The sequence below is a fragment of the Callospermophilus lateralis genome, chromosome 2, assembly GCF_048772815.1.
Source record: "Callospermophilus lateralis isolate mCalLat2 chromosome 2, mCalLat2.hap1, whole genome shotgun sequence".
Taxonomy (NCBI): Eukaryota; Metazoa; Chordata; class Mammalia; order Rodentia; family Sciuridae; genus Callospermophilus; species Callospermophilus lateralis.
The window spans coordinates 3,722,574-3,854,447 of NC_135306.1; the positions used below are offsets into that span (position 1 = coordinate 3,722,574).

Genomic DNA, 131,874 nt, shown 5'->3' on the forward strand with positions numbered 1-131,874 from the left:
CCACCGGCAGGTGCACAAGAGGAGTTCATTCTGCCATCTGTAAATCCCACCTCGATCAAGTTGATTTTTAAAAAATACACTAAAAAGAGCCAGGAAAAAATAATGATTCCATTTCTACAAGGTTCAAGAGCAGGAACTCTAACCCATGATGCAGGGGGAAGGACGTCCTGCAGGGGTGACTAGGATGACCAGGGGCACTTGCCAGCCCACTCTCTGAGCCCACCCTTGAGGTTTGTTCTCTCTTGGTTCTGAAAGATGGGGTAGCACTGAAGAGGGGCCTCAGGAGCTCACCCTCCACCAGGCTGCCTGGGCCACAGCCTGTGTTTCAGGTGAGGAGAAAACGCTTAAACCATTTTTGTGAAGTGCAGCCCCAGGGCCACTGGAGAGACCTGGGAAGCAGAAACTAGCGCGCCCTAGAGTGCCCAACCGCAGGAGGGCTCGGCGGGAGGGATGTGGTTTCCCTGTGGCTACTTTCTCTATTGTTCCACTACAGTTGTGTTTCTATTATAAGAAAAGGGAATTGAAACTTTTTGGGGGGCGGGCAGAGGTACCTGGGTTAGCTTAACCACTGAGACACATCCCCAGCGCCTCACCCCCGACACCTTTTTAAAAAATTATTGAGACAAGGTCTTGCTAAGTCCTTAGGGATTCATTAACATGCTGAGACTGGCCTTGAACTTGTGATCCTTCTGCCTCAGTCTCCCCAGCTACGGGGATTACAGGTGTGTGCGGGTCAGCCAGAATTGAAACTCAAAAAAGAAAAATAGATAAATAAAAAGCTTCACTCTTTTGATAGCTAAAATTTGGAAAGAACCCAACTGTTCAACAACAAAGAATCAGTTTTAAAACCTGCTGGTCACTCGTCCAGCAGGAGGGGAAGTGACTCAGCCCCCCTGCTAAGAAAGTCCAAAGGGAACTAACTGGACATACCATTGCAATTTTCTTTACTTTCAATTTTATCTTTTGAAAACAGGCTCCCCAGGAAGTTTCCGTTTCAGTTTTTATTTTTAACTTTTATATTATTACTAAGATGATTTGGAACAAGCCCAACTTATGCTCGGCTCCCTTTCTTCCTCAAAATAGAGAAACTCGCATTTTCCTTCTGTTTCTTCCATGGCTTTTCCTTGCTCTCGGTCCTTCTCCTTAGGGCTGCGCCCTCCCCGCCCCGGGCTAGGCCCCTCTTCCTGCGCTCCCCTAACTGCCTCCGCCCAGTCCCTCTTCCTCCTGCCTTCACCCCACGCATCCTCTGGCTGCCCTGGAAGCTCAGCCTGATTCACTTGGTCACCCAATGGGGAGGAAGCCAGGGACAGAGGCGACACTGCGACGCGTATGGCAGATGTAGTAGAGAGCAGTCAGAGCGAGACGAGCGTTCGCTGTGTGACCTTGGCGAGCGGCTACGCCTCTCTGTGTTTCCGTCTCTTCTGCAGAACTCCATGCCCCGCTGGGTTGGGCCCGGGACGGCTCCGCCAGGGCACCCCCACCACTCCACCCTCGCCTGCTCGGGCGCGGCTTTCCGCTGCAGAGCGGCGACCTAGGGGCGCGGGCGGCGGCCGCGCCCGGCCGGATCGGCATCCCACCATCCGCGGGCGTGCGACTGCCCCATTGGCCGGCGCGGCTCTGCAGGGCCGCCCCGTAGCCAATCGCAGCTGAGGGGCGGGGCCTGGGCGCGCCGGCCGCGATTTGCGGCCCCAGCGGATGCTCCAGCGCTGGCCTGGCCGCGTCCCGCTGGCTGGAGCGTGCTCGCGCGGGCCATGCAGGAGCCCCTGCTGGGAGCTGAGGGCCTGGACTATGACACCTTCCCCGAGAAGCCGCCCCCGTCGCCCGGAGAGAGGGCGCGGGTCGGGTGAGAGTCGCTGGGCGTGGGGGACGGGCGGGGACTGGGCGAGGTGGCTCTGGTCGCTCCAGCGGGCGCTGGCTTCACCCTGGGTCCCCACCTTTGGTGAGTTGCCACCTGGACCGTTTGGCTCCTTTCTGCCCTCATGTACCTAACCTTGCTTAAGAAGCTGGTTCTCCTTTGGGAAGGGACCATCCCAAAGAGTGACAGCCCAGCTGTCATAGACAGGGAGAGGGTGAGGGACTTGCCTAAGGCCACACAGAAAGCTTTCAGAAGCAGAGCTGGGGGCAAAACCCAAGCTTCCTCTCCTGGAAAAAAGCACCACAGCCACCGGCTGACGCCCTGGGAATTTCCAGGTGGCAGCACTCAGGCCCTGGGGAGGTGTCAATCTGACCAGTCTGGCAGCCGCTGGGCTCAGGAGAGTCAGCAGCTCAGGGAAAAGAGACTCAGACCCTGATTCTTTTGTCCCACCCCCACCATCAGGGCCCTGCAGAACAAAAGGGTGTTCTTGGCCACCTTTGCTGCGGTGCTGGGCAATTTCAGTTTTGGGTATGCCCTGGTCTACACGTCCCCTGTCATCCCAGCCCTTGAGCACTCCTCAGACCCAGATCTGCATCTGACCAAAACTCAGGCATCCTGGTTTGGGGTAAGGATCATGCTTGAAGCTGGAAGGAGTGGGGTAGGGGAGCATGAACCCTCTGAGCTTTGCCCACTGCTAGGGATTCCCCAAGAGCCCTCCCTCACACAATCCTGGCTGCTGGTTGGTGGTGGGAGGCCAGATCATAGCAAAGAACCAGGAAGTGAAAGCCAGTGGAGAAAACCTGGGACAGAACAGGTATGGTGCCCCCAAGGTCTCCCAGAGGGTGAGGGTTCCCCAGGCCCACAGTCAGGCTGCCACAGCAGACACCCCTCTGGATGAATGGAGGGGACAGGGGTATCAGGTGCCAGTGGGACGAGGCACCTGCTGGGAAAGATCAAGATCTCCAACAGCAGCATCCAGGCCATGGGCGGAGAGGAGAGGAGGACACCCTGGATTCTAGAATTAAAATCTAAATAGCCTCAGATTCCAATCACAGCTTGGTGGCTAAGAGGAAAAGACCCAGTGTTTACTGAGCACTTTGTGCCAGGTCTGTGTGGACACTTGGCCGACCTGTGAGGTGGGTTCTGTTGTTCTCCCATAATACAGCTGGAGGGGCTGGGGATAGAGCTCAGTTGGTAGAGTGCTTGCCTCACATGCACAAGGCCCTGGGTTCAATCCCCAGCACCACAAAAACAAAACAAAACAAACAAACAAAAAAACAAAACATAATACATCTGGAGAAACAGGCTGGCACAAGCTAAACCTTGTGCCCACGCCCCACTGCTGATGAGTAGTGGTGTTGAGGCTGGTTCAAGTCACTGTCCCCTATGTTAAAATATTAGAGAACCACTGTAGATATGTGGCCCCACCTCCTCCCTAGGGCAAGACCCCTAAAATTTAAATGGTTGTGCGCATGCTGCCTGCACACTTCCGGAGACTGGAGGCTTACCGTCATAGTGGGCCTGGGTCTGGGGCTCGCTCCTGGGGTTGGCTGGGGAAGAAGCTGCCCCTGGCTCTGATGGGGTGGGGGTGCTCCCGGCCCCACACACATGCCTGCGCCCCTCCTCTGCAGTCTGTGTTCACCCTGGGAGCTGCTGCTGGGGGCCTCAGTGCCATGGTCCTCAATGACCTCCTGGGCCGGAAGCTCAGCATCATGTTCTCTGCGATCCCCTCTGCGGCGGGGTACGCACTCATGGCAGGCGCCCATGGCCTCTGGATGCTGCTGTTGGGGAGGACGCTCACTGGCTTTGCTGGGGGACTCACGGCGGCCTGCATCCCGGTAAGGCCAGGACCTGTCCCGCTGCCTTGGCATGGCCACTACTTGCTTAGGTCTTCTGGCCTCGGGCCTATGGTCAGTGAGAATGTGCTTGCTGTCCCCTCTGGCTGCCCAGGGAGCCTCTGCTCACCACCCCCACCAAGGTCCCTGATTTCAGGAAACTGTCCCCATCCTGGACTCCCCCTACTTCCTACCCTGTTTCTTGACCGCAGTCAGATGCATGTCTCAACTGGAGAAGACCCACATTGAGCAATGGGGAAGTCCCTGCCCCATACCTGCCCTGGCGTCTTGTCATCTCATCTACCCATACCCAGTCAGCACCCTGATGAGGTCAGGGTGGGGACAAAGGTCACTGAGGAAGACACACCTGCTCAGCCCCTAGGTCTGGGTGCCCCCCCCAGACCCATGACTGCCCAGCCTCCATCCCCACTCAGAGCTGAGTCATCCCACTGCCTTGCAGTCAGGAAGCTGAGGCTTGAGAGTATGCAGCTGGTCACCATCCAGAGCGGGTCACCCCAGCAACCTCACCTCCCAAGGCTCACAGGGGCACTTGCCCTGTGAGCGTGCTCTCCAGAGCCTGGCCAGATGGGTGTCTTGCAGGTGTACGTATCTGAGATCGCCCCTGCTGGTGTCCGTGGGGCCCTGGGGGCCACGCCACAGCTCATGGCAGTGTTCGGATCGCTGTCTCTCTACACCCTTGGCAAGTATCCTGCACCTTGCAGGCTCAGGGGAGCACTGCAGACTTTGGAAAGGGAAAGGACATGTCCAGAAGGAACCCAGGGCTTAGAGGAAAGAGACCTGGTCCCCTGCGCCAGTGGGCCACCACCCCACCCTGTCCCCATATTCATGAGGCCCAGTTTCTGGCTGGGCAGTGAGGGCACCTGGACCAGCAGTCTGGGTCACCTTCGAGCAGCAGGAGGCCTCAGTCATGATCAGCTAAGGTGGACCAGTGTAGGGGAGAGCCTTGTGCAGCAGCCTGGGCAGGTGGCGTGGAGGCCTGGGCCTGGCCTGCCCACCCTGTCCCTCCCCTCCTCTGGCCCTTCAGACCCTCCCAGGACCTCCTGCTACATGCCAGGGGCCAGGCACTCCCCACAGCTCCTCCCTGCCTCCATCACAGACCAGGGCATTCAGGGAAGGACTTGGCTCACAGGGCAGATGAGGCTGTCCAGAGGCTGCAGTGCAGGGGCTGTGTGTGTCTGCCACGCTCCCCTCCTCCAGGCCTCCTGCTGCCCTGGCGTTGGCTGGCCGTGGCCGGGGAGGGGCCTGTGCTCGTCATGGTCCTACTGCTCAGCTTCATGCCCAACTCGCCGCGGTTCCTGCTCTCCCGCGGCAGGGACGAGGAGGCCCTGCAGGCACTGACCTGGCTGCGCCCAGCAGATGCAGACGTCCACTGGGAGTTCGAGCAGATCCAGGACAATGTCCGGAGACAGGTGTGTTTGGGGCTGGGTCTGGTGGACCCACCCCAGGCACCTGTGGTTCCTTGTGGCCTGAACTAGTTACTAGGCCTCTCCCAGGTTGCTTTTCTTGGAATAAGGTGGTTACAGCTGACCCAGAGCTGGGGCTGTCTCCATCAGTGGGGTCTCCCCAGCCCCAAGAGTGGCCAGTGCAGCTCCCTCAGCAGCGGCCTTGTGTTCCAGAGCAGCCGAGTGTCGTGGGCGGAGGCCCGGGACCCCCACATGTACCGGCCGGTGCTCATTGCCCTACTCATGCGTTTCCTGCAGCAGCTGACAGGCATCACGCCCATACTGGTCTACCTGCAGCCCATCTTCGACAGCACGGCTGTGCTGCTGGTGAGCGCCTGCCTGAGTCCAGGTGGGCTGGCGGACCCTCTCAGCCCCCAGCCCCAGGCCCTGCTGTGCCAGAGTTCAGGCATGCACACCCTCATGTGTGGAGGCCAAAGGGTTTTTCCTGTCTCTGGGCCCCACACCTGCTCTCAGAATTTGTTTTTAAGTAAAGTTTAAATGGTTTTAAATAAATTATGCAAGATGATGGAGGAAACTGATTTAATAGAAACGCAGCACCACCACCCCCATACCAGGATTCTGCTCAGAGCCCTGCTGGCTCCTCAGGGAGGCTGCCACTTTCCTGGGACGCCAGCTGCCCCTGTGGGAGGGAGACAGCAGCAAGGCTGCCAAGACCCCTGTCCAGACGCAGTGGAGAGGATTTGAGAACAGCAGGTTTCCTGGGGCAGTGGGCTCAGTGGTGAGCATGGCAGATGTGCCCTGCTGGGAACCCCAGGGTGGTGTGCAGAGGAAGCGCCTGGCACACAGCAGGCACTCGGCACTCCAGGGTAGCTGTGACTGGGCCTTGGGTCTGAGCACCCTGCAGGGCCTTAGGCAACCAGGTGGGGTGAGAAGCAGGGACAGGAGCAGCAGGCCAGTTCTCTCAGCCTCAGGGGTCTCCTCCCCACAGCCCCCCAAGGATGATGCAGCCATTGTGGGAGCCGTGAGGCTTCTGTCCGTGCTGATCGCGGCCTTCACCATGGACCTGGCTGGCCGCAAGGTCCTGCTCTTCGTGTCAGGTGAGGCTCTCTGCCCCACTCCTCCCCTCCCACCCACAGCGTCTCTACCCAGAGCTAGGGCACAGCCACCTGGGGCCTCCCCAGCACCTGGCACCAGCCAGCTGCTCCGGAAAGCCTGCTGGAGCTCAGGTGAGCAACGCACCGGGGATGAGGGGAGCCCAGACCAGGGCTGGCAGTGTGTGTGCTACCCTGTGGGAGGCCTGTCCCAAGCCAGCCATGCTGCCCGGCTCAGGGTGCCACAGAGCATGACAGCTCCCCCAGGAGAGCCATGGCTCAGAGGATCCTGGCCCCTGAGGGCCACCTGTGTCCACAGCAACCATCATGTTTGCTGCCAACCTGACGCTGGGGCTGTATGTCCAATTTGGTCCAAGGCCTCTGACCCCCAACAGCACTGTGAGTCTTGAGACCCTGTCCTTGGCAGGCACAGAGCAGCCCCCGGCCACACCCACCAGCTACCTCACTCTGGTGCCCCTCCTGGCCACCATGTTCTTCATCATGGGTAGGACTGGGGTTCCTGGGGGTGGGGTGATGGCCTGGGTAAGGGGCTGTCTCACGGGTGAGGCAGGGGCCATACTGCTGTCCTGTTTGTCTGCTGAGGGGGGAGGCTGGAGAGGTGGGGACAGACCCGGTGTGCCCCCCGCCACTCTCCCCTCTCCTGGCAGGCTATGCCATGGGCTGGGGGCCCATCACCTGGCTGCTCATGTCAGAGATCCTGCCCTTGCGTGCCCGTGGTATAGCCTCAGGGCTGTGTGTGCTGGTCAGCTGGCTCACCGCCTTCGTCCTCACCAAGTCCTTCCTGCTGGTGGTGGTAAGTGTTTGCCATGGGCCCCTGTGTGGTGCCAGGCCTTCTGAGAAGTGACCCAACCCTACAGTGTTCCTGGGAGAAGAGCACGTGCCCCTTACTAGAAGGCTGAGGATGGTCAGGGCGCAGCACACCAAGGCCCCTGCGTTTTAGGATATGAGAATGAGTTGGGGAACTGTTTTGAGAAGTCAGGTCCCCTCCAGGCCAGGACACAGCCTGGAGCTCTGCCAGCAGCTGAGAGCACAACATCCACACTCAGGCTTGCCATCCCAGGCGCTGCCCACTCACCAGCCCACCTCCTGCTGCAGCCAGCAGGCCCTGGTGGCACCAGAACCAGCCCTGCTCCAAAATCCCACGAGCAGCTGACTGGAGCGGCCTGGGCCAGGGCGGAGCACAGAGCTGGGCGCACACTGCTGCTAGAGGGTGCAGAGCGGAGCCTCCAGGAACACCTAGACCAGCCCCAAGGGAACCCCCCAGGGAGGCAGGTCCTGGAAGAGGCCCCACAGGCCTCCTGTGTGACCCGCCTTCTGCTCCCCCCCTCAGAAAGCCTTCAGCCTCCAGGTGCCCTTCTTCTTCTTCGCGGCCATCTGCCTGGTGAGCCTAGTGTTCACGGGCTGCTGTGTGCCTGAGACCAAGGGCCGCTCCCTGGAGCAGATCGAGTCCTTCTTCAGCAGCAGGAGGAGGTCCTTCCTGCACTAGGCCAGGGATCTACCTGCCAGGTGGCCAGGCCTCCATGGTGGCCACAAACCCATGCCCTGCAGCCGGGACGCGGTGCAGCCGTCACGCCTATGAGCCGCAGCACAGGGCCAACCAGGACCTGCTTCTGACTGGACAGGCAGCACGCTCCGGCTCAGGCGGCCTGCAGGAGGTGGCACAGACCTGCTGGCTCTCAGGCTGGCCCTTGGCGTGTGCCAGGCCGTGTGGAGGACAGAGCAGCACTGGAGGTGGCATTGGCTCAGCACAGGAACATCGTCACTTGGCCTCCTCCAGGCGTCTTGGTGTGGACAGGAGGTTCTGTGGACATCATGCAGCAACACATGCCCTACTTCCAGAGGTCAGGGCACAGGACAGCCACTTCCCCCACATCAGCCCCACCTCAGGGATAGGGGCAACCATCTGCAAACTGTGTTCACCCTATTTACAAAAATAAATAAGTTGGGCCTGCAGCCCTATGGAGGAAGGAGTGGGGTCTTTAGCTGGAGGAGGCTCCCCACCCCTGCAGGCAGGCCAGACCAGACACCGGCCACGGCTTCAGAGCCTGCTGCCCCACTAGGGCCCTAAATTCATGGTCACTCTGGACTTGAGCTCAGTGCAGCAGAGAGGCAGGAGGGGCTGTGTGGTAGGTCCACCTTGGGGCCTGGCTCTTCCTGGTGTGTCACCTTGGAGCCCCTTCCCCATCTAAGCAGGCTGACAGGGCCTTCAGTTACTCCTGGGCCAGCAGCTCCTGCTCCACCGTCATGGACACGGGTATCCCTACACTGACAGGCGCCAGAGACAGAAGGTAACAGCAGAGAGCAAGCAGAGGAACTGCAGCCCTGCTTTACTGCTCAAAATGCAGCTGCATGGAGCAGCATACCAGGAACGGGCACAGAGGAGGTGTGGGGCTGGAGTCCCAGTGATGTCCCCTGCCCCCGATGCAGGCCTCCAGAGCTGACTGCAGGCCACCTGGGAATCTCCTGGCAAGCAACACCCCACTCTGGACTGTGACCAAGGCCCTCCTGCCTCCTACCCACCCTGTGGCCTGTGCAGCCCAGCAATGGGTTTCCCCTCAAGGTGGATGCAGCAAGGCCCCTCTGAAAGGGTTGGGGCCTGGCAGGAGTGACTCAAGCCCCACACCCAGACAAGTGAGCAGGGGGGCAGGTAGGACTGCTTCTTCCGGGAGGTAGATGGGTCTTACCACTGCACACACACACATAGCCCTTTGAGCCCAGCATGGGCCTGAGGATGGTAGCCCTTAAGGAACCCTGAAGGCATGTGTCCCACCAACCTAGGACTGAGCCTGGTCAGGATCCTGGAGGGCCAAGGCCCACTCCAGACCCCACTGACGTGTCCTGGGGCAGTGCTGGGCAGAGGCCCTGCTCCCAGCCCCAAACTCTGCAGGCCTGCGTGTTCCCCCTGGGAAACAGACCTGGGGCTGCTTTCCTGGGAGCAAGAGCCAGTCCCTGAGTTCTGGGGGCCCACTGCAGGCCCACCTGGGGGTTTGGGAGGGAGGGAGACAGGGAGCTGGGCCCAGAAGCAGCGTTTTCCACAGCAGCCTATTCTGCCCAGGCCCGTCGAGGCGTGGCCAGACCTTGTCAGACATATGCTTAGTGGCCAAGAGCCAATCTGCTAATCAAACCAGGGTCAAGGCCACAGGGCAGGAGGAAGAGTCAGCAGTGTGGGAGGAGGATAGGGGGCCATGAACGGATACATCCAGGAGGGGTCCCCACTTCCCCATGCGCCTGCATAGGGGCTTGTGCCTGGTGGCCTGGCACTTGGACAGGGGATACAGCTCTGTGGGGGAGATGGGCTCTGGCTTCTGCCCAGCTCTGCAAAGGCAGGAAGCTCCCCAGGGGCAGGCTGGCAAGCATACCTGAGGTGGACCCAGCTCAGTCCCTACTACAGGCTGCTGCAGCTGCTACCACCAACAGGACCACAGCAGAGGAGTGGGTGGGACCCTATGAACACCCCTCCCCACCCCCTTAGCACCAGGGCCTGAGGTGGAGTGAGAGGCAGAAGCCAGCAGCCTGGGTCAGCTGAGAAGGCAGAGCAGCTAGGGTGCCTGGAGGAGCCTGTCCAACATGCCAGGGACTGGGAGTGGGTCCACCTGACCAGCCAGCCACTGCCAGGCCTGCTGTGGGGGCAGGGGTACATCTTGGGAGCACTATGGACTCCCTCCCAGAGGACTGGCCATGTCCCTGGGCAGCAGCAGTCAGCTTGGAGACGTTGTTCTCCCCAACCTCTGCCCTGAGGACAGGGAAATTGGGCAGGATTGGAACTCCACCTGCCAGGAGAGCTGGGAGACTTTCCCTATGCTTCAGTGCTCGGGCCTCAGGGACCTGGTTGGGGAGTCCAGAGCCCAGGTGACATGCCCCTCAACTCCCAGCCAGGGCCAGTGTGTCTGGGGGAAGCTGCTCCTAGGCCTGGGGTGGACCCCTATCATGTGGGGCCTGCAGACCCACCAGAAGCCCAGTCCACTAAGCCAGGCTGGCAGGATCAGGCCAGGTGGCCACCCCCACTGCAGTGAGATGGGCCATACAGCCCAGGCCCTGAGCACCAGCCAAGTCAGGGCTCCAGGCTTGGAGAACAGGCTGGCAGAAGAGGGTCAGGCAGTAGGGGGTCCTCTCCCAGGCTGTCCCATAGGGCTGGTGCTCTGCCTCCTCCAGAGAAGCTCATGGACCCCACTGTGGACTTGTCACAGCTCCCCCTCCAGGGTCTCTGCCAGCTTCTCTTCGTCTGCCTGCTGCCTCTGCTGCTGGATCCGGGCATAGGAGATGGCATCACCCCTGGGGAGAGAGGGGGTGTCCTGCAGGGCCCAGCCTCAGGCCCAACCCTCCTGGCTACCACCCAATCCAGGCATGACTGCAGGCAGAGCCTCCCGGGCCTCTGGTTCCCCAGACAGAGGCTACTGCTAGGGGACAAAGGGCTGGTCACTTCTGAAACTGGCACAGGCTGTCCGGATGTTGAGTCGAGAAAATCTATTCAGTCTGGGCTCTGCAGGGGGAGGGTGGCAATGGGCTATGAGGGGTCTACACACTCTGGATGGACAGAGGCCAAGCAGAGTGACACGGGCCACCCAAAGGCCACCCAGTGGTCTCGCCTGCATTCCCTAGAGAACTGATGAGCCACTGGCAACCCCTGTGCCTCAACTCCCACAGCTGAACAACAGAGTCCACCCTCAGCCCTCCCCTCTGGACAGCAGGAGGCAGGAGGCCCACCCAGACGCACTTTTTGCCCAAGGCAGAGAGTCCATACAGCACCCCTGTGGCAAAGGCGATGGCATTGCCCAGCAGTGTGGTCAGGCTCAGGCTCATGATGATGGGGACGACGGCCATCCTAGGGGAGAGACAGAGGTCAAGGGGCACTGCCACTCTGTGCCACCACCATCCCTCCAGACTTCTGGTGGGGGGATGGGGAGAAGGATCCTCAGAACCCAACAGGGACACACGTTCAGGTGGGGCTTCTGAAGCCATGGGGTAGCCCCAACAGGCTGCCAACACCTGTGCCTTACTGGGGTGAGGAGCCAAAGCTCTCATCAGATTCTCAGCAAGGTCTGTGACCTACAAAGAGTCCAAAGCCCTCCCTGTTCATAGAGAGAGGCTGTGCCCAGAGAATCTGTTCATAAAAATCCCTGTGACCAAGTTGCTTAGCTCTAAGGCTCAGTCCTTTGCTGTGACATAAGGTCAGGCCTCAGCTGACCTGGGGCCTGGAAACCATAGGCACTGAGCAAGTGCTGTTGTTAGGACAGTAAAACCAGCCGAAGCTTGACAGGTAGAGTCCCCACCTCAGACCCCTGGCCTCAGGCTCCTCAGTGCAGACCTGTGCAAGGCACCCAGGCCAGTTCCCACCCAGCTGGGTGCCACCTGGCCTGTGGTCTGCTCTGGCTTTAAAATCCCAGCAGCTGATTCTTGATCCTGGCCACCAGAGCAGCAGTGACTCCTGGGTCAGCCAGGAAAATGGCTGTCCCACCTTCCTGAGAGGAGGTCAGACTCCACCAGCTGCATGCCACCTGAGTTTCCATTCTAGATGTTACTGCAGCTGCACATTTCAAGTTACAGACTGTCTGACCTTGGCTTACGATGGTTCAACTTAGGGTGTTTGTTTGTTTGTTTTTAATTTTACGATGGTGCAAAAGGGTTGCGGCTCAGTGGAAACTGTGCTTAGAATCTGGGTTTTGATCCTTCCTAGGCTCTGGACACATGTCAGGGCATCATCTCATAATGTTCACATGGATGGCCACAAGGCTCTGCACACACATGACGTCACTGAGCTGAGTGGTGGCACCTGGGTGCAGAATAGTGCATGCACACCTGACGTGCAGTGGATGTGTGGGCCAAGACCCCATCATAAGTCCAGGCACCTCTGCAATAAAGTAGCAATGGAAACCACAGGAAGGGACAGCCCAGGGGAGACCTTCAAAATAAAACTCAAGGCAAGCAACAGGCCAGAAAATATGTGCAGGAAATGTTAGGAGGTATGGGATCTTTAATAAAGAAACACACATAACCTGCTAAGTGATTCACTAACAGGCTGTGAAGTAACCAAAAAGTCCTCAAATAAGAAAATGCAGCTGGGCACAGTGGTGCACGCATGTAACCCCAATGGCTCAGGAGGCTAAGCAGGAGGATTGCAGGTTCGAGGCCAGCCTCAGCAACCTAGCAAAGCTGTTAACAACCTAGTGAGACCCTGTCTCAAAAAAAAAAAAAAAAAGGCCAGGGACATGGCTCAGTGGTTAACCGCCTCTGGGTTCAATCCCTAATACCAAAAAAAGAAAGAAAAAAAAAAGGGGGTGGCGTCTCTGATCCTGTCATCCTTCACCATTCAGACACAGAAGGGCCTGCAGAAACCAGCGTTTGTGCTCTCAGGTGGCAGGCTGCCAGGCAGCACTAGTCTGCACTTATCTTAAAGATAATCAGGAACAATAACCAGCCTCCCATGCAAAGGGCCTGCTCTCAGAGCTCCCGCCTAATGAGTTACTTGCAGGCAGTTCTGTCTGGTGACTCTGATGTGAAGAGCCACATACTGAACTTGTGGGAAACAGGAAAGTAGAAGCAAAGCACATTTAGAGGCCATGATGATTTCTAAGCCCCATCCTGCGTTTCCAGTTCTCATTAGGACACCTAGGCCAACCAAGCTGCTGTGAAAGGCCACACAGCAAGGCCCCTTCAGATCCACATCTGCTAACTCCCCACCAAGGGACCGAACCCCCAGAACCTGCCACTGTCTCACTGCACACAAAGCTGCAGGCACTTCAATCCCATCCATCTTTGACCCTCACAGACTGGATGCCCAGATGTGGGACCGCTAGGCCACGCTCTTCAGCAGCCATCATGTAGTCATTCCACCCAAGGCCACCAAGTCCCACTCCAGAGAGGAAGCCCATGCACCAGCACCTGCCCCATCCACCCTCACCAGCGGCCCTTCTAGTCCTGTTGCCAGCAGGGTTTTGGGGAGCCGTGTCAGGGGCTCTGCCCAGCAGTCCCTCACCCACAGTAGAAGACAGCCTTCTGCCAGGAGCGCAGCCGGTCCACCCTCTCAGCCACTGTGTTTGCAAACTCCACGAACTGGCAGCAGAAGGGCGCCTCACACAGCAACAGCACGAAGGCGGTCATGCTAGGGCAAGGGCGGGAGAGAGGGACAGCTGGGTGACAACCCGCAGCCAGGGGCAAACCAGCACCATGAGGAAGACCACCCTTCCCACCCAACCCAGGAAGTGCCCAGCTACTCCAGGGCAGGGAGCAGCTATCCCCAGGGAGCCTCTTCCAAGCACTTCACCCCCAGCTGTGCCCGCACACCCAGGCATCTGCCTGAACTGAGCACTCATGACGGAAGAGGCTGGCCGTCTGGCTCCGTCGTCCTTCTTGGCTGTGACAGAGGAACAAGACCCTCTCAAGTGGCACTGAGCCCACAGCAAGCTCAGCCATGCAGAGCACCCACAGCTCCACCAGCTGGCAGCACTATCGCCACCATCACCTACATTACCACCCCAGGGAGGACAGACAGCAGAGTCACCAGGCCACCCACAGTCAGGCAGGCGTGATGATGGGTGCCCGACCCCATGGAGTCCTGAGCCCAGGGACAGGTAGGCTAGGCAGACGCAGGGCCATGGGAGCCCACACTGGGAGGAAGGTGCTCAAAGGCCTTCTACCCCAGCACGCTCACTGGGAGCAGCTGACCCCCGGGGCTTCTGCCCTATCCCGTGGGTAATGGCTGGCTACCAGGCACTGAGCCCTGTGTGCAAGGCTGTCTGCCCAAGCCTGAAAGGAAAGTGCCATCAATACCTCTTTTACAGAGATGCAGCCTCAGGACCAGAGCCCCGGGCAGGAATTTTCTTTTAACTCTTAGTCACTGCCCTGGCCTCCAAGACAGCCCCGCATCCGCCCAGGCCTCTGTGCCCAGTGGACCCTCCCATGCCCCACTCACCAGCCTCCACCCCTGCTGCTTCAGGCTAGCACAGGCCTCTGTCCCCCAGCCACCTGTCTGAGTCTCCCCCAGGCCTGAGGTCTGAGGGCAGGGCCTGCCTCTCGTCCCGAGTGCCCCTTGCAGCCCCTCGTGGATACCAGCAAGTACACAGCACAGTGCCACACCATGTGCCAGAGCTGCACTGCACCAGTCCCCGCCCTGCCTGTGCCTGTCTGTGGGCAGGGGCTCGCCCGTGGCGTGGCAGCCAGCTCCTGCACAGCACAGGGCTGCTTCTCCCGCCGGGTCACCTCTGGCACTGCTCACCACCTCCCAGCAGCACCACCCTCTCCCAGCTCAGGCCAGCTCCCTCCTGGCCACCCTGACCACAGCCCTTCCATACTATAGCCCAGGAGCTCCCAGGGGGCAGGAATATCACGCTGGAAGAGGGTTTGAAGAGCCTGACTCAACAGACGCTCAAGGACTGTTTACCATCTCAATTCTGCACCCAGGAAAGGCACAGGCAGGCATCCCCCGACTCCTCATTAAGAAACCTGAACGAGGGTGAGTGGGAAGGAGGACAAGGCCTGCGTAGTACCTGAAGTCCGCAGGCCCCAATCCCCGCCAGGCAGGACAGCCACGTGCTACTCACATCATCCACACGCCAGCGGCAATTTTCAGAGGGTAGATAGTGATACAGCTGAAGAGTCCGGAGATGGCACAAGCTTGAAAGAAGCAGCACAGCAGGAGTCAGCAGGGAGGTGGCAGAGCTGATGGAAGGGCTGCCTGGGAGGCGCGGGTGGCCCTGAGAACTCGGCTAGACCTCAGCCCGCCACTCAGCTCGAGGCTCCCTCTAAGCCAGGAGGCTGGAGACGTGAAGCAGCTCATCCAGGACCTCGGAGCTGACCTCGGGAGGACGTCCCCCACCTTCATTCTGAGGCCAGGAGGGACCTGTCCTCTGAATCCAGCCACCTCACGGGTGGTTAGGATTAAAGAATAAAGTCACTCAAAGGCTCAGGACAGAGCCTGAGTGAGGGCCACTTGTCTCACTCATGGGCTGGCCATATAAGGAGTCCTCAGACTTGGAGTCCTTGGCTGGGACTTTGGGACAAGGGGCTCCTTCTCCTGTGTAACAGCCATTAGGACCAGAGAGACAGAAGTTGGCTCAACTCTCTCTAGCAGCTGAGTGGCCTTCCCTGTATGTAGCCGACCTACCCGATGTGAGACCACGGAGCCAGAGGGGATGGCGTGTCCTCCCCTGCCCCGAATGTGGATCCCTGATGCCCCTCTCTTCCCATCTGCACCTCAGAGTAGGGGCTATTGCACCCACTCACTCCTCTACCATGGCCCAGCTGCAGCAGGAGCTTCAGGAGCTGCCAGGCCATTCCAGGGAGCTGGGAGCTGGGCGGGAAGCAAGCCCAAGTGGTGGCCAGGAAAGGGCAGGAAGGGACACTAGCCCTCTGACACAGCAATCAGCAACCAGCTCATTAAACTTGCAGCAGCTCCTCTGCACCTGATCCCTCCACCTGGCCCTGGAATTCTGCCGTTTTCCATTTTCCCGTGTAACCCTATGCAGACGGTAGGCGATGCAGGAAGAAACCGGATAAGTGACCGGAACTGAGTGGGACTGCCTTCTGTGCCACGCACTCAAGAGTGGCCCTTGGCATTCTTATCAACGTGCCTCAAGCAGCAAGGTTCCCCTAGGTCACAGATGCAGGGGACTGACTGCCCCTTCAGAGAGCCAAAGGATGGCATGGCTTCTGCCCAGGAGTAGCTGGGCTTGGTCTCACCTGAGCAGCCTGTGCTGCCTGCTGCAGTCGGCATCCCCGCCTGCAGCCCTGATGCTGCCCCCACTGCCCTTACAACACAGGCTTTGGGGAGGACCAGGTCCAAGACAGACAGACGGCTCCAGTCCTTGACAATGTGCAGTTAATGGGTGTCCATCCAGGATTGCCAATGCCCGCGTCTTCCGTGTTAAGGGGATGTGGCCACGCAACCCTCTCTCCTCCTGGCTAATCCCTCCAGATGGCCTTAGGACCGGGGTTAAGGCCCCTCCAACTCCCCAAGGCCTCTCAACTCAGGGAGGGCAACCCTACCCCAAAGCCAGGTACACAGCCCTTGTAGAAACCTGTTACATCTCTAAAACAATCCCTGTTGTATCTCTCCTTCCCCACTCCCTCTCCCTCTCCCTCTCGGGTGTGTGTGTGAGATGGGGGTAACTGGGGGATTGAACCCAGGAGTGCTCTACCACTAAGCCACATCCCCATTCCTTTCTTAATTCTAAGACAGGGTCTCCAACGTTGCAGAGGTTGGTCCCAAACTTGTGATCCTCCTGCCTCAGTGCACTGAGTAGCTGGGAGCACAGGTGTGCAACACTGCCCCTCTAGAACACCTACATGTGTGTGTTCTGCCCTGTGGTATACTATTTGGTACTCATAAGACAATGTCCCCCCTCAAAATGCACAGGTGCAGCAGACCCTTCAGGGTGTGCCAAGGTCTCCTGAAGTTTACTTGTGGCCCCAATACAGCACCAGTACTCTTGGGGCAACCCCACTTTGAGAAGAACAGGATTGGATGGGACTCCAGGGTCAACCTGGGAGTCAGGTAGGCCATGCTGACCAAGATGGAGGGAGGATGGCAACCTGCAAGCCATGATCAGGACCTTTCCTTTCTCCACTACTGACCACTGCCACCCTCAGTAACGCCCACCTGATCTGCCAGGAAACAGCTAACTATCCTTGAGAGAATCTGACCTCCACCCCACCAACCTCTCCCAAATGGACAGGAGCTATGCCTTTGGATAGGAACTACTTTGCCTGCAGCAGGCTCCTAACCCTGCCTCATCCTGCCAGAACTTCCACCTCGCTCACCACAAGGCTGGGGCTTGCAGATGCCCAGGTTCTCCTTCTGGAAGGAGAGCAAAAGAGTTTGCCCCTGTAAGCCTCCAGCCCCCTGTGCCAAGCAGACACTGGAATCCCGGCAACTCCGAAGACCAGCCCAGCCCTGAAGCTCCAGGAAGTGACAGTGTTGATAGCAGACATGCCAATGGACTCCTATTTGCTTTGGAAGGCTGGCAACATGATCTTCACCTGTGTGGCGGATCTTCGCTCCTTTTGTCTTCTCTGAGCCTGTGCTAAGACAGCCCATTCTCCTGGTAACCTGAGGTTGAGGTGTGTGCCTGGCAGGTCTGGAGGGTAGAAGGAGGGCCACTGAGAGGCAGGGAGGACAGCACGAACAGAGTGGACCGCAGAGAGAATGGAGAGTGAGGATCCAAAGGAGAGGTTGCCTCCTTTTGCCCACTGTCCAGCCGCCCTCAGGGAACACCTGTCCCCTGCACAACCTGACCCTCAGCAAACTTCCCAGTCAGTGCCTTCCTGCCACAGTCTGACCAGATCTGCACCCGCCCCACTTAGGAACAAGCTTTCCTCAAAGGTTGGGAACAGCTGTCCCACCTCGCCCAGGTGAGAAAGGGCAGGGCGACCTCAGGGAGACTCTGCTCCCCTTTTGGTGGCCCCAGAACCGCCAACTCAGTCTCGGGGCCAAGCCCAGGCCCGAGGCCGGGAACCACCGCAACCCCGAGGGCGCCGGCTCCCAGCGGCTTCGCCACGTCTGGCGAAAACCTGACCCGCGCGGGTTCCTCCCCCGGCCGGGTACTCACAGATGGCCCCCAGCACGCCTGACAGGCGACACAGCCAACGGTACCACCACGTCATGCCCTCCTCCTGCGCGGGCGGCGCGGGGCTGGCCGACGCCCCCGCAGCGCCTGAGCCGCTCATGCTGCCGCGGCGCCTCGGTGGAGCCCCGGACCGGCACAAAGACCGTGTCCGCCCGCGCGCTGCCTTGTGGGAGAGGGTTCATTAGCATAGGAGGCGGGCCCGCCGGCGAGGTAGAGGGTTGGTGGATATTAGCATAGGGGCGGAGCCTGCCAGACAGGTGAACACTGGCATAGAGGGCGGGGAGAGGGATGGTTGCTCTTTACAAGGTGGGCGGGGCCTTCCAGCAATACAGGGTAGTAGAGATTGATGGATATTAGCATAAGGGGCGGTCCGCAGAAGAGGTTGGCAGTTGACGGACATTAGCATAGAGGGCGGGGCTCGCAGGTACGCACGAAGAGCTGGGTATTCATTACGTGGGGGCGAGCCTGGCGGCAGCTGCACCTATACATACCAAATCCTCCCACCTGGACTGACCTAGGAGGGAGGAGTGGGTCTTTGCGGAGAGTAGGGAGTGCGCCAGCCTCAGGACCCAGTCCAGACTCCACTCTCCCTGGCTTTTCCTGTTCCCTGAGTAGGAGGAAGACAACTGAAGGTGGCGAATGAATCCCCACCTTAGGGATTTTCAAACCAGGTTTAGACAGATTACATGAAGAAAACGTCAGGTCAGGCCTCCCATTTCCTTTATTCACATCTGAAGGACTGGGGACTGTTTTCCCAAAGAGTCTCCACCTCCTACACCTAAGGCCAAGACCCCAAAGGAGAATCCCTAAGATTGATGGAAGTCCTAGTTGGAAGGCACTCTGAGACCAGAGTTAAACCCTACAGGTTGCCCAGACATCTACTAGTGTTCAGTAGGTGTTGGGTTCCTTCTCTTTCCTTCCAAAGCTTGGAGAGAAATCTAGGGCAGGGCCTGGCTGTGCTCCAGGCTCTTCTGGCATTCTGGGATTGAGGGTCCAGTACTGACCCTGCAGGCTGGCATGTGCCTCCAGGAAGCCCTGGCTAAACTCCACCTCAGCCTCACTGCCTTCTGACTCCCAGTAGAGCGCCTGCTGCCCATGGAATGTTGTGGTCCTCAGGCTGTGGGCATCCCGGATCTGCAGGAAAGGGGACAAGCAAAAGGAACAGCCCTGAGGGATGACTAGCCAGTGTTTCTACAGGCCTGTCTATGCAAATTACCACACATATAGGATCACATCTAATCCTCACAAGAGCCCTGTCAGGTGGCCACTCCTGTTCTACTCAAGAGAATGAGACTCAGGGATGTTACACCATTCCCCAGAACACACAGCCAGAGTGCCAGAGCTGGGATGGGACCAGGCCTGATTCAGAAGCCAGCCTGCCTCCTCTGTGGGAGCTGAGGCCTTGCACAGCACTGTTCTCCCAAAGACAAAAAGCCTCCACCCCACCTGTGCTCTTCTGGCAAATTACATCAGGCTGGGAAACGGGAAACCATGCTTCCACCCCAGGTTAACTGGCTGTCTACACAGAAGGGATCCTTCCTACTTCCCTCTTGCAGGTAGTGCAATAAACACTTCTTGGTGAATAAATGGAAGAAATTCCTCCCATTCTTTCACTAATGATTCTGAGGTTTTGATCTGAAGTAAATGAAAGGGATCCCCTAAGCTCAGCAACCCCATCCTCAACCCAAAGGACAGCTGTCCAGAATCAGCAAATTCCCACATGGACTCACTGAGACATAGCTGGCGTTGGTTCCCTTAGTTCTAGGGCCCATGTGGGTGACCAGAGCATGGATGGCAATCCGGGCCTGTGGAGCCACACTGATGAAGACCCGGCAGCCCCCTACACCCATCATCTCTGAACTCAGAAGGGGGCTCACGATTTCACCCTGGGGTCCAAAGAGCTGTATGTCACATTCTGCAGGGGAGAGCAGGTGGGTAGACCAAGTGTGGGTCTCAGGGACTCAGGAGCCAGACAGGCTGCTGATGTCGGGCAGGTCACAGTTGGGAGCAGTGAAGGGATCTGCAGCACTGGCTTAAGGTCAGGCTCCCAGGAAAAGCCCCCATGGAACCCCCCTCCACCAATCCTAGCTGAGCAACTTTAGCAAATGCTTTCAATGCTCCCAGCTTCCATCCCTCCTTTACAGTGGAGGGCATTTGTCAGGAGGGCTTGATGCACTTATGCTACACAAGTACTCACCAGTGAAACTGGCACAAAAGAGGGCCCAATATGGCAGCCACTTGTGCCCCAACTGCTGCCCCTCTGGAGCCTCCCTAAGGCTCAGATGCTTACGTAGGGGGGAGGGCAGGAAGTGAGCAGTGAGACCTTGACCCAAGCAAGTTCACTGCTGAGGGGCAGGGAGGGACTTGAACTCCCCACAACACTTTCACATTCGATGGGGGGACCAGCAATCTCTGGAGCCACCTTGGGCTGCTGGAAGACAGCAAGTCCTTGAGGCAACCAAGGTCATTAGCAGACCATTGCAGTAGGACCACGGGCAAGGCAGGAGTCCCTGCGATGCCATCCTCTGTCTGAGAGGTGTGTGGTAGCGTGCATTTTTGCACAAGCAGGTGCATGAGAAGAGGACTGAGGGAAAGCAGCTCACAAAAGGACCTTGAAGAAGCTGAATGTCCAGTGAAAGGCAAGGGCAACAGCCTGAGGAACTGGGCAAGGATGTGGACCAAGTCCCATGTCTCCCCGCCCAGCTGCATGGCCCAGAGAAAAAGGGCTGCAGCCCCATCCGGAACCCACACTGTGCACATGCAGAGCGACACTAAATACCCGGGTTCCTTCGTGGCTGGCTCCCCATCTTGCTCACTGCCCCACTGGAACTAGCCCCATTCCTGGCCAGCAGCACAGGCCCAGTTGCCCTCTGAGGAGGTAGCACCTTGCTATACCTCTGTAGAAAGTTCCAGAGGCAGGCTGGCTCCTGTACCCCAGCAGCACTCCACTTCCGGGCCACACAAGGTGCAGCTTAGCCACCAGAATGTTGGTCCTGGAGCTGAAAGTCAGGCCAGACAGCTTCCCACACAACTTCTTCCACATGAACCGGCCCCAAAGCAGCAACTTCTCTCCTGGAAAGTAGCAGGCAGTGAGGGCCCAGCACCCCTACTCCAGGTCGGCCGCTGTGCTCCTGGTGGGCTGAGTTGAGTTCAAGCCACCACTTTCTTACTGACTGTGTGACAAGTGGGGCATGTTACTCAATCTCTCCTAGCCTCGGGCTCCTCTTCTGCAAAATGAGTACTCACTCCGTGGTCATTAGATGACCCCGAGCATGAAAAGCAGGCATGCAGGTGGAGCACCCCACCAACAGCAAGAGCGCTAGAGTCATGCCGGCCCCTGGCAGACCTGTAACTGACAGCAATTGCCCACACAACCCAGATGTACCTGCACTGCAGTTGAGGGTGCTCTCAAGGACTTGGAGTATTACCACCTCACCCAGGGGCCGCCCGATGGCCACCACACAGTCCGCCTGCCCTGGGCTTCGCATGTCAATGGTTCCTGTGGGCTCCAGGTGCTGCCTGCCACAGGCACCTACAGAGGGAGCAGGAGCATGGTGAGCATAGCCACTGGGGGTCCCAGCAGCACAGGGCCCAGCTCTCCCTGCTGTGCAAGGAGCCAGGACGGTGGCCCAGCAAGAAGTCACCTCAAGTCAGGAATGGGACTGCATGGATCAGAGTATTGTGATCTAAGGCAGAGCCGCTTCCAGCTGCTCCAGGGAGAAGGAGGCAGTGCAGGGCACTGGCGTTGTATCACAGGGACCTGGGCTCTAGGCTGCACCCAGCAAGTCACTAGATGGTGACAGTTATGAATAAAAGTGTGGTTTCCCTTGGCCAAGCAGGAAGGGAGTCTACCCTGAGCCCAGTAGCATGTGGTCCAGAAGACAGAGGGCTTGTCTTGGCTTTCCCAGGTAGGGGTGGCTTTGCCCACCCTGCAGTCAGCCTCCCACAGAGAAAGGAGGAAGGAACCTAACTGGACTCCACCAGGCTTTCCTGGGGCCACTCCAGAGAAGCACCAGCAACAGCAGCTGTGGTCTGGCTGGGGTCAGTGGCTTCTTTGTGGGGCACTGAGCGGAGGGTCCCCCGCCCCTCACAGGGCCCAGCTTGGCAGCTGCGCACTGTTGCTGGCTTGGGCGAGTGCTGGCAGAAGCTGGCTGGCACAGGTGCCTGGGCTCCATGGCAGGTGGCATGCCGGCGCTGGATGCCATCCCCACAGGAGACAGAGCACTGCAAAGAGGAGGCAGGAGTCACACTGGCCATGAAGACAGCAGTGCCACAGCCAGATGTATCTGATATTGTCCTCGCACAACCTGGGAGTGACAAGTATCTCCATGCTATGTGTTGGGAGACTGAGATCCAGTGAGGGCCCTGGAGTGAGTCATGTATGTAGCAAGAATTAGGATTCAAACCCATCTCACCCCATCACCCTCACAGCCTTTACCCCCCAAAGTCTACAGCAGGAACCAGGCACCCCTTGGGGTGTCCTCCTCCACATTCCATCAGACCCTGCCCAACTCTGGCCCTCACCTCTGCCCATCCCAGATGCCCAGGATCCTGCTGACCAAGGTGGGAAGTGGCCCTGGAGGAGGCCTCTGGGGCTGCGGATCGTCTCATCTGTTCTACCCCTGTACCCCACTGAACCAGGCCCTCCTGGGCATTCTGAGTCCTCTTTGCCTTTGTCTTTCTGGTGCTTGGCACAGGGTGGCCATGGCTCTCCGTAGGACTGAACTGTCTGCCCTTTGCTCCAGTGTCTCCACTCTTGGCCTCCAAAGGCCCAGCTGCCTCACAATTGGGCCTGTGGTGCCTTCTGTCTCTAGAAGCCCCTTCCCCAGGAGATCCCCCTCCTCCTTTAGGAGGCCACAGTGAATCAGTGCCTGCAGGGCTCCTTGAGTGTGAGAACTCACAGCTGATGCCACCCCAGTCCCACTGGGAAGTCTGACGGGCTGCAGCCCTGACCTCTGTCCAGGTGCCAACGTGCCACAGGTAGGTACAGTCAGTGAGGAGGCAGGGGACACTGGCTTGTGGCCGCACCAGAGCTGCACAGGACACCTCATCCACCTCAGTGTCCTGGCCTCCTTCAAGTTGCATGCAGGCCACTGTGCGGACAGCAGTGCCAAGGCCACAACTGGCTGAGCATGGACCAAGGGATGTGACCTTCCACCTACAGGAAGAGAAAACCCAGAGAGAGCTGGCTCCTGAAAAGATGGCACTGCCCACAGGGGCTCTACTCCACCTCTGTGTCCTAGGACATTCTCCTGCACAGATTCCAGGGCCAAGTGAGGGCAGTGCAGTCTTCTGCATAGTCACAGGACTCCCTGGAGCAGGAAAGGTTCTGAAGGGCTCTGAGAAAAGAGCTCTCTTGTCCCCTTTATCACATAATACCCCAAACCCACAGAGCTGCTGGCTGGCCAAGTGCCAGCACAGGAAGTGATGCCCAGGATAATGGAAAACAGATCTCAATGTGCCACCTCCTGTGAGGAGAGATGGGGTGTCAGAGATCCACACCACCCTACTGTGTTAACTTAGAACCACCCAACAAGTAAGAACGGCCGCATTTTTCAGAACTGGAACGTGAACCCAGGATGCCTGTACTAGGGCCTGGGGTCCTAAATGCTACACACCACTGCCCTCATGACCTGTCACTCTGCCTAATGTGGGATCAGACACAGGGTGATGGCACAAGCCACACTGAGACACACCTCTTGGGTGTACAATCTCTACCTTAGCACCACTGGCACTGGGGCTATGTGACCTTGTCTGGAGGACAGTCCTGTGCATGGCAGAACAGGTAACTTTGCTCCTCCCTCTGCCCACAGAGATAGTAGCAAATCCCCCTCCCTAAATGTGACCACTAAAATATCCCCAAAATTGTGAGGATAACCTGGGGGGCAGAACTGTGCAGCTGAGATGCCCCTGCCCTGGAAGGGAGACCATGAGCAGAACTGTGAGCAGAGCACAAGCGCTAGATGGTGGGTTGCTGAGGAGCAACAGGGCACAGTGTGGGTGTCTGGGCGAGCCATCTGGATATGTCTGGGAGAATACCCCTGCTGTCAGCAGAGCCCGGGCAGCCAGGACCCCACAGATCCAGAGAAGAACTAGGAGTCAGAGAAGAGCTAGGAGTCAGGAGGAGCCCTGGAACACTCTGGAACAGTGAGGAGGCCAGACTGGCTACAGCAACATTCCACGGGAGCCAGAGCTTGTGTGTGCACATAATTCCCATCAAAACCCCATACCATTTCTAAATGTGATGTAAAACAATAAAACGGGACTTCAGTATGAGCAAAGAAAGCAAGACACTTGCACCGTGGGTGCTACATAGATTCTGGTTTTGTCTTTTTTCCCTGGCAGGTAGGGGATTGAAGCCAGGACTGGTGCATGCTAGGCAAGCATTCCACCACTGAGTTATACCCCACATCTTTTTTATTTTGTGATGGGGTCTCACTATGTTGCTGACGCTGGCCTTGGACTTGCAATTCTCTTGCCTCAGCCTCCTGAGTCACTGAGATTATAGGCATGTGCCACTGTACCCTCCTTCTAAATGGATTTTAAAGCTACAAAACATAAAACAATGTAATATGGTTTAGGGAAAAGCTAGGAAAAATCAAACCAAACCTGGTAGAAAGCCCAGACATAGGCTCTACCACATAAGAATTCAAGCTAAGGGATGTGCCGTGTGGGGAAAACATCTACAGTGGTGGCTCTGTGGTCCCATCTGGGTCTCCCCATCCATGGATGGTGTCGCACCCTCAGGGTCCTGCAAACACCACCCCCAGGACCTTCCCACAGCTGAACACAGGACGACCACCTGCCTCTCTGCACTTGAACAGCACCTCCACCTCCAGCACAGCTGGCCAGGCAGCCCTGTTTCCTCAGAACTGTCCATGTGCCACTGTGCTGCCCTGGAATCCCCAGGGTGCCTGCCTGGTGTCTGCACACACCAGAAGCCCAACAGACATGCCCTAGTCTGTCCTGTCCCCTCACCTGGGTAGACAGGGCTCAAGACTCTAGGCCAGGCAGCCCCTGGCACTGGCTGTCGGGCAGTATCTCCTTGTCATTATCTCCCATGGACCCTCTGCATAACCCCCCACCCCCACCCCCATCCTGCACGTGAAAAAAAAAGCTCACACTGCAAGCCACTAGCTGGTGGTGCCACCTGCGACACACTGAATAAGGGAGCCAAAGCTCCCTATGGCCAGGAACTCAAGGTGTCCCCCTCATCCCTCCAGACTGGCTAGAGACAGGAGGCTGGGAGGACCTGGAGAGGTTTTCTCCCTACTGGGGATAAGGTTCTCTGCACCGAGGTCCCCACCAAAAAGCTCAGCACCGAGGACAGAGCATTCAAATCAACCCTCTTCAGAGAAGGGGAAGCTGAGGATGAACAACAGCTGTGTCCATGAGGACGTGGGGTCCCCACAGGGCAAAGGTGTCCACTCTAACACATGTCCCAGCACCAGTCCACCCTGAGCCTGCCCAACCAGTCCTGCCACCTTCCTTCCCTCCATGTTGCCATGTCACACCCAATGCTGCCAATCAGACTGTAGGTCTCACTGTCCATCACTCCTTGTCCTATGTCAGATCCAGGAGGGCAGGGAAACTCATCTGCTTGTTCACTGCTGTGTCCCTGGCTCCAGAATAGCACATGGGCACAGTAAGAGCTCAGTAAAGAGCAGGTGCTAGCCGGGGCTAGGGTGTGGCTCAGTAGTAGAGCGCTTGCCTAGCACATGTGAGACACTGGGTTCAATCCCCAGCACCACAAATAAAAATATTTAAAAAAAAAAAAAAGAGAGAAGAGAAGAGAGAGCAGGTTCTAACTAGAAAAGCAGAGTGCTCCCATAGCATCTGGGTCCTTAGCAACGCACTGTCCATACAGGATGGCCTCAGATCCCCCCACAGCCTTGGGAGGGCACCAAGAGCTTCCAGTCTTCTGGGAAGAGGCAGGCTCACCTGGCTGGACAGGGTTCTGGGCTGCAGTCCTCAAAGGGGCCAGGTCGGGGCACTGGCCAGCACTTGGAGTGGGGCAAAGGGACAGGGCGGCCGTGGTCCAACCTTATGCAGCGCACAGCCAGGGGCACCTGACCCCCTCCACAGGTCACTGGGCACGGTGCCAAGGCTCGGGCCTCCCACCTGCAGGAGGAAAGCCGACGCTCCATAGGAGACCACCCCCAAGTCAGATGCCTTCCCTGCAGCTCCCCTCCCCAACTCACCGAGCGGGGCACGGGCCAGCCCGACAGACTTCCTGCCGGCTCCCAGGCTTGCCAGCCACACCACACAGCTCTTCCTGGACAGGTGTCCCCAGGGCAGAGTCCATGCACAGGAAACGCAGCTCCATCAGGCCTGCAGCAGGAAGCAGGGTCCCCCTCACTCTGAGAGGCAGGTTCAGCAAGGACCTGGATCACAGGGCAGCTCTAGTAGATGAGGCCCACTTACCATCTGTGTGACTTGGACAAGTGACTTTATCTCTCTGAGCCTCATGCTCATATAATATAATGGCATCTACCTTGCAGAGACATTTATAAAGATGTGGAAGGACAGCCGTGAAAGTGCCTGGTGCACAGTAAGTGGGAGTGGCTGCTGTTCACCAAGAGGCAGGGTTAGTGCCAGGTCAGGGCACCTCCCGTGGTGCTCACTGTCAGTGAACTATCAAGGCCATCACTTCTTTGGGATCCCCAAAAGCAGTTGCTTGCTGGCCTCAGTTCTAAGCACACTGATATTGGACTTGTGGTTAGGACTTGTGTATAGAAACACTGCATATCACATCTATCTATCTATCTATCATCTATCCATCCATCCATCTATTTGTTGGCACCAGGCATTGAACCCAAGGGCGCTTAACTACTGAGTCTCATCCCTAGCCCTTTTTATTTTTATTTTAAGACAGGGTCTCAGTAAGTTGCTGAGGCTGGCTTCCATCCTCCTGCCTCAGCCTCCTGAGTCACCAGGATTACGGATGTGCACCACTGTGACTGGCTTCTTCCCACAGCCATTAGGGTAGAAATTAAATTCTTTTAAAACCAGAAGATCATATTGATGAGTATATGGAGAAACTGAACCCATGTGCTCAGTCAGTGGGAATGCAGGATTCCGCTGTGGAAAACAGTACAGTGCTTCCTCCAAAAATTAAACCTAGAATGCCCCTGTGACCTAGCAGTCCCACTCTGGGTGTCACTGAAATACCGAAGGCCGAGCCTCAGCACCCCACACTCGGCACAGCAGCACTCGCTGAAGCTAACTTGGAGACAAGCCAGGGGCCGTCCTCAAGTCTACACAGAAAACTTTTTAGACTTAAGAAAGAAGAGAGTGTGACACCTGCTACCACATGGAGGAAACTTGGGGACATTATGCTAAGTCAATGAGGTCAGTAACAAAGGACGAACCCTGTGGGACCACACAGTTCTGGGGTCCCCAGAGGAGCGAAACCACAGAGACAGTTGGGAGACTGCAGGCAGCAGGGGGGAGCTGGTGTTGGGCGGGGAGGACAGTACTGATGGAGAGGCCTAGAGGAGGACAGTGACACTGGCGCAGGGCAGTGTGCACTCATTAATGCCCTGAACCAGACACTACAAAATGGTTAAGATGCTGAGTTTTATGACAGGGAGCAGTTTACAATAAAAAATTGGAAAAACAAAACAACATTGTGTTTCTTAAGAGTAGCTTTGCTTCTCTGCTTTGGTCACTTTGGGCCCACCTCTCGCAGCTCTGCGGAACTGAGAGACAGGCTCTCGGTGCCAACCTTGCTAGGTGCTATCAACCTCCCTGTTTTTCAGCCACTCAGGGAACACAGGTAGAGCAGGCAGCAGGCACTTGGCTCAGGTCTCCTGTGAACCTGCTCCTTGGCACTACAGCGCAGGAAGGGAAGAGAGCTTGTGACCAGTGCTGGTCCTCAGGCATGCTCTGGGGCCTCACCTCGCCCACAGGAGACAGAGCATGGCCCTGTCAGAGGAGTCCATGTGTGTGCGGCCTGAGCCTCCAGCCTGGCACTGCCCAGTGGCAAGGGGGCCTCTTCCCCAAGAGACGTGGTGTCCGGCTGCAGGACGAGAGCATCTGGTGAGTGGATCTGGCATTCCCACCTCCACCCTGGGTGCCCAGCTCCTTGGCCCCCTTCCTGACCTCCTGAGGAGAGAGCAGGGAGAGCAGGAAGTAGCTGCACACATGGGGCTCTCCCTGCTGCTCCTCCTGCTGCCTCTCAGCCCCTATGGTGCTCTGTGTACCCCACTTCAGCCTTTGTGTCCCATCGTGGAGGTGTTCACTGGGTGGGGCTATGAGCTAGGGATTAGCAGTGGGGTCTGTAGGCATGCCTGGCCTGCAACCCCCAGCTGGGAGGGGCTGGTCTGGTCAGTTTCTGAGAGCAAGGCCACTAAGCCCAGACCCCCTGGATGCCAGGTGGGGCAGCAGCCAATTCCAACCCTCCTTGGATGCTCCCAACAGGTCTCTATCCTCTGAGCCTGGCTTGCCCCTTCCGGGGCACTCCAAGTCTGTCCTCTGGCCAGGGTAGCCCTCACAGCACCCAGCAGAGGGATGGTGTTCTTGCCGTGCCTACAAAGCACTGCTGACCAGCACTCATTGCTCTTCTCCTAGCCAGGTAAGAACCAGAAGCCTCAGCCACCTCCTGCCCTGGTCACTTACCTGACTCCAGCCTGGAGGACATGCCATCCTGGTACAGGGCTTGAGAGCAGGTGACCTCTCATCCGTGCAGCAGGGCCCTGTAGTTGCTGGTGCCTTCAGGCCATCTGACCCCTGCACAGGTGTTATATTCCAGAAGGCCACACTTGTTCCACAGGCCACTGTGCAGGGGCCAGTGTCTGATACCTTCCACCTGAGACAGCATGAGACCCTCATCAGGCCCTGCTCTGCACCTCACTATAGGCATGGTCCAGCTTGGGGGCAGGCAAGCAGTAAAGCTACCCCCCACAACATCAAGAACCTAGAATCTGCCCCACAAAGAAGCAAAGTTCAGAAGCCATTCCCTGCAGCTCCAGACCAAGTGACCTTCAAGGCACTTTCGAGTTTCCCCAAAGAAGACCTCCTACATGGTGACCAGGCACCCCACCTGGTACCAGGTGTGGGGAGACAGAGCCACCCCTCCTGCCCTCCAGGAGCTACCCAACAGTGAGATGCTCCATGCCCCACTGCAGGGGCTGAGAAATGGGTACCAAATGGGGTCACAGCACCAGGTTTGGGGGACAAGTGGGTTTCAGCTGCATGCCTGGGCAGAGCTGCCCAGGTGCTATGGTCAGAAGGATGCTGAGGCTAGATCAGGGCTGGCTGAGCAAGAGCAGTGGCTGACTACAGTCTGCCAAGCACAAGGGGAAAGAGCCAAAGCCGTGGGCGGGCCAGCACTGGACAGATGAGACAGGGGTCCAAAGAGGGAGGGGACTCATCCTGGCTGCCCAGTGGGAAAAGAGGCAGTGCAGGCTGTGTGGGCGAGACAATGGTGAGGAAAAGGTGATGTCCTCGGCTTCTCACTTAGGGTCCACCCGCCTCACTGCCCCTCCACAAGCAGGGCTTCGGCCACTCCACAGCAGGGGCTGAAAGTTCAGCCAGTGAAGTTAGTGGCCAGGGGAACTCTGAAGGGGCATGCTTAGGCACCAGGTGTCACCACCTGTCACCAGGCATTACCAGGATGGGGCCTTACCAAAGGCCTTGGGAAGACGGAACTTGGGAGGGTGGGCTCCACACATGGATGAACCCTGTGGGGGCCCTCCCACTGCATGCTTGCCTGGCTGGGCAGGGCTGGGAGTTGCAGGTTTCCACCACTGCTGGCTGCTGGGCCACCACTCTGCACTGAGCTGGGGACAACGTCCTCAGGAGGCCCCCCTGTGCCTCCACACAGCGCACCAGCCGCTCACGGAGGCCTCCCCCACAGGAGGCACTGCATGGGCCGAAGTCTCCAGCCAGCCAGCTGAGGAGCAGGAGGAAGTGTCCAGGCTGGATCAGGGGGCAATGGGGAAGAGCAGCAGGCCCTGGCCAACATGCTTCTCCCTCTAACTCCAGATGTCCTGTGCTGTCCTCCAGAAGCCAGGTCTGCAGGGTTGCCCTGCACACCAAGCTAGAGGACAGATGCACAGTGGTGCGGGCAGGCAGCTGCCCCAGTGCTCCACCTAGCAATGATGGCCTCATTCCTAACAGTACATTGCAGCCAAATGCTCCTGCCGGGCCAGGAGGAGCACTGCTCCACCAGCACCCCTGAGCCACCCACCATTCTCCCAGGTCCCCACCACCTTACAATGAGCACCTCAGCTCACAGCAGACTCAGACAAGGCTGACACTACCTCCCTATCTGTCCCGAGTCTCAGTGTCCCCATCTGCAAATCGGAGTCACCAACAGAATCTGCCCCACAGGGCTGACATCAGTACTACACAAGAACAGGCATAGAAGCTGCCCAGCCCAGGCCACCTGGGCCCCAGCAGCCAGGGGGATGGCCCAGCACAGCACTTACTATGGGGGGCACGGTGCAGGGTTGCAGGACTCTGGCCATGAGGGAGGCTGGGGGCTTTCTTGGCACTGGGCAGTCTCCACCCACTGCCCCTGGGCCTGGTCCAGGCAGCCATAGGACACCCAGCGCAGTCCTGCAAAAGCAGAGCAAGGGCTCGACCACCTCCGCGTAGGGACAGCAAGGCAGAGGCGAGCCCCAGCCTGGGCCTCACCTGCCCCACAGCTCACCGAGCAGGGCCCGCGCACGGGGGCCCACGCCCAGGCTGCCTGCTGCCTAGGCTGGAAGTAGGTGAAAGTGATGTTGGGGCGGGTGAGCTGGCCGTGCTCCTCGCTGTGCCGCCGATACACCTGTGTCAGAGAGGGGAGCCCAGGGACTGTCCAGTGGGCTCCAGGGGTCACCATCATGGTCACCTGACTGGGAAAGCCTCTCCACACTCCAGTTCCCCGGCAGGATAGCACAGCAGACAGGAGCTTCAGGTAGCTTTGGGGGTGGGGGTTATTTATCAAGGGAACTGGGAGGACTGGGGCAGGGAGTTATGGGAACATGGAGCGGGGAGTCCCAAGTTGACGGGGCAGACTGCAGTATTACTCAGGAGCCATAGCAAGGCAAGGGGCACTTCAGCAGAGGGCCCAGGCAAGGGTCACACAGACCAGACCAGCATGTGCCTCCAGAGTAGGAGCTGAGGTCCGTGGCCAGCAGGAAGGGCCAGGGTCCCAGGGGCCTTGTGGCTGCCCAGTGGCCTAGCTTGACCCTCAGAGCTGGGAAAAGCTTCAGCAGGGTTCCTGGGCTGTTTGCACTTCAGGAAGGGGCTGTGCCCAAGAAAGGGGCCAGGCAGGAATCCAGGGCCCAGAGGAGGTCACACAGTGGGAGGTGACATGCAGTATCTACCCTGTTTGGCTGCCTATCACAGCCCACCTGAGTAAGTCCTGACCTGTTGCACCTGGAGGGGGGCCCAGGCTGCTGGCAGAACTGCCTGTAGCCAGTGCTAGGGTCAGCGCTCCTAGGCAAGGGAAGGTAGGCAAGCTGAGCCATGTGGGGAGGCAGGAAAGGTCACGGGGACCTGCTCTGGCCTGGGCCCTGAGGGAACCCTGCTGACTCCCCAGCAGGAGCTGCTGAGACTCTGCCCCTCTCTGAAACCCTCCAGGGTGGGTTCCACTACACTAACTCCAGTCGACACCAAAGAACTAGTAGGATGCAATGCCCCTGTGCTCCCTCCACACCAGGGACCACTCCGCTGCCCACACCCCAGGAGGAGTGGAAAGCCAGCCCTTCACTTCATATGCTCCCTGCAGAGCCCTCTCACCATTCCCAGAGCTCCAGGCCCTCCCTGGGCACCAGGCACAGGCAACTCAGTTGTCTGAGACGCTAAGCCTGGGGCTGTTGTGCTTGCATTTGGCCCACCACAGGGCCCACCCCCTGGTAGGCCCCCCAAGGGGCCACTGAGTGAGAGGGAACAGATGGAGAAATGAACCCAGCTGGAGCCACTGAGAGAAGCCCCACTGGCTTCCCTCAGCCCTCCTGGGGACCTGAATCTCCATGTCTTCCTGGGCTGGTCCCCAGATGCGGATTTCCTCCAGGTAGGGCAGCTGGTCCTCTGTGACGGTTACTCTGTACTCCACACGGCTGTCCTCCAGTAGGGAGGGGTAGGTGGTGCTGGGGGAGATGCTGCCATTCCCAGCCATGATGTAGCGCCCTCGGATCCTCATGGCTGTGAACAGAAGGTGGTTGGCACTGCGGAGCAGGTGCTGCCCCTCACAGGTGGAGCTGCTCGCCAAGAGGATGCCTCCCTGCACAGTAGGGGATCTGGGCTAGGGAAGGGTGGAGGTGACAGCAGGGCAAGTGGGCAGGAGGGGCGTTCTGCCAACAGGATGCAATCTCCATGGCCCTGTCTACCACCCTCGCCTAAGGAGCTGGTCCTCTTGGTGTCTAATCAGGTGGAAACTCTCAGTGTGCACCCCTCTGCCATGGACACATGCATCCTGCTTAAGGCTGCCCCACAGCACTGGCTCTGCACCTCGTCCCAGAAGCTGATTAGGGCCTCAACCTCTGCCCTACCAGGTGCCCCCATGAACAGAACACACATGGTTCAGAGCTCAAGGACCCCAGAACAAGTACCCCCTTTCAAGGGCTCAAAGGTCAGGAGGAGGCACACTCAGGAAACAAAGGCCCACCACAGCCCTGAAGAGTACACAGGTGGCCTTGCACAGAGCTGGCCTTTGCCCTGACCTGGAGAGAAGATGTCTGTTTCTGGCATGGGCTGGCCTTGCCAGAGCTCAGGGTGGGGCTGACACACCTGGCAGGCACAAGCCAGGGCTGGCTGCCCAGAAAAAACAGCCAAATGATTAGGGAGGGGCTTTGGGTCCCCTGGAGGTTCATCATCCAGGACAGCTGTCACTCATTCACTGAACAATCACACCTGTGAAATGAAGCCCCTTTCCCAGAGTGAGAGCAGCTGTGGCTGGGAACTCAGGGAGTTCTGGGAGCCCTTCCAGTGAACTAGCAAATCCCAGTGGCTTAGGGAACCCCTGCACCTGAGACTGGAGTCAGAAGTGAGGGCCTTGGGACTGAGATGACTGTTCAAATGCAGTGGGCCTCCTCTCTGGACTCACCCAGGTGCGTGAAGAGTGGCCTGTGGTTGACTATGTGCACGTTGGTCATGTTGGGTGTGACCGTCAGGAAGGTGGCATACTCTACAGAGAAGCAGAGCAAGGTCTGTGTGGGCCTCGTGTCACCTACCTTACTACAGGAGCCTCCACAGCCAGACTGAGAAATTCTAACAATGCCCCAGGCTGCTTCCAGAGGCAGTAAGGCCTCCTCACGTCCTCAGGGCCATCAACACCAGGCTGGAGGGCTGGTGCTGCCCCAGCCGGGTGCAGGATCCTAGGTCCTCCAGCCCTGGGGGACACACCAGGGGAGGCAGGGCTCAAGTCCTCCAGGGACCACTCAACACCGACACCCCTCCTATTCCCTCGCCTTGATGGTGTTTCCTGAGTGGGAGGAAGAGGCTGGCCCACTACAGACTGCACAATGACCTATTTCTCCACATCACAGCTCATGAGCCACAGTTACTAAGGCGCAGCAATCCCGGTGGCCATGTCATCACCATGGGAGAATGGCAAAGTGGGGGAGGCAAGCTGGGACCTGGGGAGGCTGGGGGCTGAGCAACCCTCCCTGAGGCGGCCCTACCTTGGGCTCTACCAGCCGTGAAGGAGCCCTTTTGTGGGCTGCACGTGCTATTGTCCCCTCCACACACATGGCATGCATCCCACACCAGCCGGGAGTCCATCCTGCCATCGCAGCCAAATGTCTGTAAAGGGACCAGCGGAAGGGGGTGTCATGGGAGGTGCTGTTCTCCCAGACAGCCCTGTGGCTCCAGGACCGGGGACTCATACAACCCTTAAGTCAACACAGGAACAAGGCTTTATAGGGTCAAGCAACTGGCTCAAAGCCCCGGCATGGCCCTGTCCAGGCTGACCCCAAGCCCCCTATCTCCAGCACCCCTCCCCTGCAGACCACAAGGCAGCTCCACTGCAGCCAGCACCCACAGGCCGCCCCTGGAGTCCTCCCACAGGCAGAGGTAGGCCTTAGGCCACAGGGAACACAGGACACTTGAGCTGTCCACACACACCCACCCTGCAGCTGCCAGACACACACAGGCTCAGGGCCCCGTTCTCCCGAGGGCCGCTCGGCACACAACGAGTCCCATCCAGGAAACGGTCTCCACGCCTCACAATGAAGCTCTTGCCAATGGCCCGGCACATGTGTCTGCACAGAGCATCCCCTGGGAGGACAGAGTGACAAGAAACCCTGATGAAAGAGGTGGGAGGGAGGGCAGTGAGCTAGGCCAGGAAGCCCCATGGGGACCATGCTGCAGGCTCCCACCTGCCAGCCCTGTCTAGCTACATCCTCACATCTGGGCTCCAGGTTTCTATCCCGTCTCTGTCCCGTCTTCTGAAGCAACGATGATCATCATCTGATAACTGCTGTTTCTGAATTATAAACCCAGAGGCACACTTGGCATTCCCCTGCATGACCTCCCTGAATCTGTCCACAGAGGGAGATGCTGCTATGGTCTCCATTTTACAGATAGGATAACGGAGACTTGGAGATGAGACCTCACTGCTCATCTGCTGGCGAGGCCAGGCTAGGCGACAATGGAATCCCTGGTCTGCAGCATGCCAGAGGTTCACCCTGGATCCTGCTCCAACCTGCAGAGTGATTATGGTCAACTCTGCTACCTGGTGGGGGGGGTCTCCAGGCCTAGCACCCCTGTGCTTCACAGCCCACCTTGACTGTACTGTGCTGCGGCACCCCAGTGATAGAAGGAGGGGATGCCTGGGGAGAGGTGCAGTGGCTGGCCATCAGTCTGGGCACACTGCTCCGACATGAACTCCAGCTGAGTCTTCTCGCAGGCCTGGTCAGAGGAGGCAGAGGATAGGCTCTGGTCACAGGAGCCAGCAGCCACCTGCATGGGGGGAAGACGTGGGGCAACCCAGCCCCACTGTGCCTTGACTCTCTTCTCTGAAGAGTGGGGGCAACCAGAGCACCTGCCTCTCTGCTGATGAGAAAATTCTAGAGAATCTGTAAGAGATATAGAGTAGCAACAAGAAGAGGGCAGGGGATAGCAGTGCTCCTGGGACCACTCCCAAGGCCTGAGCCTGAGAAAACAGGGCTTGTGGTGTTCTTTGCCTACCAGGTACATCAGGAGCAGGTCCCAGAAAAACTGAATGCTCAGGAACAGAGGCCCCAGCACCGAGCCCCAGTGCCCAGGCAGGCAACCTGGCCACTTCTACACTGGAGAGAAAAGGACTGGAGTGGACCCCCTGGGCAGAGACACTGAGGTGCTGCCCTCCCGGTAGCTGCCCTGCAGAGACCCTCCTCTCAAGGCCTGGAGAGGCCTGGGGTGTCTGCCTGAGAAGGCGGGGAGGGAGCTGTCGCCACAAAGCCAGGGCCAAACCCAAACCCAGGCCACCCAAAGCAGCAGGTAGGTTTTAAGCAATGTGAAAAGAATCATGCTACCATTCCCACCAACTAGGATGGCGAGAATAAAAGAGCAAACACACACAGAGCAGAGCACGTGCTGCTGGAGGGGGTGTGAGGCAACTGGAGCCCTCACTGAGACACTGCTGTCTCTGAGTGATGGGATGCAAAAGGGACTGGACACTGTGGCACTTTTAGAAAGTCACACAGTCACACAACGATTCCCTTTTAGGTATTTGCTAGTCTGAATGTTGAGTTTCCCCCAAAGGCCAGGGGCTGGAGGCTTGCCCAGGTGGTGCTAGGAGAGGTAGTGAAGCCTTTAAGAGCTGGGGCTGTGGAGGGCGCCTAGATCAGTGGGGCACGGCATAGAAGGAGATATTGAGACCTAGCCCCCTTCCTCTGGCTATCTTTACTTCCTGGTACCATGAAGCCACAGCTCTGCTCTGCTGCATGCTCCCCACCATGATGGTCTGTCTTGACCCTGGCCCAAAGACAAGGTCAAGTGACTGTGGACTGAAACCTCTGAGCCAGAATAAATCTTTCCTCCTTATAAGTCGATTTATCTCAGGTGTTTTGGTACAGCAATAGAAAATTAAATGACAGCCAGGGCTGGGGTTGTGGCTCAGTGGTAGAGCACTTGCCTTGCATGTGTGAGGCACTGGGATCGATCCTCAGCACCATATAAAGATAAATAAATAAAATAAAGGTATTGTGTGCAAATACAACTGAAAATATTAAATAAATAAATAAATAAATAAATGCTAATGGGTATCCCCTGACGTCATGAAATACATGTAAGTAGTAAAATGGTTAATAAAAAAAAAAAAAAAAACTAAATGACAGTATTGCTATGGTTTGGTGATCATGTCCCCTCCAAAATTCATCTTGAAACTGAATCCCCAAAGCACCAGTATTAAAGAGGTGATAGGATCATAGGGCTTGGCCTTGTGAATGGGGTGGCACCCCTGTGAATGGACCAGGTGAACCATGTAGGCCCTTTTCCCCTTCCTTCCCTTCTGCCATGTGAGGGCCCAGTGACTCCCTCTGGAGGATGCAGCAACAAGGCACCATCTGTAAGATGCAGAGGGCAGCTCTCACCAGACACCAAACAGCTGGGCCTTGATCTTAAGACTCCCAGCCTCCAAGACCATGAGAAATAAATTTCTGTATAAACTACCCAGTCTGGGTATTTGCTATAGAAGCACACATTGACTAAGACAGGTAAATATAGTCAATAGAACAGACCACAGAGACTCCAACAAGCACGTGTGCAAGTTCACTCATAGCGGGAAGACCTCCAGCAGTCAGAAGATGGAACCAACCCCAGTGTCCTTCAGTAGGCATCAGTGAACAAAAGGTGTTCCATCTTAGGGGATGCCACCCAGCCTCAGAAGGGAAAGAAGCACTGACACGCGCTGTGACGCAGGTGAGCCCTGAAAAGCGCTCAGCAAAGAAGGCCAGGCACCAAAGACCACACAGCTTTGGTGGCCCCTGCCCGGACCCAGAACAGATGGAGCTGCAGAGGTAGAGAGTAGACCAGGGGTTGCCAGGCAGGGAGGAGGCCAGAGGCCGCTCACTGAGCAGAGTGAGCTCTGAGTGATGGAAATGCTTGGAACTTGACAGAGGGAGTGGCCCCTGGCATGTGTGTGCTGGACGCCGTGTTATGCACCGTAGCACCACTGACTGTGTGATGCAATTCACCACCACACAGACATGGAAGGGCCTCATGCTGGTGGTGGCATATTCTCAGGGGCAGCCCTCCTGCAGGGGTGTGCTCTGCAGAGGGAGGGCGACCGTTCAAGTCCCTGCTGGTCACTAGCAGGACTGTCCTGTGTCTCGCACTGTGCTCCCAGTGTCCCTCTCCAGAGTGAGGTGTGAGCCTAGGTCAGCCAGGGCAGCCCTTTGGCTCCCCAAGGCCCGCCGTCTTCCACCCTGCCCTCCTGGCCCCAGCCAGCTGGCCTACCTGGGTGTTGCACATCTCGGCCTGGAGGTCAGCCCCGACACACGCACGCCCTCCAAAGGCAGGTCTGAAAGTGCCCATGAGACTGGGTGAGAAGTGACCACTGCCCCAAGCAGGGAATGGAATGCAGGGAAGAGCACCCCTCCTCACAGTACCTGGGGTTACTGCAGCGCCGCCTCCTGGTGACCACACCTCCTCCACAGGAGCGGGAGCAAGGGCTGCGGGGACCCCAGCTGGACCACTGTCCATGCACTGCTGCCACGGGGGTCAGCTCTGCCAAAGAGCGGCAGTGACCCTTGGAACACCACTGCAAGACAGGGCAGCTGCCTCTCCACCCTTACATGGGGGCCTCAGACCCCAGGAACCCCCCACACACACCTCACGCTACTTGGGAATAAATGCTAAAGTGACAGGTCAGGCCAGCAGCCCAGGGACAGAGGATGGGTCTAGACACCCAGTGAGGTGGCTCGGGGAGCCCTGGGGGAGATGGCATGGAAATAAAAGGGCGTCAGGGCAGAAAGTGCAGGCTGCACCCTCAGCCGGCAAACCTTCTCTGTCCAGTGGAGTAAAATGCGATGCCCACGCCCAGAGCTGGAGGAGAAGGTGGGCTGTGGCATGATGCCTGGGAGCCGGGACCCAGTAAACCCCACATCCCAGACAGATGTGGCCAGGGCAAGGCTCCAGACTCAATAGATCCCACCACCTCAGCAGACACAGAGCAACCTCCCACTAGGGTGTTGACCCCACAAACCTAGAAACCCACCCACCTTCCAGGCCCACAGAAGGCTGGGGTGAGTCACAGACAGGCGACACCTACGGTGCCCATGAGGCACACCTCCTGATGTGACAAGGTGGCCACCAGGGATAGCTCCAGGCTCTCTGCCTGCCCCCTCCCTTAATGAGCTCCTACCCCTATTCCAGGAGATGCCCTGCGAGCGCGCGCGCGCGCACACACACACACACACACACACACACACACACAGCTGGAACTTTCATTCCTTGCTCTGACCTTCTCGGTACCACATTCTGTCCCATCGAGCAGGGGAATGAGGCGGCGGCTGCAGCTACCTTGGTCCCGAGGGTCTGTGTGGCAGGAGAGAGCCTGGCACATATCCTAACAGGGAGTCAGGTGGCCAGCTCAGGGACTGCCCCATCATCGTCCCTCCCAGACCATAGGGCACACTGACACAACCGGTACTGCTCAATGGCTACTGGTGGGTGGCCTAGGAGGACAAGGGAACCTGGCCGGGCCAACCATGTCTCTTGAGGCCCACAAAAATGTTTTAATTTATTTTAAAATCAGATTAAAAATAAATGGTTTAATAATTTTAATATATTTGTACTTAAAATAACAAAAGTTCATGCATTTCATAAAAATACTAGAACATAGTTTTTAATATTATTTTATGGGGCTGAGGTTGTGGCTCAGCAATAGAGCACTTGCCTAGTATGTGCGAGGCCCTGGGTTCAATCCTCAACACCACATAAAAATAAACAAACAAAAAACGGTATTCGTCCATCTGCACTAAAAATATACATATTAAAAAAAAATAAGGGCTGGGGCTGAAGCTCAGTGGAAGAGCGCTTGCCTCACATGTGTGAGGCACAGGGTTCAATCCTCAGTGCCACATAAAAATAAACTAAAGGCATGCTGTCCATCTACAACTACAAAAAAATGTTTTTAATTATTTTATGAAGAAAAGGGCTCACCAGGGCAAAAGGGCCTGGGGTCCCTGAGTGTCCCTAGGCAGCCTGGGGAGGATGTTCATCTTTGGGGGTGTCTATCCCCTTCATCTCCCCACCCCCTGTCTGGGACATATGCAGAGGCTTCTGATAGAAGGCCACTCCCTCCAAGAAGACCTCTGTGCTTAGCAGCAGGTTGAAAGCCCTTGGTGGCCATCTGGGGCAGTGCCAGGACCAGCTCCATAATTTGGGGGCCCATCCAAACACATGGGTAGGGGCTTTTGTTCAAAAAATTTTAAGGATTTCAAGAGGCATCTGACAGCATTAAACCAAGGGGACTGTGGAACGGTCCCTGTGTGATGCCACCAGGCAGAGGTAAGCTAGGAGGGGCCCGGCCCTGGCCAGTAAGACTCACCAGGCCCTCCCTGGTAAAGGTGCAGGCAAAAGCCCCTGGGCCAAAGGCCACCCGGCACTGCTCATCTGCGCCATAGTAGAGGCCTGGCTGTACATCCGGCAGGTGGTCCTTGGATCCAGATGGTGACTGTGGTGGGTCCCACGCGCAGGGCACCCGTCCCAAGCTGCTGCAACAGGCCCTGGCTTAGCCCCAGGGTGGAACCAGGTGGGGCTGGATGGAGAAGGTGGGAACAGGGGCTTTGGCTGGGGTGTGGCCAGTTGGCTTGGGCCGGCAGGCACCAGGTGGAGGTGGGTGTGGAGCAGATGGAGGTGCTTTGGAGGATGGAAGAGGGGGCAATGTGACAGATGGACCAGCACAGTGGATGGAGGGGGAGATGCAGGCTGTTGGGGAGACTGGAGGGAGGGGAGGATGGGAGGAGATGGAGGCAGATGAAGAAGGCACACTGAGGAGTGGGTGCAGGAATGGGGTGGGATGGATGAGTGGGTACAGAGAAGCAGAAGAGAATGAGAGAGTGGGGCCTGCTTAGGAATAGAAGGGGTAGGTGCAGGAGGGGATGAATGCAGGGGCCAGAAAGGCTGGAGTAGTCCCAGGACAGGAAGTAGGGGTGCTCACTGTGCAGATAAGGCCTGTCTGATGGGCAGGGCAGTTCAAACCTGACAGGTGGAGGGTGGAGCCTCGAGGTGGGGAGTTTGTGTGGGGGTGAGGAGGCTGTACCTAAGCAGGTGCTGCAGCTGCCGGCGGCTGCACGTGGACCACTCCAGGCCCCCATGCACTGGCACCACACCATCAGATGCCATCACATGGCCACTGGGCTCACATTCACTGCCTGGTGCACCATCATGGTCAAGGCCAAAGCTGGGGGACAAGCAGGCGGTGGGAGTAGAGAGCGTTGACATGGCATTGGGGACAGGAGGGGAGTTTCTGGCCTTGGGGATTGAGGTAAGCCCCAGGCCCTCTCTCTCTCCTCCCAGCCTAGGGAGCTTTTGAACCTGGGTTGACCCTTGGTCCTGCCACCTGATAGCTGGGCATGGCTGAATGAGTCTTGCCCTGCCTCAGTTGCCTGCCTGGGCAGTGGGGAGATGCTGGCCCAGAAGGTGTCTTGCACCTCTTTTGGCTAATAAGATATCAAAAGGCTATAACCACATGCAGGCAAGCTGATCCACGGTGTTACAGATCTGCAGGGAGCAGATGGGAATGGGGGGGTGGGGCTAGGGGGCCTTGGGAGCTGCCAATGAGGTTTCCTTCCTTGGGGCTGGCTGCATGAGTGTTCAGTGTGTGGAAATGCATAGTGTGCATATACAGTAGAACTAAAAGTTCAAGAAGACATGACTGTCCCTTCCCTTTCTAGGCAGTTGGCTTCTAACCACAGCACTTTAGATATCTCTGTGCTATTGGACTTTTTACAACAATCGGGTATTAGTTCCATATTTTTTTTAAAAAAATCAAAAAGAAAAGAAACTTACTACCCAGGTAAACACTAATAGACAGGAACAAAGACCTATCCACAAGAATGTATAATGTGGGCTGGGGTTGTAGCTTAGTGGTAGAGGGCTCGCCTCACATGTGGAAGGCGCTGGGTTCAATCCTCAGCACCACATAAAAATAAAATAAAGGTATTATGTCCATCTACAACTAAAAAAAATTTTTTTACAAGAATGTATAATGTGCCTAACTGGAAAAATTTGGAAACATCCTAAATATCCAACAAGAGAGGATTACTTAAATAATTGTGGTGCATACAAAAATGTTAGAAACCTAGGAGAAACGTTTGAGATGTATTTTAAGTTGAAAGGCAGGGTAACAAAGCAATGTATGGCATGATCCCAATGCAGCAAATACAAATTATTTTGCCTACCCTGTGTGAGGCCCTGGGCTTAAGTCCCTCTCTAAGTGAGGGACTTGTAATAATTTTTATGGCCTGTTTTTTTAAAATATTTTAAAATTGTCAATGGACCTTTATTTTATTTATTTATATGTGGTGATAAGAATCAAACCCAGTGCCTCACACATGCTAGGCAAGTGCTCTACCACTGAGCCCCAGCCCCAGCCCTACAGCCTGTTTTTTTTAAAACCTGAATTTTCTACAAAACTTAGTTTAATTGCTCAGTTGTTTTGCTTTTGGTGGGTTCTTTTAATCATTCAGTAATCAAGAAGTGTCAGATGTCCCTGTCTCGCTCCTACCCTTCCTATTCCAGTGGGTCAGAGGAGCAGGCTCCTATTGGCAGGCTCTGCCACGCCCACTGCCCTCAAGACCACACCCTCCATCCTAGGGACCCAAATCAGCTCCCTGGCCAGCTGGTGGGGCACATACCTGTGCCCAATCTCATGGGCAATGGTGACCCCCAGATCGAAGCCAGTGTCCTCTGTGATGAGGCAGCTCCAGGAGGGGGAACAGATACCCCCCAGCTGGGTGACACCCCGAACTTGTCGGTTGCCATCAGGCAACTCCAAGTCGAACCTTGGCAAGAGAAGAAACCAGGTGGGCACTGGTGCTTACTGCAGCCAGGCCACTTGTGAAGAGGGCAGGAAGGTCAATGGTAGGCAAAAGGTCTGGCCCTGAGGAGCCCAGCTACCTGGTGATGTAGAGGACCAGGTCGGCATGCCCAGGGTCTGTGGCATCCACAGGGTTGATGGTCTGGCTCCACTCACAAACGTTCAACAGGGACAAGGTGATGTTGGCTGTGATGTTGGGAGCATCCTGGGATCAATAACACAACCCGCTTTTTAAGGATGGTGCAGGCTGTGGGTATGTCTCCCACTTGGTCTTCCTAACGACCTGGCATTGCCCCACATTACAGGTGAGAAGCTGAGGTTCCAAGAAGCACAGCCGCTCACCACACCTGAGAGCAAGGACATCCAGAAAGGGAGCAGGTCTGCCTGGCTGACAGCCTGCACCTGGTCTAGGGCATCCACAGGAAGGTCAAGAGGACAGGGAGTGCTGACTGCACGTCAGGCTCAGCTCAGTAGAAATCCACCTTGGTGCCTACCTTGGTCTCTGTGAGAATGATCAGCTTCACCAGGTGCACATGGAACTGAGCCCCCAGGGACGGGTCCCTCAGCAGTTCTGACCCCTGTTGGAGGACAAACAGGAGAGGGAACACAGGGGTGGGAAGAGTAGGCTTTGCTGTAGGGGCCCTGTAGAGAGAGGGCAGGCAAGGGTGCTCCATCAGCATGGGGAGCCAGTCCAGCAACAGTTGGGCAGATACCCTTCTAGGAAAGCCAGTTAACATAAAGAAACCCACATGCTGGGGGAAGCAAACTGCCCTTAGCCTGGACTGTTCCGCACACACAGCTTCTCTCAGACTCTTCATCCTGCCCTTTCTACATCCACCTGCCAGCAATACCTGTCCTTCCTGCTTGAGGCCCCTCCTCCCCCAGAGCCCTCCCCAGCCACACTCCCTTTCCTGCTCCTGCTGGGGGTCCCTGAGTCAGGTGCAGCTCGAGGTTCACACACTGCTGTTGTTCATGCCAGCTTGTCTTTTAAAGGACACAGTCCCCAAAACAGCGATGGGCTTATCACTGTCCTGAGCTTGAATCCAACCTCTGCTGCTTCCTAGGCATGTGTTCAGGATCCTGTTCACTAACCACTGAGTTTCCGCATCTGTAAAATGGACATAAAGCCTTCCTTGGTTGTTGGCAGACTCAGAGACAGGTAGCTACAAAGTACTTGGCAAAAGTGGGTGCCCAGTGCTGACAACAGCCACTACCACCCTGGGCAGCATCTGGGCATGGGCAAGTCCCACCTCACCACCTAGCTGTCCTCAAGAAACATAAAGGACCAGAGGGAGCCTGTGCTGAGTGACTGGATTTCAGTATATGAGAACTGGAGAAAGGGATCAAAATCTGAAAACAACTGTTTCAAACAATTTAGAGGAAAGACTTTTCACTGAGAAAACATCACTGTCAGGGCTTAGGCCTATACAGCTTGTTTTAGATTTGACCATGCCTATAAAGGGAGTGACCAACAGGTGTGGGTGGCTGCACCCAAGCCCCCTGCAGGATGAGGGGTGCACAGATACCACCTGGGTCAGTGCGGGCTTGGGGATGGGCTTTGGGTAGAATGACTAGATGCAGAGGGGGACTTCACCTTTTGTCCAAAATAGATGATAGACCTGAGGCTGGGACCAGATGAACCTCCTCTAGCCCACCTCTGGAGCAGACCAGGGGCAGGAGGAGACCAGTTTCCACTCATCATCTGAAGCTAATTTCCTAGATGCTCCTAAAGTCCAGTTAGTCAAATTCCTAAGACCAGTTCTTAGTAGCTGAATCTACCAGGTGGCATGCTGTCACTGTACCCTGGTGGGTAGTAAACATCATCTGCCAGATTGAACCCCGAGGTTTGCAGGGACTGGCCCCTAGCCTGGAGTGGGTGTTCTCAATATCTGTTACATGTGGCTCTCTAGTGGCTGGCACTTCCTTCCACAGGTCTGTTGGGTTAGACTTGATAACTAAGTGGGTGAGATCATCTTTGCCTGATTGGCTGTTCTGAGATGATGGTTTGTGCAGTGGTGTCCCCTGCCCGCCCTCATCCCTGTAAGAAATGGAAAGGGGCCTCTCCATGACAGACTGTCTGTTTAGACTTCAGACCATTGATCTACCCTGCTTGTTCCTGAGCAGGAGTCGGGAACTGAGTGTGGGAGCAGAGGCTTGTGAGCAGCCTGCACCTTCAGGGTAGTGTTAGGAGGATGGACCCTGGAAGGAGCAGACTCGGCAGCCAGAGGCAAACGGTCCTAATGGCAAGAGGCTGTTGTCGGAGCTGAGGGGTTCTCAGACCTCCTCCACCTCTGCTGCTGGAGAAGGGGAGGGAGGAGGAAGAAGACAGCAGCCAGGCCTCTCCCTGCTCCAGGCCCCCAGCTGGCCCCGGCCTGAACTCCGAATCTGTATTCAATCCACCGAGCTCAGCTCTAGGGCACTGTGCCCAGAGGCTCCCAAGGACAGCACAGAGCCCCACCAGAGGCCTAAGCCATATCCCACAAGGGCCAGCGCCTCCACCCAGGACTCACAATGTTGAGGTTGGTGAGTACGTAGCGTTCTGTATCCTCCTGGTGAGCCTGGTGGACGTCGGGGCCCACAGCCACCAGCAGCTCCAGGTGCAGGGTGCCCCCTGCAGCCCGTCTCCTTCTCTGGAGGCGAGGGGAAGGACGGCCTGGAGTGGACGGAAGGCCGAGGGTAAAGCTTCTGGAAAGCAGGTGCTGGGGAGCTAAAAGAAGAGAGGCTGGCAGCTTGAAAAGCATAGCTCTCAGGAGCCAGAAACCCAATTCACACCCCCACTGGGACACACAGGAGGGTGTGGCCCAGGAGGAAATGCCAATGGCTGTCTTGTCCACTGGGTCACCAATCCAGGCACCCTCCCACTCCCTCGGGGTCTATCCAAAGCCAACACCCTCCTCTGCCTCGTGCACCCCACTCAGGGCACAGGTTAGAAAAAAGGTTCACCCCCAAGATGGAAAAAGCTCAAGACACCACCCTACTTGCACCCAGATACAGACTACACCATCCTGGACTGGTGGGTAACAGACCCTGGGTGTCCTGGGGCCACTGTGTGGGCCTAGGTAGCCACATTCCACCTCTGAACCACCAGGTCCCCATTTGCAACAAGGGAACCTCAGTCCTGCAGTCCTGGGTGGGGACTACAAAGGTGCATGCCTGGGAATGTGCCTTGTAAACAGAAAGGGGCTGCTCAAGGTGGGCAGTCTACTAAATAGACAGCTGTTGGACACATGAGCCCCGGCACCATCTCCTACACTGGGCACTCCCCTGCATCCTAAAGATGCCTCCGTGATATCGTTGGAAGAGCCTCCTTGGTGTTGGAAGAGTCAGTCCCTCTGCTGAGCTCTTTATAGTGTCCTACCCTCCCTTTCCCAGTTGTACCTTGTACAGACTCTGGGACTGCGGGCCTGTGGATCAGGTGCGGCTGGGCACTGCTCCAGTGAGACACCAGCTCCCAGTGATGCCTCTTCACTGGTTGAACATACAGTCTGCCCGCACCCACCAAGATGTCACCTTCCTACAGAAGAAAAAGCAGCCTCCAGCACACAGCACCCACTCTCCTTGGAGAATCACCATATCCCCTGTAGGAGAGGCCCTCTGGGCTATCAGCACTGGGCAGGCCTTGCCTGAGCCCTCTCTGAGTCCACGTCCAAAACCCATCTTCATGGAAGGCAGGAAGCCAGGTCCTCCTGGAATGGGCTTGCTGCCCACCACATGCTGCCAATACCCCCTGCCCACACTTCAACCTCTGCTCATGCACACGGCCCTGTAATAAACCCACATGGGACCCCAGGCATGAGGACAGAAGCATCTCAAGGGACTAGCAGAGCCCATGTCAACAGGTTGAGCCTGAATAGCATCTTTCCTGGCTCTGGCTGGGGCTCCCAACTCAGGGACCAGGGTGCAAAACAGTACAAACAGCTCTGTTTGTGGAAAGATTGTTGTGCTGTAACATGGGACACAGTGTTGTCCTTGTAACAACCCAGGTGGAGATGCAGAGGCCCAGCTGCAGGGAGTAAGGACTGGCAGGGCTTCCAGCTGCACTCAGAGCCCAGGTTCTCATCTTTCCTAGTAACCTGGGGTCCACAAAGCTGGGTTTGTATCTGGCTCTGCCACCAGCTAAATGGGTGGCCTGTTTTCCTGAGCCTCCATCTCTCTCCCTGGGGTTTGATATTAGGCAAAGATGGGATGCAGTGTCAGGTCAGAACATTCAGCCTTGAGGCAAGGAATTTAGGGACCCCTTTGCACCCTGGGGCCCACCAGCCACACCCTCAGCACCCTATCCCTATTGCTGTCCTAAGCTCCCATTCACCAAGTGGGAAGAACAGTATGTGACCCTGGCCACTGTGCCCTGCTGCCCCAGGGCACAGCCTCTCATGAAGCAGTGGCTGGGGGGCCCCCTCAGTAGCCTCAAGGAGATATTTACCACACCCTCACTGGTAAAGGAGGGGGCCAGGAGGCCCAGCTCATGGTGGAAGGAGAAGGACCCTCAGAGAGCAGAACATGGCCCTGCAGTGCAGCCCCCCAGCCCATCCTCACAGCTGCAGGTAAGTGGGGCCACCATGAACTGGGGCACTGTGGAGACAGGAGCCACTTCACCAATTCCTGCCCGCCCACCCAGGTCCTCCTACTTTGACAAAGGAGAGTGGGTAGGTGCACAGGCCTGGAAGCAGGGCCTGGGTGAGAGTCCTGCCCTCCCCATCTAGAGGACTGGTGGACAAGTTGCCTCTCCTCCCCAGGGCTCGCCTGGGGCTGAACCCATGCTCAGCAAACTGGACTTGGCCTTGAAACAGATGTTTCAAGAGCAATGTCATGGGCTGGGGATGTGGCTCAAGTGGTAGCGCGCTCGCCTGGCATGCATGCGGCCCGGGTTCGATCCTCAACACCACATACAAACAAAGATGTTGTGTCCGCCGAAAACTAAAAAATAAATATTGGAAATTCTCTCTCTCTCTCTCTCTCTCCCTCTCTTAAAAAAAAAAAAAAAAAAAAAAAAAAAAAAAAAGCAATGTCATGAGCCTCACCGAGAGGGAAGAGACTCTTCATGGAGCCTCCAGCCTCCCTGGAAAGCAGGAGCCCTGGAAAGCAGGAGCCCAGGACAGCCTCACTGTCTCCCACCAAGGTAGCCCAGAAGACTCAGACCCCAGGTAACAGTATCCTGGCCCAGGTAGGGGCAGATGTGGAGTAGCCCCCTTGCCCCAGCAGTCCTCCAGCCAGGGCCCAGGCAAACCACAAGGAAGCCAGGGCACAAGCAGGCTGGCCCTAATAGCTCCCCCTGACCACTAGCCCACTACGTCTGGCCCCCACCAGCCTTTCAATTGAAGTCATCAGGGTCCTACTGGGAACAATTGAAGTCATCAGGGTCCTACTGGGAAAGGGGACTGGCACCCCGAGATATGAGCCTGCTAGACAGGGGAGAGAGCTCAGCCTGAGAAGATGGCAGCCAGGCTCTGGAGGAAGCCGGTTCAGCGCCTGTCTTGTTTCCCACAAATGAAATAAATATTTACATCCACGGCCAGAAACCACAAGTTCCTGAAAATGCGCCAGCCCAGCAGGGGCCACTGGGTGGAAGGGACTGGCCCATTAATGACCATTCCTGTGGGATGTTTAACAGAAGCCTAGGGTCAGAACCCCAGCCCAGCCAGAATACCCAGAGCAGTTTTATCAAGTTGGCAGGAAGTAACAGAGCTAATTAACAGGGTTGAAACAACTTCTCCGACCTCCTCCCTCCAGAGCCATCAAAAACCCTGGAACTGATTCAGTGGGGAGGTACCCCACCCAAGTCCTGAAAAACTCCCCTGGCTAAGAGAACACCAGGGCAAGTACCTTCAAAGGTAGCATTGAGGCCAAAGTAAGAAGCCAGGTCCTCGGGCTCCAGGGCCTCAAGAAAGTTCTGTAAGACAGAAAGAGGAGGAGGAAGAAGGGGCAGGAGGCAAGATCAAGGAGAGGAAGTCAGAGGCAGGGAGAGGGAGAATAGGGGCTGGTTAGGTGGGGAGAGGCAGAGAAGGGCGACTTTCACAGTCTGGGAAAAACATGTCTGTCACCTTCACCGGGAGAAACCAATTCCCTCTTTAGTGAGCCCCTTTCTCCCCCCAAACACCAAACTCGGGTTCCGCCACCCAGTATGCCAGAAGCTGATACAGTCAGCTGAAAGACCAAGTCTACACATCCTCAGAGCTGTTTGGCAGGCCCCCCTCCACCAGAAGACTGAACAGCTAGCTCCTGCTATGAGCCCACCTGCTGGAAATCGGAGAGTGTCAAGCAGCCCAGGACAAAGAAGGCACCAGCAAGGACTCCCCTGACGCCAGCCATGGACAGAAGCTGACATCTCACCCAGGGGTGAAGCTGGCTCATCCTCAGGAAAGCCCCTGTGGCAGGACAGGGGCCCTGGTAACACAGAATCTGGTCAGGATGGAATGTCAAGCTCTTGTGGTGGGCTGGGCGGGCTGGGCGGGACTCTAGGGAGCTTCCTCCCAGGCAAGGCAGTAGGATGGGCAGTCGGCAACTCCTCCCGCTGCAACCTGGCCTTGTTCTGGGACAGACCCCAACCTGGACCTGCACCAGGAGAGCCCCCCCAGCCATGCACACCTGGCCTCCTGGGAGGGGGCTGGCTCCACAGTCCAGTCTGAAGAAGAGGGAGCTCTGAACCAGGGCACTGGAGACGGAGGCTTGCGTGGAATGCCAGGCCTTAGACAGTTCCCTGGAGGTCTCCACCCTGGCTGACCAGAGGCTGCACAAAAGGCATCAGAGCTCTGCCCTGGCAGCTGGCCTCCCCACCCCACACCCGTTTCCCACATTCCCTCCTTTGCACCTGTCCTCTTCACCCAGAAGACTGTGGCCCTCCCTGTGCTGCTCTTTTTTGGACATCTACACCCTTATGCCCCCACAACTACCTGCCCAGTCTGCACCCATACCCCATGGGGAGAGTCACAGAGCAGGTACATAGCCCCACATCTCTGCACTCACCCTTGCAAACCCACCTAGCAACCCCAATGCATCTCCTGGGAAGGTCTTTAACATGCTCCAAAACACTCTTTGTGCTCCCCACCCCTCCCGCTCCCCATTATGGTCGATATACACGAAACGTATGGTTCCCAGTCTGTGGCAATATTAGGAGGTGGAGGAACCCTTAGGAGGTGGAGTCTAGTGGGGAGAAATTAGGTCACTGGAGGTGTGCCCCTGAAGGGAGTATGGGGGTCCTGGGGTCCCTTCCCCTCTCTTTTTCCTGCTCAGTCACCACCAGGTAAGCTGCCCCTCCCTGTACCATGCACTCCTATCTTCTGCCCATGTTTTAAAAGGTCAGATTTAAGTATTCCTTCCACATACTTTGATCACAAATAATACTATTAAATTGATTGTCAGGGGCTGGGGTTGTGGCTACAGAGCTTGCCTCGTACGTGTGAGGCACTGGGTTCAATTCTCAGCACCACATATAAACAAATAACTAAAGGTCCATCAATAACTAATAAAATATTAAAAAATAAATACAAAAATAAATTGATTGGCAACCCTCATCCTTATCCACAGGTCCTTTAGTAACCTCTCTCCTGACCTGGACCTAAAGAAAAACAGATCCTATGTTACATACAAATATGAGTATGTCACAATGACTCTATTATTATGTATGATTATAATGTGCCAATTAGTAAAGGAAGGAGAAAGAAAAACAGGTCCCAGAGTACTGCTCAGCAAATAGATATTTCTGATTTATACCACGAGAATCCGATGTCTTCATTCATATGTCATACTCTCAAGTAGTTCTCAATGTTACACCAACGCAGTACTGTTTAAATTCACAACGGAGAACAATGAACACCCCCCAAGGGAAATCAGTACAGATTTTTCATCAAAAACATCAGAAAACAATCCCTAGTAGAGAATGAAACTGAATTCAGGGCCCCCATCTGAAATGGAGAATGGCTTCCGCATGCTGAGTGGAGAGTGCATCCCCACCCCAGTCCTGACAGGTGCCAAAGATGGGAGCAGTAAGGGTCACCTAATCTGCATACACGTGCTGCCTTTTGGCATTTCCCTGTCTCTTCTCCCTTAAAAGTTATAAAATCTTCGGAGATAGAAGAAACTTAGTTTCAAATGTTCTATCTTTCTTCAAAGATGGCTCTGAATAAAACCTATTTTCCTGTCAATTTGACTCCAAATATTTCTAGAGCAGAAAGCAATATGGCCTCTCCTCTTTCCTTCTGGGTGATATTAGAGCCACCTGATAACACTAATACTTAATATACCCACACAAAGGGGGACTGCAAATAACCTCCTAGATCGTGTCTGTATGGCCTTTACCTATATAAACACGACTGGCCCAGGTGAAGTCAGCTCGCTCCTCTTCAATGCCGGCACTCTACCATCTCTGTGTACTTCTTGCCTTCTCCAGATAAAAATCAATGATATGCCTCACTTTGACCTGTTCTTAAATCCCTTTCTGGAAAAATGTCAAGGACCCGTATAGCCTAAGTTGGGGTCCACCTCCCTGTGGGGACACCACTCCTGGGCTGGGGCCTGCCTCCCTCTGGGGGTCCTCCCGAAACAGCAGCGTCCTCTTTATGCTTTGAATACAGCCCCTGCTCTCTGCCACCGCGACTTATTTTTTAAATGAACGTGTTTCTCCCCGCTCCCCAAACTCAGGTCGTGGGGGGAGCGGGGTCACCCTCTTCCCCATTCCAGGCAGACTTCCAGTTCTCGAGTACAAACCCACCACAGGAACGAAGCCCTTCAGACCTGGGGATGGCCCAGGAGTTCTCAGAAACTACTGGCTCCCAAGTGAACACGTGACTTCCAACTCCAACAGAGAACCGGGCCACGCAGCCTGGGAATCACCTCTAACCCCGTTCCCGTGACGGGCAGAACCACAGCCTCTGGGCCAGGAGTCCCGTTCTCTTTTGCTGGCAAAACAATATAACTTCTTTCTTCTTTTCCTCAAAACCGTGTCCTGGTGATTGGCTCGGGTTGGGGAGAGGGTAGGCTTCCGGCACCGCCGGGGCAGGGCCCGGACCCTCGCAGCGCCCACCCGACTCCTTGGGGGGGCGGCTGCAGCTCGGCGGGGCACCCCCGAGCCCCGGAACCGAGCTGGCGTGCTGGTGACATCGCTCTCTGCTAAGAACATCAGAACCTGCGGGCCGCCTCGCAGCCCCAGGGCAGCGGACCCGTGAGCGAGGACCGGCTCGGCTTCCCCGCGTCCTGTGCAGCGCTCGCCCGCCCCCTTCCGGCCGCTCCGGCGCTGTGCTGCGCGAGGGCGAGCCCCCCCATCCCTTCCGGTGTTCGCGTTTCTCAACTCCACCCGGGATCTCAGTGGGACTCCAGGCTCACCCTAACCCGACCCTGGGTGGCTGACCCCCGGCGCCTCTCGCCAGGGCGCCGGCCCTATTTCCGGGCAAGACAATGGTCCCTCCCCGCTCCCGGCCGTGCGGAACCAAAGGCGTACACCCGGTTTCCAGCGAGTCGCTAAGGGAAGAGCACTTCCAGGCGCTGGAACGCGCTGCGGAGGCCCGCCAGCCGCGTGCTGCCGCTTCCGGGGTCGTTCGCGGGTCCTCTTCCGGGGCGGGGCCCGCACCCCGTGGCCTGGAGCTCGCTGCTGCAGCTGCGGCGCGCGGGACGCACTGGGATGAAGGCAAAGGCGCCGGCCTCTGAGCGCGCCGCTCAGCCGCGGGCTGTCGGGAAGCTCACACGGAAGAGAAGCAAGAAGAGGTTCTGGAAATACAAAGCGCGAGAAGGAAGCAGCACTCCGGGAAGCGTCCCCAGAATGGCCGTGGGGCGGCCTCCCAAGGCCCCCGAAGACTTTTCTCAAAACTGGAAGGCGCTGAGGGAGGTGAGACGGGGCGGGGGCAAACGCAGGCACCCCAAGGCTTTTGGTTGGGGCATCGCAGAGCGCAGAACGGAGTGGCCGCAAAAAGCATCCTTACAGAGAGAGCCGTTGGCAGGAGAGGCCATCGGGGGGACCGAGCGACCCTGTGGCTAGCCGGTGCCGGTGGCAGACACGAGGTATAGAGGATTCCGCAACTCGGGCTTTGAAGGAGCTGGTCGTCAATGACAGCTGCCGCGGCTGTTAAGCTCCTGAGACGTACTGACACCTGCCACAGGATCTGGGCTGTGTTCCTACCTACCCCGCTAACACCCGAGAGGCTTGTCTCCTTACAACTGCAGTAAACGACCCAGGATTGCTGCTGGGCACAGGGCCTCACCCAGCAGGCCGACCCGGAAGGATTGTAGAGGTTGCCCTGTGCTCCGCTTTCAAGTCCTTAGTCACTTAGAGCTAGCTGCTGTTATTGTCCCTGTTTCGCTCATTAGGGAAATTGAGGCACACAGAGCTTAAGGGACCTGGCCTGAGGTCACACAGCTAGTAAATGGCAGAGCTGAGAGCCAGATTTACAACATTCTTACTTGAGTTTGTGCTCTTCACTGTGACCAACGTTCAGACAGTTTTCTGGCTTGTATTTCATGGAACCTTGGTGAACAAGAGGGAGAGGATAAAGAACCCCGACACTTGAACCCCGACACTCTGCTTTGTATCTTAATGTGGATGTTCCAAATCATTTTTCTCTTTTGACACTAAGAACCTGTTACAGGCCCATGGGCAACTCCAGGGTTCTGTATGATTTCCTAAGTACAGGTTTGTTCTCTTTCTTACAGGAAAGTAATCAAATGCATAGAAGGGTTGTTCACTACAGGGAAAACTGGTTTTCTGAGATTTCTGCAAGGAAGTAAATCGTTTGGTCTGTTATAGAAATAATAAAGTAGAAACCTACCTCATCCGCTCTCAACTGGCTGCCACATGTCTTAACTGAGGACAACAGCCCAGAAGGGATTTGAGCACAAAGAGGAAATTGGGCTCCAAGACCTTGGAGCACCTCCTGCCACCCATTTGATAGCAGCTTTTCTTTCCATTGAACATGGCCCTCTGTCTTCCTGAGGCCCTGAACAGTAGCAAGCCCAGAGATGGTGTGAGGGAAATGTTGATTTGAGTCACAAGGGAATTAACCTTAAAATCAATTCCAAATTTATTCAAGTGAAAAAAGCTGCCTGTCTCCTCTTCCCAGGCACTCAGTGAAGTGCTCTATGAAGTTTAGTTGCTCAACAGGTTTTTAAAGTATAGAATGTTAGCTTGAAGTTTTGTAGGACTAGAAAAGTGGGTGTAAAATTATGCATTATATGAGAGAAGCAAAAAACGGCATCTCTCCACTAGTGACTTAGGTAAGAATGGAAAAAGGATTTTCCAAACTATTCAGAGCCAGATCAGTGGTGCTGACCACAATATGTGTAGATGTGACGGACGTGCATTTGTACATATGTGCATACATGTTTTTCAAAATGGTGTATGTCATTCCAAATTAAAATGTGGCTTGTATTTTATTTTGGGTCCTATTAGCTGCTGAAGCAAACATCACAAACCTCAGAAAAACCTATTGTCTCTCAGACGAATACAAAAAAGCAGCCTCACCTTAACCAACAGAACAGAAAAGAGACCTCAGCTAAAGTCAAGGGAGAGGAGATGCCAACAAAAAAAGACCAGGAGGCCACAGGGGGCTCTGTTCCCTCTGGATCTAGGAGGGAAAGGATCGTGCCAGTACCTCCCACAGAGGCCAAGGGAGCAGAGCATAAGAAAGGAGCCAAGAAAAGGACAAATGGTGACGTTTCTTTGAAACAAGGGAACATCAAGCATAAGAAGCGGAAAGCTAAGGAAGCAGCCGTGGCCTCAGCTCCAGCCCTGCCCACTGAGTAAGTACTGGCGGCTGTGCTGTGGTGGTGCAGGCCTTCTGCCCCCTTTCTGCAACCACGCCTGGCCCCGTCCTCACCACTGAGGACAGAGGTGCTGAGGCCTGTCTCCCTAGGGACAGAGGCCACTGGCCAGGTGCCTCCAACACCATAGCCTGATGCTTGTTTCAGGGTCACCACCATGTCTCCAGAGTCTAGCACAGAGCTCTGTGCTTAGTGAGCACCAACAAAGCCCTGTAGCGTTAGCAAGCATGGAGCCAGGCAGACCTGTATGCTAGGCCTATTTCCGCTTCTCACCAGTAGGACAGTGTGGATGGACTCCTGGCATCCCCTTGCCTCTGTGTGGCCATCTGTGGAGTCCAAGGAGACCTAGGTACAGCATGTTTGGCTCATTGCTGGTGACCACTCAGTAAGCACTGCGGTGATCACCTGGAGGGGACGTGCTTGTGAGCCAGAGGCTGATTTGGTGTTGCCTGGGTGCTGAAGGTCAGAGGGAAGCGGCGTGTGGGCACCTCCTGTGCTGTGCCAGGCAGGCTGCCTGCAGTGGAGCTGTCATCAAGGTCCTTCCCTCTGGAGTTTGATAGTAAGCAAGGGACACAAGCCGTTTAGTAACTGGAGTATGCTCAGGGTGGACCAAGTGAGGGAGAAGGGGACAGGCACACAACAAGAGGGAAGGGCATCCAGTGGAGTCAGGAGGAGCCTTTCTAAGGGATGGCATCAAAGCAGAGCCTGAGGACTGGAGTGCAGCAGGCAGGCACACGAGCAGACCATGGTGGGGTTCTGTGTGTACTCTGCCCTGGTGCCCATCTATGTATCCTGGTCACTGGATGGTGAGCCTGTTACTTGTGTAATTAGAAAACGGCAGCCATCGTCCTGCTGACAAGGAACTATCTGTTTCTGTTTGATGTTCTTTGGGTTTTTCTGCTTCATGAATCTTGAGTAGTGAGCATATTTGCTAATTAAAAGAAAGATGGGGCTGGAGTTGTGGCTCAGTGGTAGAGCGCTTGCCTAGCATGTATGAGGCCCTGAGTTCAATCCTCAGCACCACATATAAGTAAATAAAATAAAGATAAAAGAAAGGAGTTGGAAGGAAAGGTCACGATGATTCAAATAGTAGGCACAGCCAGGCCAGTGTTTGTAGGAGGAACAGTCTCCACCATACTTGAGCCCACCTGCACCCCAAGTCTCTCCCCAACAGCCAGACCTTTCTGGTGGTCAGCTGCTTTTGTCTTTGTCTTTTAGGGAAGACATCTGGTTTGATGATGTTGATCCAGCAGATATCGAAGCTGCTATAGGCCCAGAGGCAGCCAGGATAGCAAGGAGGCAGCTGGGCCAGAGGGAGAGCAGCACCACCCTGGTGAAGGAGCAGGCCTTCCACGGGTATGCGTGGCTGAGGGCTGGGGCAGCTGGGGATTTCCAGACTTCTGGGGTGTAAGCTCTTCAGGGCAGAGGGTCCCTTCCTCCGGTTGAATGGAGCAAGCACCACCCAGGACCCTGCTGAGAACTGGTGTGGCACAGCATGTCACGGGGTGCGCAGCATTGATGCAAGGCCTCACCCAGGCTCCCTCAGGGTCTGGCCTGCATCCTGGGCTGCAGGGCCTGTTACACTTGAGCCTCTGGTTCCCTCAGCCTGACAAGAGCCTTGGCCCTGGATTGTGAGATGGTGGGCGTGGGCCCCAAGGGGGAGGAGAGCATCGTGGCCCGCGTGTCCCTCGTGAACCAGTATGGGAAGTGCGTTTATGACAAGTACGTGAAGCCCACCGAGCCCGTGACAGACTACAGGACAGCGGTCAGTGGGATTCGGCCCGAGAAGCTCAAGCAGGGTATGGCACTCACAGTGCAGGAGCTCTGGGGAGCAGCACCTATGTTCTCTTCCCTGCCCCTGCTGCCCTAGTTTGTTCGGGGCACTCGGCATCCTGTGTGCTATGCCCCGGGGGTGGTTGCCTTCCAGGAGGAACAGTGTGTTCCCGTGGCTTCCCTGCCCTTTCTTCCTTTGCTTTGGTGTCCCCCCCACCTATTAAAAAACAGGGTGGTTCTAGAATTGCTTTGTGCTGTGTGCAGTGGGGACTGAGATAGTGTGTTGGGGATCAGGAAAAGAGGCCATTGGGAGCTTTGGGGATAGGATCTCGGGGACAGATCACAGGGTCCCTTTGGGAAGCCCTGAGAAGGCAATCAGAAGCCTGATCTAGCCTCTATTCTAATAGGCTTCCTATGGGTGACATTCAGAATGGGGTAGAAATAGGAAGGATTGTCAGCTGGTGGTGAGCAGAGGGGAGATGACTGTAAGGTGACCAGAAGCACTCCAACCCTGGATATAGCAGAGGCCAAGTCTGCATGTGATGTGATAGCGGGCATCACCTGGGAGGCTCTGATACTTGCTACCTGAAGAAACCTGGTGGTCATCATCAGGGTCCTGGGCCATGTGGCCTTTCTGCACACTGCCTGTCTGCTTCTCCTAGGCATATGGCCATCAAGATGGCCCTGCCACTACTCAGAACCCTAGACTGACCAGCATCTCCTGATTTCAGTTCCTGGAGGGAAGCTGGTCTGATCAGCTCTGGCCGGGTCTGGGCAGGCAGATGGTGCAAGCATGGTTCTGTGAGACTTCTGGTGGGATTGGGGATAAGGGTGGGAGAGGGCTCTCCTGGGTGGAGTGGGGGTGAGGTGGTCCTTGAAGGGTGCCTGTGACGAGGGAGCAGATGGAGCTGCCTCCTGAGCCCAGGATCTAGGGCAGCAAAGCTTCTGCTGTCCATGGTACAGTCTTCCTTTTATTTCTACCTGGAAAACCTCAGCACTTGAGCCTGACAATTGGTTACTGCAGGAAGCTGACTGCACTGTCAGATGCCTCTGAGAGTCTTGGTGCTTATGAACTCTCCTGTGGGCCGAGATGGGAGCAGGTAGTGGGAGGGAGCCCAAGACAACTATGCCCGTGGATCCTTCATGGGCCACCAGAACCTCTTCAGGCCCACCAGAACCTCTGAGGCTTCCAGTTGCATGGCACTGGGGACTTGGCCTGTTAGCTTTGGTCTGGTCGGGGGTAGCATGGAGCACCCCTGGCAGTGGTTTATGTTGCCAAAACTCACTTATCTGTTTTGATTTTCAGGAGAAGAGCTTGAGGTTGTGCAGAGGGAAGTGGCAGAAATGCTCAAGGGCAGAATCCTGGTGGGGCACGCACTTCACAATGATTTAAAGGTGCTGGGTTCTGACTTCCTGGGGACATAGGGCCCACTCTCTCTCGTGTGTGCAGCACTTACCTTCTCATGTCTGTCTCTAGAAGTATTGTTATGGGACTTGTTATTTTTGAATTTGTCCCATGACCCCATATTGGGAATACTTGGATGCTGCTTATTTGCTTCTCAGGATGTCAGGAGGTGTGTGGCACTTGTTTTGAGTACCACAAGCTACAGTGGGACTCCAATGCCTGAGGGGCTGATATCCTGCCCTAAGGAAAAGAAGGGGCTCTGGCCACAGGACACACAGGGTACCTTTCGTGGGATACCTGACTGAGCAGGGGGAAGGCCTGATGACTGGTTGTCCACCTGTGACCAGGGTCCCTTGCACAGAAACTTGTTTATGCAGCAGACACCCTTGGCCCTCATCTGACTTTGTGGTGGGTACTGAGCATCTCTGATACTAGGAGCCTGGCCTTGTGTTTTCCCCAGCATCCTGGGAAAAACCCAGCTGGGCATAGGGCATGGGTCACTTTCAGTTGGTGAGCAAATGCTTGAATGATTCAAAGGAAGCAGAGGGAGCTGGGTACAGTGGCACATGCCTATGTTCCCAGGGGCTTGAGAAGCAGGCAGGAGGATCACAAGTTCAAAACCAGCCTCAACAACTTAGCGAGACCCTATCTCAAAAGATAAAAAGGGTTGGGGATACAGCTTTGTGGTTAAGCGCCCCTGGATTCAATCCCCAGTACCAAAAAGAAAACGGAAGCCAAGGGAAAGCAAGGGCCTGGGCTGCCAGGAGGAGAGATGCCTGTGGACTCTTGCCATGGCCACCAGCACAGGCTTCCAGTGTAGTGTTCTGAGGTCCAGGCAGCAGCCTCCTGTGCCATCCCTACACTCTGTGAGGGGAGCGGGGGGGGGGGGGGGTCTCGATTAACCCTTTACAGAACAGTGGAGGCTTGTGCTGCTGAGCTTCAGTGAGCTTGAGAACATTTCCAGGTGTGGCACCTGTTGCAGACCCAGGTGCCCTGCCCCTTTCTGCTGCCTCTTCAGCTGCCCTGTAGGCGGGAAAGGGACTAGGGCTTCCTCTGGCGGTCATTCCAGCTGGATTCACCTCCTTCCCAGGCGGCCAGTGTGGGGCCAACTTGGTGGGAGTAGGTGGTTCCTTAGGGCATGTGGCCTCGGCCTCTGTTCCTTAGGGTCCTGCAGATTAGAACCCTGTGGGCAGACAGAATGGACATTATCCTTCCTGGGTGTGTTGCTGTAGCTGATCAATGTTCCATGGATATCTAGCAGCCTCAGGCTTTTCAGGAACCTTGGTGGTGGTTTAAAGATTCCTCTTAAATGTTTGGGGCTCAGAGAGAGATTAGTGGTAGACCACATGCTTAGCAATACAAGGACTGGGTTCAATCCCCAGCACCAAAATGGTAAAAAAATAAATAAAATAAATGTTCAATTGTTGGGAGCTAACCAAAGACCTGGGTGCAGTGGTGCACCCTGTAATCCCAGTGACTTGGGAGGCTGAAGCAGGAGGATTGCAAGTTGGAGGCCAGCCCCAGCAACTTAATGAAGCCTTTTCCCATGAAAAAATAAATAGGGCTGGAGTTATAGCTCAGTGGTAGAGCACTTGCTTCGCACATGTGAGGCCCTTGGTTCCATCCTCAGCACCATGTAAAAACAAAGATATTGTGTCCATATACAACTAAAAATAATAAATTTTAAAAAGATGAAGAAGCAAATAAATAGATAAATAAAAGGGCTGGTGATGTAGCTCAGTGGTTGAGTACTTGAACATCCCCAGCATCAAAAAAAAAAGTCATTTTCCCACTTGTGTGTGGAATCACCTTCAGAGACTGCCACAGGTGATGGGAGGGCCACTGATTCGGGGAATTGGGCTGAAGTCACAGGATGAGCTATTGAAATCTTTTTAGTTTCCTAGTATGTAGAACCAGCTCAAATGCTGTTTCCTAATGACTCTCTTTCCTCTGCTTCCTTGATTTCAGGATTTTTGTTAAGGTGGTGGGAAAAAGAGGTTCCATTACTACACCTTGAAACTGCTTGTCACTGTTTTCTTCTAGGTGCTGTTTCTTGATCATCCAAAAAAGAAAATCCGGGACACCCAGAAATACAAACCTTTCAAGAGTCAAGTAAAGGTACTTAAAATGAGTGTGGCTTCTGTCAGATGTTTTCACTCTGCTCCCTGGTAGCTGACTTACTGGTTAAAATGTTTTTTGTTTTGTTTTTACTTTTTTTTTCCTTTCTGTTTATGTACAATATCTTTATTGTATATTCCCCAAAGTGAGATGTACATACCTCTAATGATTTTAGGTGATTCACAGGTAAACATTTACAAATTGAATTAAGGAAAATAAAACTAGCCTTTAAGACTTATGATTTCACAGATTTAAGGTTTGTTTTTACTTTTAACCTTTGAAAAGATTCTTAAAAAGAACAAGTAGGGGGCTGGGGCTGTAGCTCAGCAGCAGAGTGCTTGCCTAGCATGCGTGAAGCACTGGTTCAATCCTCAGCACCACATAAAAATAAACAAAATAAAGGCATTCTGTCCATCTACAACTACAAAAAAAAAAAAAAAAAAAAAGTAGGGCCGGGCATGGAGGTACATGTCTGTAATCCCAGCAGCTCAGGAGGCTGAGGCAGGAAAATAGTAAGTTCAAGGTCAGCCTCAGCAACTTAGTGAGGCCCTAACTAACTTAGTGAGACCCTGTCTCTAAATAAAAAATTAAAAGGGCTGTGGGTATACTTCAGTGACTAAGCACACCTGGGTTCAATCCACTATACCACCCTCCAAAAAAAAGAACAAGCTGGGGCTGGGGACGTGGTCAGGGTGGAGCATGCCTAAGGTACAAGGCCCTGTGTTCCTTCCCCAGCACTCAAAGAAAAGGTAGAATCTGTTCATTGCAACCTTGAAAACAAAAGTGTGAGGGGGCGAGTCCTCCACATACTCGTCCCAAGGCAGGCCCCCGGGTAGGTGCTCACTGTCCTATAGGGTGCCAAGGGAGAGATGGTGCTCCTGGGAAGCAGCAGGGTCCGAGGATGGAAACAGAGATGTTGGCCCCTTTCTTCCCCCAGTGCTGGGGATGGAGCCATGGAACCTTCACATGCTAGGAAAGTGCTCTGCCACTGAGCCACACCCCAGCCTGGCACTGCCTTTAAGATTGCCTTGTGTGTGGTGGGGGGTGGGGGTCACCAGCCTGTCCTGGCTGGTGGCTGCTGCCCTCAATGCCTCTGGCACTCCCAGTGGACTCGAGACTATTTGGGTGAACTCGGAAGCCATCTCCTCCCTACTGGGGAGGCCTCCTCCTGAACAGAGGCAGCCACCCTGCACACTGTGCTCTCTCCTTTCCCTTTGCAGAGTGGAAGGCCATCTCTGAAACTACTTTCTGAGAAAATCCTGGGCATCAGGGTCCAGCAGGCAGAGCACTGTTCGGTAAGTGTCCCTAGGTGACAGTCCTTGGGTTTGGGAGCTGTCCCTGATCTTGAAACTCAAGCACGTGTCACCTGACAGCAGACACAGGAGAGATGGAGCCTGGACAGCTTCGTTAGAAGGCTGTTAATTTAAAACAAATGAAACAGCAAAGCATGCTTATGATGTGTTAACACTCAAAAAATGCTGAATGTAAACACTTGAAAAAAGTTCAGCAATCTAATCAAAGGTGGTGTTAATCCATTTTCTGTTATTGAGATGGAATTCCCAAAGCTGGGTATTTTATAAAGAAAAGGAGTTAATAACTCATGGTTCTAGAGCTCAAGGTCATGGCACTGTCATCAGCTCTGGCAAAGGCCTCATCTCATGGCAGATGTAGTGCAATGGCAGGAGCCTATGGGAGAGTCACATCCAGTACAGGAAAGGGGGATGGGGGTGTCTTTTATTTATTTATTTATTTTTAGCTGTAGATGAACATAGAGTATCTTTATTTTTATGTGGTGCTGAGGATTGAACCCAGTGTCTCATACATGCAAGGCAAGTGCTTTCCCATTGAGCTACAGTCCCAGCCCTGGAGGGGATCTTTTTATGACAACAGTTAACTGAGGCCCAAGAACTGCTTCAGGCCTCCCAAGGGCTCTCCCCAGTGGCCCCACTGGCCCACTCTCACGGGTCTGCTACCTGCATGCTGCCTCATGGAGGACCTTGGGGGCAAGGTACATATGAACCATAGTCAGTGGCCCAGGCCCCCTGCCCTCCTGACCAGGATGGTCTCTTGCCTGTAGTGTGGCGTGCAGCTCTCTGGGCCCTTGTGCCGCAGGGCAGAGACCCCAGCCCACTGTTTGTTACTCTGTATCCCTGATGTCTGCTGAACCTTAAAGGGCAGTGCTCACCCCTTCATCCCTCTGAGTTTCCTTTCTTTCTGTAGATAGGTCACAGAACTGCAGGGTGGGGGGTGGGTGGGTGACCACTCCACGTCTTCTTCCCCATCTTACAGAGGTCTCCTGAAAAGTGTGTGCTTCACTCGGCTGCACATTCCCAGCACAGTGGCTGGCCTGAAGGGCTCAGGATGAGCAGGGGTGTGCAAGGGCAGGAAGTCAGGGGTGTGTCCTAGGCACAGCCAGGAGGGGGTGGTAGGTTGGGGGTGCCTGGTGGTTCCACTGTCTGACCTCCAGAGGAAGGATGGGACATCTGGGCTGCCCCTGAAGACCTGACTGGCCTGGGTGCTCAGCTCCTTCCTCTGAGGAGGCCACTGCCTCTCCATTGTTGTGAGGGGTTCACTGATGGTGGGTGGCTCTGTGTGTCACTCAGTCACCACTGGCATGAGTGCTCCTTCCAGATCCAGGATGCCCAGGCAGCAATGAGGCTGTACATCATGGTGAAGAGGGAGTGGGAGAACACTGCAGGAGACAGGCACCCCCCAGCCTCTGCCCCAGACAGCTGCAATGAGAACTCCTAGCCTGCTGCCTGTTGCCGCCGCTCCACCCTCCATCCTGTCAAGCACCTCTGTCCAGTGGCAGTGGGGACCAGATCATGGGACCAGTGGAGTCGCTCCAAAGTGGGACAGGGGTGAATTGTGTTCAAAGCCAGAACCATGGGGCTTCCTTCTCCCTCTGGCCTCTGCTCTTCTACTGCATCTGGGTGTTTAGGGCAGGATGAGCAGGGGTGTGCGAGGGCAAGAAGTCAGGGGTGTGTCCTAGGCACAGCCAGGAAGTGGTAGCGGGTTGGGGTTGCCTAGTGGCTCCACTGTCTGCTGACCTCCAGAGGAGGAATGGGATGTCTGGACTGCCCCTGAAGACCTGACTGCCCTGGGTGCTCAGCTGCTTCCTCTGAGGAGGCCACTGCCTCTCCATCGTTGTGGGTGATGGATATAGGCTTTGTTAGCCCCAGTTCAAACCCTGTCTGCAGGTGGCTGCTGATTGCAGCTGAGTAGCACAGCAGCTGCCCCACCAGGACTTGCCTGAGGCCGTTGGACATGGAGAAGGGCTTCCTGGAGGTGGGGTCCTATTTCTCACCTGTTTACCTCAGGTGACCAGCATCCAGCAGACCAGCAGAGGCTTCTCCCCACAGCCAGTCATGTGAGACTCGGGACACACTTTTCTATTCCTGAAGCTCCCTGCCAACCTTGGGCAGCCAAGCTGGCCAGTCTGTGAGCACCTATGGGCAGCCTGCGGTCTTCAGGCCAGGCTCGGGTCTGAGGATCTCTCTGGGAACTGATCAGGAGTGGAGTGCACCAAGCCCAGGGCTTCATCGGGCCATCTGATAGCTGTGTGGACAGTGTGCACCCACAGAGGACATTGCTGGCACAGAGGCAGATGCTCACCTCACATGGAGCTTGTGGGGCTGGGTTGGCTCAGTGGTGGGCAGTCACCTCCCCTGTGTGGGCCAGGCCTGCCCCAGCACCATGTAACAATAAACAAATGAAGCTTGTGGAGGGTAGTTCCTTCCCCTCAGCTAGAAACCTCAAGTCCTGCAGACTGTGCCACCAAGCACCACCATGACCTGCCACTTCTACACCAGCAGTGACTCGGACATACCTGGAACCAGCCTTGGGCCTCTTTATTAGTTACTGGGCATAACGGGATGTGCATACTGGTCCCTAACGTCCTCCTCCCCACTTACACCTAGGACAGGATGGCAGGTGCTTCAGGGCAGGTGGGGGCGGCCTTCCGGGAGAAAGGGGACCTTAGGAGCAGCTGCTTGCTCCCTGACAGCGGCTTCAAGCAGCTTCCTTTCCTGGGAGCTGTGCAGTGCAGCCTCCAGACTCAGGGACACTTTCTCTGCATAAGAGACCAGCTCCTGGAAGGGATAGGCAGGTTCCTCTTGGAGGGTCTGGGGTCGAAGCCATTAACTGATGAAATCCACCAATTTGTGAAACCCTCTGGTCACCCCTCCCCCCAGGGTTGACTGGCCCAGTCCCAGAGATGGAGTAATAGGCAGGGAAGTGTCACTGAAGTCTGCCCACAGCACTCAGAGCCTGCTCCAAGTAAACTTGCCCAGCCCATGTCCCCAGGTGTAGGGGCTTGACCTAGTTTGCTGAAGCCTTTCCTGTCACTCACCAGGCTGGAGGTGAAGCGCCCCTGGATCTCTCTGGCCAGAGCCCTGATGCCACTGGACTCCAGCTCTGGCAGGATTTCCTCTGGTGGAACAGAAAGGGTACTGAGACCCAGAGCCCAGCCAGAGGGCAAGGCAGGGTCCCAGGGCCACTTAAGGCATGGGCAGAGTGCCATCCTGGGTTCCATAGTTCATACATTGTCCTGGGCTGTAGCTATACCCTGTGCAGGGGTGCCAGGTGAGTGGAAAGTTTGGGGCCATCTCTGTGGGGCTCCTTCCCTCCCCCCTGACCCTGCTCCCAGGTAGGGCAAGGGGGTCCTCACTGTAGGAGGAAAGGTGGGCCAGCAGCATGCAGAGGTTCTCCACCACCTCAGGGTCATCCTTGTACAGCTGATAGGTCTCCTGCAGGAGGGTGAGGCCACTGCCACCATCCTGTGGCATCACCACCCGGAAGGCTGCCAGCTCTGGGGAAGAGGAAGTGACAGGGTTCCCAGTCTAGTGCTGGCACTGTGCATTTGGTCTTGGGCCAGTTCCTCTGCCCAAGGTTCCCCTGAGATGGGTAGTGATGATATTGGTTTCATGGGTTGCTGGGAGAACTCAGCATTGGGCCCCATCCCCGTCCCAAGCTCTGGGCTCTGCTGGCTCCATTTTCCCACAGTGCGGCTTTGCACCCACAGCAAAAGCCCTGCTCCTGCTGGCCCGTGTACTCCCTTCCCTAGGGAGGCAGGCCCAGAGGCATATGCTGGTGCAAGTTTCACCAGGCCAGGTGGTGGGGCTGCAACTCACCCGGCCTGGCTCAGGTCCTGCTCCCTTGGTTGAGATCATGTCCCTTTTTCCCCCAGGGCCTTGACCTCCCCAGCTGTCCCTAGAAGGAGTTGACAGCTAACCTGTGGTAGGCTGCTGGTGGGACCTGAGGCCCAGGCATTTCTCTGACCAGGAAGAAAGGCCACTCCACCTCCAGGCCCCAGCTGAGAGGCATACAGGAGTCTGACCAGCTCTGCTCCCCATCCAGGTGGCCCACCCACCCTGCTAGAGTTGGCATGGGACCTCAGAGGGACTGAGCCTTTCCCACACAGGTTGCTGAGCATGGGGTTTCCAGGACAGGACAGGAGGAGACAGCCCCCGCTCCCCCTAGGAGGCCCCATCATCTTGGGCAGCCCAGAAGACTGGCATGGTCAGAAGAGCCAGGTGAGGAGCTGGAAGTCCTCCCCAAGGGTGTAGTTACTGCTCTAAGGAAGGCCACACAGCACAGAGGTCAAGATCATGAGCAGAGGCCTCAGCCCCACCATGCACCTCTGGTGACTGGCCAGTCCCCAGACCCCAAGTGCCCTCTGCGAGGGATAACTGCCAGTCTCAGCATGGGGCCTGGCGCAAGGCACTAAATAAGAGCCAGGGTTTGTGCTTAGGAATTGGAGACAGACCTGTATGCTGAGAGCCTGCATGGACCCACAGGGGGTGGACAGGGAAGGGACATAACAGGCAGCATTAAGCAAAAGGCAGTGGCTGCCTGTTGTGTGCAACCTCGGTGGCACCTCCTCAATGATATGACTGAGTCATTTTGTTCCTCCTGTTTTGGTTGTGGGCAGCTGTAGACATTACTGACCAGGGCTGATTTCTGCCCTAACATTGGGCTCACCTGACACCTTGGCGAGGCTGGCCAGCCCTCGGTAGGCATTATTCACCAGCAGGACTCTTTCCTGGCTCAGCCGGATGCTTTGCAAAAGCAGCTCCACCACCTTCTCAAACTGCCACTCACTCATGCAGCCTGCAGAGGACAGGGACCTGGTTGCCCTGTGTCCAGGGCTGCCTTCCCCACTCACTCTCAAGGGCCTGAGCTCCTCACCCAACAAGGACAGCAGCCAGAACACCGCACAGCCTGCCTCAGCTATTTCTGCATCTGTGGGGTGGGTGTCCAGCACCTGGATGACCAGGGCTGGGATCTTCACCACAGGGTCTTTATTCACAATGACAGCTGGATCCAAGACAGGGGTGGGGGACACCCAGGCATTGGGTGTGTACATGAGGGCCTACTGTATACATGCCCCACCTGCTGCTCCCACCCACCAAGCAGGGCAGATGGAGGGTGGGGGCCTCCTTGCCGATGAGTCTGGAGGGGACTCTGGCACCTTGGGGACAGTGGGGTCTCAGGTTTCCCCAGCTTGCCATGGCTTGGAGCACTGTTCTCTAGAGTACCAAGGTGAGGCCTTGGAGAGGGGGCAATGCAGGCCTAGGGGCCCCTATTCTGCATTGAAAATCAGGATAAGGCATCCAACTCTCTGGCTGACCTCTGGTGCCAGGGACTGCCCGCTGGACAGGACACACTGGGCTCCTTCCCCTCCCACTCTTCTTGCCAGTCTCCCTTTAGTGGCCAAGGTCACTCTCACATGTTCAAGAGACAGAAGGCAGAGTCTCCTGTGAGTCAGGCAGTGGGAGCCTGGGAAGAAGGGCCTCACCATCCACCAGGAGGGACCAGAGCAGGCCCAAGGCACTGAAGCAGATGTCCCTGTCCTTGGAGAATCTGTGCAGGTGCTCCAGGATGAGCTCAAACAGCCCCGCCTTCTGTAGTTCCTCAGAGACCTGCACTGTGGGAGAGAGGGAGGCCCTTCCAGCAGGCCTTCCCAGAGCACCGCTGCCCTGGGTTCCCAGGTGCTGTGCATTTCCTGGACCGCCACTCACCACCTCCCACCTATGACTAGGCTGAGTCCCACGGCTGTAACTCTTCAGCCCAGAGCCCAGCCTGCCTTCCTAGGTTAGCTATGGCCTTTCCCAGCACACAGCCTGCCTGGTCATTGTGTGATGCCTATTCCTGGGCCTCTCACTTCCCAGAGTGGATCAGTGAAGGATGACAGGTCATCAGGTCTGGAGTGGTGGGCACATACTGGGTCTCAGCTCTGCCCCACCATAGGACCTGACGGGTGTCCTTGGGCTCTCAGGAGCCCTGACTTCCCCTGGGAGGACAATGCCCACCTGTGAGTGGGCTAGGAGGAAGGAAAGGGTGTACCTGGTCCCAGGGGAGCCTGGTGAGGACCTCTCGTCCACTGGGGCACAGCCTGGTGGCCTGCTGCCCCCTTGACCATGGGCACAGAGCATGTGAATGTGAAATGCATACATGCAAGGCCTGTGGCCAAACCTGGCATGTAGTCTGCCTGTGAAAGTGGAGCCTGGCCTCCAGAGCACAGAAAAACCACCAGCATGGGACCAGAGCCTCTGCCAACCATGTGGCGTGCTATCTCAGCAGCAGGCCCTCTGCCTGTGTCCAGGCTGGCCCTCCACAGCTTGTGCTCTGCAGCCCGGCTTCCTAGAGTGTGCAGGAAGCAAGGCAGGAAGGGCCGCACACCCACCCTGGCTAGAGATTATGGTGAGCAGGCTATAGCCCTGGGTGATGAGTTGCTCCGAGTCTGAGTGGCTCCGCATGATGCTCAGCAGGGAGCAGATGATGGAGATATCCCATGGCACCTGGGCTTCTGCATCCTGCACCAGCACTGCACAGGCCACAGAAGGAACCTGGGTTAACCCCACAGCTGAGGATGTGGGGGACAGCAAGGCACACATAATCTCCCTGCCTGGCTTGGGGACAGCACTTCTGCTTTTTTATTATTATTATTATTATTAAGGAAACTGAGGTCTGCCTTGTTCTTCAGCATGGAGCAGGTGTCCATAAACCTAAGGCCCTCACACTGCCAGTCTGTGGCACCTCAGGCTGGTGCTGGCTTCCAAGAGCTTGCTGAGTCTGTGGCGAAGGGGCAGAGTAAACAACTCAATTCAGGACTGGGGCTCAGCTCAGGGATAGAACGCTTGCCACCATGAGCAAGGGCTTGGCTTCCAGCACCACAAAGGCAAACAAAAGGACACAGTCTGAATGAATGGCACATGGGAGTGAAACCCTCAATATTTAAGCCAGAGAGTTTAGGTAGATAGGCAGTTGTAAGAACTGAGGTCAGTTGAACCTGTTCTTCATGATCCAGAGAGCTGGGGGGAGGCTGAGCAGTCAGCTCCCCCTGCTCCTACTTGGGCAGCAGGTCAGTGCCGTCCCCTGCTACCCATGCCGCCACCTCTGCTGCCCTCTTACAGACCTCTCCTGGGGGCACAACCCACCCTCCTGGGGCAGCTCAGAAGACCCCATCCTGTCCAGCACCTTCTTGCATAGCTGGGAAGGCAGCAAGAGGGACAGGTGCTTGCCCAGGGGCACAACAGTCCAAGTGTAGCCCACATCTTCAGACTCCTGGCCTGTGGCCTGTTGTCCCAGGAAGGGATCAGATGAGCAAGGGGTCAGATGAAAGGATGGGGTCCTCTGAGCTGCCCCAGGAGGGTGGGTTGTGCCCCCAGGAGAGGCCTGTAAAAGGGCAGCAGAGGTGGCGGCATGGGTAGCAGGGGACGGCACTGACCTGCTGCCCAAGGGTTAGAGCTGTTGAGAAGGCCACACACCCAGGGGTAACTGGTGTGGGCTGGAAGCACCAGGAGTCTCCCCAGCCTGCCCTGCACCCACCATGGCTCAGGATGCGCAGTAGCAGGGAGCAGGCACAAAGCTGCAGGTCGAGGATCCTCTCATGCAGCTTCATAGCGGTGACCACCACCTCCACCAGCCCCATGGGCCACGGCAGCCCTGGTGAGGTAGGAGGCACAGGTGAGGCATGTGGGAGTAGACCTGAGACCCAGAGACCACTGGGATTCTACAAGACATCAGAGGGGCCCCAGGTAGGTGAAGAGGAGAGCAAAGATGATCTGTCCACATGTGCATGGAGTGCTCAAGGCCTGCCAGGGGATCCTGCTGGGAACCAAGCCCAGGGCATGCATGCTGCATCCCGTCTCCACCTCGGAGCTTCACCCTCTCAGTGTTTTTTTGTTTTGTTTTGTTTGAGTGGGGTCTCAGTATGATACCCAGGCTGGTATCAAACTCCTGGGTTCAATAGATTCTCCTGCCTCAGCCTCCAAGGCCAGCACCGCAGGGGCACACTATCTTGTACTTCTGGCACCACGAGGCCCTCCCAGCCCTTTCCTTGTCAGAAGAGCATAGGTGACTTTGGTGAGGGTGCAAGGACAGATGGGGCACCCAGGACACGAAGTCATGGTGGACCCTTCCAGAAGCTCGCTGAGGCAGGCATGGCTCTAGGTGGTGGGAAGAGCCCAATCTTGGGTAAAGGGCCCAACTGTCTCCATTTTACAGGAAGGCAAAATCTCCCTCTGAGCTTTATCCTGGTTATAGTTTAGCAACATGTGGGATCTGGCTTTGGGGGCAATGGCCAACGTGAGTTGCCTACTGCCTTGCTAGGAGGCCACAGTTTGCCTCCATAATCCCCAAAGCCTCAGCCACTGGGACAGCCCTCAGAGGAGTCTTAGTATATGTCTTGTGGGATATAAGGTGGATGGATGGAGAGGTGGGTGTGTTAGTGGACAGAGGGAGAGGGGGATAGAAGGAGAATGGACAGATGGACAATGGACAGGTGGGTGAAGGGAAGATGGATGAATGGCTGGATGAAAGGGGGATGCATGGGCATGTCATATTCAAGCAGGAGAGAGGTTAGGCGGAGAGATTCTATAAAAGCATGTTTTAGCAAAAACTACAAAATCATGGATACAGGGGTGTTGTGTTCTCTGGTACACAACAGGCTGAATGTCAGTGTGTCCGTGGTTGGCCGTGGTTGGCCATCACTAGGACTCACCCTGACACCAGAGCTCACCCTATAGGAGCTCTTGGGGGCACATGTGCACAGTCAGTGGTCTGTTGGGTGCCGTTCATGGAGTGGGATCTAAGAAAACTCCAATGCCCATCATAGGGTGGCTTGAGAGATGGGTACCTTATTATGGACCCCTTAAAAATCAGGTGAGGCCACCCATCCCCACCCTTTTCTGCCTGGAGGAGAGGCATGGGAAGAATTCCAGACTGCTTCCTGTCCAGGCAGATAATGAGGCACAGGACCCCTCTGGGAATGTGAACAGGCCTCTAAGGTGTAAGCAGAACTGCTGGCAACCGGGGAGGGGAGAGGCAGGGCTGTACCTAGCTGGTCCTCAGGTATCTGCAAAAGCCTCTTCATGGCCTTGAGCTGAACTTCAGGACGGCTGGGGAAGTTCTCCATGGCCTCTGTAGGGAATAGGGAGGACATGGGGACCCTGCTGGGGACCAGGTCTTCTGGCCATGAGGTAGCATTCTTATCCCTACTTCACAGATGAGGCCACTAGGACCAAGTGGTTGATCCAGAATTGAGCCAAGTCTCTGGGAACCATCCCAAGTCTCAGTGTATGCTGCCCTCACCCTGGCTCGCAGGATGCACACTGGCTAAGTGGGGACACCCAGGGACCACTGTGTGCCAGGGTGTGGACCCACAAAGGCAGGGGCTCTAGGGGGGTGGGCAGCAAGGAGCCCGTGTAGCCTTGCAGAGGATTTGTGTAGCGAATGATGGTAGGTACGTGGGGCCAGACTGAGGAAACGGACTTTGTGCTGTAGGTGACGGGGGCTATGCAGTGTATTTAAGCAGGGCAGTCTTGGGATGGAGTGGAGGTGAAGAGCTGGAATGTTCCTGCCCCTGGCCATGAATGAGGAGGGGGCCTACTGGACTGGGTAGTGGGGAGGCACCAGCCAAACAATGGGCTGCCAAGGCCAAGGACGGCTCCCAACACACCCCATGTCCCACCATCACCTAAGATGCTGGTGACGTTGCCTTCTAACAGTACGTTGGTGATGATCTCGGGCACCACCTGCTGGTGCAGGGTCATGGCCACACATGAGGACTTGAATGAGCCACTCACAAAGGTCATACGAACCACAGCCCTGGCAGGGGAGCAGGGAGAGCCAGCTGCACCAGCTGCTTCCCCCATGGTGTCCCATGCACTGCCCCTCTGCCTTGGGCTGAAGGCTGCTTGTCATTGGACGAGCCCTGAACCCTGGCCTTCCCTTTCAGATCTGCTTGGCCAAATCTCTCCTGATGTGCTATGTGTCCAGCCAGTGCCCTGGCAATCCCACTTCCAAGGACCTTCCCTGCGAAGACTCAGGGCCCCAGAGGAGTCCTGATCCTTGTGCTTTTGCCTTCTGGGCCCCTTCACAGAGACATAGCATCAGATTTGATGACTATGCTGGTTTAGAGGTCAATACAACCCATGCAGGGTTCACCTTTTCCTTCTGATTTTGAATTAGAATGGACATTTTTTTTCCTGGAGCCTGAGAAATACCCTGGGGCTGAACCACCTGTGCCTGCTGGAGCCAGGCCCACTGTGCCAGTGTGCAGAGATGTGCAGTCCAGGTGGCTGGCTGCCAAGCAGTTTGGGACAGCCACAATGCTGGGAAAAACCCAGTTATGCAGGGGGAAATAGGGTGGAGCCAGCAGCCACGTTTGTGTCGGGTGGAGAGATGCTAAACGAGCCTGCTAGGTTGAAATAAAACCCAACCCTGAGCTCACTTGATTGTTATTCGATCCAAGGGATTGATCTGCAACATTAAGGGCAGGAGGGAAGAGAAGGTTTCTACATCTGGGATGTGTTTCTCCTCCATGGTCTTCAGGATGGCTTTCAGGCTGCCAGAGTTCTGGTGGAGGGACTTCCGCAGGTGCATGGCTTCTGTAGCCTACCAGAAGAGAGGTCACAGAGTTTCTGCAACTAAGTGAAAGCCAGAGTCAGGCCACAGGCAGAGGCCACAGGAGCCTTGGAGCTCCTCTATGAAGAAGAAACAGATTCAGAGAAGCAAGAGGCCCATCTCATTGAGTGGAGAGGCAGGCAGGGGACCATGTGCCTTGTCCATTTCTGCCCAGAGGCCCTTATCTGGACCCAGATGACAAAACGCTCTTCGTGCCCATTAACAGAAGCAAGTGCCCAAGATCACCCAGTGCCAGGGAAGCACTGGAGCCCAGACCCTTCAACACAGCACACAGCCTGGAGCAGGAGGGCCCTCACTCCCCTGGAGTCCCTGTAGGAAGGGAGCAGCAATGTGCTCTCAAGCTGAACTGGGCCACCTGGGAGATAGTGGGGATGCTGAGGCCCAGCCAGCCACCTGTGCTCTCTGGATTCCCTGTGACTGGTGATGGACCTAGGTGGCCAGTGGTGTGTCCTTGCTCTCAGGGTGCGGCAGACACTGGACGTCTCTTCAGTGTGTACATACGATGTGGCAAGGCTCAGCTGCCCAGCCTCCCTAAGTCAGGGTGGCCAAGGGGCCATACAAGGTGCCCTGGCCCTTGCCTTGCCCCTACTTCCTGTCCGCAGGCAGGCCTAGCACAGATGAGAGCAGGAGCCACATGCTAGGACATGCAGAACAGAGAAGCGCCATGCACGTGCAGGCTTGTGTGACACACAGCCCCAAGTGTTCCTGCCCAGTCTCCTGAGCTGCAGCCACAGGCACCCCCAACTCTAGGGTGCCTGGACCAGGGTTTCCTTGCTGCCGGGGGCAGGGCTGAGGACCCACAGCCACCAAGTGAGCACGAACCCTTCTGCCTGTCTCCTCTCAAGGGCTCCCTGTGCCTGCGTGGAGCAGAGTGTGGGTGCTGACGGGAAGCAGGGCGAGGGCCCGCCTCCCCCTGGAAGGCAGCTTACATTCAGGAAGGAGCAGCTGGCCATGTCGAGCATGATGCAGCCCAGGGACCAGACGTCAGACATCTGGCTGAAGGTGAAGTCCAGGGCTTCGGGGGCCATCCAGGACTTTTGAAAGGGATCTGTTGGCAGGAACAAGGCAGGGATCCATTGAGTCCTATGTCCCCTGAAGGGGCAGAAGAGCAGAGCCACCCTGCCCAACACTGTCTCCTTTTTGGTTTCCACTTGCAAGCACTAGAAATATGAGCCCTTCAGTGGCCCTTCTTGGGTGAAGCAAGAAGTATAGGTGTGGGCAGTGAGGGGTCCCTCCTTGCTCAGTTAGACCTTCACCTTGACCTTGAGCCAGGGAAGCCATCCATACTGACAGGTGTCTGGCAGGCTGGCCCATCTGTGGGCATGTCTGTGCCCACAACCGCTGTAGAAGGAGCTGCCAGGCATATGCCAAGCGGCTAGGATGTATACCTCTTTCAACATCCTTCCCTCCACACGTCAGGACCCTGGGGCAGAGTCCCAGTGGCCCTGCCCTAGGTTCTCAACCTGAACCCCAGAGGAGACAAAAGAGCAGGGTCCTCAGGCTGGTTTGTCAGCCTCGAGCAGCCCTTCCTTCTCTACACCCCATTTCTCAGCCACACAACAAAGGTCTGGACTCTAAAACCCACACCAGGGTCACCTCCCACCAGTCCGCCCCTCCACAGGCTCACCTCCATCATCCGTCCATCATCCGTCCACCCAATCCAAGGGCAGAGTGCCACCAACCACTGCTACCCAGGACTCGGGTTCTGCACGTGCTGTTACAGGCTTGAGGCCTGCCTCCCTTCACACTGTTCCCCTTTTGAAGGAAGAGAACTTGCTCCCTGCAGCCCTCCACTATCTCCTGGGCCATCTGAGGACAGCACTTGAGTCAGCAGGCCCTCCCCACTCCCCATTCTAATCTCCTTCCTTTGGGGGCTTTCTCCCCAACGAGGTTTACATTTTCAGGGGTACCCAGGTGACTGCTCTTTCCTTGGGGCTCTTTTCTCCAATGGCCCTGTCTTTTGACCCTGTGTCTGTTCTCCATGAGGGACTCTTGCTCAGGCACAACCAGCCAAAGGGAGCTCTGTGGGGACCTTCTAAGCAATGAGCTCAGCACCGAGGGGGCCACTGCCTTTTTCGCTGCCCATCCCTGCCTGTCTCCAGCCACCCTCTCCTGCCTCCTGGGAGGACCCCAACCACCTTCCTCCGCACGGACATTCCACTTGGCTCTGTGGGTCATCAGTGCGTTGGAGCTCAGGTCCTGGAGTTTGCAGTGGTTTTTACTGACCAGGCTGATGTTAGAAGGCTTGAGATTCCTGTGATCAAGAGATGGGGGTCTGGCGCTTATGGGCTGCCAGGGGACCTTCCCCTGGGACAGCACCTGCCTTGAGCCTGAGTGTCCCACCCCCCCACACTAGAAAATTCCTTCTCCTCCTGCTTGGCAAATGATTATTTCCCATTCACATAAGATCTTATCAGTTGTTTTAAATTGGGGGAAAGCCCAAGTACAATGGGCACACCCAGCTATGGAGGCCCCAGTTAACCTGGTGTCCCTTCCCACAGGTCCTGGCTCCCACTGGTCTGAGAACTGATTGTCCACCATTCTGTAAGACCCACCGTGAGGCCTCACTCACATTCCCTTCGTACACACAGCCCATGTGCTTCTCTCCCCAGCCCCTCCCACAGGGGCCTTGGAGCCTGAAGCCATACCACTGGCAGCTTGAAGGCTGGACCTATGGTGCAGCAGCCCATGCTGGCCTTCCAGAGGCTACGCCATGACAGGCAGCCTCACCCGTCCTCCAGGTGTCTTATCTGCTTCTTCTGTTGCACTTTAGAGCCACCCTGCCCAGGCCATGGCATATCATGCAGCTGTGCACTGTGGGGTGAGTCACTCAAGGCGGCAGGGAAGGGCCCTGCTCCCCTCCCTCAGCCAGGGGAAGGTGCCATCCTACTGGGCCCAGATCTTGCCCAAGGGTGCTGGTACCCGTGCAGCTGGACACCCCTAGGAAGAGGACTATCACCTGTGGATGATGCTTAGCTGGTGCAGGTACTCCAGAGCGTCCAACATCTGACCCAGGATCTCCTGCATCCACTGGGGAAAAAGCAAGAGATGCCAGCAAGGGGAGGGGCCTGGAACTTCCTGAGTGGGATTCCATGCACTACTATTAGGCAGGCGCCAGCTCAACAGTCAGCAGGACAGGGGCACACTGCAGACCCCAGTGCCCAGGGGCTTTGACCCTACGCCCTGACTCCAGCAGCCACCTGTGGTCCATTGTCCCACACCTGCTCGAGCTCTTGGCATGTGGCCCTTGTGGGTATCTGACATGTTAAAGCCTGCAATGCCTGCTTGGGCCTTGCCCCTTCATGTTCCATTAGAGTGAAAAGAGCCCTGAAAGAGAACATTCTGGAAGCATTCTGTGTAAGAAACAAGCTGCATCTAGTGTCCAGGGCAGTGATTTTTCAAACTGTGTTCCTAGGACCCCTGGCTTCCACACTGGTGCCTTAGGCCACCCCAGGGTGTCAGGGGCTGGGCTGCAGGGCCCTAGCTTCCTCCCAGCCCTGGTAGAGCGGCAACATCTATGTTCCAAAGGGCCCCACTGCACACATGTACAAAGCCACCGTGGAGTCTGCCTCGGAGGCCAGGTCACCAGAGAAGCTGGGTACCCATGAGCCCCGTGGAGAGATGGCACCAACCAGAGGAATACTTTGAGGAAAGCAGAATGCATATAGGCTGGCCCAGACCCAAAGGTGAAAGTGAAAAGTGACCAAGCTTTGAGAAGGAAACAGGAAGTGGGAGGAAGGCTGCCTAAGCCAGGGCTCAAGAGATACTGGCCAGAAGGGATGACACTGATGCACCCGACTTCATTATGATGAGGACCTTTGCTGGCCGCAAGACACTGCTAAGAAGGGGAACTGGCAAGCCATGGACTGGGAAGAGATCTCTGGATACCCTGTCCAGATTAAAAAATAATCAAACTACAAATCATTAGGAAAAAGACCCTGTAAGTGTTGAAATGAGCAAAAGTACTTGAAGAGATTCCATGCCCAGACTGTCCTCACCACAATCACTCTTGCAGGCCAATGCCAGGCCAGCCATAATGGAAACTCACTCCCAGCCTCCACAGCAACCGGAGCCGACTGGAACCTCGCTGTGCGGTAGAGCAGCCTCGCCCTGAGAACCACCTGCACCACCCTCCCAGGGGCCACACCAGCTTTTCAGATAATTCCACTCCTCCACAGCAGCCTGACTTAAAATGGCCCAAGCCAGAAGCCACCAAAGGCCCATCACTGCCTCAAAGGTGACCAGAGGAGCACCGGAGGGCGCAGAGGGATCTGGTAGGCCCGAGGAGGAGGGATGCGCAAGGTTGGCTCCCCAGCCAAGCCCTTTGGAGTGAACTTCAGGAGTTGCATGATGACAGTCTCCAGAGGCAGGTGGTGCTGTGGACCTCTGGTTTTGGGATCAGCTCTGGCCTCCTCTGGAGGCTAGAGGCAGGTATGTGTAAAGTGTCAAGATGTGGACTTGAGGGGCTGGGGATGTGACTCAAGTGGTAGCGGGCTCGCCTGGCATGCATGTGGCCCGGGTTCGATCCTCAGCACCACATACAAAGATGTTGTGTCTGCTGAAAACTAAAAAATAGATATTAAAAATTCTCTTTCTCTCTTAAAAAAAAAAAAAAAAAAAAAGATGTGGACTTGAGGTGGACTTAACGCACCCTCACACGCTGGGCAACTACCCTCCCCTCTGCCTAGGCTGCCCCATGGGGCCGCAGGCCCCAGGCTGGGTCTGTGTTACCTTTGGATCCATGACTGCCTTCTCTTCCCTCTTACTCTGAATGACCATCTGGAGGTTACCCTGGCTGTACTCCATCACCAGACAGAGGGACAGAGAGGAGACCTGCGGGGACACAAGGCCCAGATACTCTGTGACGTCACTGCTTTGGTCACACTGCTGGCTGGAGGCCCTGCCTCTTGTCTCCCCATTCCCAGGCACCGCCACCCCAGGTTCTATCTGCTGCCAGTTGCTTGGCCTTTCCAGACAGCTGCAGCCACTGGAAGTGGGGACCCCTCTGCTGGGATTACCCTCACCCTTCACAGGTGGTGGCTTCCCTGGGTGTCAGATGAGATGCACTTCCTCTGAGGAGCCTGTCTTGCTCCCTCCATAGTGACCTGTCTTCTTGGCTTTTTTGCCCCTTCCCTGACAGCATCAGGGGGTACTTCACAATATGTGTGGGAGCATGCAGTGGGGCCTTTCCCCTGGCTTCCCCGGGCCTGGCTGCTGGGTAGGACCCCCTGGTCCAGTGGGACACTGACATGGATATGTGGAGAGGTGGCCAAGGCCTGCCAGCCTGGAGTTTCTGGAAAGCTCCAGCTCTTTGAAGCGATAGAAGTCATACCTGAAGGGACCCAGGGCATGGGCAAGAAACCTGGATTTGAACCCCACTCAACTACTAGCTGTGTGGCTTTGGGGAGCTCCATGACCTCTCTGAGCCCCATTAGGAAAATGAGGACAGTACTTCCAGCCCTGTGGATCTCCTAGGATGTGAGCAGACATGGAGCCAGTTAGTAAACTGTGCAGGAGCTGTGGGAGTGAGGGGCCTGGGGGCTGAGATAACTGGGTGGCAAATGGCAGTGGGAGGCAGAGCAGCAGCTCCCTAGGACCAGCCTCTTCCCCCTGGAATGCAGGCTCCTGTCAGTCATGCAGACTTTCTCGGCTGGGGCTGCAGGTGGGGAGCTGGAGTGGGGCCACCAGGCTGGGTCCCCTGCTTGCCACATGTGAGCCAGGAAACCTAAAGGAATGTGGCACTCGTTGGCAGCCCTCCTAGGAGGAGGCCCTTGAGGGCTCACCTGGAATTGCGCACAGTAAGCCCCCAGATGGTTCCCACCCCCACAGCTGTTGAGTGGGGGCTGCCACACTCAGTCTGGCAGCGCCTTGTGGGCGGGGCACTCTCAGTGGGCTTGGTGCTGCAGCCCAGCCGCAGGTGCCACCTGACCCACCTCACTGTTCCACGTGATGAACAGCTCCTGGTACAGGGAGATGTGGGCGTGCTGAAGCTTTAGCAGAGGCCTGAGCTGTGGGGACGAGAGGGAGGAAACTGTGGTCAGGGAAGCACAGTGTGCAGCTGGTGCTCCTCTGTCACATATCCCAACAGAAATGCAAGCTGCTGGCTCTGGCAAGGCAGGGGAGCCAGGGCAGGGAGGCAGTGCAGCCTTATGGCTAACTGCCAGAAGGTCTGGTATGAGGCCAGTCCCAGCATGCACTGCTGTGCTGTGTGTCTGAGACAGACCGTCAGCATCTCTGAGCCTCATGTGCTCATCTGAAAACAGCAGTGGGCTGGGGTGTGGCTCAGTGGCAGAGTTCTTGTTTAGCATGCACACGGCCCTGAATTCCCTTCCCAGCTCTGCAAAAAATAAAACTGAAAATTAAAATGGTGGTTCCCGTGGAACCTGCCTCACGGGGAGGTGAGGCAGGTCAAGTGATGGTGTGCAGGATATGTCACCTTTGGGGCTGGCTGGGGCAGGTGAGTCCACCTGAAGTTCCCTTGACCCAGCAGAGTGCTTTGAAAACAAACCAAGGTGGGCATCAGGAACAATTAACCTGGACAATATGGGCTGATGGGTAACTGCTCAGATGCTGGCCAGGCGTGAGCAGCTTGCTTGACGGCAGTTTAAATGTTCCCCACATCAGAACATGCCCAGCCCACCCTGTGCTTCAGTCACACTGTGGACCCAAGAGGTGCCTAGCCAGCAAGGCACAGGGTGGGCAATTCCAGAAAGAGGACCAAACAGTGACCATAAGGGAGAAGATACATTTCACCCCACATAAAATTCTAGAAAGGCAAAGAAAAGCTATTCACTGCCTCTATTTATCAATTTGATAAATTGCCATTATTGTAAATCAGGCTGCTGCCACTGGTCCATTCCAGATGGTAGAATTAAGATGGTAGAATTACATTTTCATTATTAAATAATTCTGAATTTCCAAAAATTTGCACTGTAACTAATACTTTCATAGTTGAAAGAAAAAAAAAAGTTTCTCTTTTGCAGTGCTGGGGATGAACCCAGGGCCTTGCCAGTCAAGCACTCTGGACTGAACTGCACCTCAGCCCTAAACAAAATCATCTTTTTGAGAGATGGTTATTGGTGGATTAGCCTAGGGACTGAGCCAACAGTTAAGCTTCATCTCCTTTGGGAAGGTGTGTTCTAAATGGGCAGTTCCTGCATTTAGAAGTGGGTGTTTGGGTTATGGACTCCCTTTAGGACCTGGCCAAGAACTAATTATGACTTCCCTTCACCCTGTCACTCAACAAGGGGGTGCAGAACAGACTCTATAAGTATGCTGCATCCTGTTCCTCTAGAGAGAACACTGTCCAGAGAGTCACCTCCTCCAGGGCCTCATTGGTATGATGCTCATCAAGGCATTCCACCTGGAGGGACACAGGGGCACCAGGTCAGTGAGCCTCTTCAACTACCATCACCCTCACTATGGCCTCACTCTCATCACTACTGCCATCCTCATCAACCCCTCCTCTACCACCTCTACTGCCATCCCCATCCCCAACCCTGTGACCTGCCCATCATCACCACCCCCATTACCCCACCCCCACCTCTGCCATCACCCCTGACACCATGACCCCCCATCACCCCACTCCCACCCCCACTATCAGTATCACTAAAACCTCCACCATCATTATCACCACTGCCATCACCGTCACTACCACCCCACTATCCCAGCCTACCCCCACACATCACTATCATCACTGCCATGACCACCCCATCACCCCACCATATGCACGGTGATCATCACAGCCATCATTGCCATCATGAGTAGGATAGTCAGCCAAAATACTCTGAAAGCCTTGAAAAGGCCCAGAAATCCCTCTCCTAGAGCTCTTCCCTGAGGAAACCACGATGCTCAAGAAAAACATATTTGTGAGGATGTCCATCAGACCTATTTATACCAGTGAGGAACTGATAATGGGCAGACCACTCGACCCACATGAGGTGACAGTCGGGTCAACCACAGTACATCAAGCAAGAGAGGTGGCCACACGGCCACCAGATCAGGAGAGGAGGAAGCTGTGGTGCTGAAATGGGGCAGTTTCCGCAATCTATTAGGTGGACAAAGGATGCCATCAGCTTCAGCAATATACCACTCTTATAAAAACAAAGTTTATAAATGCTTAGGAAAAAGACTAGAGGAAAACACATACTCCCTCCCATATGCCTTATTTGCTAATTATTTATAGATTGATTTGCAAGTACTGGGGGCAGAACTCAGGTGTGATGCACTCTAGGCAAGTGCTCTACCCCTGAGCCACATCCCTAGCCCACTGGCTGGGCTTTTAAAAAGGTCTCCTGGCTCATTGATCTGTGAGATGAGAGGGCTGACCCCTGGGCCAGCCAGCAACAGAACAGGAGGTGGACAAGGACTCCAGGACCAGCTACCTAGGGATGAGGCTGCTTGCTGGGCTGCATAGACAGGCCTGGCGGATCTGCGGCTGCTAATGAAGTTCCTTTATCTACAAGGTTAGTTCCTGTTCCCCCATGTACCTGTTCCCACTTGAGAGAGAAGGGTGTGCCAGCCACTCTTATAGCAGCTCTCTTCCCCTGGACCCTCTGTTGAGCACAGGAAGGGATGCACCTCCACCCTGCTGCCTTAGCCCTGGTGAAGAGATTCCAGGTCCTGTCCTTAACCTTGTGTGACCCTGGGTTAGTTCCTGCCCTCTGGGTCTGGTTCCCTTTTGGTAAGACTGGCAAACTGTAAAGAGTAGCACTGTGCCCACAGAAGTCAAATCCTCATGGATCCTGTGTGATCTGATTAGGATGGGATGGCCCCAAGCCAGTCTCTGTAAAATGGGGTCACGGTTCCTGTTTGACAGGATCAGTGATATTCAGTGGATTGATGCCTGGCACCCAGTATGGATGAGTGAATGGTAGATGTAGGTGGTGGAGTAAAAATCAGCATTTCTTTCCTGTCAAGGTAGGGGGCAGAGGCTCCAAGTCTGGGGAGCCCCATGCCACCCCCCACATCTACCCCAGCTAGGTTTGCTGCCTGCTGTCAACCGGGGTCCTGGAAGCCTCCTCTGAGGGATGATGTGCTCTTCCTGGTTCACTGGGCTCTGCTTCTTACCTGCTTTATCACGAGCTTGGCTTCAGTGGCCAGTTCCTCCACCACCAGGTTCACCCCTAAGGCCCCAGGACTCAGTTGGTACAAAATCTAGCAGCAAGGGAGAGAAACTATGAAGAGGAAACCACCTTGCACTTCCCAGTACAAACCCAACTCCCATACCTTGGCTGGTGCTTCCCACAGCCCCTGGGGGCTGGCACCGTCTCCTCCTATTTTGAAGTAGAGGATATGGCCCAGGGAGTCTATTTCTCTCTCTCCAAGGCCAATTCTGAAGTTTCTATGACTCCATGTTCCTTCTCCAACTTAGAGAGAGGGCCTTTGGGAGTCTAAGAGCAAGAAATGACCTGGGGCAGGGGGCTTATTCACTCTTTTTTTTTTTGAGTTTGTGAGAGAGAGGGGGGGAGAGGGAGAGAATTTTTAATATTTATTTATTTATTTTTTAGTTTTCCGCGGACACAACATCTTTGTATGTGGTGCTGAGGATCCAACCCAGGTCGCACACACGCTTATTCACTCTTTTAGGCCCCCATGACCCCAACTTCCAGCATCTACCTCCAAACTGAGCATCTAAAGAAGGCAACTTGTCCCCGTGACTGGTACTATCAGTCATGGCCATCCCAGGGTTATGTGGACACTTCTTAACCACCCTAGTGGGAATGGAAAGCAGGACTCAGAAGAGGTGATATAGGATGAGACACTGAATCAGATTTTGGGGTGTAAAGTCAGGATTCTGTAATCCAGCCTCTGTGTGGCCTGGACTCTGCTCAGGGAATAATGTTCCAAGCAGCATAAATCAACAGGGCCAGAGGTCAGCTGCAAGAATTCTCAGTAAAATACAGTGCATTAGACAGTAAAATACACCCACATCTCAATCAAGACTTCTTCTCCCCCATGAAAAGTAACCTTAAAAATTCTCTGACCACTAAAAATGCTTACGCTTTACCCCAGGTAGTTCCCCCTCATAAACAGAATCTCCCAACAGTAGGAAAATCTAATTGTAAGTGGTTTTCCAATTAGTGAAATTTTGGGGCTGGGGATGTGGCTCAAGCGGTGGCACGCTCGCCTGGAATGCAGGCGGCCCGGGTTCGATCCTCAGCAACACATACAAAGATGTTGTGTCCGCCGAAAACTAAAGAATAAAAAATATTAAAAAAAAACAAAAAACAAAAAACAAAAAAAAACCATGGGGCTGGGGATGTGGCTCAAGCGGTAGCGCGCTCGCCTGGCATGCGTGCGGCCGGGTTGGATCCTCAGCACCACATACAAAGATGTTGTGTCTGCCGAGAACTAAAAAATATTAAAAAATTAAAAAAAAAATAAAAAACAAAAAAAAACGAATTAGTGAAATTTTTACAAATACTGAATCTAATATTTAATGAAAATGATATGGTAAGTATAGAAGTATTTAATTAAATGTCCATTAACGGCTTTCCTCTGTTTTGAAACTGCTCAGGTATGGGCATTTTAGCAGACCTAGGCTGAGGGGTGTTTTTTTAGCAGACGGGGCTTCTGCCGTGTGCTCTGGGCTTGCTTTTGCCTCTAGAGGCCCCCATGGCTTAGGAGGTCGGAGGAGTTACCCACAACCTCAAAAGGTCAGTGCTGGAAGCCCTTACTGTTCATCATTTTAAAGGGGGACAGAGGCCCAGAGAGGTGGCCTTCCAGCTGGAGGCTGACCCTACTGGGACATGGGCTCCGCCTCCCTAGGCGGACCCGGTGCTGGGTGGGCAGTGACCGTTGCCCCGCGGCGCGCAGACCTTGGGCCCGGGCAGCCTGTCCCCGCAAGGGGACATCATGGCACCTGGTACTTTTCCATGGTAGCTCGAGCAGAAGAACTTCGGCTCACTCTCCCTCCGGAGGCCACTGTATGTCCTCGCCTGGAGCCGGAGCGGGCGGCCGGACCCTGGACTGAGCGTGCTCCGCAGTGTTGGCTCCGGTGCCCATCCCCCCCCCCCCCGCACCTCGTGCACTCGCCCAGGGGCGACCCTCAACCGGGGTGTGTCTGCCTGACTCTGGACAAACGAGCGTCCCCCACCCGCGCGCCCTCGGCCACCGGTGCCTTAAAAGAGCTGAGCCGCAGAGAGCGGGGGCGGGGCCTCGAGCATGAGGGCGGATCCAGAGAGAGGTGGGCGGAGGCTGTGGACGGTGAGCTTGATCGGGGCAAGGGGCGGGGCCGCGAGTTGAGGGCGAGGAGGCAGTGGTGGGCGGGAGAGGCGAGAGAGAGGGGGCGGGGCCTGGAGCCTGAAGGGCAGTGGGAGGTGCACTAAATGGGGGAAGCCTTAAGCGCGGTAGGGGGAGATGCGGACGGAGGGCGGGGCCTGGAGAGTGACGAGATAGTGACAGCGAGTGATGGACGGGGTCTTCAGGGTGTAGGAGGGCTAGCGGAGGGCGCAACCTCGAAAAGCGGGGCGGGGCAGTAGTTCATGGTGAGCGGGACCTCGAGTGAGAAGGACGGGGCGGTGGCGCGCGGCGGGTGGTGCCTGTGGAGCGCCAGAAGGGACCTGGAGCGCGAGAGGCGGAGCCAGAGCGTGAGGGCGCGCTGTGGGTGGGGCGGACGGCGAGGGCGCGCGGCGGGCGGGGCGCGGAGGCGGGGCGGCGGCGCGCACGCGGCCCCTTTAAGGCTTGGCCTACGTGGCAGCCGCTGGAGCCGCGCCGCGCAGCGAGGCCGGCCGCCGGGCACTTCCTGTGGAGGCCGCAGCGGGCCGAGCGCGAGCGCCGAGCAGCAGCCAGCCGAGCCTGCCGCCGCCATGGGCCAGAACGACCTGATGGGCACGGCCGAGGACTTCGCCGACCAGGTGCGGCCCCCCGGCCCCGGCCCCGCCGCCGCCGCCGCCTCCCTCCCCGCCCGGCGCGGCGCGGCCCGGCCTCCCCGCCGCCCAGCGCCCGGGGCCCGACCCGAGGGGGCGCGGGCGGCGGCCCCGGGCGGCGAGGCGGCCCACACGGCGCATCGGCGGGCGTCCCGGCGGGGGGCCGGGCGAACCCCGGGAGAGCCGAGCCCCGCCCGGCGTGGTGCCCTCGGGCTGCTGCCCGCGCACTCGCCGCCGCGGACTCTGCCCCGGCCCGAGGGCGGGCGGGCGGCGAGTACGGGGCGTCCGAGGCCCAAGGCCTGCGCGGCGGGCGCGTCTCGGGAGGAGCGTCCCGTTAGGTCCGGCCGGCGGCGTGGGCAGCCCGGCGAGCCCGCGCGGCGCTGTCGGCTGCGGGCCGGGGGCGCGGGCCGGCGTCCGAGTGCCGGGGTGTGCCGGCGGCGGGCGCGTGAGCTGGCGCGTCCCCAACGGCGGCGCTTCCCCGGCGCCCCCGGCCCGGCCCGTGGAGCCGCTTCCCCGGGAGCTGGTCTGGAACCGCGGTGGGGGTGGGTGTAGCCACTCCAAGTACCTTCTCCCAGGTCGTGGTTTTGTGTTTAGAGACCCAGGTTAAAAATTGTGACCGTTACAAAACCAATTCAAACAAACTTCTCAAGAATGAAGTAGGCATTTTCACTTGTCAGTCTGCATTGACATGCTTTTTAGTGACCCAGTTTTGCTTCCCCAAGTAACAACTCTCTAAGAAGATGGCTCCTTTAGCCCAGGAAATACGACAGTTCCATACTCGCTCTTAGGCTGGAAAACCCTGGGTTTTGCAAGTGAATTTCATAACCAAACCCAGATAAAATGCCTCTAGTCGAGCTGCTGCCAACTACCAAATGACAAATTTCCTACTAAAGAAAAGCTCAAATTTCTTTGTAGTCCTCTCTCTTTTTTCTCTATGCATTTTATTTTGCTTTAAGTGAACGAAGCTGAATCTTGGGACTGGAAAGGCTCTCGCTGGGTGCACAGGGTCCATCTCCTCTAAGTTGCCAAGGGGAAGGCCAGGCCTGCTCAGGCTCCAGGACTTGCCAGTAATCACAGCCCAAGAACAAAACCCAGGTTTCCAGCCCCTAGGCAGTATGCTTACAGGCCCGGGAGTTACCTTCTGGCACACATCAGGGGAAGACATAGCCCAATAAAAAACCCTGCTGCTTAAGAAGAATCCCAAGTGCAGAAAGCCTCCCCCATTCAGCCATTGGCATTAGAGTCTTCTGGGTCGTGATGGGAGATGTTGAAGCTCAGTGCTCCTGTGTGGCTACCAGCCGGTGTACTCCTGCCCACCTGAACCAGGGTTAGGATACTCTGTGCTACAGGCAGGGAAGGGGGTACAAAGCCACGAAGATGGCTTCCTATCGCCAAAATTTGACAGAGGGCAGGTGTGTGCAGGAAGTGGGCTGTGTTTTGAATATTCATCTGTAATAGTTAAAATGAAGCTGGCAATAGGGAAGGTGCTGAGACCCCAGGCTTCTAAATGAGAAGTATCTAATTTGTAGACGATAAGGAAGTCTCACTGAGGTCATTGTTAGGTATTGTAGGTACTTCTCTAGTCTAACCTTGTCTTCAGAAAACAAAAGCAAAACTGAAGAGATGGGATTTGCCCAGGAAGTCTGGGCTGCTGAGATTGAGACCTTGTTGATGATGATAATGCTGAGCCTTTAACTGGCCTCCATCCTCCCAGAAGGAGGTTTGCTGGAGTCTGCCCTGTTGTCATCCTATTACTCCAGGGCCAGCATCCTTCTGGCTTGGTGGAATTGCCTCCTTCCTTGTGGTCTGTGGAGTCCTGTCTGGGAGAAATGCGCTGCTGATCTGGGCTGGCAACTTGTGAAAGCTGCATCATCAGGCTCCTTGCCCTTGGCAGCCAGGGACAGTGTCCTCTTGCTCCCAGGAAGCCAGGCTCTGGAGAAAGTGCTGAGACGGGCTCTGTGAGTGAGCTGGGCATTCGAAAGCCCAGGTCAGAAGGGACCAGAAATTCATGAACTCAGCAATCCAAAATAATGTCCGTGCATTGCAGCCACTCCTCACTGCCTTCTGGACAGGTGACAGTGTTGCTTCTGAGCACTTGTACACCAGCCACCAGAACATTAGCACTTAATGGGTTCTGCCTGATGGCCGTTACCTGGGTGACAGGAAAGTTACAGGGGGGCCTACCCTCCATTGTAGCCTTTGGTGTTCCTTAAGGGTGTCAGAGCTAATCCTGGAAGCTAGGAGGTGGCCCGGGCCTTTGTTGAAGTGAGGGGTGCCTGGACCCTACACGTAGCATTAGTTGGCCTGTGATAACATTGTGTCTGTGGCAATCTGGCGTGGGTAGGTCCTGGTGGTAGTGGTGGCTCTCTCAGCATTGCCCTTCTGTTCTTGTGCTCCATCATGCCCTGTATATTGAAGCTGGGAAACTGGCTCACTTTCCTGCTTGCTGTTTGTAGTGGGGGTGAGGGAGGGGTGGGGGTGAGGGAGGGGTGGGGGTGGTGGGGGCTACTTCTTACCACACAGGTAAGCACAGGTTTTCAGTGAAGGCAAACAGGTGGGCCCTTGGCACTACATTGAGATACAGTGGGAAGCTTCAGAACGACTCACTGGGACATTTATTGGGCAGACCCGCTTGCAGGCTGGAGCTGGCTCAGCCTGATGCAGGGACAGTCATTGAGCCATGAGCTCTCGTTTCTGGGGATGCATGGGCTTGTGGGCCCTGGGAAGGGGCCCCATGCATGGTGATCAAGAAAATCTGATCTGCCTTTCCCTCATTTCTCATGAATAAGGACTGGGGGCTGCTATCCTCAGTCCCTTTCTGTTCTGAACATGAAGTAGGGTTGATGTCTGTGTGATCATGATCCCTGTGTTCCCCAGGTCCTGTTGCAGATGGAGCACGATTATATTCCTAAGCCCCCTGCGAGTCCTCTCAAACAGTAACCCTGCAGACAGACCTCAGCTTCCTTCTTTTGTTTTTGTAGTACTGGGGATTGAACCAGTACTACCACTGAGTGCTTACCACTGAGCTATATCCCCAGCCATTTAAAAAAACTTATTTTGAAACAGGGTTTTGCTGAGTTGCTATCAAACTTGCCATCCTCCGTCCTCAGTCTTCTGCATGGGGAGGCCTGTGCCACTGTGCCCAGCTAAGCTAATTTTTAAGTCTCCGCATGCTGCTGCCACCTGGGAGCCCCAACCTGCTTGACTGAGGGACTTTCATGGAAGCCTGCCCGTCATGGTAGGCTGACCATCCTCTGCTCTTCCTGCAGGTTGCCTGCTCAGTGTTCCTTGTTGGCTCTCCTGTCCCGGTTCTGTGCTGAGGCTCCAGCCGTGGGCTTTGTGGGGTTGCAGTTCTCTCATCAGCTTGGGCCTTGACAGGTGTGTGGGATGCTGGTGGTGACAGCAGCTCTCGTCCCGCTGTGCCATCCTGCCTGAGTCAGGGTTCTTCTCTGCTGTACTGAGGGGTGGTGGACTCCATGCTTTCTAGAGCAGCACAACAGGGGCTCAGGGACCAGTCTGAATGGCTGTGGTCCCCAGGCATGTAAGGTAGGGTCTGCCTCAGCCTTTCTTCCATACTCAGATGTGCTCACCCTCCTGGGCACAAAAGTCAGACCAGCTTGCCCTGAGCCCATCAGCAGCCAGGCACAGCTCAGTGCACCACCTGGGCGTTGCACTTTCTCCCCAAAGCAAAGCACTGTGGTGAGGCACGACCTGCCCCCCAAATTTTCGCTCTTCTGCTCTTTAATCCTCTTGATCCAGACACTTCAATTAAGAGCAGCAGACACATCAGGAGGTTTTAAGCACAGCCTCAGTCTCAGGCTCAGTGCTGGTGGCAAATAAGCAGCTCTGTGAAGATCCTTGAGCCTGGGGAGGGTCTAACCACAGCCATGGGTAGGCAGGTCTGTTCATCTCTGGAGGGTGCAGGCCCAGGTAATCATGCCAAGGGCAGCTGGCCACTCATTTGGAAGCAAGTTCAGACACCTCTATGGTCTTTCTCCCAGGTCTTGGGGCTGCACATCCCCCTCAGTCCTGTTAACATCTACCCTGCCTCTTCAAGTGCTTCCTTCCTGGCAGTTGCTTTTCCCCAGGTGTAGATGAGGTGCAGACCCCTGTCATTTCCAGGGCCATTCAGTGGTGCCACAATGTAAAGGTCACTCCTCAGCAATGCTAAGTTGGGAACCACAGTGATGGTCTCCATCGTTTCCACAGAGTGTGGGTGATCACACTGTGGCTGTGTGTTTTGTGAGCATTAGGGCCACAGGGCAGAAGCTAGGAGGATGTGTATGGCTTATGCTGTCTTGAACATCTGGTGGGAGATAGTGTGTTGCCATTCTGTGAGGGCCCTAAAACTTGGCTAGGTATATTTGGGATCTCTTTTTTCCATTTATTTATTTATTTATTTATTTATTTATTTTTGGGATGGGGTCTTGCTATGTTGTTCAGGCTGGTGTCAAGTGATCCTCCTGCCTCAGACTCCCCAGTAGCTGGGATTGCAGGCCCAAGCCTGGCTATATTTTTGGTTTTGTTTTTAAACACGGCCTTCTCCTTTTTTCTGTATAGATTTTTAGACTAAGTTGGAAGAATCTTTGTAGCCACACTTTGTGCAAGGGTAGTTGAGATCTCCCCCCACCAAAGTAATTTGGCCAGCGTGCCTGGAGCAGTGGCCGAGTCCCCCAATCTGCCCTGGTCATTTGTCAGGACAGGATTAGAGAATGAGGTCTACCTGTACTGCATCTCCCAAACCTGCTTGGCTGCTGTCTCTGGGTATCTGTCACTGAGATTTCTGCTATCTCTTCATGGGCTGAGCAGGCTAGCTCAGATCCACATCCCAGGCTCAGGCTCAGTCCATCTGGGGAGAACTGCCACCTGTGCCAACAATCCCCCATATCCCCTGCCCCAAGCCAGGGTGTCCCCTCTTGGGCTGAAGGTTGCTCCAAGAACCCAGGTACTCCACAGTCCAGATGGCAGCTTTAGCGGCATTTTAGGCTTTGAAGCAACTTTAAAAATGCCAAAAAATGGGCTGTGGTTGTGGTTCAGTGATAGAGCACTTGCCTAGCATGTGTGAAGCACTAGGTTAAATCCTCAGCTCCACATAAAAATAAATAAATAAAATAAAGGTATTGTGTCCATCTATACTAGAAAACTATTTTAAAAACTGCTGAGAATTCATGAGCACTCTTATGTGCATCCTCATTATTCCAGCAATAGGCGTAGTCAGCCCTAAGAGGGCCTGTGCAGCCAGCACTCCCTCAGCTGCCCCTGGAGGGGTCAGACTCTGCCCTTTAGACTCTTTGTACACATCACTCCTATGGGTGAGTCCCCTGATCTTTCTCCTGACACCTGCCATGTTATCATTGGATTTCTTTTCACCTTGTGCCTCAGCTTTGAAGGGCAGTAAGAGAAAAGTGCGTGGCATATACCTGCATGACATTTGCACCTGGCTTGCAAAGGGCATACTGGCCTCTGGCTCCAGCCGTCATGAGTGACTTTGCTCACAAGGGACAGAAGGAAGCTTTGTGTTTCCTTTGATATTTGCCAGTGATCTCACACACTTGTATTTCAATTTTGTCCAGTCAGTTACCAATCTCATTTAGACTTGTGTTGAGTTTGCTTTGGGTTACACAGGCTTAAAAAAAACTTCCAGCTCAGATAGTTGAGTGAGTGGCTCCCCACCAGCCGCAGCAGCTCTGGTCCTGCTCACAGTTGTTGTCCATGTGCTCCTGGTCCTGAACTCTGTGGAGGGAGCTTTTTGGGTGGGGAAGGCCAGCCTTCCCCTGTAACCACGCACAGTGCTGTCCCTGTGTGGCCGCCTTCTTGCTGGTTTCGCTATAGATATTGGAGCTATGGTCTGGCTGATTGTGTGGCCTCCAGGCCTGGGACCCTGGCTGTCTCCTCAGTGGACCCTTGTCCTTTCTGAAGGGACCCTGAGCATCAATAGGGAGGCTGGCAAGCCCAGGCCTCAGCACTTGGCTGAGTGTCAGAAGTCCCAGCATTGCAGTGTGAGTCCACACGGCTCTAAGAAACCCTTTTCCCCTCTGGGTTTCAGTTTGCTTATCTGTAACATGAGGGGCTGGACATGAGGCAGGCAGTAAAGAGGGCATTTTAGTGTACCAGTCAGGGGTGCTGCTAATGGCATCTAGCAGGGGGAAGTCAGGGATTCTGTGCTGCTCAAGTTCACGAAGTGCCCTGGACAGCTCTGAGGGTCCAGGAAGCCCTCAGGGTCTTTTTAGATGTTCTTTGACTCCCTTTTTAATGCCCTTGACTGGGCATAGAAGCAATGCTTCTTATGGATATCCCTCTGTTAATAAGAGTTGCCACCTGAATGTGGCTGTGGAAGAGATAAGGAGAGTCATAGTGGAAGAGTTCTGGGGACCTTGACCCATGGGTTCTTGCCCACATACCTGGTGTGGAGCCTTTCCTCTCTGGGATTAAGGCTTGTGGTCACATGGATCTAGACTTATGAGGTGTGCCTGGAGCAGTGGCCGAGTCCCCCAATCTGCCCTGAGAGGTACAGGGGCTGAGAGCTCTGCCTTGTACCATGTTGGCTGCTGTCCCTGACCTTCTGTTCACACACCCTGCCTCAGGAAGTGCGTGGCGGTAGCCTGGTGCTCCAGGCTACAGCCACTTCACCTGAAGGCCTCTGTGCCCACAGTTCCTGCGAGTCACCAAGCAGTACCTCCCTCACGTGGCCCGCCTCTGCCTGATCAGCACCTTCCTGGAGGATGGCATCCGCATGTGGTTCCAGTGGAGCGAGCAGCGTGACTACATCGACACTACCTGGAGCTGTGGCTACCTGCTGGCCTCATCCTTCGTGTTCCTCAACTTGCTGGGACAGTTGAGTGAGTGGCTCTGGAGGCTGTTACCTCACTGATAGCACACCTGAAGCTTGTCGTGGCACTTGGGAGGTTGTGTAAACCCAGGGGCTCCAGCATAGGCCTGCCAGGTTTGGTTCTGTGAATGCTGGGGTGGATGCTCTCTACTCAGTCCTAGACTCACCGCTTTGGGGCTTGCTAAAGGCATTGGACTCAGTCCCTGTTTGTTTTTAAGTGCCTCAAGCAGGAGGCACAGGAGACTAGGTGGCTGAGGCAGTCAAGGAAGCATCTAGGATGGATAGGAGGATCTAGGTCAGTACAGGAGGGCGCTGGGGTGGGGCCCCAGGTCTTCTTTCCACTCTTGATGGACTGTCTTCTGGTGTCAGCCCTCACTCCTTGGCACATTACGGGCTCATTAAAGGACTTGTGCTTTCTAGCCCGTTTGAAGCTCTTCCACAGTAAAGATGTCAAGATCTGTCTCTGCAGGGTGGTGGCCACATTTGTGCTCCCAGCTACTCAGGAGGTTGAGGCAAGAGGATTACAAGTTTCAGGGCAGCCTGGGCAACATACCAAGGCCCTGTCTCAAAATAAAGGAAATAGGGCTGGGATGTAGGTCAGTGGTAGAGTGCTTACCTAGCATGTCTAACATCCCAGATTCAATCCCAGTACTGAGGAGGAGAAAGAAAGATGTGTCTTTAATGGGACATTCACTCTGGAAAACATTCTCTGGTACAGCAAGGGATCCATATTCTAGGGGAGTGATGTCCGTGAGTTTGGGCCTGGCTTGTCATCATTAACTCTCCCAGAAGTTGCTTTTGGCTTGGGGAGGTAGTTGAGCTGCAGCTGATCCAAAGCTTGGTGGGTACAGTGTACCATGACAGTGTCTCACCCAGGACCCAGCTGAGGTCCCCCTAAACCAACCTTACTGTTGTCTTTCCAGCTGGCTGTGTCTTGGTGTTGAGCAGGAACTTCGTACAGTATGCCTGCTTTGGGCTCTTCGGAATCATAGCACTGCAGGTACATGGGGCATGTGATAGCGTCTCGCTTGGAAATCAGCTTTGGGCTCTTTAGAATCAGCACTACAGGTACATGGGGCATGTAGCAAGTTCTTACTTGGGAATAAGTTGTAGGTACATGGGGTACATGGCGGGATCTCACTTTTCTTTGCTCTGGTGGAATTGGTGTTGGATCCAGCATCCCTCCTTGTAACCCTCATGTGTGGCTGCCCAGAGCTGCTTTTCTCTGTGGGGAAGTGGTGGCATTGCCTTTTAAGGACCAGCTTAGGAGCACCTGGCTGCTAAGTGCCACAACAAGCTTCAGAGGCTGGTTCTTGGATTAGGTGTCAGCTCTGGGCACTGGGCCATCTTTTGTCACTTTTCTGAGTGTGCTGTGACAGGGATAGAACATATGATTGGCAGCAGCTAGATGCTAACTGGTACTGATGTGACTCCTCAGCAGGAAAACCTGGTGTCCAGGGTGCAGTGCATCAAGAGGGGTGGTTTCAGTCTAGACCAGGGGTTTCAGGACATCATGGGCACAGCCCTAAAACTGAATAGGCCCAAGGACCATAGTTTTTGAGAAACACTGAACCCCCCCCCCCCAACAAAAAAAAAAAAAAAACTGTTATACTTGACTGTGCCCTTGGTGTCCTGAAGTAGTTTTGTGCCTTTTGTATTCTCGCTCTGATGGATAAGTTGCTGGGTGCTATTATTGAATCTATAGATATTTACAATGCTGATTGAAGTTTCTGTCTGCCTGTTCCCCACAGACGATCGCCTACAGCATTTTGTGGGACTTGAAGTTTTTGATGAGGTAGGTGCATGCTGGGTGCTAAGCTGGGTGTTCTCTGCTCATTTCTCCCACCTGTGTGCTGTGGGTGGGGGGTGAGCTTGTCTAGGTCTGCCCTGTGCTCCTAGAAGCAGATATTGTGGTAGCTGTTCAGAGCCTCCCCCAGCATGGCAAACAGAACCAGGTCCTCTCACTCACTGCCATATTCACAGGCATGTGGACTGAAGGTCTGAAGGACACCTTGCAGGATGAGACCAGGGTTCCCAGGCCTGAGTTCCCAGCATGTCCAGGCAGCCTTGCTGTTAGTTCCATTCCAGAGGCTGATCCCATGCACTCAGGCCTGCCTGGCCTTGCTGTACAATCTCTGCCTGAAGGACGGGAAGGAAGAGCTTTGCTGTGCTCACACCAAGATCTCCCTTCCTCTGGTCTGGGAACAGATCAGATGCCAATGAGTGTCAGCTTCCAGCCAGCATTTCTGTTCCTCAGGAACCTGGCCCTGGGAGGAGGCTTGTTGCTGCTCTTAGCAGAGTCCCGTTCGGAAGGGAAGAGCATGTTTGCAGGTGTCCCCACCATGCGTGAGAGCTCTCCCAAGCAGTACATGCAGCTCGGAGGCAGGGTCTTGCTGGTCCTGATGTTCATGACCCTCCTTCACTTTGATGCCAGCTTCTTTTCTGTGAGTATCCGGCTGCTTGGAGGGCCTGCCTGGGTTGTGTGAGTGTATTATGGGAAGACAAGAAGCAGATCTTGTGGTCCCATTCTGACAAATGAACCCATCCATCTCCTGTGTGTCGGGGAGCTGCCTGGAAGATCCAGTTCAGGTCTCCTGACCTTGCTGGAGTGGACCAGTGCTTTCTCTGCAGGCTCTTCTGACTTCTCTTTCTCAAAGTTCACATTTTGCTGAGTATGGTTTGCATGTAGGGTGTCGGGGGCACAGCTGACTAGAAGGTACAGGTACAAGGAAGGGTGCTGGCACTGTGGGAAGGGGACGGAGTTCCCAGCCTGGATATCTGGGTGAGTTGGGGGTACCCTGGGGATAGAGATACAGCTGGCCAGCACTGGAGCTCATGGTAAATCACAGCCTGCTGTTACCCAGAAGCTTTCTTTAAATCCCTGAGCCTCACACTATGACGTTCCTTTATCCACTTTCCCTGGTAGTGACTTCCAATTTCCTGCTGTCTCAGTAGCTGTGCCAGCCTGGCACAGGTACTTGAATGACACAGGCAGCTTGGTTTGTTTGTAGAACACAGAACAGCTGCTCCTGGTGTTGACTTTGAATGTTGTCCCTCTCACCCTGTGCAGATCATCCAGAACATCGTGGGCACAGCTCTGATGATCTTGGTGGCTGTTGGCTTTAAAACCAAGCTGGCGGCTTTGACTCTTGTTGTTTGGCTGTTTGCTATCAATGTGTATTTCAACGCCTTCTGGACCATTCCAGTCTATAAGCCCATGCATGACTTCCTGAAGTACGACTTCTTCCAGACCATGTCGGTGATTGGAGGCTTGCTCCTGGTGGTGGCTCTGGGCCCTGGGGGTGTCTCCATGGATGAAAAGAAGAAAGAGTGGTAACAGGCAGATCCCTACCCTACCTGGCCAAGACCTGTGCCCTTGTGGACTGGTTCAGGGTGGAGTCAACAAACTGCCAGCAGTTCCATGTCCTCTTCCCTCCCTTCCCTTGGTAAAGGCACCGATGTTTGAGAACTTTACTTGCAGACACCTGAAAATTGGGGGCAAAATCTGCTCTGGAACCACAGGCTGGTACCTGACTGCTGAATGCTGCCCAGCTGCATGGCCAGTCACCTGGCCAGCCCCTGACATGGGCAGCTCAGTGGGTTGTGGCCTCAGTCCTGTTTTCGAGTCTTTTTTGGGGTGAGGGACTTCAAGCTGTACTGTGAGCAGACATCTGTATCATTCAGAGCAGCCTCCCTCTTGTTTTTTAAGTTTACATTCTTAGCTCAAACTGCTAAATGGTTTTGGATGCTGCAGCCAGACTTCAACCCCGAAGCTCCCTGGTTGAAATGCGAATCAGTGGCTTCAACATTGTTTCTGCCCCTGCATTGTAATACCTTATAATCAGTGAGGCTGTTCAGAAGAGCCCCAGCCCCACAGTGCTGCACTACTGGAGGGCGACTAGGGCTGCAGCTGGAGGGAGAATTCATCAACACCACCAGCTCCGATCAATCACTTGGAGATAGAGACCCTCTCAGAGCTTTAGTGGCTCAAGGCAGGGACCCAGGGGAAGCTGCACACAGGATAGCCACCCCCTCCCCCTTGAATGGTTTGGGGAGGAGCAGCAGCAAGGGGCCCAGCAATGTCAGGAGCTCCCAGTATTGGAGACCCACAGGCTCAACCCAGTTACCTCAACTCGACCTTCACAGAGCAAGGCCTGGATACCCTAGGCTGTGCTCCATCCCAGCGTGGCAGCACCTGTTCCAGACTGCACCTGCCCTGTGGGTGGCCCCCAGGTTATTGCTTGCTCAGATTTTGTCCATTTGCTATGCCAATGCAGCCAAGATTACTTTCTACAATTTGTGATGCCTTACCAATTTGATCTTGATCCTGTATTTAAAGTTTTCTAACATTGCCTTATACCGTGTTCCTCTTTTTGGTGAGGTGGGGGTCTGAAACTGGGGTGCCCTGTTCATCTGTATGGCAGTGAGTGCCAGAAGGGTAGTCAGAAAAACACCTACTCCTGCCAGATCCCAGGTACCAAGGTGCCTGACGAGGAGGGAAGATGGCCACTCATTCTGTGCTGGGTGTAGCTCCCGGAGCCCATCCTGGGTGTGCAGGACTGAAGTGTCCTGGGGCTGCTGCAGGCCAGCTCAGCCTCCTGCCCCTACCTACTACAAGGGCATCATGGCACACCTTCCCCACACCCTGGCCTATGTACCACCTGCTACTGAGGCTCTGCCTGGGGCCTGCTCCCTGGTGTGTTGAAGATCCAGTGATGGCTTCAGCTGCAGGGCTACCTCAGCATGCATCCATCCTGATTAATACAGTATAATAGCCCCATTAGGTGACACTTGGCCACACCAGTTCCTGTGATGCCACTGGTTTGTGGAATAGGGCAGACCTAGGAAGCCAAGTGCATGGTCAGCAGGGGTGGCCTCCACCCTCCACCCTGCTGCCTGAGTGAGCTGGGCCAGGATGGGGGATGAGAGGAAACACAGCTTACCCATGGATTTCAGCAAGACAGTCTCTGAAAATGCTTCTGCTTTATATGGGAATAGGTATAAATCTCATTTTTATGCTGTATTTTATATCTTAGTTGTGTTTGAAAACGTTTTGATTTTGGAAACACATCAAATAAACAATGGCATTTGTGGTATGCACTGTGATCCTGTGGCAGTGTCTGCAGGCTGGCCAGGGCCCTTAGGATGCTGTAGTGAGCTGGGAACCCCAGGCTTTGCCAAGGACACTGGCAGACCACACTCAGGGAGCAGTTGCCCTCAGAGTCCCTGCTGCCTCCTGGCTATGGGACCCCACCCAGTGCCGAGCAGGTTCCTCAGCCCTGCTTCAGGGGTAGCAAAGCCAGGAGACCAGGATGAATAGAGGGAAGATGCTGGAGACTAGGCAGAGTTCCAAGGACACCAAAAGCTGTCCCCACAACCTTTATTAACCCGACTGCTTGAAGGAGCCAAAGCTCTTGGGCTTGTGGTGATGGTTCTTGAGCTTCTTGGTCAGTGAGTGCAGGTGCTTCTGTGGTACAGCAGAGCATTTGGTTATGGATGCTTCTGATCCCCCAGGGAGGCTCCGTACCACCCTGGCCCCCACCTGCCTGAGCAGCCAGCCTTTCTGCCTTGGTTGCCCTATACTAATGGTCAGGCAGCACTGCATGGAGCCGGGGAAAGGGAAGCACATGCAGTTCCACCCTTGTGGCTCTTGCCTCATAGCAGAAGAAGGGGCACGTGAAAGCTGAGCCCCTTCTGCCAGGTTTCTGTGCTGCAGCACATGGGCAGAATCTCCAGAGATCCAGGCTGAGGGCCAGCTGCCCTCCCTCCTGCCCCCCCAGAGTGGCTCCCACTTCACTTACACATTATTAGCTTGAGATTTCAAACAAACCAAAACCACAACTAGAGAAAGCTGCTTCTGGCACAAACTGGCAGTGCAACCAGAGGTAACAGCTTACCTTTCTGTGCTTATGGACCCTCTTCAAGTCCACTTTAGCTTCTCTTATGTCCCCTGTGCCCTTCATTCTTGGGGATTTTAGCTCCTCATTCTCTTGGTCAGTCAGAAAGGCATCAGCACCATCCAGGTCCTCAGGTCCTCCTGGGTCCTTTCTGGTGAAGAGCTCCGCTGGGATGGACAGGCACTTGGCTGAGCCCACTGCAAGTAGAGCTCCACCTTCTAGGGGGTGAGGGTGGGAGCAGTGGCCAGGATCATGGAGGATGCCTACTTGGGGTGGGGGGAATGAGCCAGGAAATCATGGAGCTGCAAGGCCAGAGTGAAGGACGGCTGTGCCACTTACGTGGATACAGGTCTGTCATGCTGTCATCACTCAGGGCTCCACCCTCATCGCTGGAAAGAGGCTTCCAGAAGGCTTCTCTCAGGCCCGGTGGCTGGTTCCGGTCCACCTGGCTTTCCACCTTCCTCTTCTTGTGCAGCAGGCAGGCAGGGACATATTCCACACCTTGCTTCTGACAGTCCTCATCTGGGACACAAGCCAGCTTACTCGGGTACCCTCCCCAGCCCCAGTCCTTTGGGCACAAGGCTAACCCATGTGTGCCCCAGCTCAGGCCTGACCAGGTGTGGAGGAGGAGTGGCCCAAAGACTAGAAAGTTGTACAGGTCTACCAGGCCTTGGCATTTATCCTGCAGGCCCACGGTGAGCCCCAGTGAGGCTGCCACAGCAGCAACCTAGTCTATTACCAGCACTAAAGTCCTCCCTCTTGGTATCACATGGGCCCCACCCTGGTGGGGCCTGAAGGACCTGGCCCTTGCTGCCCTGGGCCAGCTTAGGTGATAGGATGAGGTCCTGTGGGTGAACCCTGTTCAGGGATTGCCCCAACTGATCCTTGTGTATGGAGAGGACCAAGCACCCACTGTCCCCTGCCTGCAACGTCACTGCTTGTTTCTGCCATCTCCAGAACCCTTTCTCTACGTCCTCTCTGCTACCATTTCCTGTGGCCACAGTGGCCTTATCACCATGAGCACCTGCCTGTGGCATCTCCTCCCAAGTCCCTCAGATCAGGTCCTGGTTCCAAAATGACTGCCCGGAAGTGGCTGCATTGTATGCTAGTCCCATTTCAGCTCCATCATCCATCCCTTCAACCACTCGCTCTCACAGGAACCCCCACATCCCAATAGCTAGCACAGCTGACTAGACAAAAGTCCAGGACCTGGCTGGCGGCCCTCTCTGGGCCTGGCTTCTACAAAGTGCCTGCTCCAAGAAACCTGTGGGCTCTGCTTCCTTACCTCCCATTCCACCCCCAGCATGAAAGAGGTGGCGTGGTCCCCTGAAACCTCGTCCCCCTTGCTGCTCTACAGCCGTGCTTCAGAGGCCCACCTACACCTATCTCCTGCCCTACAGCACCCCAGCCTGGCTCTACCCCCATCAAGCCTCAGCTGCCCTAATTAAGATTGCCAGAATCCTCTAGACTATCAAACACTGTGGCTACTTTTGTTCCCTTACCTTGACCTCCTCTCTCTGGGGCTCCCTGGTGCTCAAGCCAGCAATCCCTGGCCAGGTGAGTTCCTCCAGCTCCAGGGCTGGCACCCTCCTTCCTTAAGCCACCCTGAATTCAAAACAGGCAAAGGAGCTCTCCAGCCCCTGGGGAAACCTAGTGCTTAGACATTTCCTGCCTTAAGGATGCTGTGATTTCCTCCTGTGCCCTCACTTCCCTAACCTGGCTCTGTCCCCCAAACAGACGAGGCTGGTCCAAACCTTTTCTTTCTCCAAGCCACCATCCTCTTCACCAGCTTGCTACAGTCACCTCATGCCCCTCTATTTTTGCAGGTCACACAACTGCCAGTACTAGTGCCAGCTTCCCATACTGACCAGGGTACCAAGACTCTGTGGCCTAACCTACTCACACACTGGTCTGAGGCCATCAGAGCCTCCCAGTGCCTCTGCCAGCCCTGGAGCTGTGCCTGGAACACTGCTCCAGCCTCAGCTGGGAAAGTAACCCAGGGGGCCGTCAGGCCTCAGTATTTTCCTTCACATACTCTGAATTTTTTCCCCAGCCTCCCCAGGCTTTGCATGGGTCTACCTTGGGAGTCCATGAGATCAGGGGCCACTGTCCCTCTCCTCACTGTGCCAGGACCAGGCAGGAGCCCCACTTAAGGATCATTGAAAGGTGACTGATGCACTGCTTCTGCCCAGAAGGAGCGCTCTGTCCCAGGGGAGGCAGATACGCATCCAAAGACTGAGCTTGTGCTGCAAACACCTGGTGACTTACATCTCCTTAGGGCTCTCTGGTACCTCTGGCCTTGGGTATGCCTCAGCACGTGCGCAGGGGACTTGTTGATGTGGCGCAGGGTGAGTTTGCAGAACAACTGGTGTCTATGGGCAAGAAGAAAAATTTGCGGGGGCAGTTCACAGTAAAGACTGAGACCCACGCTGCTCCACTGTGGCCACATACAGGAACTGCCGCTAACCCACTGACTGTGACCTCTTCTTTCACCAGAGGGAGGCCCAGCAGCCTGCTCCAGCGCGGGGTGTAGCTGGAGACTGCCTGGCAAGGTGCTCCCGGAGCGGGAGCGAAAGCGGGACCCTCCCGTGACGACTGTCTCAATCACACAGAGCAGCAGCATCTAGGTTTCCCGCACGGAAAGGGTAGGGCTGCCGGGTCAGCCCCGTCGGGGGCCGCGCGCGCGAGCTCTGGGCGGCCACCTACGGGTGCTTGCTGCTAGGAACGACGTGCGGCTCGAACTCGGCGTAGTCGAAGTCCGCGGGGGCGCGCGCCAGACGCTGGTACTTCTTGCCGCGGGTGTAGACCTGCAGTTCGGGCAGGCGGCAGGGCAGCTCGTGGCCGGTCAGGGCGCAGCGCACCTGCGGGTGGGCTGCGGGATCAGCGAGATGGGCTCCCTTCGCGCCGGCCCTCCCTCCTTCCCCCAGTACCTCCTTCCCCGCGGACCCTGTCTGCGCCGGGCAGCAGCCGTAGGCTTGGGTGCTGATGCAGGAAAGCCCGCACGTCTGCAGACGGCTCGCCCATGGCCGGACCTGCAGCAGGTACCACTTGGGCGAGAACGTGGAGACGCTCCGGAAGCGATCGCTGCCGCCACGGAAGCAGACGCTCCCGACCCGGAAGCGCCCGCAGCGGCTTGAGCGATGGCGGCGGCGGCGGCGGCGCGGTGGCTGGGGCTGCGAGCGGTGTGCGTGGGGCCGGGACGCACGGGCGCGGAGGGCCGCGCGGGGTGGGCGCGAAGCCTCGCCGTCCCGAGCGTGCTGTTCCCGCAGGCCCCGGCCCGCGCTGCCTGGACGCGCGTCGCAGTCGCCTCGCGCGCGGGTGAGCAGGGGCGCGGTGGGCTGCAACGGGGCTGCGGGCGGCGCGGATAGCGCCTCGGGCTTCTACGATCTCCCAGCTTGAAGGCTTAGTTCCGTCCTTAGATTTATGATGGGCAGTGCAGGCGAAACGCAGCTAGGACCGCACTGTGAACAACTGTCCTAAAATTATGTCGCGTTTCTCTATGTAGCACAAAGCCAACAGCGCCTGGCCAAGCTGCTCATTAACTGCCTTTTAAATACATTTTGAACTAATGTGACTAGTGCATGTCAGTGCCACAGAATATGTCCTAACACAATACTGAATATAAAGGCACTAGGTAAGCTGGGTGCAGCGGCGCACACGTGTGATCCCAGCGAAGATTGTAAGTTCGAGGCCAGCCTCAGCAATTTAAGGAAACTGCTTCAAAATAAAAGTATAAATGAGCCAAGCGCAGTGGCTCACGCCTGTAATCCCAGCTGCTCCGGAGGCGGAGGTAGGAGGATCCCGAGTTCAAAGCCAGCCTCAGCAAAAGTGAGGCACTAAGCAACTCAGTGAGACCCTGTCTCTAAAATACAAAATAGGGCTGGGGATGTGGCTCAGTGGTCGAGTGCCCCCTGAGTTCAATCCTCAGTACCAGTAAATAATTAACTAAAAAATAGATAAATGAATAAAAAGGACAAGAGATGTAGCTTAGTGGTAGAGCACTCCTTGGTTCCCTCCTTTAAAACGTGGGATGGTTACATGGTAACAATTGGTGGCAGAACCAGTATCGATCCCTAGACCAGGTTTATTTGGTCAACAGACATCTCAAGTGTGTGCTGTGGGTTAGGAGCTGGACTGGACAAGGTGCTGCTTGTTGGCTTCTTACAGCAGGTTGCTTACTCCTGTGCCACGCCTCCTGGTGGTACTGGGAGTCTTGAAGAATTGGCTGCCTCAGATCTATTTGTTTTAAGGCTTTGACCCCATGCCAGTGTTGTAAAACTCCCTCCAGGGGTGGCCTGGGGGCCGAGCAGGTGTGGCAGTTCTATGGCAGAAGCACCTGCCACAAAAACGGAAGATGACTCCTTTCTCCAGTGGTTTCTGCTTCTCATCCCTGTGACTGCCTTTGGCCTGGGGACTTGGCAGGTAAAGACTGGCATCTAGTTAAAATGGCCCTGAGCCTTTGACGGTACTGCCATCTGCTTGGCTTATGCTCTCTTTCTGTAGGTCCAGCGTCGGAAATGGAAGCTGAAATTGATTGCAGAATTAGAGTCTAGAGTTATGGCTGATCCCGTCCCTCTGCCAGCAGAGTGAGTGTGGCAGCCCATGGGGTGATCACTGATCAGCTGTGGGGCTCTGACTTCTCCTTCCTGTGCTATCAATCACTTCCCTGACCTAGACAGGAGTTCTCAATATCAGCTGTCCTGCTTGGCTTGCTGTTAACAATAGACCATCCCTGTGAAGCCATCTGAGGCCACCAGACATAGAAAAGTCTTATTTTTGATGCTGGGTTTTACTATTTTTTTTAGGCCTTGAGGGATTCCCCACAGTGCTGACAGCCCCCTTTAGCAATGATTCTTAGTTGGTGGGTGAAGGCAGATAATGTAGGCCTCACTATGAGGATAGTATTTTGAAAAGTGCCTGAAGGATTCTACTGCCCTTTCCCCCCATCATTTGAAAACACTCTCCTGGAGAGATGGATATATGCAGCAAAGTTGAATTTGAAGTGGATACAATGTGCTGTATTTGATTTGCAGATGGCATGGGTCCCACATCATATTTTATTAATTTTACATAAAATATTCACACAGGAATTAACACTTTCATTTTCTCGTAAAAACTTTTACTCTGGTGGCACAGATTCACATTCTCACTTGGCACCAAAGGGCTAGAACTGAGGACCTGGCCCTGTAGAGGGCAAAACCCGGCAGTCTTCACTGTGTCTGGCCCTGGTGGGGTGGTAGTTTGCAACCCACTCTAAGAGGATTTATTTTTATGCCAAACTTTGCTTGTCTACAGCTCTTTTCCCCTCTTTCTGTAGCCCAATAGAACTGCAAAATCTGGAGTATAGGCCAGTTAAGGTCAGGGGGCGCTTTGATCACTCCAAAGAGCTGTACATGATGCCTCGGACCATGGTGGATCCTGCCCGGGAGGCCCGGGAAGCTGGTCGGATCTCCTCCTCAACTGAGAGTGGGGCCTATGTAGTCACCCCCTTCCACTGCACTGACCTGGGGTGAGTAGGCCATGTGGGGTGCTGACTGGCCTGGTGGGTGCAGTCAAAGCAGATCAGTTTTCATCACCATGTCCTTCCAGCCCCCACCCTTGGTAAGACCTTGAAATCCTAGATGCTCAAAAAGTATCAGTGCCCTGCTAAGTTTGAAATCCCTTATTCTGATGTGAAATAAGCCATGTCAGAATACGAACATCCTTAGTCAATTCATTTTATTACTGAATAGGTTCTGTATGTTAAGCTCTGAAGGGGAAGTTGTCGTCGAGATGAGCTCTGCAGAATTAAACAGCAGCCAACACACTGGTGTAGGACAGCGCAACAGGAAGGGCAGTTAAAATCCCCCAAATGCTTAGTGGGAGCTGAGGTGGGGAAGGTTAACATTCGAGGTAGCAAATGGGACGAACTTCCAGAAAAAGGAGTGCACGTTAAGATATCTGGGGCTCCTGTTTAGTCCATGTTTCAGTTCTGGGGTGGTGCCCCAAAGCTGCATGACCAGCAGGTTGTGTGCTAGGGCTGCTTCAGCAGCTACCCTGGTTAGGAGGGGGCTGCAGCGGGAGAGATGGTCCCTGAGCTCTGGCCATGGTAATGTGGATCACCAGTTGCATACTGCTGGGGTGGAGCACAAGGAAGGAAAGCAACAGAGCAGGCTGTGCACCACAAACTGGAAATAGGGCTAGTGAGAGTGGTGGTTGGTGGAGGGGAGATTTTCCCATCAAGAAAGGCACTAGGGCCAGACTTGTAATCCCAGGACCAAAGCCAGTCTCAGCAAGGTGAGGCACTAAGCACCTCACTGAGACTCATAGGGCTGGGGATGTGGCTCAGTGGTCAAATGCCTGGTTATCACCCACCCCACAAGGAAGGGGCACAAGGGGTTGCTGGAGTGTACTCTATGGATAGTCCTCAACCAGATCCCCAGTACTACAAAACCCCCCAAAAGACATGCAGGATTCTTCCTTGGTCCTAAAGCTATGCTGTAGGTGCCCAAAAGATAATCCTATGCAAAAACTTTTCTGTGTTTGAAAGTGCTTTTTATTACCCTAGAGTCACTATTCTGGTAAACCGAGGGTTTGTCCCAAGGAAGAAAGTGAATCCTGAAACTCGGCAGAAAGGCCAGGTAAGGGAAGGATATGGGTCTTTGGTCATTTCCCTGTTGCAAGCCACTCTAAAGGGGAACCTCATCTTCCTTTTTAGGTTGAGGGAGAAGTGGACCTAGTCGGGATGGTGAGGCTTACAGAAACCAGGAAGCCCTTTGTTCCTGAGAATAATCCAGAAAGGAACCATTGGCATTACCGGGACCTGGAGGCCATGGCTAGGGTCACAGGCTCAGACCCTGTTTTTATTGATGCTGACTTCCGTATGTTGAGACCATCCCTCCCCCAGAATAAGTATCCCTGCCTTTTCTTGGCCCAGTTGTGCTGTATTCTAGGGTGTGTTATGTGTTCAGGGATGGGGCAAGACACCAAGAAACACACTTGAAGGGCGATGGGTTATGTCAAGTAACAACCTGAGGATGGCTGTTGGGAAGCAGCAGCAGAGGTGAGGACAGGGGCCCACTGTCTTTTGCAGAGAGCACAGTCCCTGGAGGACCCATCGGAGGGCAAACCAGAGTCACTCTGCGGAATGAACACATGCAGTACATCATTACCTGGTCAGTTGCACTGCCCCTGGTCCCCTTTTTAGTGCACTTCACAGCCTAATAGATTAATTTTCTTTCAACCTAAGGTATGGACTGTGTGCAGCTACATCATACCTGTGGTTTAAAAAATTCCTGCGCCGAACACCTGGCATGTGAAGAAGTCAGTACAGAATGGTCCCTAAATAATCAGAAGGTCCCTGCATAGATGGCATTTCAAGAGACTTGATTTTACTGGATCATGTATTATCATTATAAATAAATGCTTTACAGCCTCACATTCATTGCTACCTTAAATAAGACAGTGACTGGTCAATCACAAAACCCTGGCTTGGTTTCTGAGCATTTTACTGCTATATACAGCCTTTTCATGCAAATTACACAATGAATTTCTAAAGCTCTCACGCTATAGGGCATGCCCTTGCTACTGCCTGAAACAAGTTTATTGCCTTCAGCCCAAGACACTGGATGAAGGACAATTTATTATTTTTATGTACAGAAATGCAAAAAGCATACATTTATCCCAGTTTAGTGGCGAGTTCTTTAGCCTTTGCCTTTTCCAGCTTGGCAATGCGAGCCACAGATTTTGGACCCAGGACGTTGCCTCCCCAGTGGCGACGGATCTGAAATGAAAAAAAAAAAAAGCAGTCAACTTGGTTTGCCATCTCCCAAGGATTAAGTTTTGGTTTGCTTTGGTTGTTTCAAGCACACAGAGTTGAGTCAGCCAGTCCCTTGAAAGCTCGATTCACCCAAGAAGAGTATTTGGGTAGTTTCTTACCTCATCATATCTGTCATTGTAGTTGGTTCTGATAGCTTCCACCAACTTAGCCAGAGCTCCTTTGTCTTCCCTGGGTGGGGGAGAAAAGTGGGCTTTCAGTTTTAGTTACCCTTTAGGAAATTCCATTTTTAGTTCCAAATAAGCCTTTTTGCCTCAGATATAACATGACCACATGATTCATTCAGGTGAAGAAATTCTTAACCATCATAGGCAAAAGGTGAAATATGTATGTTCATTAAGCTAGAACATTGGTCTTTTTAATGGAAGAGGGTTACTGGGGATTGAAATTAGGGACACTATCACTGAGCCACACCCTAAGCCCTATTTTGTATTTTATTTAGACAGGGTCTCACTTGAGTCACTTAGCACCTCGCCATTGCTGAGGCAGACTTTGAACTCGTGATCCTCCAAAATCTACAGGCGTGCACCACCTCGCACATTTTAAGACATTGATCTTAAAATGTCTTAAGGGAGCAAATGGACTGGGGGTTGGGGCTACACACTTACGAGTTAACCTGTGTGAAGGCAACAGTGGTGCATGTCTTCCTGTGAACCAGACGACCCAGCCTAGCCTTCCCCTTGATGATGCAGTAAGGAACTCCCATCTTGCGACACAGGGCAGGCAGGAAGACAACCAGCTGGAAGAAAGCACTGGCTGGAAAGTGTGTTTTGACCAAAGCAGTCCCTTAAGAGATCTAGGTTGGCCATTGCTCAGAGTTAAAAAGCTCAAGTATATGCACTTCAAGGTCTAATTTAGCAAAAGGCTTGCATCATGGCAAGAGCCAGGCATGAACTGGATCACTTGTCAGTGCTGTCCTCAATTAAGGGGACTATCCTTGTCACCCACTTTGGTCTTATTATGCCAGACTCATCATTAAGCCTGTTCCACCCTGGTTTCAGTAATCAGTGTTTAAAAATATGCCCAACCAACCTCTATGGGATCCACATCATGTGCGATCACTACCAGCTGAGCCTTCTTGTTCTCCACCAAGGTGGTGACAGTATTGACCCCTGCAAAACAAACACTCTGTGAGCATTCAGACATGGCTCTGGTGACAGAAAACAATTGTAATGAGCTGTGACTCAGTGTTAAAAAGCTCGGATTTCAACCCTCATAGTGATTTCGGGTGAAATTGATGCATCATAGCACAGCCTACCCCACTTTTTGCCCCCTCTACAGAAAGGCCCATTCACCTGCTCGAAGGACAGGTGGTCTCTTTGTGGGAACATCCCCTTTGCCAGCAGCCTTCTTCTCAGCCCGGGCCAACAGCCTCTGCTTCTTTTCCTGCTTGGTCTCAGGTCTGTACTTGTGGGCAAGCTTAAGCAGCTGGGTAGCTGGGAAAGCATTCTTCAGTTAGGTTCAGGTAACACAACATAAATGACTTAATGATGGTACTACATAAGAACTGAGTAGAAAAAGCTCTAGAGCCACACGTCACATCTTTTCAGTTAGGCCAGCTCCTTGTTCGGAGTGACGCTGGTACATCCCAGAGTCCCACCTGTTTGGCGGTCCAAGGCCTGGGTGAACTGGTTAATCGCAGGAGGCACTTTCAGCCGCTTATAGAGAATAGCCCTTTGCCGCTGCAGCCGGATGTAGCGGGGCCATTTTACAAAGCGGGTAAGGTCCCTTTTGGGCTGGATGTCCTGTCCTGGGAAGTAAAGGGCAACACTATCAGTAAGGCTGACTGGTGTCAGGTTTCCGCCTCGGGTCTGGGTGCTGTGCATCAGCGATCTTGGTGGTCTAAATGTCATCACCATCTCTCAGATAGCAAATATTCTTTCACATCATCTGCACGCACACGCCTCGGACCAGAGACAGCGCCCCTTCCCTCTACAGCGGGAGCTCCCCCAGCACCACACGGCGGACCAGCTCGCTCCCTGGGGGCGGCGGGGGCCCCACCCCCGGGGCAGCCTGCGCTCACCGATGCCGAAGTTCTTCGGCCTCTTCTCGAAGAGAGGGTTCACTACCTTCTTAGCCTCCTGCTTCTTGACCACGGCGGGGGCCGGGGCCACCTTCTTCCCCTTGGCCTTCTTTCCCTTCGGCTGCGCAGAGAAAGAACTAGTTAGTCGGCGCAGCTCTCGCGCCCCCGTTCCCCCACGTGCGCTTCGGCCCGGGACACCCGCACGGTCGGGCTGCTCCGCGGCGTGGCTCGGAGGCGGACTCCGAGGCAGCAACCGTAGCCGCCTAAGCCTCGGCCCGCCCAAGTCCCGCACTGCGGCGCTATGCTCCCCGCTGGCCCAACTCCTCTGTGCCAAGCCCAGTAGGGCTCCAGCAGGGATCCGCAAGCGCCGAGCGGAGAAGCGGACCCGCGCAGCCGTGTCCCGAAGCGGATGACGGCGGATGAAACCCGGACCCAGATCCGGGGCCAGACGATGCACCACGACTCACCATCTTGGTCGGCAGGAGGAGAGAGAAAGAAGAAAGAATTGTGGGTAATAAGTAAGCGGCCTCGGATATCGCGATAGCCGGCGCCTTCGCGGGATTTCGAACTTAAAGCGACAGGACTCCTTAAAGCCTACCGTCGGGGGATTGGGGGGGGAGGGCCTAGCGCGGCGCGTGCGCGGCTGACGCTCTTCGCCGGAGGCCGGGCGACCGTTGAGAGCTCGCTGGGAGTTGCTCTTGCGGGCGTTGGCGCCTGTGTTGCCGGGCCGACTTTCCTTCCCGACCGAGTCTGCGGTGTGTGCCCGAGCTGGGCGGCGTGACCAGAGCTGCGGGCCAGGCCACGCAGGCCTTCGCCGGCGGACGCCCGTGGTGAGCGCGGCGAGCGGAAGAGGGGCGCAGGGTCAGAGGGACCCGGGTGGGCGCCCAAGAAGGAGCCCGGCCGCCGCCGGGCGGGGCGCATGTGCCAGCCCCGAACGGCGTGGTCCGCGCGGTCCGGGGCAGGCAGTGGGTGCCTCAGGTGCTGGGGCGAAGAGAGGTGCACCCGAGGAGCGCCGGCGGCGCCCGCCTGCGGAGATGGATCCGTGTCTGCTGGGCGAGGGTGGCTAAGTTCAGTCCTGTACTCTCTGGTGCCAGGCCCCGCTACGCGTCCGAGGCCGACCATGGCCCAGCAGAGAGCCCTGCCCCAGAGCAAGGAGACGCTGCTGCAGTCTTACAACAAGCGGCTCAAGGATGATGTCAAGTCCATCATGGACAACTTCACCGAGATCATCAAGACCGCCAAGGTGGGGATGCTGCCCTGGCCTCCAGAGAACGAGGGAGAGCAGAGACTGAGCCGCTCTGCTTAATGGTTTTTGATCAGCACCCGTGTCTGTGGGGGCTGCACTCTGTGACGGGTGGGGATGCTGCGGGGAACAGGTTTTTGTCCCCGTGGAAAAAACGTTTTGGGCTGGAGTGGCGTGCTGTAGTAACAAACATGTCAACATATAAATAAATGAGCCAAATACTTACAAGCCTTGGTAGAGTAATAGGGAATTTTGGCCTAGTTGCTGAGCTTCCAAGGCCAGTGCTTACTAGCCATGTGGGTTTGATGGAGATCCCATGCCTCTGTGCCTTAGTTTCCTCTATGGTGTGGGTCCTTGAGATTAGATTAATTTATCTGTGTAAAGTAGTTATCACAGGGCCTGGCTCAGAGCAAGTGACCCAGACCCTGTAGCTGTTGCTAGTGAGTGTGAACAGGTGTCGGGCAGGCAAGAAGGGGGATGGGGCACCTCTCCAGGCAGGCAAAGCAGTCAGTGTCTTGCCAGGGTCAGGTAAGTCCACTGACTGCTGCAGTAACACCACATGGAGCAGGATCTTTCCAGACCTCTGCAGACGTGGCTGGCTTGGTCAGTAATAGTAATGATGGGAGTTCCTGTTGATTTAGTACCATGTCAGGTTGTGCTGAGGACTCTATGCTGTCCTATGCAATCTTTGTAAGGACTTTGAGGCAAGGGCCCTTGTCCTTTCCACATTCAGAGGAGGAAACTGACATCCAGAGTTCTTAGCAATTTGCCCAATCACTTGGCCATAATAGCAGAGCCAGGATTGTCTCAGGAGGTCTGGCTCTTATTGTTGAGGGTGTCCTAACACCCTTGCCCTGCCCTGTCCCTCACAAGGCTTGTCAGAAGCCATGCCCAGGTTGACAGCCAGGACTTTAGAGCCAGCAATGCTGAGCTGGCCTCCTGGCTCCTCAGTTTATTTCTGAGACAGCTTGGGCTCAGTGAGGTCTATCCCAGCATCAAGGTAACCTGTCTGTAAGCAGGAACAGCAGCACAGCTCCTGTGAAGTCTCATGAGAGAAAATGGTCAACCAGTGGTGCTTAATGTGAGGCCTGACATTCAAGAAATGGACACTTAAAACATTCTTCATCCTTTATTCTGTAGTTCCAACAGTTTGCTTAGTGCCATCAAGTGACACTAATCTCTGGTAAACAGGGTTTTACACCCCAAAAAAGTTCTGGCCAAGGCTGCGCATAATAGTGCATGCCTGTAATCCCAGATACTTGGGAAGCTGAGGTAGGAGGATTGCAAGTTTGAGGCCAGCCTGAGCAACTTAGCAGGACTGTGTCTCAAAACATAAAATAAAAAGGGCTGGGATTGTGGCTCAATGGTGGAGCACTTGCCTAGCATGTGTGAGGCACTGGGTTAATTTCTCAGCACCGTATGTAAATAAATAAAATAAAAGTCCTAAAATAGTTAAAGGGCGCAGGGTGCTGGGGATATAGCTCAGTGGTAGTTTCCAGTACAGGGAGTTGGGGGGGAGTCTTGGCCAAGTTAGTTAAGACACCTCTCTACATCTGGCAGTGTCCGTTTGTCTTGGAGAAAGTGCCAGTTGTCTTCCATAGGAAAGAACAGAGCGTTCATTGAATCTCGTGATTAGAGCACCAGCGCCAGGTGGTAGAAGGCAGGATACACTCTAGCAATGTGGGTATGGGAAGCCAGGTCAGGCCAGCAGTGGGGACTCCATGACTGCCAACTGGGCTGATTCTTTTTTGTTTGCCCCCAGATTGAGGATGAGACGCAGGTGTCTCGGGCTACTCAGGGTGAACAGGACAATTACGAGATGCACGTGCGGGCTGCCAACATCGTGAGTTATGTGGAGAGCACGACTGGGACTCCAGAGGGTCATGGGTTTGTGGTTGGAGTATAGGTCTTCTGCCCTCTTTCTACCTGCAACAGAAGGACAGTGCAGGGGTGCTGGGTCTCATCTGTTGGCAGCTTTTGAGAATGGGGTCAGGACAAATCACTTCTCCGGAGATTGTCCCCAAGAGAGCTGCTGGGAAGGGGCAAGATGGGTAGTCTGCTAAGTCCATTCTGTGACTTTGGGAGCCAGGAAGATAGAGATGCTGCTGATGTGAAAGTTGCCTGAGTCCAGTTTGAAAAGACACATTGTCGAGTGAACCAGCTGTCTGTGCAATGTGATCCTCCTGGAGTCATGGGGAAACCCAGCTAGCCAGAGTTTCTGCAGGTGTGCCCATGGATGAGTGTGGGAAAAGGCCCCCTAGGAATCCTGCCCAACTGGCAGCTGTGCTTCCCAGGGAAGAGTAGGGCAGGAGGCAAAACAGAATATAGGCTTCTCTATGGGGTTGAGTTGGATAAGCAGGATGTGCTTGTGCCTGACTGGTCAGATTGGAGATGGGTCCTGTGGGGGTAGAAACCAGAGGTTGATGGGAGGTTTGGGGAGAAAGCTTAACTCATGTGCTGTTCAAGGTGGGTCAGCTTCACAGATGACCCTGTGCGGTTGGGTCTGTCATCCCCACCTTGCAAACAAAGAAGCTGAGTCTCCCAGGGAGGCACTACTGGTCCAGGGTCAACCACAAGACCCCCATTCCCTCAACCTGTGACTACCCTGATTCTATGCTGCAGGTACGGGCTGGAGAGTCCCTGATGAAGCTGGTGTCTGATCTCAAGCAATTCCTGATCCTCAACGACTTCCCATCGGTGAATGAGGCCATTGACCAGCGAAACCAGCAGCTGCGCGCTCTGCAGGAAGAGTGTGACCGCAAGCTCATCACCCTGAGGGACGAGGTCTCCATTGACCTGTACGAGCTGGAGGAGGAGTATTATTCGTCCAGGTACAAATAGGGCTGGACTCCGTGCAGGAAGGAGCCTGCCTACCTGGGCCTGGCCCAGCCTGGAAAGTCTCTCTGTTTTTTCACAAATGTGCCTGGTCTTGGCTCTGCTGCCCATGTTCCAAAGCAGAGTCCCTGGCCAGCTTGATCAATCAACAGACAGTTCACAGCCACCTGCCGGGGCCCTGGTCTCTCCTTCAGCGCAGTGGGATGAGAATCACAGGACATCTGGTGTTGGGGAGGTTGAGTCTGGAGAACAGTGTCCTAGGGGCTGGGCCTAACGGCTCTTGGTTCTTGAATCCATATGTAGATGTGGTAGCCAAGCCTGGGCTGGCCCCTCAGCGTCCCACAGGCCCACACCCATGTCCAGGATGCTATTATTTGCCTTAGGATGCAGCTACAGGTGAATGCTGTTGAATCCCGTGTGTGGAGATGGGGCAGCCATGGCAGGGAGGAGGAAGGAGCCAGCAGACTTCCTTAGCAGCCAGGGCCTCATGCTTGGGTGCCTGGCATCTGGTCTGCTCAGTCTTATTCATGGAGCTGGAGACTCCTGCATGCCAGCCTCAGCAGTAGCAGGACCCGTCAACCTAGCCAGCATGGGGCCACTCAGAATCCTAACCCTGAGTCTGTGAGCCTGAGGGGTCCCACAGAAATCAGAGTCCAGTGTGATGGATATGGGGGGAAGCTCAGGCTAGACACAGGGGCCTTGCAGCTCTGTCCCACTAGCTTGGGAAGTCAAAATTCGGTCCAGCAGTTTTAAAATCCAGCCATTAAATCTCCTCCCTCCCTGCTCATGAATTTAAAATGTAATGGCATAGTGAGTGGTACACTTCTGTAATCCCCACAACTTGGGAGGCTGAGTCAGGAGAATGCGAAGTTCAAGGCCTGTGTTGGCAATTCAGTGAGACTCAAAAAGAACTGGGGGGATGGGGTTGTGGCTCAGTGGTAAAGCAGTTGCTTAGCATGTGTGAGGCACTGTGTTTGATTCTCGGCACAACATATAAATAAATAAATGTCCATCAACAACTAATAAAATATTAAGGAAAAGAAATCCAAAGATTTAAAAGAAAGGACTGGGGTTATAGTTAAGTGGTAGCGCATCCCTGGGTTCCACCCCCCAGTACAATGAAAAAAAAAATTAAAAAATAAAATGTTCCTTTCTGACCCACGGAGGCCTTGCTACGGAGTCAAATGGCCCGTGGGGCCAGTCTATGTCTCTCCCACAGGCAACCTGTCTTCTCCAGCCAGCCTGCCCTTCCCATGTCCCTGTGGTGAAGCTCTGGCCTCTGCTTAGGTGTTCACTTCAGCAATCTGGGCTTCGCCATGCCGGGGCCAGGGGGTTTCATCCTCCCCTCTTCTTCCTCTGTGCCTAGTGACCTGCTGGCCACTCTGGCCTCCCTCTGCGTGGGCTGCTCTTGCCTACACTCTGTCTGCTCACTGCTTGCTCTTTCTGGCTCTGCTTCCTTTTCCACTCCTGGGGATGCCACTCAGTGCCTGGGTGGTTCTGAGCCTGAATGCTGAGGGCAGACGCAGAGGCCAGAGCCGCTGCATTTTAGACAGCTGTGGGCACGACCTTGCTCTGAGTGGGTTCCTTCCAGGACTGATGAGCCACTCCTTGCCTCAAGTATTCCCTGCGAGGTGGGAAACTACAGAGAGCCCAGCAAGTCCTAAGGCCAGAGCAGCAGTGTGGGGAGGTGCAGGGCCTGTTTTCCCGATAATCATCCTGTTTAGGTCAAGTCGTAGGCAGGGTCTCTGCTGTCAAGGCTCCTTACAGTCTGATGACCTCCCTAGCCAGGGAGGGGATGGGCAGCCAGGCTGGGAGGGGACCTTCAGAGAGGCCCATGTAGAATTGCTCAGCAAGTTGAAAGTTGGAGGGCCTGCTGAGCCTCTCTGGGTACAAGGGTGGTCCCTGTGGCCCCTCTCTTAGCCAGGCCTGCTGCAGATAGAAGGGAAGGCAAGTTGGGGTGGTGTTCATGTTTTCTTAACTCTGCTTCTATCTTGCTTTCCCCTCCCCTGGCTTTCCTCTTGCCTGCTCCTGTCCCTCCCTGGGGTTTCTGGTGGTGGAAAAGCTCAAGTCTTTGCGAAGCTAATGACCTGCCTCTGTGCGAAGCTTACTGGAGGCTGGACCTCGACACAGACTCCGCTGATGGTCTCTCAGCCCCTCTGCTGGCGTCCCCGGAGCCCGGTGTTGGCCCTCTGCAGGCTGCAGCCCCTGCCCACTCACACACTGGTGGCTCTGGCCCCACAGAGCATGCCTGAGCTTCTCAGGGCCACTCTCCCAGGACCCCTAGTTCATCAGGTACAAATCCAGGGTTCTGCCTTGGATGTTCACCACAGCCTTGTTTCTTTCAGTCTCCACTTTCAGTTTAGTACTCTAGGACCCCTCTGTGGCCTCCTTTAACAGGCCAGGCCAGGGTCAGCCCCAGGACAGTTGGGGAAAGTTGTTCAGGGTGGCCCATCATGTCTACCTTCCTGACTGACCAGGTCAGAGAAAGTTGGTCTTGTTGAGGACCTGGACTGTGGGGCAGCGATAATGCAGGATACCAGGAAGACAACCTGTGAATGTATTTAAAATTGGGAGGGGAGCTAGGTATGGTATGCACATCTGTAACCCCAGCAACTCAGGAGCCTTGAAACAGCAGGATTGTGAGTTCAAGGCCAGCCTGGCAGAAAAATGGGGATGTAGCTCAGCTTAGTGGTAAAGCACCCCTGGGTTCAATCCTCAGTAATCCCCCAACACACACACACACACACAGAAAAAAAAGGGGTGGGGGGCTTAGTGGACAGCAGTAGCCAAGCCCTTAAGCCTTGGCTCCTGTGCAGAGACCTGCTTACTGCATCTTTCCCCAAGCACAGATGTGCCTGCTGTATGTAGACTGCCTTGCCTCCGGAAGGTGTGTGAGCAGATGGCCCACTCACAAGGCAGCCTGCCAGGGCTTCTTCCTGAATTCTGTTATGTCTGTTTTGCTACTTTTGTAATGAAACTTAAAATAAAAATACCACCTTGTGTGTTGGTTCCTCTCTTTCTCACTTCTGGTCACTCTAAAACTGCCCTTGGATTACTAGCAGCTTCTGCATAACTCCTTGCTCTGCCTGGATGGCTTTGGGCTCCAGCCTCCTGGGTGCTCTCAATAGGTCTTGGGTGTTTGGTGAATGAATGGAAAACTTGCTGTTGCACATCACATGGTTCGGGAATCAGTACTTGGGTGTCATCTACTTCTTAATGCCACGGAGTCTGTGCTGCTACACCTGCATTTCAAAGAGAAAGAGGACACAGGCTTGCAAGAGGTGAGCTGTGCCTATAGCCACAAAGTTGGGAAGTGAAGTGACAAACAGGATTTGAACTCTTAGCAGACCCGTTAGGTGCAGGGCAGGCTGAATGAATGTCAGTTGCAGGATAACCTGGGGAACTCTAACTCCACTCTGTCTGGTCCTTTATCACCTGTTTGCATCAAGGCTTAACAGTCAACCCCCACCCATCTGATGCAACAGAAACCCACATTTGACCCCTGCCACATCTGCCTGAAGGCAGATGACACCTGTAGCAACTACTGTGATCCAATTTTGTATGCCAACAAGGCAACTTGCACACCAAGAGACCCAATTAGATTTGGCCTACAAAGACTTTCCTGCTGGGCCCCCTCTCTTGCTCTTTTTTCTCTCTTTGCTCCCCCCTCCATCTTCTCTTTCCCCGCTCTTTCTCACTGCTGCAATAAAGATCTCTTGGTCTCTCCCAGTGTTGTGGTCACTTTCAAGACCCAGTACCTTTTTGGTACCAGGCCTACCTTTGACATGCAGAGACTACAGTGCTAACGTGGCTGCTGTGGTGGTAGACCAAAGACTAGGGCTGCATCCAGTGGCTATCCACCTGCTTCACCTCCTTCCCATGAGGAAGATCACTGTTCCTGATATTGGCAGCCCAGGATCCAGCTTTGAGGAACTGCAGCCTGTCACCAGGGAGCCCCAGACCTCAGAAGCTGGCAAGTGGGAAGGGGGGGCGGTGGGTCAGAAACTTGCTCCGAGGGAGTTTTTATTGATAAGATGTGGGGTGGTCTCCAGCATTTTAACTGTCAGAAGTTTCTACGGAGCCGCTAAGGAGAGTCCCCTACACCTGGAAGCTGAGAGTTGGGGGAGGGGGACTGGAAAGAACTGGCCCCGATGAGGGTCTTGAATAATTTAGAAACATCTTTCGAATCGTGAATTTAATTTGCTGCTTCAACACTATATTTCCCATTCAAAAGCGGAGGGGTTTCTTCTGCCTCTCCAGCCCTGGGAGAGACGCCCTCCACATCCAGCAGTCTCTCGAGCCTGTGTCGGAGGGGTTGTCGCCTAGACTTAAGCTACGCGTGTGGCCGCCACGTGACCAGCCCCGCTCAACGCCGGGCTCCACCGCGTGGCAGGGGCTGGGCGGAGTGAGGAGCGCCCGTCGGAACTGAGGCGAGCGGTGGCCCCGCGACCCCAGGCTCCGTTTTGCATTAGCGGGAGGTTCCTTGGTCCTCAGAGAGGACAGGCCAGCGCCGCGACGCACGGGCGAGGACGTGCGCGAGCAGGAGCCTGGCCTGAGACTCGGCCGCCCCCGGGGCACTCGTCCGGGACGGCACTGAGCCGGGGGCACCGCGCAGGCCACACCCCTTCCGGCGCGGCCAGGCCCGACCAGGCGAGCGCGGGCGCGGAGGCAGGCACCGCCAGACGAGCGCCGAGCCTCCGCGCTGGGCCCATGAGTGCGCCGCCATGGCCTCCCTGCAAGCCAAGGACGCCTACTTGCAGGACCTGGCCAGGAAGATCTGCGCCCCGCAGGGCCCCGAGCCACCGCGGCGCGCGCGGGGTAGGCGGACCGGGCTGGGCCGGGATCGGGTCGGGTCCGAAGTCGAGGTCTGGCTGGGATCGAGGTGGCCCGGGGCCTGGCGGAGTGCGGTCGGGGTCTCACAGCTCCGCGGAGGCTCGGAGGAGGGCAGGAGAGCTCGCGTCCCGCCCCGCTCCTGGGGTGCTCGTGGGTGCGAAAGCTGCCCTAGGAGCAGGGGCCAAGGCAGGAGAACGCGTCTGTCTTGATTTCCCTTGGCCTGTCTTCAGCGAGAGGAAGATCAAGAGCTATTTTAAGGGTCTAGATTAGGGGCCGGATCCAGTCCAGGAGAGGGTCCGCTGGAGTCAGGACCAGGGGCTTCGCAGGGAGCCCCACTCCAGGCAGGGGCTGGGGCAGCCATCTGACCCCAGTTAGCCCTCAAGTGGACCAGAGAGTCTGTGAAATGCCGAACAAAGTGTAATCTACCTTACTCTTGGGCATTACCCTGACGCGTGGCCCCGGGGTGAAGGGAGCACCCCTGCTCTCAGCAAGCCCCCTCCTGCCAAGGAGGACCGCTCCTCCCCTGGAGCTGCTGGGGCTGGCCTGGTGCAGTTCCAGCTCTCCACCTGGAGTAGACTATAGGGAGGAGTGAGCAGTCAGGCAGAGATGGTAGTCAGAGGTGGAGGGAGGGAGGAAGAGGGCTGCTGCCATGCGGCAGGAGAATCTCGAGCTCAAAGCCAGCCTCAGCAATGGCGAGGTGCTAAGCAACTCGGTGAGACCCTCTCTCTAAATAAAATACAAAATAGGGCTGGGGATGTGGCTCAGTGGTTGAGTACCCCTGAGTTCAATCCACAGTACTTAAAAAAAAAAAGGAATGGACAGGGGCTTGATTCCCTCTCAAGTCAGCACACAGGATTTTGTTGGGCAGAGGTGCCATAACTTGCTGCTGGACATGGATGTGTGAGTCTCCCTAGCTCAGGTGCTGAGCTGGTGCACATCCTGGGCTTTGTGCAGGAGAATCCTTTGTGCTGGGTCCTGCACGTGGTTGTGTGCTAGGTTTCGGTGTGTGGCTGCTCTGTTTTTGGAGCTTTTGTTTCTGAGCACTGTGGCCTAGTGTTGCTGGCTCCTCTGTCTACCTGAAATCTACCTGATTTCCTTCATGGGATCAAAGTCCTTGTGGGATCAAAACCTTTGTGAGACCTTCTTGTTGCTGTGTGGAGCACAGAGATTGGAATAGCAGCTTTTTGTCACTTTATATCTCAGCTAGTAAAATTCAAGGCTCAGAAGCTTCTGGACCCCGAAAAAAGAAAAGAAATAAAACACCAAAAAAATTCTGGGAACAGGAACAGAAGGCTTCAGAGCACAAAGCCAAGACCCTTAGGGAGAAGAAATCTCCAGTGGCTCCTGGGACCAAGAAGCCAACAGCAAACAAAGAGGAGCCTTCCATCTCCACAGGGGCCCCTGCAGGTAAGGGGCTCCAGGGCAATGGGGTGGGGATTAGATGCAAATGTGGCCTCCTCTGCTCTTAAGTCACCATTAGGGCACTGGGTATTCAGAGCTTCCCAGAGAGTGAAAATCACAGGAATGCAATGGGTAGTAGACTATGGGAAGAGCATGGTGATCTGGGCTATGTGGACCAAGACCATGGAGGACATGGCTGTGAGTTTCTCAGTATCTGGAGCAGTGAGACTGGTAGGAAGAATTTTTTTTGTACTACAGTGACCAGATATAACCATCCAATCCAGGAGCCTGTAGGGGCCAATCCACATTGAAGAGGTGGATGGAGTGGAATTTAATGGATTGGCCTGTAGATCCGCAAGTGGCCACTGGGGACAGGCGGGCAGTGAGTACAGGCTGAGGCTTAGGTATTGGGCCCTGGGGAAGGACATCAAGAGGGGCCTCCTTTCAGTCCTGTCTCCCTCCCTGCAGGTGGCCAGGCTGCAGCACCTGATTCTGTCTTTGCCCTGGATGTCCTGCGCCAGCGGCTGCATGAGAAGATCCAGCAGGCTCGAGGCCAGGTAGGTGGGCCACCTCTGGAGCACTCATCAGTATGTCTTTGGAGTGGCCTCCCCACCCAGCTCCATGTTCGGGGTGGGAGGGGCTCTTAGGAGGGAGCAGGGTCTGCCCTGGGAGGAGCAGGTGCCCTTCCCTGCTTCCTGGAGAACCTCAGTCCTGGGGTCCCTGGCCTTTTGCTTGCTCCTCTCTCCCATGGGTCTCAGAAGCCCAGCCTTCTCCTCTGGGAAGCCACCTTTGTTGGCGCCACAATGGCTAGCATGGCCCATCTGTTCTTCTAAAGGTCACCATGAGATGAGGTGACTGCTTGGCACACAGACTGGCCAGCCTCCATTTTTGTGCTGAGTAGTGCTGTTTACTCTCTGACCTGGGAACCCACCTTTCCCTGGGACCCCTCCTACCCGCCTCTGCTCTGCAGACTGCTTCAGCTTCTCAGCCTCCTGGGTCATGACCACTGGCCCTTCCCTGGTTCCTAAGAGGCCGTCAAGGTCCTGGGCCCTCATTCCTGCAGCACAGGGCTAGGTAGGTCTGGTGCAGGACACTCTTGTTGGCTGTGGAACTGAAAGGCCGTTGGGATGGGGCTGCAGTGCAGAGCCCTAGTGCACAGGACGGGCCTGCTCATGAGAACCAGGCCCCGCTCAGAACTGGAGTGACGCGTGGCAGTTGGTGAAACTGCGGTTGGCCTGAAGCTGGAAGCCACCCTCTTGTCCCTCACCCTGGAGCCACTGGCGCCTTGGGCAGCAGTCCTGTTGAGGAGCTTCTCTTGCACCTTCCAGCCCTAATCCCATCGCAGCCCTGTATCAGGGCGGGGCCCTGAGGCTGGGAGGACTCTGAGCAGACCCTGCTTACCCCAGGATGGCACGCTCTCTGCTGCCAGTCTGGAGAAAAGGCAGCGAAGAAAGCAGGAGCGTGAGAGGAAGAAGAGGAAGCGGAGGGAACTACTAGCGAAGAAGAAGGAGAAAGAGAAGGCGGCAGCACAGGCCGGAGGCACTGCAGCTGCTGCGGCGGCTCCCCTGGCGGCGGTTTGTGCAGGGCCGCAGGAGCCAGCGCTGATCTTCAATAAGGTGAACTAAGCAGGCTCCGGGCCCTGGCCTGTCCGCTGGTTGGCTCTGTGGCCTCAGCTCCCTCTTGGTGGCAGCAGCCGCGTGGTCTGGGTGCTCATGAGGCGGGGTGCCGGTTCTGCGTTGTCACTGACCTGCTGCTCGTCCCTAGGTGGAGGTCAGTGAGGAGGAGCCGGCCACCAAGGCCCAGCGGCGGAAGGAGAAGCGGCAGAAGGTGAAGGGGAACCTGACCCCTCTGACGGGCAAGAACTACCGGCAGCTGCTGGAGCGCCTGCAGGCGCGGCAAGGCCGGCTGGAGGAGCTGCGGGAGCAGGATGCGGGGAAGGCCCGGGAGCTGGAGGCCAAGATGAAGTGGACCAACCTGCTGTACAAGGCCGAGGGGGTCAAGATCCGCGACAACGAGCGGCTGCTGCAGGAGGCCCTGAAGCGCAAGGAGAAGCGCCGGGCTCAGCGGCAGCGCCAGTGGGAGAAGCGCTCGGCCCACGTGGTGGAGAAAATGCAGCAGCGGCAGGACCGGCGGCGGCAGAACCTGCGCAGGAAGAAGGCGGCCAAGGCTGAGCGGCGCCTGCAGAAGGCCCGCAGGAAGGGCCGCGTGCTGCCCCAGGACCTGGAGCGGGCGGGCCTCGCCTGAGCACCCCGACCCTCCCACCGCGAACCCTCCCCACCCTGGCTGCTGTCTCTGAGGCTTCAGAGCTCCCAGGTGATACGTGACACTGGGCACGAGGGCAGCAGATGCCATCCTCGTCTTTCAGAGCTGCCTGAGGCTCGGATCACATGCTGAGGAGAGTGGGGTGTCTGTGTTGTCGGTAAACAGGGCCAAGGCCTGCAGACCCAAGGGAGTGGAGAACTAGACCCAATCCCAGAGTCCTTGTAGGTGGGAGAGCTTCCCTGAAATCTGCAGGTTGCCAGGGAGCCCTCCTCCAGGCCCTCCTGCCTTTCCTGGGTTCCCAGGGGTCCTGGACAGGAAGAAAGAGGCCTTGGTCAACTGTCCCATTAGTCCAGGGCTCAACAGGAAGGGATGCGAGCCCAGGGGACTGACTGACTCCCATAGCTGGGAGAACCAGGGCCAGCCAAGCACTGCCCTTCTCGGGATGCCTTGCTCTTCCCTAGTCTCATCCTCTCCTGTTCCTCAGTAGTCCTAGGACAATGTTTTCCCAGCTCAGAATCCAAAGAGGGGAAGGGAGCTGCTCCTTCCCAGGCCCATGGGGTGTGACTCAGGCTGCGCAGTCACCTCTGGGCATTTGCTGGCTTGAGGGCTGTATAGTGTTCAGCGAGCCTCGGCACCCTCCTGGAGTCAGGGCAGAGGACTCCCTATGGGTACAGGGCTGAGGGAAGCCTGTTTTCACCAGATGGGTGGGTAGGAGATGGGGACAGGGACCTCAAGTGAGAGCCTGGATGCAGACGGGGGAACGTGGCTGGGCATTTCCCTAGTGTCTTGGGGGAGCATCCCCCACTGCCTGAACAGCTCTTTAGAAATGAGCTGCTTGTGCTGATTTGGTGGCCCACACTGGTGATCCCAGCACTCAGGAAACTGAGGCAGGAGCTGGACAATCAAAACTTAGAGATCAGCCTAGGCAATTAGCAAGACCCTGCTTCAGAATAAATGAAACAAATGAGAAGCTGGGGCTGCAGCTCAGTGGCAGAGCAGCTGGTTCAATCCTTGGTACCAGACCCCGGGGGGAATTAGTTCTCCCCACCACACACACACACACCAAAGGCTACTATTTAATAAAACAGAGTACACCTATGCACACAGTGGAAAGGTCCAGGAGTGAAGAGGCCTTGGATGGAGTAGGTTTCTGTACTCTTAAGGCCTTTGCTGTGGCCCAGTTGAAATGTCCCATACGGTTATTTTCTTGTAAAGGAGTGGGCTGGGGGAGTTCCGCTGGTTGGCAGCCCCCATCACCCTTGGTATCTGCTTGGTCACGGCACTCAGGCCCTGCTCTTCTGGGTGGCCTCCACCAAAGTTAAGCCCAGTGAGGGGCACTGGGGCCTGAGGTTCTGCTCCTAGCAGGGCTCCTGTTCAAGTGGCTGCCCACGACTCCTGCTGACTGGCTGAAGCCCCAGCAGCTGTGTGCTGATCTGATAACTCTGCCTCATCCTGCTTCCTGCACTTGGTCACCACAGGCTATATCCAATAAACCTCTTGAATTCCTAATTTGGCCTCTGTCTGTTTTCTGGAGGGACACACAGCTCCCAGTACAATGTCAAGTAAGTTTTTTGTTTGTTTTTGGGTGCTAGGGAGTGAACCCAGGTCACTTAACCACTGAGCCTCATCCCCAGCTCTATTTTGTATTTTAGTTAGAGACAGGGTCTCACTCAGTTGTTTAACCATTGCTGAGGCTGGCTTTGAACTCGGCAATCCTCCTGTCTCGGCCTCCTGAGCCACTGGGATTACAGGCGAGCGCCACTATTCCCAGCTAAAACAGATCTTAAAAAGCATTCTTCTTACCTTGTTCCTGATACTCAACACTCAAAAATCTACCAAATTAGTAAAAGTAAAGGATAAGAGAGGACACTGTGTTGCCAAGTCCTAGGACCTACTTTGCCTTTGCCAAGCCCTCCCCAACAGAGCTGGGTGGTCCTGGTCCATGGAGAAGGCGGTGGCTTCCGGTCACCACCCCTGCTTTGACAACCTTGAGGAAGTTAACCAGGGCAGTGACAGTGCCTCCCTGCAGCTGCCCATTTCTTCCTGGTTTTCTTGGATGGGAGGGACTTGCGTTTGGTGAACTTCAGAACCTGACCAGCTCGCTCCCCCTCTCCAGGGGACCCTTGCTTGGCACCCAGTCTCCTCTCTGTGCCTTCAGAATGGGGAAGGTCCTTTGCTCTCTTTTCTTCCTTTTTATAAATGTGTTGGGAGTCTGGAGCTTAATCTTTGCTCAAGGAATCTGCCTCCTTGGCCGCCTCATCTGCTTCTGTTTCTTTGCTGACCCCGGCTTGGAAACCACCGCTCCTGCCTGGACCTGCCCTCCGTCCTCGTCCTCGCTTTCCCTGCCTGCATTACCATTCTGGGCAGCCAGTGCGAGGTGCCCGGCCTGGTCTTCTTTGTCTTGTCCTCCTCACTGGAGCTGCTATCAGCCTTTCTGGCCAGGCTTCTGGCTGCTGCCTGCAGGCTGCTCAGGGCTTGGGTGGCTCAGGGGTGGAATTCTTGGTGGTGCTCCCTGGGCTGGAGCTTCATCCTCAGGGCTGTCGGGGCGGAGCTCCCCGAAGTGCTTCTGCCGCCTTTGCTGCGTCAGGTCTTGTGCTTGCTCTGGGGATGGCTGCCTTAGCGGGGTGTCTTCTCTTCCTCAGAGCTTGACTCAGACCCATGGCTACTGTCCACACTGCTTTCCACAGACTCTGCCTCCATCTCCGCTTCCTGGGGGGCTGGGTTCCCAGGGACGTCTTCAGTGGCAGGGCAGGAGGCGGGGGACTGAACTGCAGGGACCTGGTCTTTCTTTGTGGGTTTTTCTCTCCTCACTGGGGCAGTCTGCACTGTTGGAGCTCTTCGGTGCAGGACAACAGCAGCTTTCCCTGGGACTTGGCCCATGACTTGCTTCCAGGTCCAGTCTTCTTGACTAGCCTGGTTTGACTGGGGCCTTTGCCTGAGCTTTCACTGCCACAGGATGCTGTCTGGCTTCTTGTTCTTTGGCACCTCATCCTCTGAGCTTGAGCTAGAATCAGGCATGTTGCTCTTGGCTTGGGGCTTTCTGGGGAGCCTTTTTGTCCTCCTTCTCCTCCTCCTTGCTGGATTCTCCACTGCTGCTGCTCTCTGAAGCTTTGGCTGCACGGGATGCCCATTAATTTGGCCTCTGTCTGTTTTCTGGAGGGAACACAGCTCCCACTAGGAGGCTGTGACCGGGATTGAGAGTCTACTATAGCTGGCAGGGGTGATGCACCTTCAGGGAGAGGGTGGGACTGGACATTAGGAACGCCAGGCAGTCAGTGTAAGCTCAGAACTAGTATGCTGCACTAGGAGGAGCAGAGGTGAAGGCAGGCGTGGCCAGTCAGGCAAACTGAGGAGCAGGAAAACAGATGGCAGGAAGGACTCACAGACCTCTCATGGGTGCACTCCCTTGTTTGGGGCGGGGGGGGGGGGGGGCACGCAACCATCTCCAGTGTTAACTTTGCTCAGCCCACACAGAGCCTGTGCCTGCACGCCCTTTACCCTTTACTCTTAATACAATGAGTATGGAGCTCCTCTTGGTGCTCATTTTTAGAGAGTCCAGCTGTTGCTCTTTAGAGTCTTGTACATAGGAGCTTTTTTGTTTGTTTGTGGTGCTGAGCCAAATTTCCAGCTCTCAGGACACAGGCTTTTTATACAGGTTGAACTCCTTCCCAGGTTTTGTCTTTTTTAAAAAACAACCATGCACATTTTTTCATCTTTGTTGGGTCCTATTTATTTGTATTCACTTAGGGTTATATTTGTTTAAGAATATAATATATATTTGTCTTCACTTAGAGTTATATTTGTTTAAGCTACCAAGGCAAAAGAATATTTACAAGGTATTTGTAAATAAAGAGCTGTTTTCACTTACATGTTGTAATTTTTTTAAAAAAGAATCTTGTCAAACTCAGAAACATTTCCCCTCAAGTTTTAAAAGGTAATATTGCTCTATATTTTACTCTAATTTATTTACATTTTGCTTAAATTTTATTTTGAATAGGTAGTTCATTAACAGTTTCAGACTTAAAAAGGGCACTTAAAGGTTCATGCTGGACCCTTGCTGTTAGGGTTAGGGTTAGGGTTAGGGTTAGGGTTAGGGTTAGGGTTAGGGTTAGGGTTAGGGTTAGGGTTCTGGGCGCCAGATGGCATTAGAACCTAAGCTCTCGGTGGGGGCGGGTCTGGACCCTGTGGGGAGGGGCGTCACATGGGCGGGGGGGTCGGCTGGAAGCCTGCGGGACATCAGGGCCGCGGGACCGGGAAGGAGCAGGACTCTTGGAGAGGCAGATGGTCTCGGGTGCTGCGGGACCGGCGCGGGCGACCCCTGCCCTGGCCACAGTCCTGGGTATGATAATCCTCCCCGCGGGCAGCCGCGGATGCTCCTTAGCGCCCCTATCATCTTGCGACGCGGCTGCCCTGTGCTTCACCCGGTTCCGAGGCCCCTGGCAGAAGGTGGCGACAGGTACGAACGCGGAGCCACGACCGCGCTGCCGCGATCAAAGGCGGTTTAGTGCCCCCCCCCCCCGGTCTGTTTGTCAGGTTGGGAACTCTCCACGCCTCTCTCGGTCCCTCTATGCTCATCTGCCTTTCCCCGAACTGGAGTTCCTAGTGTGACCCCCGGAGCCCGCTGCAGAGTCGCAGAAACGCCCGGTGTCCACCGCGCCGGCCCAGCAGTGCGTGTGGCCCCCAGGCGCCGGTGGAGGAGGGCTGGGCTCAGCAGGACCAGGTGCTTGCAGTTGGCGGGGAAGTGGGAATTATGAGGACAGCAGAGCGCGAGGGGACATGGGAACCCTGGCGGCCCGGTGCAGGTCTGTGAACTGTGGTGGGAAGGACATAGAACCAGGGCCGAGGTGCCCAGAGCCAGCACTATGCCTGATTTAGGGCACTGTTTAGGCACTGCTATGGGGGTGGGGCTGGGGGGGGTTGTCGGACTGGGATTGTAGGGGGACAAGAGGTGTCTCCAGGGAAGGGTACCAGGATTTTCCAGAGAGAAAGGGCAACTGGATTCAGGACCAGCTGGATCCTTAGAATATGGCAGATAACTCCAGCACATGCCGGGCAAAGTCACCGACAGGTTTATTTAGGAAAACACATCCACATTCAAGGGATGGGGGGAGCACTCTCTAAAGGGAGATGTCTTTGGGAAAAGCAAGGAATACTACTCAAAGGCCAACCCACGCCTTCAGAGAGAGAGGCAGCAACTGGTGGGTGTGGGGAGTTAATGTTTCCAGAGGGGGCTGCAGGGGCTGGACAGGAGGTGGGGACAGGGTGGAATGTACAATCTGAAGAGTTTTTCCTTTGTTTGCCCTTTCCCTCATTTTAAATGGGTCTGGCCAAGGGCCAGCCACTCAAGATCTCCAGCTGTGCTTTGGGCATCTCAGGCTTGTGGGACTTTAAGATTCTCTCTCTCTATCCTAAAACCCCATCACAGAACTAGGAAAAGGATGAAATAGAGGGGAGGCCCTACTTAGCTGATGGAGGAGGACGCTGTGCGCTGATGGCCCTGGGCTCACAGCTTGTGAGTATTTACTCTGAGCCAGGCCGGGTTCAGGAATTGGGAGGATGGGGCTCAGGAAGCCAGTTTCCCACTGGAGACAGGTTTGGAGAGCCGTAGAGCGCTGCCCTGCCTACATAAGAGGGAAGCACTTGGGGAGTTGGGAGTGTATCCCAGGCTGTGGCCTGTCGCTCCTATTATGGCTGTTTTCTGGGTCCATCATGAAGCGGGAGAAAAGAAATAAGCATAGTTACAAAGGACTCTAGCAGGAAGGGGAAAGGAGACCAGCTCTAAATCGCCTTCACTCCCCAAGCTGTCTCTTCCAGATGAGAACCCTTAAAACTTCCTAGGTCCTCCTGGGTGTGGTGAGTGGCTGAGATACCTGCGTACCTTAACGCAACATTTTTTTTTTTTTTTGGTGGTGGTGCTGGAGGTGGAACCCAGGGCCTTGTGCATACAAGTCAAGCACTCCCAACTGAGCTGCATCCCAGCCCCAGAATGTGCTTTGGATGGACTAAAGCCAGGGGAAAGGTGCTGTTGGAGACTTAAGACATGGTGTTTCCCAGATGTCGATGTCAGCCTGGATGTCCCTGAAAGAAGCAGGCATGTGACCTGCCCTGTGTTCCCTGATTAAGAGGATTGAGGTCACCGGCTGAGGTCACCCCACCCACTTCTCATGTTCACTGTTCACTGAATTTCCTTTAAAAAGAAGAGCCCAATGTTAGAGTCTGTAAACAAGTCTGGATGGCGCCTGGCATTTTGCCAGGGGGAGTGGCTTGTGAAGTAACTCCAGCGAGCCATTAAGTGTGGAGATTTCTTATTGGTTGACTGCTGTATCTAGTTTATGCTAATTAGGATAAGCTGTGTGGAATGTATAAATACCTCTGTTGTCTTACAATAAATGGCTCCCATTCCTGCTGTATCAATGTACACAAGATGTTGGTCACCCCCCCGGTTATTTTGCTGCAGCCAGACTGCGGCAGCCCAAGACCCCAAAAGAGCAGCTACGGTTGAGCGGCCCCACCCTTCTGCATGTGTGTCCTGTTCCATTGCTTGCTTTACTGAATGAATCTTACTCTCCTAAGTACATGCCTGCCTCAGCCAGGGTCTCAGACCTCTTTCCCTTCTGGGGACCTCCTCAGACCACGATGGGTGACATTCCCTGTTCTACTTTGTGTTTTCCCTTCCTTCCTCACTTCCTGCCTCCCGCCCTCCTTCCTTTGTCCCTTTCCTCCCAGTGTGAAACACACAGGCTGAACGCCCAGTCAGGGGACAGCACACCCAGTGCCCGCGAGGCCCTCTGGCCCAGGACTCACCATCTCACCAGTCTGGGGCCCTTGGAGGACCAGTGTCTGTGTGGGTGTCCTTAGCCCTGAGGTCTCATGTGGGGCCTGGCCCATGCCTGAATCTGCGCAGAGCATCCTGAAGAGTAAGAAGTGCAGGTCTTTTGAGAAACCCAGCCCGCTAGTGCCCTTCTCAGGTTATCCCCATTTCCAAACATTTATTCATTCATCCAACAAATATCACTAAACACCTGAAGAAGCCCTGGTGCTAGGAAGGGCACCTGCCACATGAGCCAGGTAAGGAGGTGGTCTTAGAGACATGAATGGTGAAAGGCTTGGTACCTGCTGTGCCAGGAGAGGAGCCAGCAGGGGGAGCCCTGCCCCCAAAATCAGCCACGCCCGCGGGGGAGGGCCGCCTGCTGAGGAGGAACCAGCAACTCAGTGAGGCCTTGTGCATATAAGTCAAGCACTCCACCAACTGAGCTACACCCCACAGGAAGAGGAGCCAGCCTTGGAGAGGCAGGTGCAAGCTGGGGGTGGCTCCTGGCTGCTCTATGGAGGGGCTTCCCAGAGAGCACTGGCTCCCTGGAGCACTGGTCAACCCGCAGTTGTGGAAAATGGGAGCAGGCCAGGTAGAGCTGTCCCCATGAGTTTCACCCTTGTCGGGCAAGAAGAGGTCAAATGTCTTCCTTGGAATTGCATGTGTTACTTCAGACCTGCTCTGTATGCACCCACCTTCTCTCTTCCTTACGCTTAGGACCAGCCATCTATGCTGGGTGGCATTTAAAAAAAAAAAAAAAAAAGATTTATTGAGGTGTCCTTACATATCATAACGTTCACCTCTTTTAAGTGTACTCTTTAATTATTTTCGGTCATGTTACAGAATAGTGAAATCGATTCAAGTTCCTTTGTGTCTTTTAACATTCACTCCACAGGCCCCTCCCAGCCTTGGGCCCTCACCTTCAGTCTCTAAAGCTTTGCTTCTTCAAGACATTTTTTATATAAATGTGACTTTTTGCACTTATTTCCTTCACTTACGATGTTTTAGGGGTGTAGTATTGAAAAATTTGGTGCATATGTATTTACAGTTGCTATGACATCTTTTTTTGGGGGGGCAGGGGAGGTACTGAGGATTAAACTCAGAGGCACTTGACCACTGAGCCACATCCCCAGCCCTATTTTGTATTTTATTTAGAGACAGAGTCTCACTGAGTTGCTTAGGGAGGGCCTTGCTTTTGCTGAGGCTGGTTTTGAATTTGTGATCCTCCTGCCTCAGGCTCCTGAGCTGCTGGGATTACAGGCATGTGCCACCGCGCCCAGCTGCCATAACTTCTTGATGGTTTGTTCCCTTTATCAATATGTAGTGAATTTCTTTGTCTCTTTTGACTAATTTTGGCTAGAAGCCCATTTTATGAGTTCTGAGCATTGCTACTCCTGCTGGCTTTCAGATGCCTCTTGCTTGAGACGTCTTTCTCTTTCTCTTCACTTGTACTTGGTTCATATCTTTGCAGTGAGCTGATTCTTGCAGATTGTTGGGTCTGTTTTACAATCCAGTGAGCCAGTCTGCTTCATTTAATTGGAGAATTGAAATCATTTGCCTTTGGTCATTGTTGAAAAGTATGCACTAAGTCCTGTCATTCTATGGATTTTCTTCTAATTGTTTCATATAATCTACATGAGATTCATTTCTTGCTCCCTTATTCATCTTAGGGATTTTATGACTTACTAAATCAAACGTGTTTGATTCTTTCCTCGCTCTCAATTGCTCATCAACTCTTCTAGGGAGATTCATTCCTTCCCATGTTCTCTAGTTGTAGTTATCTTGCTTCCTCTTCTGTGTGTCAGATTCTTTGAGTATCTTCTGGAATGCTAGTTTAGTGGTCAGGAATCCCTTTGCTTTATGCTTATTTTTATTTCTTTGACTCTGAAGAATAACTTTGTTGGATATAGTAGTTATTTTCTTTCAGAGCTTAAAATACATCATTCCTTGTCCTCCCGCCTTCAGTTTCTGCTAAGAAATATGTGATTTTGATGGATTTGCTGTTGTAAGTGACGTGCGGCTTCCCTCCTGCAGTTCTCAACATCTTTTCTTTTTTCTGTACTTTTGGCAGGTAACTGTAATATGTCACAGAGACATGTTTTTCTGGTCAAGTCTCTGTGGGGTCCCAGATTTTTCCTGTACGTGGACATCCATGTTTTCTTGAGATTTGTGGAACTTTCTGATATTATTTCATTGAATAGGTTTTCTATGCCCTTAGCCTGTTCTTCTGCTCCTTTATCTATATCAAATATTTAAAAGTTTGGTCTTAATTGTGCCCCATTGATTCCATCTGTTTTTCATTCATTATTATTTTTTCTTTATTACTGCCTGAGTGTGGCATTTCCCCAACCTCATTATTCAGCCCTAATATTCTCTCTTCTGCTTGATCTGGTCTATTGGTGAGGATTTTCATTGAATTTTTTTATTTGACTTATTGAGTTTTTAATTTCCAAGGTTTGTTGGGTTCTTTTTCAGAATCTCTACCTCTTTATTGAATTTCTCTTTCATATCCTACATTGTCTTCCTTAATTCATTCGGCTGCTTATTTAAATTTTCTTTGAGTTCATTAATATTTTTAACCTTATTATTTGGAATTCTTTGTCTGTAATTCATCTATTTCAATATCTTTGGAGTCAGTTACTAGAGAGCTGTCAACCTTTGGAAGAGTCGAGTTGCTTTGCTTTTTTCACATTGAATTTACATGTTTAGATTTAGCATCTGTTGGGATAAGCATCTCTTCCGTTTTATGTGGGGCCATTCTTAAGGAATAGCCTTCTCTCCATGATGTGCCCTGGGCTATCTGTTTGCTGTGTAGTGATGAATTTAATTCCAGGTGGACTCAACACTGCAGTTTCCCTGTGGCTTCTCTGCCCGTGATGGTGACTTTGACAGTGTGTGTGGTGTCAGAGCTGAGGGCCCTGCTCTGCAGCCTCCTGGGCTGGGGTCCCTTGGTAGTTCAGGCAGGTGTGTTGCAGACAGCAGAGGGTGTGGGGTGCGCTCTCTGTGGCTGCTCCTTGAGTCGTGTCGGCAATGTGTTGTCTGCAAGGGTTGGTGCTGAGGACCTGGTAGGTGCAGTGTCCATGACCATCGGATGGTCTGGCAGATGACAATGGATGTCTGTCCACATGACGGAACCTTTATGAGCCACACCAAAGAAAGAAGCTGTGGCCCAGGCTTCAGCTCAGACGAGCCTGGAGACCCTGCGGGCGTGGAAGGAAGCCAGTCAGCAAGCCACACACTGCACGACCCCGTGCACGTGAAATGTGCAGAACAGGAATTCTGTAGGGGTGGCAAGTAGATCCGTGGTTCCAGCTGGGGTGGGACTGGGAACCAAGTGCTGATGGGCTCCAGGGACCCTGGGGGTAGTGTTCTGAAGCTGGACTGTGCGGATGGTGCACAGCCCTGCAAAGGGACTCGGCCCACAGACGGATACGCTGGAGGTGGACGGGCTTTATGAGAGCCACCCTATGGGAGCAGAACTGCTCAGAGGAGGTGACCAGAGGGCCCCAGGAGTGAGTCTGCTCCTGAAAGAGGCAGAGGAAGAAGAGAGAACTTAAAATAGCCCAGAACAAAGGCAGCCCGGTCTGAAGAATGGCCGCGGCTGGGCTGAGCTGAGTTCAAGCTCAAGTGCTGCACTGGGGTCACAGCTGAGCTTCTAGTTCTGGGACACTTTCTCTTCAGGTATCCTCTGCCCTTCCCCAGGCAAAGCACAAGGAGAGCAAGGAGCTGGTCCTGGGGCCTGCAGGAGGGAGGGTGGTGGCCTTGAGCTGCCCCTGGAAGTCCCTAGGTTGCCTGGTCCCCTGTTTGGCAGCCAGTGCTGGGGGCTCTGAGCCAGTAGCTGCTCACTTCCCCACCGAGGGCCCAGCCAGCGGACGCCAGCCGGACAGACAGGCACGTGGCCCTGCAGGGTACAGAGAGCCGGGAGCTGTCTGAGCCCCACTTCCCTGAGAAGGGCCCAGCTGGCCAGAGCCAGCGTGAAGCAGATCCTGAGGCCGGGCCTTCACGGGCCCAGAGCGCCACACAATTGTTTGGGGGCAAGGACTCACGCGGGTGAGATAAGCGTGCTCTGTCCGTGGTGTTTGAAAGGTCAGTTGCTACAGTTTTCAGGACACATCCTGTTGCCCTTCCAGGTCCCTGTTCCTCCTGGCTGGAAATCAGCAGTGGCGCTGCCTCTGAGGCTGGCGGGGGGGCCCTCCGAGCCCCACATCTCCCCTGGCTTCTCCCTGCCCAGAGACACCCGCATCCCTCCGTCCCTTGTCCACAGCACAGCGCCCAGCACCACAGGGGCTCTGTGCCCTCCCCACGCGGGGAGTCAAGCTGGCCGTGCAGTGGTCCAGGCTGGAGTGCAGGGTCCGGCAGGCTGTGAGGCCACGCAGGACCTGGGCGCTTCCTGTCTCAGCCCGGGGTCCTCTGAGGGGCACTTCCCAGAGAGCTGCTCTGTGGTTCTCAGAGGAGCTGTGCCCGGCTCTTCTCTCTGCCGCCCACTCTGAGCCCACCAGATGCCGACCCCTCCCCTCTGGGGACCAGCCCTCTGGACCGGGGTGTGGAGGAGCCCGTGGGGATGCCTCCTGGCCTGGAGGTGAGGCTGGCAAAGCTTCCCCAGAGGCCACTTCCACATGCAGCAACTTGGCAGCCGGCTCGGGCGGACACTGGTCCAGGAGCCTGCAGGCACGTTCCTGCCTGTGTGACGGTCACACAAGTCAGCTCTCACTCAAAGCATCCTGTGTTCAGATAGGCCAGGGCCTTGGAGGAAATGGAGAAGAGAGAGCTTGGGTGCAAACACAGCCGTGCCCTGGACGCAGCCCCTCTGCACACAAGGGCGTCCGGCCTCCCAGGTGCACCCGGGCTCTCGTGGCCAAGGCAGATCCGCTCCCCTCAGCCTCCTGTGACTCGCTGGGTACATCCGTCCAGCCAGCTTTGCCAGCCCAGGCCTGGGTGGACGAGGAGCCCGGGTGGTGGGGACGCCAGACATGAGCTGTTCACATGGCTGTCACTCCACAGGGGAGGCACCAGGACCAGTGATAGGGACATGCCAGACAGATGTGACAGGCCACGACCCAAGAGGCCCCTCTAGGCTGGATGGTGACACCCGTATCATTCCGTGCCTTGTCCACAGCACAGCTGCCCCCAGCACCACGTGGGGCTCTGTGTGCTCCCCACGCTGTGAGTCAAGCTGGCTCCCCCCTTCCTGGCCCTGGGAGGCGATTGTGCTGGGCTCTGGAGGGTCACAGAGGAGGGGAGCATAATGGAGAGACCCGCTGGGCCCGGCAGGCCTAACTGCACCAACCCAGGCAGCTCCTGGAGCCCTCTGCGGTCACTCAGGAAACAGGACGCTCACTGGGGACAGGACACAGACTGGATGGTGAAGCTGGAACCTCGATGGACCTTGGAAAACGAGCCCCGGGTTGGAAGAGGCTGTGCTCACGCCCAGATCGACTTGGCCCCTTGCCTGGCTCGCCTGGGAGGTGGCGGGGTGGACACGGGCAAGACCCCTGGATGTCCACCCCAGGGCCCTCCTTGGTCTCACATGGAGAAGGGACGTCTAGTGTCACTGCACCTGGGCAAGGCCCTGCTAGAGCGAGGGAAGGAAAGCGTGCAGACTTGTGGAGAGATTCCGTGGGGATTTGGACTCCATGATGGAGTCCTGCGGCAGCGTCTGAACTGCTCGGTGCCTGCACGGCCTTTAAACTCCACGCCAAGCAGCCCCTGGACTAGGACTTTGTGTCTGAGCTGGACACAATCATCAATTCCAATTTGATCTGAAAATAAATATTTATTTGGACTGAGAAAATAATAGCATACCAATCACAAGCTTAAAAAGCTGATTGCTGCGCCCCTTCCTTCCTCTTCCTGTGAAGCTGACCACACCGTTTCCTGAGGCAGAATAGAAAGAGGATTCTGACTCTCTTCCACCTGCAGATCAGAACTCATCTCTCACCACAGACCCCAGACCGTGGAACACTGGTGTTGGACATAGGCCCTGGCTTGGATCCTGCGGGGTTTGCCCCGTAGGTAAGAACTGTCGTCACCTCTGCTCTGCGTGGTCACCATCTAGCATGGCTGAAGCTATGCATTGCATTCAGATGTGGTGTGAGGTCATGTGCAGGACTTCCCCTTTGACCGACGAGTGTGAGGCCTGCGTTTCGCTCACAGCCTTCCATCAGGACCTTCCATCAGGACTTGAAGAGCCACCCCAGCTTGCCTCCAGCCTCATGCAGAACTTACAGCACTTGCTGTCTAACGGGGGAGGATTGGCACCTCCCATTGGAGTGTGGGTCTGCCAAGACCCCTCCATTCCGGCTCTCGTGCTCCCTGCGGCCTGCCTTCAAGTTTGTGGCACTGACCTCCTTGGAGGGTGGCCCCTTAGCTGTGTCTGAGCTGGCTCCACTTCACTGCATTGATGCTTTATCTTTTTTTTTTTTTTTTTTTTTTTTTTTTAAAGAGAGAGTGAGAGAGGGAGAGAGAATTTTTTTTTTAATATTTATTTTTTAGTTCTCGGCGGACACAACATCTTTGTTTGTATGTGGTGCTGAGGATCGAACCCGGGCCACACGCATGCCAGGCGAGCGCGCTACCACCTGAGCCACATCCCCAGCCCTTGATGCTTTATCTTGAACAAGGTTCAACCTAACAGGCTTCTGTATTTAATTGAAAAATTATGTATTGTGTCCACCTGCGTTTCCATTTCCCCACAGATCACTCTTCTTCTGCACTCAAAGCACATTTAAAAAATTTGTATGAACTCTTGCAAACGAAGGTGTTTTTTTGTTTTGGGTGTGTGTGTGTGTGTGTGTGTGTGCACACAGTAGTACTTTTAAATATCGGTGCAATGGACCTTCCCTCTCCTCCAGGTTTCCAAGCATGTGCCACTTGTGATTTTTATGGTCAGGAGTTAGTGGACCTGGCTGACTGGCTTCCTGAAGCCCTGTCCCCGCCACTGCGGCTGCACCTGTGCTTCCTGTGATGCCCGCAGCAGTCGTCCTGAAATCCATCCCTGATGAAGGCCAGGGAGGGTGGCTCTCAGCTCTCCCGCAGTCGGAGATGGCTTTGTGTTTTGATAAGTGTACATTTTAAATGTAGGTCCTACATTTTGTAAATGAAAGATAGAACACAGCTAGAGAGAGTCTAGGGCTGCAAACGACATAATAAAAACAAGGAAGCCAGGAGCACCATGCAGCCAACAGGCAGGCAAACCCTCTGGCGTGCAGAGTGACAGGTCTGAAATTCTGACTCAAAGTGACTTTCATCACACTCAAAGTGAAAGACCCACCGATTCCCTGTCCAGGAAAGACGCACAAGGCACTGGCTGCAAACGCATGAGGTTTATTCAGAC

The 131,874-nt window shown here is 55.1% G+C and overlaps 11 protein-coding genes and 4 non-coding genes across 48 annotated transcripts; 6 read left to right on the forward strand and 9 right to left on the reverse strand.

The window, feature by feature from the left end:
* Positions 1-1,695: 1,695 nt before the first annotated feature.
* Slc2a6 (solute carrier family 2 member 6) lies at positions 1,696-8,189 on the forward strand. 5 transcript variants are annotated; one of them, XM_076845158.2, is made up of 10 exons: positions 1,696-1,843; positions 2,318-2,480; positions 3,487-3,693; positions 4,291-4,390; positions 4,909-5,120; positions 5,328-5,480; positions 6,103-6,211; positions 6,525-6,710; positions 6,874-7,019; positions 7,557-8,189. In XM_076845158.2, exons 1-10 carry the CDS (start codon positions 1,752-1,754, stop codon positions 7,710-7,712), a joined length of 1,524 nt encoding a protein of 507 aa, XP_076701273.2. In that variant the 5' UTR covers positions 1,696-1,751; the 3' UTR covers positions 7,713-8,189. The 5 variants fall into 5 exon arrangements, 4 of the variants coding, with proteins under 4 accessions (XP_076701273.2, XP_076701274.2, XP_076701270.2 ...); XM_076845159.2 differs by having other exon boundaries at positions 5,412-5,480; XM_076845155.2 differs by having other exon boundaries at positions 6,525-7,019.
* A 2,118-nt stretch (positions 8,190-10,307) lies between these two features.
* On the reverse strand, positions 10,308-18,376 carry Cacfd1 (calcium channel flower domain containing 1). Of its 2 annotated transcripts, XM_076845166.2 has the most exons (7): positions 18,302-18,376; positions 17,770-17,946; positions 17,201-17,320; positions 14,764-14,836; positions 13,200-13,325; positions 10,941-11,048; positions 10,308-10,498 (listed from the first exon to the last, which is right to left on the reverse strand). In XM_076845166.2, the coding sequence occupies exons 2-7, from the start codon at positions 17,885-17,887 to the stop codon at positions 10,408-10,410; spliced, it is 636 nt and encodes a 211-aa protein (XP_076701281.1). In that variant the 5' UTR covers positions 17,888-17,946; positions 18,302-18,376; the 3' UTR covers positions 10,308-10,407. The 2 variants fall into 2 exon arrangements, with proteins under 2 accessions (XP_076701281.1, XP_076701280.1); XM_076845165.2 differs by lacking the exon at positions 18,302-18,376 and having other exon boundaries at positions 17,201-17,298; positions 17,770-17,975.
* Adamts13 (ADAM metallopeptidase with thrombospondin type 1 motif 13) lies at positions 18,210-51,227 on the reverse strand. 18 transcript variants are annotated; one of them, XM_076845136.2, is made up of 33 exons: positions 50,045-50,860; positions 49,235-49,529; positions 48,335-48,476; positions 47,984-48,133; positions 45,128-45,263; positions 44,260-44,456; positions 42,244-42,327; positions 41,830-41,954; positions 41,568-41,714; positions 39,971-40,111; positions 39,257-39,422; positions 38,168-38,272; positions 37,314-37,465; positions 37,162-37,225; positions 34,506-34,683; positions 33,851-33,999; positions 33,405-33,525; positions 32,828-32,908; positions 31,745-31,926; positions 30,430-30,565; positions 30,222-30,351; positions 29,501-29,683; positions 28,408-28,597; positions 27,688-27,808; positions 25,989-26,118; positions 25,729-25,908; positions 22,741-22,945; positions 21,759-22,011; positions 21,173-21,319; positions 20,683-20,859; positions 19,518-19,702; positions 18,792-18,921; positions 18,210-18,394 (listed from the first exon to the last, which is right to left on the reverse strand). In XM_076845136.2, exons 4-33 carry the CDS (start codon positions 48,098-48,100, stop codon positions 18,237-18,239), a joined length of 4,470 nt encoding a protein of 1,489 aa, XP_076701251.2. In that variant the 5' UTR covers positions 48,101-48,133; positions 48,335-48,476; positions 49,235-49,529; positions 50,045-50,860; the 3' UTR covers positions 18,210-18,236. The 18 variants fall into 18 exon arrangements, with proteins under 18 accessions (XP_076701251.2, XP_076701255.2, XP_076701254.2 ...); XM_076845140.2 differs by lacking the exon at positions 49,235-49,529 and having other exon boundaries at positions 50,579-50,860; XM_076845139.2 differs by lacking the exon at positions 49,235-49,529 and having other exon boundaries at positions 50,480-50,860.
* An 81-nt stretch (positions 51,228-51,308) lies between these two features.
* Positions 51,309-73,669, forward strand: Rexo4 (REX4 homolog, 3'-5' exonuclease). 5 transcript variants are annotated; one of them, XM_076845161.2, is made up of 8 exons: positions 51,309-51,566; positions 53,124-53,473; positions 54,713-54,850; positions 55,100-55,293; positions 56,574-56,662; positions 58,716-58,790; positions 60,011-60,085; positions 73,223-73,669. In XM_076845161.2, exons 1-8 carry the CDS (start codon positions 51,363-51,365, stop codon positions 73,436-73,438), a joined length of 1,341 nt encoding a protein of 446 aa, XP_076701276.2. In that variant the 5' UTR covers positions 51,309-51,362; the 3' UTR covers positions 73,439-73,669. The 5 variants fall into 5 exon arrangements, with proteins under 5 accessions (XP_076701276.2, XP_076701275.1, XP_076701277.1 ...); XM_076845160.1 differs by lacking the exon at positions 73,223-73,669 and adding an exon at positions 70,033-70,748; XM_076845162.1 differs by lacking the exon at positions 73,223-73,669 and adding an exon at positions 61,422-62,512.
* On the reverse strand, positions 62,638-81,803 carry Stkld1 (serine/threonine kinase like domain containing 1). Its single transcript, XM_076845168.2, has 19 exons — positions 81,586-81,803; positions 79,791-79,877; positions 78,040-78,084; positions 76,655-76,729; positions 75,453-75,554; positions 73,681-73,751; positions 72,860-72,975; positions 71,651-71,769; positions 70,528-70,691; positions 69,772-69,902; positions 69,132-69,215; positions 67,623-67,739; positions 66,478-66,618; positions 65,590-65,718; positions 64,980-65,108; positions 64,773-64,901; positions 63,460-63,600; positions 63,142-63,221; positions 62,638-62,881 (listed from the first exon to the last, which is right to left on the reverse strand). The coding sequence occupies exons 1-19, from the start codon at positions 81,598-81,600 to the stop codon at positions 62,729-62,731; spliced, it is 2,028 nt and encodes a 675-aa protein (XP_076701283.2). The 5' UTR covers positions 81,601-81,803; the 3' UTR covers positions 62,638-62,728.
* A 606-nt stretch (positions 81,804-82,409) lies between these two features.
* Positions 82,410-93,777, forward strand: Surf4 (surfeit 4). 2 transcript variants are annotated; one of them, XM_076845170.2, is made up of 7 exons: positions 82,501-82,579; positions 85,861-85,969; positions 89,244-89,430; positions 90,344-90,420; positions 91,172-91,215; positions 91,678-91,864; positions 92,491-93,777. In XM_076845170.2, exons 3-7 carry the CDS (start codon positions 89,325-89,327, stop codon positions 92,755-92,757), a joined length of 681 nt encoding a protein of 226 aa, XP_076701285.1. In that variant the 5' UTR covers positions 82,501-82,579; positions 85,861-85,969; positions 89,244-89,324; the 3' UTR covers positions 92,758-93,777. The 2 variants fall into 2 exon arrangements, with proteins under 2 accessions (XP_076701284.1, XP_076701285.1); XM_076845169.2 differs by lacking the exon at positions 85,861-85,969 and having other exon boundaries at positions 82,410-82,579.
* Positions 93,778-94,762: 985 nt separating this feature from the next.
* Surf2 (surfeit 2) lies at positions 94,763-98,378 on the reverse strand. 2 transcript variants are annotated; one of them, XM_076843043.2, is made up of 6 exons: positions 98,264-98,378; positions 98,024-98,178; positions 97,586-97,689; positions 95,657-95,839; positions 95,318-95,484; positions 94,763-94,887 (listed from the first exon to the last, which is right to left on the reverse strand). In XM_076843043.2, the coding sequence occupies exons 1-6, from the start codon at positions 98,339-98,341 to the stop codon at positions 94,804-94,806; spliced, it is 771 nt and encodes a 256-aa protein (XP_076699158.2). In that variant the 5' UTR covers positions 98,342-98,378; the 3' UTR covers positions 94,763-94,803. The 2 variants fall into 2 exon arrangements, with proteins under 2 accessions (XP_076699158.2, XP_076699157.2); XM_076843042.2 differs by having other exon boundaries at positions 95,318-95,535.
* A 66-nt stretch (positions 98,379-98,444) lies between these two features.
* Positions 98,445-102,734, forward strand: Surf1 (SURF1 cytochrome c oxidase assembly factor). Of its 2 annotated transcripts, XM_076845173.2 has the most exons (8): positions 98,554-98,635; positions 99,606-99,739; positions 99,821-99,903; positions 100,635-100,826; positions 101,865-101,937; positions 102,015-102,177; positions 102,390-102,471; positions 102,546-102,734. In XM_076845173.2, the coding sequence occupies exons 2-8, from the start codon at positions 99,641-99,643 to the stop codon at positions 102,613-102,615; spliced, it is 762 nt and encodes a 253-aa protein (XP_076701288.2). In that variant the 5' UTR covers positions 98,554-98,635; positions 99,606-99,640; the 3' UTR covers positions 102,616-102,734. The 2 variants fall into 2 exon arrangements, with proteins under 2 accessions (XP_076701289.2, XP_076701288.2); XM_076845174.2 differs by lacking the exons at positions 98,554-98,635; positions 99,606-99,739 and adding an exon at positions 98,445-98,499.
* Positions 101,021-105,719, reverse strand: Rpl7a (ribosomal protein L7a). Of its 2 annotated transcripts, XM_076845172.1 has the most exons (9): positions 105,624-105,719; positions 105,157-105,277; positions 104,734-104,883; positions 104,429-104,569; positions 104,166-104,245; positions 103,742-103,872; positions 103,235-103,304; positions 102,973-103,079; positions 101,021-102,436 (listed from the first exon to the last, which is right to left on the reverse strand). In XM_076845172.1, exons 1-8 carry the CDS (start codon positions 105,624-105,626, stop codon positions 102,975-102,977), a joined length of 801 nt encoding a protein of 266 aa, XP_076701287.1. In that variant the 5' UTR covers positions 105,627-105,719; the 3' UTR covers positions 101,021-102,436; positions 102,973-102,974. The 2 variants fall into 2 exon arrangements, with proteins under 2 accessions (XP_076701287.1, XP_076701286.1); XM_076845171.2 differs by lacking the exon at positions 101,021-102,436 and having other exon boundaries at positions 102,894-103,079.
* LOC143393219 (small nucleolar RNA SNORD36) lies at positions 103,382-103,448 on the reverse strand. Its single transcript, XR_013090522.1, has one exon. It is a non-coding gene; the product is annotated as a small nucleolar RNA SNORD36 (small nucleolar RNA).
* On the reverse strand, positions 103,941-104,013 carry LOC143393217 (small nucleolar RNA SNORD36). Its single transcript, XR_013090520.1, has one exon. It is a non-coding gene; the product is annotated as a small nucleolar RNA SNORD36 (small nucleolar RNA).
* Positions 104,312-104,384, reverse strand: LOC143393218 (small nucleolar RNA SNORD36). Its single transcript, XR_013090521.1, has one exon. It is a non-coding gene; the product is annotated as a small nucleolar RNA SNORD36 (small nucleolar RNA).
* Positions 104,955-105,028, reverse strand: LOC143393222 (small nucleolar RNA SNORD24). Its single transcript, XR_013090525.1, has one exon. It is a non-coding gene; the product is annotated as a small nucleolar RNA SNORD24 (small nucleolar RNA).
* Positions 105,720-105,809: 90 nt separating the features above from the next.
* On the forward strand, positions 105,810-112,257 carry Med22 (mediator complex subunit 22). 2 transcript variants are annotated; one of them, XM_076843044.2, is made up of 5 exons: positions 105,810-105,986; positions 106,251-106,399; positions 108,162-108,242; positions 109,022-109,230; positions 111,297-112,257. In XM_076843044.2, the coding sequence occupies exons 2-5, from the start codon at positions 106,277-106,279 to the stop codon at positions 111,484-111,486; spliced, it is 603 nt and encodes a 200-aa protein (XP_076699159.1). In that variant the 5' UTR covers positions 105,810-105,986; positions 106,251-106,276; the 3' UTR covers positions 111,487-112,257. The 2 variants fall into 2 exon arrangements, with proteins under 2 accessions (XP_076699159.1, XP_076699160.1); XM_076843045.2 differs by lacking the exon at positions 108,162-108,242.
* A 1,395-nt stretch (positions 112,258-113,652) lies between these two features.
* Positions 113,653-119,239, forward strand: Surf6 (surfeit 6). 3 transcript variants are annotated; one of them, XM_076845176.2, is made up of 5 exons: positions 113,653-114,052; positions 115,351-115,474; positions 115,937-116,025; positions 116,875-117,084; positions 117,233-119,239. In XM_076845176.2, exons 1-5 carry the CDS (start codon positions 113,945-113,947, stop codon positions 117,710-117,712), a joined length of 1,011 nt encoding a protein of 336 aa, XP_076701291.2. In that variant the 5' UTR covers positions 113,653-113,944; the 3' UTR covers positions 117,713-119,239. The 3 variants fall into 3 exon arrangements, with proteins under 3 accessions (XP_076701291.2, XP_076701292.2, XP_076701290.2); XM_076845175.2 differs by having other exon boundaries at positions 113,658-114,052; positions 115,271-115,474; XM_076845177.2 differs by lacking the exon at positions 116,875-117,084 and having other exon boundaries at positions 113,656-114,052; positions 115,271-115,474.
* Positions 119,240-131,874: the final 12,635 nt, after the last annotated feature.

Coding starts and splice junctions, on each gene's coding strand:
- Slc2a6 (XM_076845155.2), top strand. CDS start 1,752: ATGCAGGAGCCCCTGCTGGGAGCTGAGGGCCTGGACTATGACACCTTC. Junction 1,844..2,317: donor GGAGAGAGGGCGCGGGTCGG/GTGAGAGTCGCT, acceptor CCCCACCATCAG/GGCCCTGCAGAACAAAAGGG. Junction 2,481..3,486: donor CTCAGGCATCCTGGTTTGGG/GTAAGGATCATG, acceptor CCTCCTCTGCAG/TCTGTGTTCACCCTGGGAGC.
- Cacfd1 (XM_076845165.2), bottom strand. CDS start 17,975: ATGCTAATGAACCCTCTCCCACAAGGCAGCGCGCGGGCGGACACGGTC. Junction 17,299..17,769: donor AGGCGTGCTGGGGGCCATCT/GTGAGTACCCGG, acceptor TCTACCCTCCAG/ACCTGCCAGGCACACACCTC. Junction 13,326..14,763: donor GCCGCTGGCGTGTGGATGAT/GTGAGTAGCACG, acceptor CCCTTGCCCTAG/CATGACCGCCTTCGTGCTGT.
- Adamts13 (XM_076845140.2), bottom strand. CDS start 48,100: ATGAGCCAGCTTCACCCCTGGGTGAGATGTCAGCTTCTGTCCATGGCT. Junction 40,112..41,567: donor GCCCATGAGATTGGGCACAG/GTATGTGCCCCA, acceptor CTTGTCCCCCAG/CTTTGGCCTTGACCATGATG. Junction 25,909..25,988: donor GCTGGCCCGTGCCCCGCTCG/GTGAGTTGGGGA, acceptor TTCCTCCTGCAG/GTGGGAGGCCCGAGCCTTGG.
- Rexo4 (XM_076845160.1), top strand. CDS start 51,363: ATGAAGGCAAAGGCGCCGGCCTCTGAGCGCGCCGCTCAGCCGCGGGCT. Junction 51,567..53,123: donor ACTGGAAGGCGCTGAGGGAG/GTGAGACGGGGC, acceptor GGGTCCTATTAG/CTGCTGAAGCAAACATCACA. Junction 58,791..60,010: donor CTTTCAAGAGTCAAGTAAAG/GTACTTAAAATG, acceptor TTCCCTTTGCAG/AGTGGAAGGCCATCTCTGAA.
- Stkld1 (XM_076845168.2), bottom strand. Junction 78,085..79,790: donor CCAAGCTCGTGATAAAGCAG/GTAAGAAGCAGA, acceptor GTGTCCCTCCAG/GTGGAATGCCTTGATGAGCA. Junction 72,976..73,680: donor CAGCTAAGCATCATCCACAG/GTGATAGTCCTC, acceptor TCTTGATCACAG/GAATCTCAAGCCTTCTAACA.
- Surf4 (XM_076845169.2), top strand. CDS start 82,532: ATGGGCCAGAACGACCTGATGGGCACGGCCGAGGACTTCGCCGACCAG. Junction 89,431..90,343: donor CAACTTGCTGGGACAGTTGA/GTGAGTGGCTCT, acceptor TTGTCTTTCCAG/CTGGCTGTGTCTTGGTGTTG. Junction 91,865..92,490: donor TTGATGCCAGCTTCTTTTCT/GTGAGTATCCGG, acceptor CACCCTGTGCAG/ATCATCCAGAACATCGTGGG.
- Surf2 (XM_076843042.2), bottom strand. CDS start 98,341: ATGGGCGAGCCGTCTGCAGACGTGCGGGCTTTCCTGCATCAGCACCCA. Junction 95,840..97,585: donor CCAGAGAGCCCTAAGGAGAT/GTAAGTCACCAG, acceptor CTTGTGTCCCAG/ATGAGGACTGTCAGAAGCAA. Junction 95,536..95,656: donor CATGACAGACCTGTATCCAC/GTAAGTGGCACA, acceptor CTCACCCCCTAG/AAGGTGGAGCTCTACTTGCA.
- Surf1 (XM_076845173.2), top strand. CDS start 99,641: ATGGCAGAAGCACCTGCCACAAAAACGGAAGATGACTCCTTTCTCCAG. Junction 99,904..100,634: donor CCCGTCCCTCTGCCAGCAGA/GTGAGTGTGGCA, acceptor CTCTTTCTGTAG/CCCAATAGAACTGCAAAATC. Junction 101,938..102,014: donor AAACTCGGCAGAAAGGCCAG/GTAAGGGAAGGA, acceptor CTTCCTTTTTAG/GTTGAGGGAGAAGTGGACCT.
- Rpl7a (XM_076845172.1), bottom strand. Junction 104,884..105,156: donor GCCGAAGAACTTCGGCATCG/GTGAGCGCAGGC, acceptor TTTACTTCCCAG/GACAGGACATCCAGCCCAAA. Junction 104,246..104,428: donor ACCACCTGTCCTTCGAGCAG/GTGAATGGGCCT, acceptor TTTGTTTTGCAG/GGGTCAATACTGTCACCACC.
- Med22 (XM_076843044.2), top strand. CDS start 106,277: ATGGCCCAGCAGAGAGCCCTGCCCCAGAGCAAGGAGACGCTGCTGCAG. Junction 106,400..108,161: donor AGATCATCAAGACCGCCAAG/GTGGGGATGCTG, acceptor GTTTGCCCCCAG/ATTGAGGATGAGACGCAGGT. Junction 109,231..111,296: donor GAGGAGTATTATTCGTCCAG/GTACAAATAGGG, acceptor GTGGTGGAAAAG/CTCAAGTCTTTGCGAAGCTA.
- Surf6 (XM_076845175.2), top strand. CDS start 113,959: ATGGCCTCCCTGCAAGCCAAGGACGCCTACTTGCAGGACCTGGCCAGG. Junction 114,053..115,270: donor GCCACCGCGGCGCGCGCGGG/GTAGGCGGACCG, acceptor TTTATATCTCAG/CTAGTAAAATTCAAGGCTCA. Junction 116,026..116,874: donor TCCAGCAGGCTCGAGGCCAG/GTAGGTGGGCCA, acceptor TGCTTACCCCAG/GATGGCACGCTCTCTGCTGC.